Source organism: Centrocercus urophasianus, unplaced genomic scaffold, assembly GCF_019232065.1.
Source record: "Centrocercus urophasianus isolate 14NV4802_14NV808 unplaced genomic scaffold, USGS_Curo_1.0 seq_15, whole genome shotgun sequence".
Taxonomy (NCBI): Eukaryota; Metazoa; Chordata; class Aves; order Galliformes; family Phasianidae; genus Centrocercus; species Centrocercus urophasianus.
This window is the reverse complement of record NW_024884697.1, coordinates 20,012,977-20,157,155: the sequence shown is the minus strand read 5'-3', so window position 1 is coordinate 20,157,155 and position 144,179 is coordinate 20,012,977. Positions and strand designations below refer to the sequence as shown.

Sequence of the window (144,179 nt, the reverse complement as noted above, 5' to 3'; positions counted from 1 at the left end):
TGAGAGACCATGGATAAAGCCATGGAGAAGGCAAAACCACGAGTCATGCCCATCCATATCAATTCATTCTATTTCAGGATCTCGTGTTTGGCATGAGATCCCTATTATCTGTGATCATCTTCACAAGTTTCTATGTATAATATAGTATTCAAACAGATAAAAGATCTCAGTAATCAGTGGTGCTAGAGGTAAGATATAAAGACTTCTTTTTTCGTTGTCTGAAACTCTAATTTGGGAAAAGAATAAAACCTTTCCTATTTCACCTATTATACATGATTTTAATTACAGATGTTAAGAAACATAAAGGGGCAATGAAGGTCTTATGAATGCTTGTTAAACCTTTGCAGACTTTTCAAATGCTAGGTGGCATCAGCTTTCAACATCACTGATTTTCTACAATAGTCACCACAGTGAAATTCTTTTGATCATTGCATTTCAGAAAATTCTTAGATGTTTTATATTTGTTTTGCAACATGATTTATACAAAATATTTTTTTCCTATTCTTTCTGATCTTTTTAGTTTTGTAGTATAGAAAAATAGCCATGGTGCTCCTCTTCTTTTTCATTTCCAAGTTTGAATATTTCATCTGATTTGGATTGGCACATTGACACAAACTGGTGTTCAGGGCTTAAAGTCACTCAGCATTTGTGATACAGATAATCGTCAGGAACATTGCTCCAGTCATTGCTTGCACTAGTTTATTATTTAATCAAAATCTGAAGTTCAAAGGAAATTAAAAATCATGAACAGTATGGGCTTCTAAGAACTGAATTAAGAATGAATTTTCTACGTGGGAAGCCATAGCAAATGTTTCAGAGCTGATATGGGAAACCCAATGGAAGACAGAAAACTCCATTATTCGCAGTGCTTGGAAACTCCAAGTAATGGCAATAGTTCATAGGTTCAAAAGGTTTTGGAAGCACTGTCATGCTTAGGATGGCCCTGAGTGCCTAACATATCTTCCCAACACCAGCCTAGATGGAGATGGCGATGATCACCTCTTGCATTTCCCCATGAGGCAAAGAAGAGATGGCATGTTGTTATCAAGAGTTTGGCATCATTTTCTACATTTGATTACCATTTTTTTCCTTGTCTCAGGTTGGCAGAGGCAATGAATGGCATCTCAGAAGTTGGCTTTTAACAGCCAGTACAGCTCTAAAGCAAAACAAAGACAATGAGGGAAAGAGGGACAAGAGTCAAGAAGGCTTTCAGAAAAAAAGGAAAAAGAAAAGAAAAAAGAAAAAAAGTCATCAGTGAGGAAGTAATTCTCTGGAGAGAATACAAGAAAAGAAGGACAGCCTAAAGAACAAAATGATGTGAGAGCCCCTAGGGGAGGTGTAGACGCAGCTTCACGCCTTTTCAGCGGAGAGGAGAAAATCTGTTGCTAGACTTTTGTTATCTTTCAGTGTTGTAGTCTCCTTCACCTCACACCATGTGTGGCCCTTGGGCTTATTCTCTAGTTTGAAATGCCAGAATGTATTTGCTTGTAAACACTTAAAGTCTTGTGTTGGCTCTGTGTGCTGAGGATTTTCTCCCTCCCTGTTCCTCATGAAATTACTGAACATGCTGCCTAAACATACATTCACTTTTGTGACTAATGAAGTGCACTCCAAACACTCATATGTATGCTGCTCTTCATTCCTATTGCTACGCCTGGGTCACTGTTTTGCCCATATGAGATATTTGTTTTTCTGTAGTGGGCTGTCCTTTCACTAATGAAGTAGACTTATGCTGTCTTCTCACTCTATTTTTTTTCCTTTTTTTTTCCTTTTTTTTTTTTTTGAGTTAGACACTGGTTTGTTTTCTGCCTGTTTTTCTGTTCAGTTTAGAGTTTCTCAACTGTAATTTCATCTACAGAACTCATTTACATGTTCTTTACCTTTCCTTCCAGCTTACTAATGAAGTTATTACAACAAGAAACAAGTTTATACCTTGCAGTAGACCAACTGCACACCTCCCAACAACACAGTGCAACCCACTGCCATTTCTCATCAGCCTGACTTTGTGATCCTTCAACCTGTTTTCAATTTACATGACAGTGCTTATGTCCAAAGCAATTTGAATTCATTTTGGGAGATTTAGTGAGACTGTATTAAATCCTTTATTAAAATCATGCTGTGTATCCTTCATCCAGGATTTCTGCAGTTCTATCAAAAAAGCAATCACGTTTCCTTGGCACGACATGTTCCTTATGAACCCATGCTGCTTATTGTTTATAGTTCCATTATCCTTTGAATGTTTAGTGAAGTGTTTTGTTGTTTTTTTCTCTTCTTATTTTCTTTTTCCCCTCAGCACTTGTTCTGTTCTTTCTCAAAATAAAGTATGCTTGGAATTAGACTCCTTGTTTAGCAAACTACTCTATTTTTCTTTGTTGATGTTTGAGGCTATACTTACTATGCCATGTAACTTTTCAGAAATAATTTTTAAGGGCTTTGTATTTTCATGTGCACTCAGGGATGTCTTTAACTTGGCCTGTTTGGATGGATGCTGCTGTTTTCTTTATTTCTGCACTATGAATAGCAAATTTCTGCTGTTGACTTTCCATCAACCTTCTGCTTTCAATAAAGACAAATAATAAATAAACACATGTGGAAATTATGATTTTTGCTTGCCCTTCCCATATTAAAGTAGCTCTACTTTGAGACAACATTTACATTTATTTTATATGTTTTAACAATCCCCTTAGGTATCACAAACTTCTTCTTGGCTTTATTCTGAAAGCTGTTGAGCATTTTGACCTCGGTCTAACAAAACATACAAGAATATATTTACTTTTAATCACCAAAGTCATCAGCTTTCTTTGGAAATCTTCATAGATTCAGGTTAAGCACAAGATTTTATGCTTTGCTCTTGCTTATACAAATCATCTTCTACAGTTCATCTTCTCTCTGAATACTAGCCCGCTCTGTATATTTTGTTTGCTTTCTTCTTTACAAGTAAATACATTGCCTTCGGGAGAAGAGTAATTTAGAAATCTGTGATATCTCACACACATTCTCCCTTTTGTGTCCTCTTTGTTCTAAGTTAACCTCAGATCCGGTGTGTTACAGTAGGTGAGAATATTCCCAATCAGTGCAATTAATTTGGATCAGTCCCTTAGCTGTCGAATTTCATATCTTCTTTTAACTTCTGGGCCTCTTTTCTATTCCTTTCTCTTTCTCTCTCCCTCTCTTTTTCCTCCTCTCTCTCTTGTTTTATATCCCACAGCAAATTGATAGCTTCTGAAGGTTTGCAATTATTCCTACTAGAGAGCTACTAACTGCATCTCAGCAGCTCGAGTGTTACTTACAGTGCATTTTCATGTTGTGCTCTTATGAGGGACATATCTATTACCTCTTTTAGAGGTAGCTTGATTTGCTTGATTTTCTATATTTGCGCAATTTTCTGTATGTGTTTCACTGGCGAAAATTCTCTCCTTCCTTAGCACTGATAGAATTCATCACCATCTCTTGAAAAGGACATAGTATGAAGTCTCTGGTAGCATCAGAAGGTCACTGAGGAGAAGAGGCAGCCAGGGATGCCAGCTCTTTTGTCATTGGTCATATGATTCACAGATGTCCTGGGCCACACAAGGCTTCTGAGAGTGCTGGCAAGTACTGCTTGTTGTCATGATATCTTAAGCCATGCTTTTTTTCTACCTAAATTGCATCAGCATTATTTCTGCACCTCAGCCTGCAGCATGAGCTGGTATATCCTTCCCTTTAAATAGTCTGTGAATGCCCTACATGAAGCACATGCTATCATTACTAGGATTTCTCTGTCAAATGGCGTATAATCAGAAGGTACTTGTTAGCTGTATCCACTAATAGATTGCAGATACTTTTTACAAGACACATATCTTGACACTGAGAGTGCTGTCGTTCCCTGCATCAGAAATGCCTTCCCTGGAGCAGTGGATAAATGACCAATACAATGTCCAGATCTTTGGCTGCAGCTGTTCTTTGCTAATAAGGCCAGAGGAGACACAGGGATGGAGTAAAAGCAAACTATCTCTTATTTAGTTGATTCTAAAGCATTTAGTTGATTCTAAAGCTTTTAAACACAGCTTTTTGGGTCAGGGCTGCTCACAGAGGCGTGCTGAGGAGTGGTATCTGCAGCTCTTTCCTCCCGAGGGGCTCACAGAGCCTTCCTCCATGGTGTTTGGCAAGCAACAATTTTCTTAATTCAGGAAAATCTCACTTGTTTTGTTTTATCTGCTTTTTAATGCATACTTCATAGCATAAAAGGATCGGGAGAAAAAGGCCAAGAATCTGGTTTGGTGGCTATAAAGAGCTTTAGAAATGCATTATTGACCTCCTAAAGAACTTAATTCCATGGAACCATGAAGAATAGAGGAAGCGATACATCTTGCAGAAGGAGTATATATTACTGGGGTGTTTAAAATTGCTTTAAAAATAATAAACCAAAATCCACTGGATAACCATGAATCCCTTCTTATATGAATACGAATGGAAAAAAAGCTGATGGCATTTATTTTTCTCTCTGATTTTACTTACAGGCTGTAAGTTAAGAATTATATTAGCCTAATTCATGAAAGAAATGTTATCTGTTTCAATATGCTCATTTCTTGCTCTTAGCAGCCACTGTAAAACTGTGTTTCATGCGGATGTTGTCAATAAGGGTGAGGGAGAGCTGGCTGGCTGCAGAGTGAGACATATGAGTGTGCATACGTGCATCATTTAGCTTTACTGTGAGCAAAGATTTCTGCCATGCCCCCTCCAACGCTGCAACAGCTACGGTTTCTGTGAAGAGTTTTAAGAATGTATTTAATGAATATTTTAGCCAGGCAAAGGCTGTGCTGTGATGTTTGCGAGGATCCTGATGCTATGCTTGCAGGGAAGGCACCAGCTTGTTAGTGATGGGGCTCCCGCCTTCGCTGAGGGCTTTGGATTAATGACTTCAGACAGACAGATGTGAGTCTCAGGCCATGCGTGGGGGAAGGGCTTTCTCCTCAGAGAGCCATGCAGTGCTCCTGGTGATGGAACAGTGCAAAGGAAGCTGGCATGGCAAAACAAAGGACAGAATATAAATATTGCAGTTACTTTATGTGGGAAGTAATGCATGGCAGCTAGTTTGAGTCCATCCAAAACCCTGTGCTTTCATTATGTTTGCTGTGTAAATCTTATGCTAAAATAAGTTTCCAGCATATGCATGCAGCAATGTTACCAATGCATGGCTGTTAATGGAGCTGAGTTTCCCATGAGCCAATGCTATGGGAGAACTGATTTCTTTGGAGTAGAACTTTTTATTATAAAACACCAGATCTGTCGTAGCAGATCCATCAAGATTATCCCCTGCACGGTAGCTTTCCTGCTATGTTATCAAAAATAAATAATATCAAGTAAAATCTAAACATCTTTATCAAGCACTTATAAATGAGGGATTCCCTTTGGGAGACAAGTTGCACTATGTACACTTTATCATAAAATATTCACATACTCTGTGACATCTGCATAGTACAAGATCGTATGATATTAAACAGCATTTGGAATGCAATTGCAAACATAGAAGAGCAAATAGAAATGTTACACAGTATTTCATACTGTGCTTATAAAATTATTAGGGGAACATAAAAGCTCATAACACTAACATCCTGAAATATAGTTATAGGCTTTTTTGGGGGGTACAGACTGCATATTCCAATTTAATATCCATTACATTTGTATGATAATGCATATTGTAAATACACATATGCAAACATGCTGTTCCACACAAGCGCATGCTATGCCATAGATGATTTGGTAAGGTTTTTTCATCACATTTTCTATGTTGTTTTGTACATCAGTATTAAAACCAAGAAAGCAGAGATATATTTTCGCTCTAAATTCATAACTATTTGAATGGATAAACTGGAACAATGTGATGTAGAAGGAATTTTATTCTGGAAGACTGTTAGGATTAAGCTCTCTGGCTTTCTATTCAAAAGCGAAACTTTGAACAGTGGGTGGTGTATGAGCACAGAGGCAAACAAGCATATTTCTCAGTGAGTAGTTCTTAAATATAGCCCAAGTAAAGCCTGGTGAAAGATTCAGAAATAGTAAGTAGCAGCTGAAGGAAAAAAAAAAAATTGCTGGATGGACATAATGTGTCACAATAGCCCGTCACATTGGGATAATGTACAGCTGCAATGACGTCAGCTGCCCTACCAAGAGTCCTGTGACAGAGCCTTAGAATAATGAAACTGAATACAAATAATAAAGGACTCCATTAGCACACACAGCATGGTGATAGACTAGAGACTTCTGAGCATCCTCTTGAGGCAGATAACCTTTGCTGAGAGCAAGGACCTTCTCAGGTTTTGGGGACTGATAACTGCTGATTCATTCAGATAGCAGTATCTTTCAAGATTTCCCTAAAAGCAAGCCCCTCATCTACAAGGCCGTAAAAGCACAGCTTTCTTCATCAGTGTAATGGTGGCATTCTGTGCTGTGTTTAGTAATGATCCCACCAAGAGACTTCGTATTTACAGCATGGGAAATGGGAAAGGAAGAAAGCCCTGAAAGGTGCCACATTTCAGATTCTTTTTCTCTGATACACAATAACCCAGCAAAGCCAGTTATCTTCCCCCATTCTTAGACAGATAGAAATGGAAGGATATTTTGGGTAAGGCCTTGAGAGATACAGACTCCGAGAGACTTCTTTTAGTGTGCCCTCAAGGAAATGATTCAGCTGGCCACTCTTTAGTGTCCATTATTGACAAAAGAGGATCACTCTTACTGGTTTTATTGACTTGATATTTCTAGGCTTTTAGGGCTGTGACTGATTTGCAGCAAAGCACCTATAAAATGTTGAACACATAATGTCCCCCTGCTGTTTGGGCCTGTATGCACTGCCAAACTGCGAGTCAGACCACAGGAGAACAGCTTTAGAAACATCAGCAATTTCTTTTGGTTGATAAAATGAAATATTACTGGTTAGAAATACAGTTTATTTTGAAAAGACAATGAAAGCAAAACTAAACTTTTCTAGGGACAGCACAGGTAGAAGCATCTAAAATCAGTGCTGCCTTTAACTGTCATTATGGAGCTTTTCATTCTTCTAGAAATTGGCCAACTGGGATTAATTGCACCAGGCTGAATTTTTAGGCTGTTTCCTTAGAAAATGTCTGGGCAGAGTATTAAGCAATCAGTCTCTTGTTTTGACCATTACATAGTGCTGACACCCATCTCCTTTGAAAGCTTTCTTGCTGAAGCTTGAAATACACTGAAGAAAAGCAAAGAAAGGTCCCTTTCTGTTGTTTCCCTGTGATGCTATTCCACCTGCTCTGCGTTTTACCTCTGCAGGATGCTTACTGCACATCCTGTTTTCACTACAGCTACTCCAGCACTCTCACCAAGCCATACATAAGCCAGCACCACTGTTTGTGCTTTGAACCTGAGTGAATAGCACCAGGAAAGGAGAGAGTACAGGAGTTCAGCATGGAAACAGGAGTCAGGGGACTGAACAGAAGAGAACAGGAGAGAGGATGAAATTGAGGGAATGACAACTCATGAGTCAGGAGCAGAAGGACGTTGGATGGAAACCTGGAATTTAAAAAAAGAAAGAGGAGGTAGAGAAGACATGGATGGGTAGAAGAAGGCTGGGATGAGACTGGGCAAAAATCTCTAGAATCTGGAGAAGGGCTCAGGAATCCCAAATCTTGGCAGCCTTTTGCTGTCCAAAATGTTGCTCTTAAACATTCTGAAAGCAGTATAAAGGATAAAAGCCTTCTACTGCTGCTGTCCTTCAAAGCCAGAGAATTGCGCCAGGAGCACTGCTGTTTCCAGTCAAGGCTTTTTCAGGGGAATTCACCCTCTATGCATTTTAGTCTCAGAAATACTGTTGATAATATTAAGAGAATTTATAAGTTGCATGCTCAGAAGATATTTGAATGAAGGCTACTTTCCCACTCTTAACCACCTCCAGCCTATGCATTATTGAGCTCCTTAATGGACTTAGAGCAAAGCTAGCATTCCACATTTCTTGTGGAATTCCAACCTTGAGATTTGAAAAGACTCTTTTCAAACTGGTTGCACACTTAAATGTGTATTTCCAGAGTGAACTACTTCCCTAAATGATGACTGCCAATCCCTGGGTTTGCCCAGTTGTTTGTTCCACCAGTACATGTCTGATGATAGGTCGTTTCTGGAGGTCTGAGGAGGAATCTTGACCTTTCTAAAAGAGGTCCCACTTTGGACATGGGGTCAATTTACAGTGCTCACAGAGATTTGCTTTTGTGAAAATTCTGATCAGGAAATGCTGGGATCATATGTTTTCAGGATTGCTCAAATCAAACCTGTTCAAATGACTTTTCTTCTGCTTTCCAGACTTTCTCTGTGAGACAGAGCATGCAGAAGAGGAACCCCAAGGGAACTGGAGAGTGAGTTCTGAGCCACCTGTCACAGTGAAGAAGAAAAATTGTCACAACATGCACAATATGGCACAGCACAAATGTGGAGTGCAGTACAGGGGTGCACACACCTACGCTGAACGGCCACGTGTTTAGGAGGAAGATGGGGTGGTGTAACTCATTACTTGTACATAAATACCAGTTGTAGCTCTGTACAGACACAGAATTATTGCAACAATGAATGCTGCCTTCTTTATCACAAAATCATAGAATGGTTTGGGTTGGAAGGGACATTAAAGACCATCTAGTTTCAACCATGTCTGTGGGAAGCCAGGTTTTTATTGCACAACAGCAGGAAGGGTTCTTGTCTGAGCTCTTATGGCCGTGAACACCTGCTGCAAGCATCAACCCCCTAAAACAGCTGGCTGCTGCTGCAGAGCCCCACATAAACCCAAAGGACCCCAGCAGTGCTGAGGGCCTAAACACGCTCTGAACAGGAGCAAGGGTGAGACTGGGGTTGGCTTCTTTTCCTACATAACTAGCAGTAGATCTAGAGGGAGTGGCTTCAAGTTGTGTCAGGGGAGATTCAGGTTAGCTGTTAGGAAAAATTTATTCTCTGAAAGAGTGGTCTGGCACTCGAATGGGCTGCCCAGGAAGGTGGTGGAGACACTGTCCCTGTAGGTGTTCAAGAAACTTTTAGATGGTGTACTGAGGAACATGATTTTTAGTGGGGAAATACTGGTGATAGGGGTAGGGATAGTATTCTGCCCTGATGTATCCTGTCAGGAAATTACACTGCGTATCTACTGGTAGCAACAGCAGAAATGCCCATCACTGAATTTAGAACAGAACTGCAAATGCTCAGTTAGTAGCTTCCCCTCAAGGATTGGCAGTTCTGCTAACTCTGTGCCTGCCGGACAAAGGGAATACACACCAAGCCCTGCAAAATATAAAATCTTGTCCCTTCTTAATAAAATGCTTTTCCATCTTCTCCCTCTTTGCTGCTAAAGATCTTTTTGTTCTATCTCCATGATTGGTACTCATGGGAAGAGAGGGAAGAGTGTTGACAGCAAGAAGAAGCAGGGGCCTGGCAGCAATGAGAGCTGTTTAAAAATCCTTATGCTGACATCCTCTGCAGCCCTTCCCTGGAACGATATGCAGGATAACATAATGAGGGCCTGCTGTTATTTTAGAGACTAGCCTGCTAAATGAGTGACCACCCTATCATTCTAATTCATTGTAGTGTCTGACTGCTCCTTTTTGATGTATTTCTATCCACATGTTCTAGAGTGCCCTTTATATCAGACTGACATAGACTAATAGCTTGGTAGACTATCAGAAGAAGCAGACAACAACTGAGAAAATTATTGGGGCCTATTAATATGAGAATGCTAACTATTACACTAATTGTATATTCACAAAAGAGCCAGGGGGCAATAACACAGTACCTGCTTTTCACAAAGTGTTTCAGCTGATGTTATTACTGATTCAATTTGAATTCACACTTTTCAATGCACTTCTGATTTTTTACTTTTGTGATTGACAGCAAATTTCTGAAAATACATATGATGATGCATCTTGGTGCCATCTGTGCAGAGTCTGCAGTAATTTGTTATCCTAGGGAGTAATTGTTGAGTTGGATGACCCAGCTCAGCCTGTCATTTAATTAACACATGTCCTAGTATTTCATATTTTGAAGGCAATGCTGACCACATACAAATATGAATACTGCATTGCCCCTGTAGAAATATGTCTTTTATATTTCTGCCACTGGGACATTTTGTGTCATTCACAGATGCTGGTACTTAGCTCAGTGTGACTGAGAGACTGAGACCCCAAGCTTTTAGTTTTTCTTGCTGGTTTCCCTTGCTGCATATAATCACAAGAAGTGTAGGAATGCCCGTTTTTATCCTGTTGCCCAAATATTTCTGAAATCTTCACATTCAGATCTTGTAAGGGGGAATTTCCTAAGGTGCTGTGGTTGAATACCACTATGGCATCTCTAGAGCTGAGGCCTGAAGAAAGACCTTCAGAAAACTATAATTTATTCTCCAATGAGGCAGGATAAAAGATGGCTATCTCCATTAGACATTTCTAAAATTGTCCAGCAAACATCTCCCAGTCTGTGTGGTAGCAACCTCAGAAAGCACAGGATTTTTACTTTACATTAAGTTGTCAAAGGAGCCTGTGCTGGATATCTTGAAGACAATGACTAAGCAAGGACACCAGTCCTGAAGCAATATAATATACCTGTAGAAAACTCTTTCCACCTCACACACATTTTAAAATGAGGCTACAGTAAGATGGAAGGAGATAATCTCTCAACAAGCAACCAAGGATGTTCAAAGGCTGCTGGAGTGTGCTGCCACTTGCTGATCTTGCAAACAAGTTTTTACTTGACAAGATTGAATAGAGAAGTAAATTTGAAGTCTGATGTAAATTAATATTGAAATGAGAAAGGGACATAACATGATCTTCTTTTTCCCTGGGATCACTGCAACAAATTCACAAGGGTTTTATAAATCGCACAACAGCTAAGTCAGTATAAAAGTGAGAGTTTTCAGCCATTTCTGCCGAGATGTCCTTTAAAAGACAAATTTTTTTTTCATGTGATACTTCTTTGGTTAAAAAAATACATTCACCTCATTGCAAGACTGATGAAATTTGAGTACCATTAGCATAGCAATCTCTGAACATCCTCTAAGGATGCTACTGTTATTACCACTGAAAACTCAGCAATCCTACTGTAGCAAGAATAAAAATTAAACTGATGAGCTGCAACTTAAGTATTTAACAATAAGATATCAACTGAAATCATCAAATATGCTGCTGTCTAGCGATTCATAGCTGTAACTAACAGAGAATGCAACAACATGTATTAGAGAGATTAGCGAGAAGCATGCGGTGTGAATGCTGGGGAGGGCATAATGAGCAGCAGAAGAACTGAAGCAGCAAAGATAGATAATTATTGAAGGAGCAAGAGATTTTAGTGGCTCTGCAGATGACGGGCAGTAAAGCTTAGATGTCTGATCCAAACCCATTGAAGTTGATGACACTGTGGCAATAGCAGCCAAATTTTCCGTTATGTTCTAAAATATATTCTATATTTTAAGGTGCTTGCCCAGAAAGATGACTATCCTCAGCCCAGTGCAGCTACTTCCTTCTTGTAGGCAAGGATGTAGAAGTTACAGGAACAAAGAGGAAAGAGGAGCTCCAGAATGAAGAGTGTAGGCACTCCCTTTTTGCATAACAGATTAGGGAAATAGGAAATTGAGGAAACCAAGAAAAAGCTGCCCACCTTCAGCTTCTAGCACAGAGTCACTCAGACATCTGTGCCCTGCTTACCTCTCCTCCTAGGGTGGTGGGTCACCTGGAAGTAAGAAGCAGCTGATAACCCAGGGAAGTTTTTCATGTTGTATTATCTAATCACTGAGAAGTAATCCTGAGCAGTCATGTGAAACCCTGACCTGTAGGAGCCTTCTGGGGACAAGCAGTGGTTGAGCAGATGCTGCCTGTCCCCTTAATAGCAGGAGGGAGTGCCTTTTGAGCTTTATTTGGAATAGAAATCTTACTGTGGGTCAGAATGGAAACTTGTTTGTGGTGGAACATATGAAGTGCTTTAGAAGCTGCGGCCCAAAATGGAGTGCTGCTCTTCTGGCAGTACAGGAACCCCTGGAACTACTAAGCTCTGCTGAACTCCTGGTGGAACCCATGGCCCTGAAGGCACCATTCTAAGAATAAAGTATTTGGTTTTGGCTTGAACTCAGTCCAGTACTTCTTCATTCTAAATAGGCCCTTCAGAGAGCCAGAAAAATGAACAGAAAAAAGAAAAGTATCTGGCTGATCAAACACTTGATCTGACACTTGATATAATTCTTCATTGCCTCCAGGCTATGTTCCTTATTTTCACCCAGGCAAATAACTGTGAGTTCAAGCTGGTGAAATTTAGCCAACATGATGGCTGCTTTTTGGTTTTGTTTTTGTTTTGCCATGATATTTAATTATTTTTCCATCTTCTGGAATCCCTAAACTGATGTGTTATTATGATTATTTATTAGATTGCTGTTATCGATTTTACTGACAGGAGGGAATAAACAGCTTCATATCACAATCAAACAGCAAGGGCCAAGATAACTGTATCAGATTGCCTTGAAGCTACTGAAGCTACTATCCTTCAGGCTGGAAAAACCACAACACAGAAGTAAAAGAGCTTGTTCAAGTACATTTGTCATAAAACTCAGTGAATTGTTGCAAAATTGAATAGTAAATACTGTGCCAAGGATGGCACATAAATATCTTTTTTAAATTGCAAGTACTGATCATGAGTCTGTCTTATAAGAATATAACAACCTCAGAAGAATATAAAGCCTTTCAAATGTAAAGTTGCATCAAAAGTAGTTGTATACAAGTAATAAATAATATTAGCAGATGATCAGCATTAGGTTCCAATAAAGAAGCGAGGACAGCTATTTCTCTAGTCTGAACACTCTCTCTGTGTAATAATGAGCAGAATTCTTATATTTTTCTTCAACATCAATGTGTTCACTACAGACATAAATTGAGCTTTAAAGAGGATTTTACAGACAATTTATACTGTAGCTGTTTTTGCAGAAAAGAAGTCTGAACAGAAATAAAAAGTCTATTAACATCCATAAGTACAATTGCTCAAGAGTGAAAAAGGATAAAAAAGAGGAAGATGCCATTCAAAATAATGACAGTCACTGTAAAATTGTTCTTTCTGTGGTTTTCCATAACAGCCATCAGTTGATATGAAAGAGAATTGTATTCTTTATTACAATTATTTTGATCCATTTTGTTCCCATGTTGGCTTGTTGAGATAAACTGTGAGCTTCTGGCATTTACATCTCTCCCTTGGAAAAAAGGAGGAGAAAAAAAAAAGATTAATTCAAATGTAAGAATTAAAACTAAGAATTTTAGAATTTTAAAATGATGTTAGCATTGCAGAGAAAAAAAAAAAAAAAAAAAAAGAACTGAGGAAGTTACCTTCTAGCCCTGCCAGTTTCAGCAGTGTCTTCCTAATCTGAAATTCCTGAGGTTTGATAAACTTGAGTGACTTGCTCAATTTTTGGCTTGACCTTTTGCATGAAAAGGCAGGTAAGTGTCATTTACCAACATGTTACACTAATGAATACAATCTTGAGGAGGAAAGACAAGGATGGGAGGGATGGTGCAAACCTAAGTATTTAATTTATATTCCCTTGCCTCCCATCTAGAGTGTTTAGTGCTTTCATAGTGTTTAGCCAATACAATCTATCCTATTGTGATTTTCAATTTAAGGTGCAAATGATTTACTGATACATCTAGTTGAAGTATGAATGTTTCTGCATGTTTCACTCGTGTGGTTTAGGCTGTACTGAAATCTCATCAGCCTGCAGTGTTATGCAGCATAAATGGAACTCGCGTGGAAATTTGAATTGGAAACTAAATGAGAGGAGGCAGAGATAATTTCAACTGCCAGCGTCAATATTTCCATCTATTTGTTTATGTATTTACTATATATATTTATCTGTGTCCCTATTTATTTTTAAGCATAATTCTCCCATGTTATGAAATAGTTTAAGGCTGCATGTGGATAAAACAGGAAGCCATTTTTGGCTGTGATATTCTTTCCCCTAGGTTCAACACAGGTGGACGGACTGATGGATACATTGCTCAGCCAGCACTGCCCACTTTCAAACTCAATCAGAAGGCACACGCTGTCTGCCCTGCAAGAAACATCTGTAATTTTCCCAGGGTCTTCTGCTGCTGGTACTGCAGATTAAGTCTCTACCAATGTATAGATTACTCCTTCACCACTTTGTGACTCTACTTCATATTTTAAGGATCCTTAGTACAATTTCCCCATGGGAAATTCACCTTCTGGCAGGGCACAAGACTGCAATGAAATCTTTCACCAGATGCCAACAAATAGCCGGGATTTGATAGGATTTATTCTAACTTTGTATTTCGTTTTTATTGGTAGGAGAATATTGTGGCATTACCACCATAAAATGTACGCAGACATTTATCTAAAAACAGATTGAGACTGGAAGGCTCAGCTAAATAGTCCTGTCTCTCTATATATAGATGAATCATAGAACTATAGAATGGCGTGAGTTGAAAAGGACCACAATGATCATCTAGTTTCAACCCCCTGCTGTGTGCAGGGTTTCCAACCACCAGACCAGGCTGCCCAGAGCCACATCCAGCCTGGCCTTGGATGCCTCCAGGGATGGAGCATCCACAGCCTCCTTGGGCAACCTGTTCCAGTGTGTCACCACCCTGTGTGAAAAACTTCCTCCTAATATCTAAAATAAATCTCCCATCTCAATTTAAAACCATTCCTCCTCGGTGAAGTAGGGGTGTACAGATAGAAAGAGTGGTTGGAAAATGTTGTTCAGCTGAAAATCTGCAGGAAAGTGCACTTCTGTTCTGGTCATCTCTACCTGCTTTCATCTTGGAGGCAGAACAATACAGAATGTGTTTCGTAGGTATCTCTAGCTTACCCAGCATGGCTGCACTTGCTGTGTAGTTCTCTTTAGCATACTAAATTGACTTTACACATAACATCCTAAAATACGTAGGGAATAGCTCCCTCCCCTGCAAAACAGAAGGTATTGCTGCAAGCCAGAGAGGAGCAATCTCACACCTATTTCTTAAGTGTTAAAGGGAAAAATCAGGGACCTTTTTAACTGAGCTACAGCAACAAACAGCACCTGCTGACCTGTTTGTACAGTATTCCCTCTATTTAAAGTAATTATAGTCAGACATTTGGTTGTAACTTCATTTAAAAATATAATAGGAGTATTTAAGGTACTCAACAGAAACAGCTCATTAAGGAAATTCTTCCCTAAGAATAAAAAAATACTTTGCATCTCTTAGGCTAATCTTTTCTGGTTGGAGGGCTGAGATGTTCTCCCAGTAAAATGGAGATAAAAGAAACATCTGTTTCACAGTCAGCGTGCGGGGAGCATAATGGTATAAAAGTAAAAAGCTGCAAGAACTGCAGGTGCTCAGTCAGTGCATCCATCACGATGTCTTGCCTCAAAAAGTATTTGATGTCCAGTGCTTCAAGAATAGCATAAGATCAGCATACACGGAGAATAATCTTTTGCTAAGACACTCACTTTCTTCAAGATCAGCTCTTGTTGCCTGAGAACCAATTTTGATCAATTCTAAAACTACATGTGTTTACAAGAATGAAGCAGTTTAAGGGATTATGCACCCTCTGTAAGAAGTATGTCCTGCAGTCTTTTATAAAAAGCAACATAATTAATGGATTTACCAAAGATGAGAAAAAGTGTTTTAGAAACTATTTTCTGCTTGTATTTGCTCAACTCATGTTTGGAAATATCCAAGCTTCCCAGTTCCCCTGGGTATGACAGCAATGCAAATCATAAAAATGATGTGAGCATTAATCGAAGTCCTCCTCCTCCCCCAGTGCTAAGCTTATGATATGAAGCTACAAGAAACACTGAGGTGCATTTCAAATTCAAATAACATCTAGAATAATAAACTTATCTGTTTTTATTCAGTAGATTTATAATTACATTTTAATGCTCAGCTAAAGTTGCCAAGATAAACTCAGGCCAGAAGTTGAGAGGAAATTTTTATCGGAGGTTTGATTTGTGAGGTCCAGCTGATCTTTTTCTCTCTGCCTTACAAATCACAACATATTTCCACATTTTTTTTTTTTTTTAAATACATCTGAAATGGGACTGCAGCAGTTGTTAATAATGCACAGCATTAAGAGCCCTTTTCTCTTCCCTTGTGCACTGATTACACTTCAGTAGCCCATAGCTACATTCTGGTCCCCAACAAGCTGTCTGGGATTGCCAAGAACCAGCTTGTAAGCCCTTACCTAAAACCATTCTGTTCCGTCCATATATTTTTCATCCAGTCTTGGTCTGTCATATCAAAGACCTTCCCAGAATTGGAATTCAAATGATAAGACTATAATCTTGAGTGTACTCCAGTGATATCTGGGGAAGTTTTGTCATTAACTTCAAATAACAGCAGAATTAAGGTCCTGAGCAGACAGAGCCGAGCCAGAGTTCTCACTAGAGAACCTGAGAATCAAAATGCATCCCATCCCTTTGGGTAAAGTGGGAGTGGCAAGAGTGAGACACTCAGATTTAAAAACTGAACCAAAAGTTTACTTTTAAACTGCAGTTAAAAATTAGTATGACCCTATAAATTTTCCTGATTCTCTCTTATCTTGCCAGCCCACAGCTGTAGAATAGATTGTTAACCTTGCTATATAGTACTTACTGAAGAGTGCATTATTTCTATTCCCTCTAAAATATTTCTTTTGATACTGAAAGGGTGATGGCAAAAGAGCATTTCTTTACCTTTAGAAATTTTAATGCATGTTCTCAAATTGTCCTCCTCAGCTATGAAAATTGAAAGTGTATCTGCTTTATTGAAAAAACTCTTGAGGGGCAGGATGGCATCCAGAAGGACCTAGGCAGGCTTGAACAGAGAAACCAGGAGAAGAACCCTATGAGGTTCAACAAAACAAAGTGCAAGGTCTTACACTTGAGTCACGTTAATCCCCACTACTAATACAAGCTGGGGGATGCAAGGATGGAGCATAGCTCTGCTGGAAAGGATTTGGGGGTACTGGTGGATGGCAAGCAGGACACTAACCAGTGGTGTGCCCTTGCAGCCCAGAAAGCCAATTGTATCCTGGGCTACACCAAAAGCAGTGTGGCCAGCAGGGCGAGGGAGGTGATCCTGCCCTTATACTCTGTGCTGATGAGGATTCACCTGGAGTACTGTGTCTAGGTGTGGAATCCTCAGTACAGGAGAGATGTGGGCTTGCTGGAGCGCATCCAGAGAAGTGCCGCAAAAATGATCCAAGATATGGAACAACTCCCCTACAAGGACAGGATGAGAGAAATGTGGCTGTTCAGCCTGGAGAAGAGAAGGCTCTGGGAGACCTGAGAGCAATCTTTCAGTATCTAAAGGAGGGGGATGTAAGAAAGAAGGGGACAAACTCTTTAGCGGGGTCTGTTGTGATAGGACAAGGGGAAATGATTTCAAACCAAAAGAGGGGAGATTTAGACTGGTTCTAAGGAAAGAGTTTTTTAATAAGATTGATGAGGCACTGGAACAGGTTGCCCAGAGAAGTGGTGGATGCCCTGCCCTTGGAGACATTCAAGGCCAGGTTGGATCGGTCTCTGAGCAACCTGATCTAGCTGCAGGTGTCCCTGTTCATTGCAGGGTGGTTGGACTAGATGACCTTTAAAGGTCTCTTCCAGCTCTGAGGATTCTATGATGGTAGAACGGTTGATAAGTGTCAATTTCAGATCCTCTTCCTTTATTTTCTGAAGAGAATCTTCACAGGGTTTAAACACATCATTCTCAACATATGCTTAATATAAATGAGCAATCCATTAGTATTAAAAAAGTAAATCCAGACATATGTTGTTTTAATAAGAAGGTATTAAATATGTCTGTCAAAAGGAATGTCAACCATTTTTCAGCATCTGATCTGCAATATATCAAGGCATGTTTATGTATAAATCATACTGCTAGGCTTCTTTCTTTTGACCTTGTTATATGGCACAAGAGAGCAGTAAATAGGAAATCTTCACACTTGCAAATAAGTTTATGAAAAAATTGATGAGGCAAAATGAGCCTTCTAAAGGAATCTGTAAAGAGATGAAGACAAGCTAACAGTTTTCATCTCTGTTGTTGTTTCCCTGAGTACTGGGCATGAGGCTGAGCATAGGGCATAAAGCACTTAGGTCTCCATCTGTCACTGAGGTTGTGTAACCTTTGCCGATATTTCTCTTTGCTCCTCGAAGAACCTTTCAGACAAAGGTACACCAGGACTTATGATCTGGCCACAAATTATCGCTTCACTAAGAGAAATACATCTGTCAGAATTACTAACACTGAAATATCGATGCACTTTTCATTCTTCCCTTTTCTGCTTTCATCCAGCAAATATTTTAAAACACAATTACTTTTTGGTGTCTGTGGTACTGTATTGATGGGTTGCACAATATATTTGTGGAGTCAGCCACAACAAGGGGCATAGCCTTACTGAGACTGATTGTGCTGTCTTGGTTTCTTACAAATGATGGACTGGCCCATAGCTGAGGAAACTATGTAAATATATATAGCTTCCAGTGCTGCGTATCTAATCTTTCAAATATACCCCTTTATCAAAGACAAAATAATGAGGGTAGTTATTAAAACAAGAAGCCAAATCCATCTTATTAAGACAAAGGCAGGAGTTACTAGGAAGATTGAAAAGATGGGTGGCCATTCAGGATATTAATGGCTGAATAAATACACTACAGTCCTGTAAAACAAAAAGAAAATTATATACTTTTGTATTACAAGACCCAGTAGTAAGACATAATGGAGTATGCTCAGACACTGTAATCAACATGAGCTGAAGGACTATTTTTTTCAGTCATCATAAATTTACAGTGAGAATTGTGAACCTTAAACTTTTTCAGTTTTCCTCTAAATGTAACTGCAAGAGAGTTTCAAGACATTTATCTGTAAAGGTCTGATAATATATAGCCCTACTTCTTTCATCTTTTAAAAGCTGAGGAGGAGTGTGAGAAAAAGCGGTGAAGAAAAATCTCCGTTGATGCACCTTAGTGGTTTAGGAATGCCCTGTACCAGAGCATTCATATTTACAATTAGTCAATTACAGACTGGAAGAAAGAAATGCTAAGCAATTAACCCTACTCATAAATCCTACCAGGAGTAAGGTACAGGCAACCTTTTGGTAAAATCTAACCTTTTGCAGAATTAATAGCAATACAGGCCTACTTATTTCAGCTACACCAGGAATGTACTGACTGCATTGTTCACCAGTTGGTCATCTATTTTGTTCATCATCTTTTGCTCTTTTCATGCTTAGTGGATCCACTGTGAAACTCACCTCTTACTTCATGCTGGGAAGGTGGTGCGACTAGTGGATTTTTCAATTCAGTGGAGTGAAATGCTAAAAGTTTAGCCAACAAAACACGTTTTGGTACTTCCTGCAGTGAGGTGCAGTGATTGCAGGGGCATAGCACTTTTGGCTGCAAAGCAATCTTCAATGCCTGTGGTCTTTGGAAATAAAAGAAGCCAAAATCAAATGGGACAGGTCCATCCCCTGATAAATCCTTTGCTGGTGACATTGCAAAAACTGAGGACTGTTCTGGGAACAGAAGGACTGGTGGGCTTGTATCATGGCCACATACAATTAAAAGTTGCTGTGTTGTAGTTGTTTTGCTGATGGCAACAACCAGAACATCTCTAAATGTTTAAAGGAAATTGTGTTATAGATTTGCAGTCTTTACACTAGGAAGAGTTATGTGCAACATTAAGCTTAAATTGATTTTCAGTATTTGAGCACTAGCTTGGACAGTTGGCCTAATTAGTATCTGCAGTTATTTAAATAACATTTGTATTGAATGTCTGGGTTGTAACAGTTCCTCTATTTGTTTAGAATGATGTTTTGTTATGGAAACTCTTCTTACACTATTGAGAAATGAAGTTACAGAGGAACTTCAAACATCCAACAAAATTCATGTTTGTTATTTAAGCTGTGGTAGTTTTGCCGTAAATCCATATACATAAAACCTTATATAGAAAGGGCTTAAAGCTGTCATCATCCTCTGTTAATAAACCTGGTTTCTGTCTGTCTCTTCCTCCAGCTTTGCCCAAGAAAGCCTATTCTCTGGCCTGAGCATTACCCATCAGGAAATGCAACCCCCCTGCTGCCTAAACCATTACATCTTTCTGCATCCTCTGTATAGAAGGTACTTTGGGACAAAAAAAAACTGCTAAGCTGGGAGGGTTTGAATCTCTGTTCTATGTTCACCCAAGAAAACAGACCCACAGTATCTGGCACATATTAAAATAATTAGCCTAACCCAGTGCGTGTGTTTCCCAGTCTCGCACTCCACAGCCATTACTTACATTTAGGGGAAAAAGAGTGTGCGTGACTATTATATGCTCACTTCCTTCCAGAGTGAGGAAAGAAAATGGACATAACTTAGTGTGTATGGCAGACTTCTCACTTAATTCTTCAGCTTCTGAGTACCTCTAGTTCCCACTGAGAGCACACGAAACACAGGAGTGAAAGCTCCTAATAAATACACGTAAGAAATTATTCAGGTATGTTCAACAGAAGCAGTGACAGAGTTTGGGTAAAGGTACATCACGCATTTTTGTACATTGTTGTGGTTATATTTATTTTCAGAATGTGTCGTACATTTATATTTTTTTCTCCCCACTAAGCATTATGGAATTATAGTAGCAAAAAAGGATATAATTTCAGCTTCTGTGCTTTGAGTGATACTCCTCTAATTTGTAATTACTTAATTAAGGCCTGACACTGCTCAGCTATTCTTTACACTTATAGTGTTTGGCCATCTGGGCTTCACTAATAAATAAGTACTTTAATGGATGCATCACTTAATAAACTTTCAGTGAGAGAAGAGGGAAATTAAGTCAGTTCTCTCATTGTGAAAATATGCTGTGCCATCTAATTGTTCAGAAGCAGATGTCACTCAAATTCAATGAAGCTGTTTAATGACCTGCATGCTTATTACTAACTTGACTACAGGAATGGCACAATTAAAGTAAATACAATTTTTTTGTAAGATTTTAGCTGCTCGTGTTTGTCATTTTTGACAGTTCCCAAAATATCCACTTCAGTCTGCGGGGCTTTTTTAATACAACAAATATGCATTTTCTTGTCTGAAATCAGGGCTTATGCAGATTATTAACAAACATGCTTTTCTTATTTTGACTTCCAAATATGAAGTTTTAATCTCACAAAGAACATGCCAAATTACTGAAATGTGAGGCAATCACCAGTGTTGATGGTTAGATAGAAAGAAGTTCCCCAAGCAAGATTTTGCTTGTTGATTTAGCACTTTTCATTAGAGACAGATTGGAAGAGATATTAAGGCTGCTTTTGTTTCTGAACAATTTCTTGTAATAGGCCAAGTTTTAGAATATGTGAATGAAACCTACCTCATGTATAAATTCCTCCAATTAATTCAGAAAAAAAGACATACAAGACATGCAATATGCTAAGCACTGATTACTGAAGTATTATTCAGCATTTCCTTTTTTGTAATGTGCTTCCTTCTTTCTGGTTTCCCTCATTCTCCTCACTTCTTTAATTAGCAAATTATTACTTAGCACTTATTGCTTACACAAAATTCATCGTGGATTATTTCCATTATAAATTTAATTTTGCAGTTTTCATGCACATACATGTGAGATGACTCATCCAATGTTCCCCAACAGAAATATGAAGGTGTATTGATTGGCTGCGGGTTATCCTGGCTATACAGTACTACAAACTTAAAGAAACTTTATGAGTGCTGTGCCTGCCAGCAACTTCTACATGATAAATAACAACTTCTACATGATAAATGCTGCCATTCTGCATTACTTGACATCATGGAATTCACTGTCCTAGTTCTCTTCTGAACTCTGACATGAGAAGTAAGGTCAGTTATAGCTGGTCAAAACAAACGTTTCTAGGAGTGGCTTAGGCATAGCTGGCCTTGCATGGGGGAAGGAGAAGTACTAGATGGCCTTTTGAAATCCTGCTTTCCATTGGATTCAAAGCAACCACCTATTTATTATTAGCAAATGAAAATTTCTGGATGCACAGAAAATTCCAAATTGGTTATTTAAAAAGACACATTGCATCCCTGATGAAAATGCTGTGGATGGGGTCTTCTTGCTAAGGAGAGGGAAGCCAACTCTTGAGACATTCACCTTAGGTAAAGACTCTTTATTTCCAGACACCATGATGGGAAGCAGATAATCTGGGAGCCCTAGAGGCCCAGAGCTAACCAGAGGTTTGTGCAGCCTGAAAGAACAGACCCTGAATGCTGAGGCTCTTCAGCACCGGTTGATTCAGCCAACTGTCAAGTGTCCAACTAAGCACTGTCTGCATTCCGGCAGAAGGGTTTGAATGGAATGAGTTTCTGCAAAATACTGGTGTTTAAATATATTTGGCATTTTCCATTTTATTGAGCAATTTTTAGCTTGCTCTTGTCACATCATAGCCCATGTTTGTACTGGATCAGCAGCACACAGCAGCACTTCTACGTTTCTACATCCCACTGGGGGAGTGAAGCTACCTGGTAGGCACTGTTCCAGTCCCTAATTGTTAGATGCATCTGGGTGCTTTGGAAAATATCCAAAGCTGTTCTTTGAATAAGGGTTTTGCCACATGGATTTTGAGGCCACAGCAATGGGTTTTGGAAGTGGCAGTAAACAGTCTAGACAGGAACTCACTCATCTGTTCTTTCCTATATTCAGAAGTCATCTATTGATGTTAGGATTTCGGCACATTTAGTTGCTTGTCCATGAGTGCAACAAGCAAGCACAGTGCAAGAAGAATATTTTCCTGTGTACTATCCTCCAAAGTTTAAATTCTTCCAGCTACAACCTCAATAAATAAGTAAATGAATCAGTAATAAAGAAAAGTAGTTGGTAAGCAAAAGCTGAGTGAATATTAAGAAGCGCAGGAACCTTTCCTTCAGTCTGCAGGGAGAAAATCTGAAATAGCAGTCCTGAGACATAAAAGCTACACTCATCTTAGCTATGACCAGTTAATGAGAGCAATTTCTGGTCATACTCTTAAGTCATTAACTTCACTGTTGATCAAATCACACTAAAATGACAAATCATGCTGCCAAAATCTGCACAGAACACTGTGAATGGCAAATCTTTCTGGCAGGAAGTGGAGACAAATTTGATCTCTTTCTAGGAGCTCTGCAGAGAAAATTATAAGTATTTTTTCTCCTATAGTGACCTCTGGCTGGGTACAGATTTAATTGCCTTAATTGCTTAAGACCTTAAGACAGTGCTGTTACTAAAACAGATGGTTTCTCCCTATACCAGCACAGATCACTTCCATGTTTTTCCTCCTTTCCTCTCTCTAGTAAGCTTAGCTTTGAGCTGCGCCAGGGAACTGATCAGCCAAATCATGCATCTTTTTTACTACTAAAATGAATGTGGGCTTGGGAATTTACGACCAGAGTTGATCTTTCGGGTGGCCTTATGGATTACCTCGGGCATAAACGATTTATGAAATTACATCTTTAGAAATAATTGTATCTATGCATAGCCTGATAATGCTTATGTCCTTCAGTGGAGAAGTTAGAGAGGGCAGCAATTGTTTTTAGAATCCAGTGACGACAATTCAGGCTACCAGCAGTGATGCGTGAGAATTGGGCTCTAGCCTTTTGCCAGTTAAATAAAACTCAAAGTTATTTTCCCTTTACTTTTATAATATCCTTACTTGTTTTCCCATGATAGTTTGGTAACTGTCACTGTAAAAAGATTAAGATCATATTAATTAAAGCTTTTCTCTGTGTTCATATAAAATTTTGTTGTTAAGGCCAAATGTCTAATCAGCAATCAGCTGGAATATTTTGAAGAAAACAGTAAATCTTTATTACTAAATACAATAGTTGTAAGTCTTCATTCATTATGTAGAAAGACCCATACACAGTGCATCTGATTCACATGAGTTGTCCAACCTATTTGTAATCTAACTGCATTGAAACCACCACAATTATAGAAAGGATGAATAAGGCCTGTTGAGTTTTAGGAAGGAGCAAGAGGACACTTTACTGTATTTCCAAAGATAAAATGTTAAAGACGGTGATTATTCATTAGCATTCAAAGAAGGGATGTGTAAATCTCACTTCAAACTCTAAGATTGTTGACATAAAGAAAACCTTTAGCTTGCTTGAAAATGAAGACCAGCACTCGAAACATTGGGCAAACTTTCAAAAATTGATTCCTGCCTGACATAGAGCACAATCAAAAAGTTGTAAAGATTCAAGTTCCTAGCTTCTTTTGCACTATTTTTGCACTTCTTTTGCACTTCTTTTGCTTTTTTGTATGCACTATAATCCCAGAAGGTCCAGGACCACCTTTAAGTTTTAAGTGAATCAGGATTTTGCAGGTAGTGAGTTTATGTCACATTTCTCTGTTAGGGATTAGGTGAAGGCCTCAGACAAATGCATTCATATTAGCCTATCGATTTAAAAGGAGATCACAAATAGCAGCTACCACCAATCCATTATTCATGATAGTCCAAATCAGTACTGAAATTCTTGAACACAGTAGTTGCTTGCATGAAACCAGTTCTGACAGTGGCTTGATATATACAATTCATCATGTTCAGAAATCTGGATCTTAGTCTTTCCTTAAGTGCAAATGTACAATTAACTGAATCAATGAATTGCATTAACACTGAAGATTCAAGTAGATATACATACCCATTTCTTTTAAAAGACTAGCAAAGAGATCTGTTGGTGATTTATCTTCAGAAGGTGAAGTGCTGAAGTTAAATAGTGTTAACTTATTATACCACCTGACATCTGAATAGATTTAGCCCATAATAAGATGAAAGACACTATAAATTCTTGTTACACCTGATCCCATATCAGGAAAAGGAATAATGCTTTGGAGCTCTGAATGACAGGTTCTAACAAAGTCATAGTGCAAAAACATAGCCAGCTTTCTGGAAAGCAAGCTGAACAGCTCTTCTGAAAGTGCCTTTTAAAACATAGTCACTTTCTCAAGTGGGGGATAAGCAATATTTGAAACACTATGTATCTTTAGCTAAGACAGGAAACCAAAATCTCTTGTGTTCTGTAGACTTGAAACAGAATGATTCCCCTTCAGGGTGAGCTGCTCTGTAGTTGCAATGCAAGTTTGTTAATTACACTGTTAACTTGATATCTCCTCTTTCCCATCCCCTGCTTTCATTTGTTTCATTTCTGTTTCATCTGATCATATTCATACCCAATCTATGGTAAGAACTACCTCTATATAGCTGTGAGTAGCTTAGCACAAAGGATTCACAACTGGCTGTGGTTCCTCGCTTGGTTGCCTCAAAAGTAATGTTTTTTAGATATTTTCTGTCCATGGAGATCAAATAGAAAATACTTCAGATGTAATTCTAACAAGAAAACATGATTTTTCAGGCTGATAGGTAAATTACAATGAAATACATACTAATTGTGTAAAGTCAATTTTTAGAACTAATACTTACTTCCTTTCAGCTTGTTGTGTGAGATTTTTTTCCTTCCTTTTCTGTGTATCTTCTCAGCTAATTTTGAAGTATGACCATAGTGAATTAAAGTGAGTGTTTATTTCAGATAATGATTTCTTCAGTACTGAGGAACTGTGCTCGACCACTTGTTTAATTCATCTGTTCCACTTGAATATCAGAACTTACTGGTAAATTTTGAAGCATAGGATTTAACTTTAGATGTTACCTACGTGTACACATGGCTAGATAAATGAATGAGCCTATGGCAAAACATAAAATAAATATGGTAGTTTTTCTGGATGATAATGCAGAAGAACTTCAGAAAATGTAATTGGGATAGTTTTTATGTCTCTTTTCTGTTGATCCAACTTTCAGGCATCTCCATTAACTAGTACAGCTGTCTTTAAATTTGGTTTCCCTTTGAAAACATCTTACTACAACCTGAACAATGAGAATAAACAAGAAAAGCTTAAATATCTTTCAGATACTTGATGACGACATTCCCATTACAGAATGAAGAGTCAAAGGTTTGTGCTAGAGTGTTTGTCAAGAAGATCTTACTTAAATGAAAAGCACTTACTACGGAGTACCTGCAAGTAATGATAAAATCCATGTCCAAGCTGTGGAAAATTTCCTAATGTCTTGTTTTGCACATTTATAAGTGAAACAACGTTCAGTGAGTATCACTGCGATAGTACCACTAAATGAAGAAATGTGGTAATCATTTAGAATCCTAGAATCATTAAGGTTGGAAAAGACCTCCAAAATCATCCAGTCCAACCGCACATCGACCACCAATATTTGCTCAGTCGTTTGAAGCCCTTCCACTTGCATGTTGCTTAGTTGTAGATGAGTTAGTGGATAATAGTGCCATCGCTTGAAGTACAGCTGGGTAGAAGTGGCAACAGATTGTCTAATTTCTAAGGGCTTGATTTAGCTTTAAAAATATCACTTTGGTTCTGAACTGTTCAAACCAGATGGGTTATTTGCACAATTAGGACTTAAATGTTAAGTTCTTCTCTTGATTAAAATGTCCAAGTCCTTTACTGCCAACTACAAGTTAAGTTACGTGCATCTATTACAGGGAAGAATGATGTGAGTATTTAATAACGTGTTTTTCAGACAGCTGAACAAAGTGTAGAACACTGCACATTTCTGTCCCACATAATTTCTGCTCTCAGTTTGAGAAATAAAGCCATTTATGGATCATGACCAAATGTATTTCTGTTTACCGAAACCGTATTCTCATTAACGGCCTGGCTCAGCTCCATCACTGAACAGGCTAAGATTTTCGAATTAACAGCTTTCTAGCGTTATTTACTATACTGTCAATTTTCATGCTGTTCTCTTTAACTAAATCAGAATAACCGAGCCAGCAATAGCAAGATGTCAGTATCTTATCAGCCTGAGAGCTTGAATACTGCCAGAGGTACAGAAAGAAAATTGTGTCCATCAGCCTTTCGTACCCTTGGTCATTCTAAGGACATGTAAATAGGCTTCACAGAGTGCCTGTGAGCTTGCTTCTCTGTCTACAGAGTTTAGACAGAGCGCTGGTCCATGCCCAGGTGCTGGCAGAGGATGCAGGGGCATCTGTGAAGAGAGGCTGAGGCTGCCCTATGCCAGGCACAGCTGGATCTAGCCAGCTCCAATGGCCCTGCGACAAGGCACAGTTGGACCCCACAGTCCACAGTGCCCTGAAAAAAATGTATTTAAGAAAAGGCAAAGTGCCTTAGAGATATGAGACACAGAGAAGAAGGAGGAGGTGCTGCAGGCTCTGCAGCAGAGATTCCCCTGAAGCCTACAGAAGATAGAGTTGGTGGATGTTCCTGAAAGCATGGTGGCCAGCAGGCAGACTGTGCTGGATTAGGCTTCTGAGAGGCACTGCAACTTGTGGAAAAGAGCCAACCTGGAGCAGGGGATCTGTATAGGAAGGACAAGCTGCAAAGATGTAGTTGACAGCTGCCAGCCAGCTGAGGTCAACTCACATCCTTATCTCCAAATTGGAGGGATGGGGAACAAAGGTGAGGTTTTTGTAGTTGTTTTTTTTTTTTTTAACTCTGAATTACTTGGCTTCTGGGTGCATTTCATTGCTTACCTTCTTTGGAAGGGATATAGACAGCAGGGGCAATGTAGATTGGTTCTCCTAGTAGCACCAGTCACAGGTCAGCATGCCACCCTCTCCTTCTTATCTTTAGTCACCGGATTTAGAGTCATGAAGAGTTATTTGCTTGGTCATTTTATCAAAGACACTTAGGACTTTGTGCATTCCATAGTGGTCCTCTTCCTAGTATCAGCTGGGAATTTCGCCTACCAAAATTCCTTCCCATCCCAGGAATATACGACATATTTCCTATCATCTGTAGCAGTTTAGTTGTGCATTATTTTAGCTTGGTTGTTTGTTTTCAACTTAAAGAGCGCTAGCAAGGTTTTGTAATATGTTGTACCTGTGGAAGATCTACAGTATTTCTGGCTTAAATTCTGTGTTCATGACATGATTTAGTGGAGGGTTGTTAGAGTTAGGGTAGTATGGTTAGGTTGCTGTTGGACTCGATGATCTTTAAGGTCTTTTCCAAACTGAGCAATTCTTCTATGAGTTTATGATTCTAATTCTATACTGGGTGGACAACCTGATGGATAAACAATTGGTTCAAAGGCTGCAGACAGAGGGTGGTGATTAATAGTTCTATTTCCAGGTGGCGGTGTCCCCCAGGAGTCTGTCTTAGAACCAGTGCTCTTTAACATCTTTATCGGTGACATTGATGATGGAATCAAGTACACCCTCAGCAAGTTTGCTGACGACACCAAGCTGAGTGGTGTGGTTGACACGGTGGAAGGAAGGGATGCCATTCAGAGGGACCTCAATAGGCTAGAAAGGTGAGCCCAGGTGAACCTGATGAGGTTCAACACAGCAAAGTGCAGAGTTTTGCACTTGGGCCGGAGGAATCCCAGGCATCCATACAGACTGGAAGGAGTGGTTCTTGAGAGCAGCCCTGCAGAGAAGGACCTGGTGGTTCTGGTGGATGAAAAACTTAACATGAGCCAGCAGTGTGCTCTTGCAGCTCAGAAAGCAAATGATATCCTGGGCTCCATCAGAAGAGGGGTGGCCAGCAGCGACAGGGAGGTGATTGTCCCCCTCTACTCTGCTCTTATGAGGCCCCATCTGGAGCACTGCATCCAGGTCTGGAGCCCAAAGTACAAGAAAGACAGGGAGCTGTTGGAGAGGGTCCAGAGAAGGACCATGATCAGGGGACTGGAGCACCTCCCTTATGAAGACAGGCTGAGGGAGCTGGGCTTGTTCAGCCTGGAGAAAAGAAAGCTGTGGGGTGACCTCATTGTAGCCTTTCAATACCTAAAGGGAACCTAAAAACAGGAGGGGAATCAACTCTTTGAAAGGTAGATAACAGCAGGACAAGGGGAAATGTTGTTAAGTTGAGGGAGGGGAGATTTAGGTTGGCTGTCGGGGGAAGTTCTTTACCCAGAGAGTGGTGAGGTACTGGAACAGGCTGCCCAGAGAGGTTGTGGATGCCCCGTCCCTGGAGGTGTTCAAGGCCAGACTGAATGGGGCCCTGAGCAGCCTGGTCTGGTATTAAACGTGGAGGTTGGTGGCCCTGCATGTGGCAGGGGGTTGGCGATTCATGACCCTTGAGATCCCTTCCAACCCAATCCATTCTGTGATTCTGTGAAACCCCACAGCCAGACACAGAAATGGGCTTTGCACTCTTGTTCCACTGTGATATCAGCACAAAGATGCAGAAATTTGCATAGATGTAGATTTCGGTACTCTCAGCAAAGTTGAATAAACTTCTTTATTCCTGATTTGGTTTAAAAAAAATTCTCAGGTCTTCAGAGCAGGGAGGCTGTACCATCATGAAACTCACGCTGATAAAATCTCAGTCTCAATCAAATATTTACATTTGTTATTTTCACTGATGTCTCTCCTCTCCATTAGGCAAGAGTATCAGTCAAGATTTCGTACTGTTTTGAGGCACCTCGGCATTTTCTATCAGTCCTGTAGCTCTATGCCTTAAGCATATTACAGATCCACCACTACAACTACAAAAGTCTTGACAAGTTTCAATGCTTTTTCTTTAATTGAAAAAAGTAGCAGTTGTAGTATGACAAGAGGACAGTGAGAAAACACTTGTTCTTTCAGGTAGGACCTTCCTTTCCTGTAGAAGACTGGAAGCGCAGCTTCATTCCTTGCTTCAGAGTAATTTGTGAACACAGTATGACTAAGTCATAACGTTGCTGGACTTGTCTGCAGTAACAATGCTGCATATATATATCCCACCCCCTACTCTAGCCTGCCACAGAATATGGTGGCATACTGGCTAGGTTTATTGAAAATATAACAATTGACCCCATGTTACAGCTCCTAATTCTCTACTGTCCTCTAAAAAAAAACAACAGTGACAATTGGCAATTGTTTTTCTCTACTCATAGATCATAATCAGAAATATCATTTTTTTAACCAAGAACTTTTTAAAAAAACAAAAACAAAAACCTGAGGATAAAATAGTTTTACTGCAGTACAAAACCTGAAAGTAAGCACAAATTGAAAAGGAGGAATTAAGGCGCTGCACCAGCTGGCGTTACATGTTTCACAAATGCACATTTTGCAACTGTGCAGACACAGCTATTGTAGACTAGATTTTAATATGCTTCTGTTATTTTGATCATGACCAACTGTTCCTTTTTTTTTTTTCTTTTTTTTTTTTTTTTAATATTCAACCTTCCTGAATGGGATTGAGGAAAAATAGGTGAGTTCTGGTGTGTCCTAATTGAAATACTCTGTTGGTAAGCACTCAAAGGCTATTAAGAGTGCACCAGTATTCGTGGGAAGGCAGCAAGCATGCACATCAACTCACTGTACAATACAGTCTTCCAGCTGCATCAATACAGATAGGGAAAACTGCACGGAGGAACTGTTAATGAACATTGGTGGCATTTCTTATCACCTGAAGCGATCAGGATGGCTTCTTAGATACGAAAGCAATCAGTCTCCAGGCAGTGCAGCTTCTGTGCTGACACAGATGGTTAAGACTTCAATTCCTGTAAAATACCTAGCTTACAGCCTTGTTGGATAGGCTAAACTGGAAAATCCAGAGGCTGGCTGGATTGGGAATCTACAAATACTGTATGTCAGAAAAAAGCCAGAAGAATGAAACATTTAAGAAAAACAAGTTAATTTTCATGGTGAAGGAAGGGATGCCATTCAGAGGGACCTCAATAGGCTAGAAAGGTGAGCCCGGGTGAACCTGATGAGGTTCAACATGGCAAAGGGCAGAGTTTTGCACTTGGGCCAGAGGAATCCCAGACATCCATACAGACTGGAAGGAGCAGTCCTTAAGAGCAGCCCTGCAGAGAAGGACCTGGCGGTTCTGGTGGATGAAAAACTTAACATGAGCCAGCAGTGTGCTCTTGCAGCTCAGAAAGCAAATGGTATCCTGGGCTCCATCAGAAGAGGGGTGGCCAGCAGCAACAGGGAGGTGATTGTCCCCCTCTACTCTGCTCTTGTGAGGCCCCATCTGGAGCACTGCATCCAGGTCTGGAGCCCAAAGTACAAGAAAGACAGGGAGCTGTTGGAGAGGGTCCAGAGGAGAGCCACAAAGATGATCAGGGGACTGGAGCACCTCCCTTATGAAGACAGGCTGAGGGAGCTGGGCTTGTTCAGCCTGGAGAAAGGAAGGCTGTGGGGTGACCTCACTGCAGCCTTTCAATACCTAAAGGGAGCCTAAAAACAGGAGAGTCAACTTTTTGAAAGGTAGATAACAGCAGGACAAGGGGAAATGTTGTTAAGTTGAGGGAGGGGAGATTTAGGTTGGCTGTCGGGGGAAGTTCTTTACCCAGAGAGTGGTGAGGTGTTGGAACAGGCTGCCCAGAGCGGTTGTGGATGCCCTGTTCCTGGAGGTGTTCAAGGCCAGATTGGATGGGGCCCTGGGCAGCCTGGTCTGGTATTGAATGGGAGGTTGGTGGCCCTGCATGTGGCAGGGGGTTGGCGATTCATGATCCTTGAGGTCCCTTCCAACCCAATCCATTCTGTGATTCTGTGATTTCAAAAATAAATACACATTCAGTATACTGTCTCTTGTGGCCTGAGTATTTTCATTAATCTTTATGTCGTCGTGAATTTTTAGTTATTATTTGGTTTACGTTTCAGAATAGAATTCTCTACCAAAGCAGAATTACAAAAAGCAGAATATATCACTGTCACACTTCCCTCTGCTTTAGTTTTCCTTGTGTCAGTTTCAATTGGAATTGATTTCCAATTCTGATTTGCACTGCTGCATGTGCTCTTGAAAGTATTTGGTACAGCTCCATGCTTTCCTGACACGTATTAGCCAATGACCTCAATATGTAAAATGAGGCTATGAGTACCTTCACTACAGCCACTAAGAAATGAGTTAAGAATTCCCTGCCCCATCACATCAGATCAGCCATCTCTTTAACCAGATTGAAAAGTAGGCCAAAGGCATTCCCTTTTTTTTCCCCAGGCCTTAGAGAAGCTAGATGAGCTTTGAAAACTATTGCTATTTTTACAATGCTGTAAGATTGCTGTGAAAAGATATATTTGTGAGGTATCATTTTGTGATGAAAAAAATGACTTGATGTGAGTAGTTCTAGTCGCTTGGATGAGTACAAGAATGTATCCTCAATAGAGGATATGGTATTTTTGCAAGATTTTTTTTCCGCTATTCAATTTTTAATAGAAAAACAAACAGATCTCTCTCAGGTCAAATAGAAACAATTTCCAGGACATGGATCCAGAAGAACTGAACTAATTTGCAAACAAGTTAGTGAATTGGTAGTCTAGCTAATCACTTGCATACAGATTGAAATAATATTAAAGAAATTATAAATTACCAAATCACATAGCTCATGGCAAGCAATAGGTTTCCATGAAAATTTTCAGGCTACGGTATCTGATTTTTTGGATATCTGGAGCACCTCCCTATGAGGACAGGCTGAGGCAGCTGGGCTTGTTCAGCCTGGAGAAAAGAAGGCTGTGGGGTGACCTCACTGCAGCCTTTAAATACCTAAAGGGAGCCTAAAAACAGGAGGGGAGTGAACTCCTTGAAAGGGTTGATAACAGCAGGACAAGGGGAAATGGTTTTAAATTGAGGGAGGGGAGATTTAGGTCAGACATCAGGGGGAAATTCTTTACCCAGAGAGTGGTGAGGTGCTGGAACAGGCTGCCCAGAGAGGTTGTGGATGCCCCGTCCCTGGAGGTGTTCAAGGCCAGATTGGATGGGGCCCTGGGCAGCTTTGTTTAGCATTAAACATGGAGGTTGGTGGCCCTTCTTGTGGCAGGGGGTTGGTGATTTACGATCCTTGAGGTCCCTTCCAACCCTGGCCATTCTGTGATTCTGTGATTTTTTTTTTAGAAGTGCACTGTTAGATATTTAACAGGCACTTCTCATTCCGAACTGTCCTTCAAGGTTTAATGTGAAGCTTCTGACCTTTCCTGTGCTTTCAAACAAAGCTCTTCAATCTTTTTTTTTTTTTTTTTTTTTTTACTGTTTTTTCCTGCAAAAAGAACCCAAGCAGCAGCACACTGCTAATAAATGAATTCACTGACCTTTAGGGGAAGATCATTTCACACCTTTCTCCTTAATTTTACCACTACTTGCTTTGCTGGTTGCCCACCTTAACAGAACAGCATAGAGCAGAAAAGTAATCAAACCTAATCATCTGACTTTAAGAAAACTGTAGCATTATGAGCAGTGAGACCTTACAGACAACAGTAAATATGCAAGGGTACCTGAGCACAGCACAGTGGGTATCTAAAGAGTGACATGCCAATATGACCTTTGACCTCTCTTTAAATTGTGGATTTACGTCAAACTCAATCACTGCTCCACTTTCTTACGGGATTTTTCACCTTTAACACAGTAAACGGTGACGGAGTATTTTTCAAGATGAAGTATCATATTAAAGCACAGTTATGCCATAATAGCATTGAACACTGCTGCCTTCCCCAGTTAAAAACAACATTCCCTGGTAATACACATCCTGTGTGTGACTGATCATATTTGGTGCTTGAAACATTGGCTCAGAGGAGCTTTGAGTTGCTTAAGGAGTTATTTGTAAACAGAAGGAAGCAAAAGACCGCACTCAAATCTATTTGGTCAGCAGATTTCACTGTTCTGTTTTCTTGCCCTTTTAGTAAAAAAATTCTAGCAGCATTTCTAACTTGTCATCTAAGCTGTATCAGAAAAGAAAGGACACAACTATGTTACGGCACTGCTCTGACATACAAGAAATTCTCTGGCCCATCCATACCTTTTCTGGGAAAAAACAACAAAGTGACACAAAAAAAGCTACTAATTATATTATGATCTTTATTATATTATTGTATTTATTATTGTATTATTATAACATAATTCTGCTCTACGTTTTTAAAGCAACTCAGACCTAGTGATCCTTTGTCGGGTGGATGTTTCTACAAGCCACAGTACTTCCTGGGTATTTAGTATGTAGGAAACTATCTGAGCAGGGTGTGCAGCAAAGAATCTCATCAAGCCTCTCTACCATCACTACATCCTTGCTGCTGTTCTCTGAAAGTTTCCTCTCTCCTTTATTTTCTGTTGAATTTCCTTGTTTCCTATCTTTACACTCACTGTTCAGTACACTTGGAATAACACTTATTTGAAAATAATGCTTACTCGATTTTTCTTTCTTCTTCTTTGGAGAAAGTTTTCTGCAGTTGCTATGTCCCAGTTCATGCCAGTTTCACATACTTGAATATTGAATAAATTCATTGCAATGTAAAACATCGTGGTATGAAGAGATAAGAACTCATCCTTTCTAAAACAAACTCTCTTCCTTCTGTTGCTTGTTAGACCCAGCTCCACTGTGTTTTCAATCCCACTTCCTGCTGCTCAGTAGCCAAAGGATTAGTATTAAGCAAAGCATTTCAAAGTCTTGTCTGTAAATCTCTGGATCCTCTAACAGCTAAAGCTGATGAGAAAGTTCAATCACCACTGAACAGCAGGCCACCCATCAGAAATGCCTTCTTGCATCTGCAATTTGTGTTATTATTGTACATTCTGACATTTTCTTTGGAAGCTTCAAGAGGGTTTTAGGCAACCAAGAGCTTAAATTCAAATGACTTTTGAAAGACTTCCAATCTTAATTGTTTAAACCACCTTAAAACAAGGACTTCAGGAGCCCAATCATACAGATATTCCTGAAAACACCATTCCTACATATATTTTGCTTTTTTTTGCCTGTTTTTTCTAGAAGACTCAAGTCCTCATTTTAATTACATTTTCACCATTTCGATGCACTCACCTGTGTAATTGGTAGGGCGGGGGAGGAACAGAGTTCATTTTCAACTCTGCACTAATTCTGTTCTACACAATGATCTTTAGTATTGTAATATATATATATATTCATTACTAATTACAATTATTTCTACAGATCGTGTTTGGAAAGATAATACGCATTCCAGTCCAACAAACTGTAAGCATTCATTTGAAGCAAGCCTACCGCTAGCAAAGTTTTCAATATCTTAAGAACTAGAAACTGAAAGTCAAATACAAAACACCTCAGTATTTGAAAAAGATTTTATTAAATGTTTTAATAGTTACAATATTCACCAGCACAGAAGTGTCAGTTTTCTGGCAGGGATCTCAGACATCAGACGCAATGAAAAGACTTCATTATAAAAAACATACGCTGTCAATTACTGCTGTCAGTTGGTAACAAAAATAAAATAAAGTAACAAAAATATCTCCTTCCAATATTTTCATGCATTATATACAAGAAAAGTTACAAAAGATTGTCTTCAGTTTAAATCTCAACTTCTGGAGTCATTTGGATCCTGCCAGTGCCTCAGGTTTAATAATGCACATTTAGTAACACAATATTTTTTCTTATGCAGTTATTCACAGGTCCAGGCACTGCTTCACGAACCAGTATTGCTCTTCAGTAAACCGCCGGCTCCATTCTGAATTTCAGATTTTCCTTTAAAGGAAATATGCACTAATCACCTTCAGCAGTAGTTCCCCTTACACACTGATCAATAAAGTGCATGTTCTCTGGGGTTATGGCACAGAAATTCACTACAATCTTTCAGAGTATCCGAAAATTATCAGAAGACGTTTGGTGAAATTTTAAATTGACAAACTGCATAATTACTAACAAGCTCTGAAAAAAAATTAAAAAAGAAAGTGTTTTTATTAAAATAATTATCTGCTGACAAGTATTGTATCTTGCTTCTGATCTCCTTTAAAAAACAGTTGTAAATATTTTGAGATTTTTCTCAGATGGGAAGCACTTGATTTGACAGGGATTTCTCATTAGTGGAGAAACTTGTCCTGAATTTCTCCTACGTACTTCTGAATGCAAAATAAAACCATCAAGTAATTTCTCCAGCAGTACTTTCAAGCCATAATATCACTAGATTAGTTCGGTATCTCTAAATTTAGTCAAACAATCTGATTATGTAAGATAGAAAAGACAGATCTTGGCAGTTTAATCTGACAGTAAATTTAACCTAGATATGAGAGCCTTTGAAAACACAAACCCAGGCAATAAACTCTGGTCCCCAACTGGGTCACTTTAAAAATCTTTCTAGTTTACCGAATTTCAATATTCATTTTATAATTTTAAACTCTTACTTTCGTGACCTGACTTCAATTTTAGTGATAAACATCACACGATCAGATTTGTAACTCCATCAAAATACTTGCAGAAAATAGTCTCAAAGTTTTCTGTAGAGCTTCTTTTCTCAATCTTTACCAACATCATTTATTTTAATACAGAAATGAACAAAGCAGCATAATTCTGATTGTACTTTCTGAGTAAAATCATCAGTTTATAACCTCATCGCTGCCTTTCAGAATAGCTGGGTATTAGATTTCTTCCATCAGCCTGAGCTGAGCAGCCTCCAGTGAAGCTTAGCCTCTTCCAGTTGCAGTGAGATCACAAGACTGCATGTAAAAATGTAGAAAATACATTGAAACATAATTTCCATTCCTCTTAACAGAAACTAAAATGCCATATATACATGAATTTTTTTACGTAGTCTGATATATAAAAAATAATTGAATTCTTACTGGGTTACTTCCTGTTAGTAACACATTTCTATACAACATCTTCAGCAACTGTAGTGTCAAAAATCTGGTAATAAACTTGATGTTTCATTCCATCTGCAATGTTATAGGACTTGATGAAGCATTCCAGCCATGGCAAGTCATCTACAAATCAAAATCAAATTACAATTTAAAGCTCATTTCTAATTTTTATAGGAGAGAATTACAACTAGAGCAGGATCTTAACTATGATACTTAAGCATATAAAATATTTAAAGAGAAGAAAAAATAATTACATTTGAAATTAAAATTCATAACTATTATTCCAGTTCATATCTCAAAATTTCATGCATCACCAGAAATGCTGATCAGTGACAAGCAGCCTCCCAGAGCACCTCCACCTTGAAAGCTCTTGATAACACTAGTTCTACAGTCCTATAGCATTTATAAAGACTTTCTAAAACAAAATCTCAGTGATACTAAGATTAATGAAACTGGTCACAAAGGGAATCTTCTACACCCTTTACAAAAGGACCACTTTATTTAAAAAAAAAAGACTTTGGTGTGGTTGCCTTTGACACTCCTGTACTTTGTGGGACAAGGCTTCTGAGGTCGAAGCTGTGGCAGAGACATAGAGATACCTTGCACGGACGTGGCCTGGACACAGCTACTTTCTGTCACAACAAAACTACTACATAAAAACCTGTCTGGATCTAGACTGAAGTTTTCTGCTTAATTTCTAAGGGAGTTTCCTGCAGCAAGGGATGATCTAAATCAGAATGTGCACATGCAAACACAGAATCTCACTCACTGCACATGCCAGGCACTGAATCTCTTCCCTAACGTGCTGTGACACCCAGCACAGGGGTGTTCTGGTTCACTTCTATATGAACTGAAATGACAAGTTAGTGTCTACCTTTACATGACGGTATTCACACATCACTGCGTTCCACATGAGAATTCACTGAATCATTACTTTTTTTTTTCTCAACAGGGACTTCTACTATTAGAGAAATGTATCAAAACAAATTGATTAGAACTCCCCTTATAGACACCAGCATTTCTCACTTCTGATTTTTACCCAAGCATAAGCTGAATTCTAAAACTTTGTATAAGTAATAGCAGACCAAAAGACCCTTTCCATTTTCATCTCCCTCTAAAACAACAGCAAGCTGACCTAATTTTCTTCCTGGAGGAGAAAGTGTATTCATGGTCATCTCCATCTTTTGCTGAAGAAAACTATTAGTTAAGATTTCAGAGGCAGGAATTTGGAAAAACTTTTCCTGGAAGAGAACAGAAGAGAGTGAGGTGTTGGAAGAAGGATATGAACTCATTAGCCCCTTTAAAGAAGTAAAAATCATCCAAATAGTTAGTGAAATAGAAAAAAATAATACTTCTAAGTCCAGATATAGGAAAAAACTATGGCAAAGGGCTGATACTGCAGGATGCATTTCTGCATGGAAAAGTAAATAATGGAACGAGGAAATGTTAGATAAACCTTTTCTTTAGATATTATTTACAGTAACATCACTGACAAAACTCCAATTTTGTAATTTCCATGCTTGTTACCTAATTTTGTATCCCTCAGGGCTAATCACTTTACAGCTTCACAAAGTGAACTCAAATTTTTGATGGCAATTTATCATATTTTAAAAAATTAAAATACTACGTAATTTATCCTTTGTGTAATTTTTGTATGAGATGCTTAAGTGACTGTAAGTCAGCAGATAATCCAGTGGCAAAACTGACACAGGTAACTGCTTTTTCCCCTCCTTGAGTTCTTCTGACTATACAACTTCACAATGTTTTCCTACAAAACTCAAATAATGAAAAAAGAACTGACAACATTCCAACAAAAGCGTGACTGGAAGGTGGTGTAAAGTTGTACTTCAAAGTAGCCCAGCTTCTTCTGAGGTGATGCTGAAGGACTGAAGTTTAGGCTAGGAAGGCACAGCCTGTCCTTGAAGTTACCACCAGCAGAGATGCTAGCAGCTGTTATTTCAGAAGAAACTTGTTTCTTTTTCCTGCAGCTGAGCTGTAAACAGTATCTGATGAGACTCTTGGCTACTGTAAACCATAGATTTCTGGAATTCTAAATGGAGAGACAGTTAAAAATCTTTTCCTCCACCTCCCTTCTGCATTTTAGTTTCTTCATATAAAAGGAAAATGAACAGTAGAAAGATGACAAGCACTTTTCACTAGATACACGTACAAAACACTGTGTTTTAAGCAAGACAAAACAACTGCACAAAGAATGAGAAAATATCTCATTTTCTTATATTATATATATTATATTATATATTATATTATATAAGCTGAGCTCTGTTTAGAAATGAGAAGAATGTACCAAACAAGAATCAGTAAGCAAGAAATTTATTCATCCTCATTATAATTACAGAATAGAAGCATTGTGTGTTAATGACTCATGCTAAGGTACTCACAGAAATTTTGGGCCAACAGAGAGGAACTCAGAACAAAAGTGAGAATGTTGAGAGCTTACAAAAACTCTGATATGGAAGAAAAAACCCACCTCTGGTACTGATAAAAAACTTTTAGAAGGAAGAAGATTAAATTAACCTTGTTTTTACAGCCTTCAGAAGGAAAACTTGTACAGCATTTAGCATCAGGCAAAGTATATATTTTTCAATGTCTCAATGGACTTAAGTTGTTTCAGACGAGATTGGAAGTAGATTAATTCTAGGGCAAGCAAAGTAATGGTATTAAAGTGCTTCTGGAATCAAACATATATTTGCATGACTATGGCTATAACCTAGTATCAGGGAAAGAAAGGTCTCTTGTAGTTCATGGCCATATGAAACAATCGGGAATTACTCAATGGACAACTTAGATTCTATCTGGAGTTGAAAAAAAAAAAAAAAGTAATGACATTCTGAACTGCATAAATCCTGAAATTCATTCAAGCAGCATTCAGGTTATCAATAAAAGCAGAATTTATACAGAGAAAAGTATAAAAATCTATGGAGATACAAAATTATCAACAAGCTTCAGCTTTGTCTTTATGCTTTGATATTCTATACATTTTATTGAAAAATAATTAGATCTGCATCCTGAGCATCTTCACTGATGAGCAGCATTAATAACATTACACTTGCAATGGACACTATAAAATGCTGCAGGTAACACAGAATGAATACTTCTATACATACATTTGTTATTCTAGTAACAAATAAAATTCAAATCCACATAATCCATATAGCTTACCTTTACCTAGGGTTACTTACATAATCAAAAAGATATGCATTTAGTGCTCCTGTTCCATCAACTAGTGTGAACTTCATAACGAAAACATACTGGAGTGGTTCAATACCTAAAACTGAAGGAAAAGATGGATCTGCTTTATACAGTGAATATGCAAGATAAATCATAACAACTCACGCAGACAATACCTCTCTTTCAGTGGTAACTTACTTTGAATATTCTAATTAAATCAGAAATTGATAGGCCAAAAAAATAAAGGCTCTCAATGTCAAAGTGTGGTTTGTATTTTGAGAGTGCGTTGCAACTTGCTTAGAAACACTTTAACAGGTGAGACTGGAAAAACACAGGGAGATTTTAAGATACTCTTATCCTAGTAATAGAACAGCTAACCTTGGCTTAGATGTTAGATTCTACCTTTTGGTAGGATCCTCCTACTCCTTTTACCCATGCATGACGAAAGTCTTAAGTCAGCGATAACCAAGGCATTATGGATACACACCTAAGAATCAAGGCAAAATTGTTTCAGGACAGTATCATATCAGCTGACCTTGTGCTATTTCAGTTGGTTCCCACGATGGTTCTCGTTTTTCTGCTAGGGAACTTAGATTCTTGATACTCTTTGGAGTTGAACACTTCTTACATCTAGCATTTAAAACAAGAATAGTGAGACTAACCAAGCATTACAACGTTTATACCAGAGACATTCTGCACAGAAAGAAATAACTCAGATTTCCTTAATCAGTGGCAGCTTAAACTTTCTGATATTTTAAACAACTATTCTACTGGAAACAAGACTTAGGCCATATCAAAACCCTTAATGCTGCTTTTCAATCATTCCTGAATAGAAATAAACTTGGTCTGTACATCTTACATAGCTAAGCATATATTCATGTATCATCACTTGTTTAGCAATACAGACAACATCTTACTTTACAAAAGATGGAATGAATCTGAACTAGCGGCAGGCTCTAAAAGCACAACAGGGTTAGAAGAGAAATTTGGCTTTACCTATGTTCAAACGTATTAAATACAAGTTTCCACAAAAGTAAAAAAGGTTTCTACAAAAGTAATACCTCCTTATGTTACTATGTTGTCCTGTTGTTACTATGTTGTCCTGTACTCAGCACTAGTGAGGTCGCACCTCGAGTACTGTGTCCAGTTTTGGGCCCCTCACTGCAAGAAAGATATTGAGGCCCTGGAACGTGTTCAAAGGAGGGCAACAAAGCTGGTGAGGGGTCTGGAGCACAGGGCTTATGAGGAGAGGCTGAAGGAGCTGGGAATGTTCAGCCTGGAGAAGAGGAGGCTCAGGAGACCTCATTGCTCTCTATAACTTCCTGAAGGGAGGTTGTAGTGAGCTGGGGGTCGGCCTCTTCTCTCGTGTCATTAGTGATAGGACCAGGGGGAATGGCTTCAAGCTATGGCAGGGGAGATTCAGGCTGGACATGAGGAAGTATTACTTTTCAGAAAGGGTGGTCAGGCACTGGAATGGACTGCCCAGGGAGGTGGTGGAGTCACCGAGCCTGGGGGTGTTCAAGGAAAGGCTGGATGTTGTGTTGAGGGACATGGTTTAGTGGGAGCTGTTGGGAATAGGTGAACGGTTGGACTGGGTGATCTTTTAGGTCTTTTCCAACCTTGGTGATTCTAAGATTCTATGTTGGCCTGCAATGTTGGAGGTGCATGCTGGTGGTATGGCAGTAGAGGTTGAACCTTCCCACCAGTATTCTGTTACATTTTGTTGCCGTGTGACAGATGGCAGAAGGGCAGTCTGACACAACAGCATTTGACAAAGAACCACGTATGAAGTGAAGGTGTCACTGAATTCTTCCAAGCAGAAAAAATTGCACCCACTGACATTCATTGATGTTTGCTTAAAGTTCTATGGGGACCAAACAATATGTGTGAGCACAGTGAGGGGTGGTTGGTGACTTTCAATGGTGGCACCTTTGCTGGTGCAGATTTTTATGAGTGTGGCACGCAGGCTCTTGTTCATTGCTGGTAAAAATGTAAAACTAATGGTGGTGACTATGTTGAGAAGTAGTGTCTTGTAACTGAGAAATTCAGGTTTCAAATAGTGTTATTGTTCTCTTTGTATCTGTTGTCATTTCCAAGGAAATAGGAGGTACTACTTTCAGAGTGACCTACATATTGCTGAGTTTTCTGAATTATATGCTGCTGCACAGTACTGGGCAAACATACTAGCTAGCACTCACTGAAAAGTAATACAATATTAAAAGTTATGGCACAGTTACCAGACCTATATCTGTGTACCACATTGCACACTCTCTGTGAACTGTGGAATTCAGACACCTGTTGAAGCTTTCCCTGTAGAGACCAGCACCTACAAACTGACAACTTATTTTACATTATTGTGAATCTCAATAAACAGCAATGGCAAAGAAATCTTACCCAACAATGGGAATTTAAAAGAGAGTAAGACTTAAGACTGAAATAATCCTCTGAGGCCTCTATTTTTATCTGTGTGGAAAAAAAGGCCACAGCTTACTGTTTCAAAGCAATGTATGCGTTTATGTTTTGATTTTTGTCTACCAAGAAAGACCAAAAAAATGCTATTTGTCTGTCTAGAAAATGGAAGATTTGGACATTCTGTGGTCAGTAGACTCATACACACATTTCAGTCTCTGAAATTACTGCCCTAACCATGGACCACAGGCAAGACTGAAGCTGGGGTGCTGTGCACTTAAAGATACAAGACTTATAGTGTAATTGAGCAAGATAAAATCCAAAAGCAATTTAGCCAAAAGGATGCTTTGATATTTGCTTTGCATCAAAGACTTCTTAGATAAGTTATCCCTTAAGCACTGCAGTTTGAATTACTGATCTCTATTACTGCAATTCTTATCAATAAATACTTTCAACCTACCCATAATATTTTATGTTTCCTTGTAAAAGAAAAGGAGCTGAAAGATCTAATAATTCAAGATCATCTTCCTTGGATTTCACAGGAATAACACATTTAAATCTTCTTGTAAGCTTCCAGATTTCTTTTAAGGTTCCACCTATTAAAAATGGAAAAATGTTTTCTTAAACTGTAACCAAAAGTAAATGGAAGAACTTGAATTTCTTGGCTGATTAGATGTTCTTCTGAGGACAACTGATGTTTATCACTAACTGTAATCAAGACTTTATGACAAGTAATTATGGCACTGGGTTGTAAAATATTTATGGTATATATTTCTTACTTGCATTGATGAGGTAATTATAGACGAAATAAGTAAAGGTGCATTATTACTACTGATGTAAATGCCCAATATTACGGAGCCTCCAAAATGCATTTCTCATTACAAAAAATACGTAAAACAAACAGATACTTGAAATTGCTTCTGAAAAGGTCTTCCAAGTCCAGTGACACAGTTCATACCTTTCATATACACCTGAACTCTCATCCCAGAGATTAATACATAAAATTCAAAGTAGTTTTAACCATGGCATTGCTAAGAGGCCTCCAGACTTGTTTTCTTTTTAAATATAAAGCTGCATCAACTGAATGTATTCAGACTCCTAAGAGATGAGTATAAAAGAGAATCAAGCAGGGGTTAGCAGCGATGTGAATCACACTGATTTCAGGTAGAAATATTAAGAATATGCAAGGAACATTAAACTACTGTTAACTGAAACACTTCATTCTTCATTTCAACTAATCTGCAGCAGTAGTTACTGATTTCCCTCATTCCCTTTGGAGGCCCACCTAAAAATTTTGTCTGTTATCCAACTGTTTCCTCAGCTGCAGCCAAATAAGTGCCAAGCTCGAGGTGAGAAGTTCTTGATAAAGATTATGCGAAGAAATAGAGTCTTGTATTGAACAAGAGCAATTTGCTTCTGTTTAACAAACACAAATAACCTTTATTATATCTGCCCAGTAAGTGATATAATGTATTTGCCCTTTGAGCATGGTATCCAGAAAAGCATCAAAAAGATTTCTAAGGAGACTGCAAAATCTTAACCTCCAAAAACTTAAAATATCACATAGACGTGGCATAGGAACAGTTCATAATCGATGTGTTGGGGAAAAATGAGTCCAAACACTCATTATGCTCCAACATGAAGTACTTAAATTTACAAAGATACTTGGCTGCTGGCATTTTAATATCTGAAAATGACTTACCATGTTGTATCATTCTTTTATTTTGTTTTCATAAAGATAAGGTTGTATTACATAGAAAAAAAATGCCAGTCTTGTACACATCAGACATAAGCCTGCTGTCAGAATTAGTCAAACATAAAACAGCAGGAAATAAAAGAAGGTTTGTCCTAAACCCTATGCAAAGGATCCTCTGACTCACACTTAGATATTCACCTCTGTACTTGGACACAACTGAGGACTTTGTTCTGGAATCAGAATGGTACTATATGCATACATTTTTACTGTTCTTCTTCTACTCAAAACATTCCTTATTTGTACTGCTAAACTGCTTTGTCTAAAGATCAGTGGGTATTTCTCTTCCCTGAGGCAAACCTGATTTAAAAGCGAACAAAACAAAACCAGAACTACAAAAACATGCTGTAAGATGCCTTATTTGTCTGAAACAACACTGACATCCAGAGGCTGACAAAGTTAATTGTAGGCTTGTAGGTCTCCCAAACCTTTTTCTTGCAGCAGAAGTCTTCCATACCTTTTCCATATCAAGACTAAAAAAAAAACGCTTAGACAACCCAAATCTGAACAGCAAATCAGTAAGCACAGATGGAAAATAACATATTAACATTTTAATTTGGGGAATTGTTTGGAACAGACAGAAGTACCTGACCAACCTTATAAACATTCAAAAATTACTTTTTCCTGCGTGTACTACAAATTTCCTGGTCAGGTCTCCATTTGTTATAAAATGCCTTAATGATCACTGCTACTTATACTGAATACAACTTCAGCATATCTTAACTTTGTTTAGTTATTTGTAAACTCAGAGTGGGCACTGTTATAAAAAGTGATATATTTATAATTTCATCTTACCTTCTATCATAAGCAAGGTATTTTCAGGACGTTGAAGCATTTCATAATGCTTTACAAAATGAATAGTTACTTTCCTTCTGCTCTCGTCTTGTGTAGTCCACATTACAGACTCATACCAGGACATACTCTGTAATTCTGGGTTTGGGGCAGTAGCTTCACAGCCTTGCAAAATTAAGTCGAAGGCATCTCCATTTGGAACTTCTTGCCTAAAACCATTTCCAAAATTAGTAAGTAAATACTAACAACAATCCAGCAAAAAGGAAAGCACACTTCTAAATAAATGGTACAATGTAGTCACAAAACTTAAAAGTACATGAAGGAATAGCAGTTTTGTTTTTATGTCAGTTAAGACATTTAAGGTTATATAGCAAATTATATAAAGATAATTCATTTCCATTTTAACAAACACTAAGTAACATAAGCTTACTTATGAGCAGAGGCAGCATGGCAGCATTGTTCACACATATGCAAATCCATGGAAAAACAAATGAGAAATTTAAGGGACTTCAGTTAGGCTGTTAAAAAAAGAAATCAAAACCCACACAAAATTGCATTCCACTGTACTGAAACTGAATGACCACTTACGCTTATATAACATTTAGTTATATGAACTTCCATGTTCCAGCCTATTTTGCTTTGCGTAGCTTAGAGAAAGAATGAAAAACTGCAGTTTAACTTCACATATGCACTGTAAATGGAAAATCTGCAACTCCATGTAACAGTTTCTTTCCCATCATGTGCAGATGCATCACTCATATATTTTGTTCACCCAGAGAGAAATAAGACAAGAAATTCAAAAATTACTACTATTGCCAAAAACAGGCAAAGAGACAGCAGCTGGCACAGACAGAAAAAAAATACATTAGAATGTTTTCTCCTCAGACCTGCCTGACCTGTCTTAACCATGGCATGGACAATGACAGAAGAAGTAGAAGTTTGGGCTATTTCACAAAACATTGAAGGAAAGTAGGTAGCAAACTTCAGAGTAGAGTAAAAAAGAAAATAACGACAACTCCTGAAGTTTATGTTGATGATTTCTCTTTCAAATCCAGGAACACCCCCTGCTTTCACCACTGAGAATTATTCTTGTGCGTAAAACACAAACTTTGATATTCTTCTGCTATAACTGCAAAACTACCATACAAAAAGTCTTTTTAACTTTTATTTAACTTTTATTACATGAAAACAGTGCTGTTCACATGAACTCCTTCGATGTGTGTTTCTGGATTACTACTCTAAATGAGAAAACAATGGACCTAATATAATAGGTCATTACCCCTGATACACCCACTGAACTCCCCTCGTTTCTATGGTCTGTAGATTTCCTGCATAGGCAGGAATGGAATTATTTTTTGAACTAAATGATACACAAGAGTCATAATCTCTTTAGTGCAGATATACAAAGGTAACTAGTTCAATTTTTACCAGTATCAGAGGAAAGCAAATGCTACTCCTAGCTAAAAAAAAAAAAAAAAACGGCAAGAAGGACTCACTGAACTAAACGGTCATCAATCTCACCTCAGTCTCTGGTAAGGTGACTCAGCAGCTAAATCTGGAAACCATTTCCAGGCATGTGAAGGACAACAAAATCATTAGAGGTAGTCAGAACAGATTTACCAAGGAGAAGTCGTGCTTCATCAACATGATAAGCTACTACAATGAAATGATCAGTCTAGTAGATGAAGGGAAAACAGCAGGTATTGCCCACCTGGACTTCAGTAAGGCTTTTAATACTATCACTCATAAAGATCCTCACAAACAAGTCACTGATGAATGGGCTGGATGGGCAGACAGCAAGGTTATTGAGAACTGGCTGAACAGCTAGGCCCAGAGAATGGTGATCAGTGGTGCAAAGGGTGCAAAATCTATCTAGAGGCTAGAAATTGGCAAAGTATGCCAGGGGTCAATATGGAACACAGTCCTGTTCACATCTTCAGTAATGATCTGGATGATGGGGTAGAGTGCACCCCTAGCAAATTTGCTGATGACTCAGAAGAGTGGCAGATATATCACAGTTGTGCTGCCATCCAAAAGGACCTTAACAGGCTGGAAAAATTGACTAAGAGGAACCTTGTGAAATTCAAGAAGTGCTGCACTTTCTCAGAAAATAACTCCATACACGATACATTCTGCGGTCCAGCCAGCTGGAAAGCAGCTCTGCAGAAAAGAACCTGGGGGTCCTGGCTTAAACATGAGTCAGCAGTGTGCCCTTGCCACAAAGAATGCTGCTGGTGTGCTGCTTTGTAAATTATCACTTGCAGGTTGAGGGATGTGATCCTTCCCCTCTACTCTGCACTGATGAAGTCACACCTGGAGTACTCTGTCCACTTCTCAGTTCCCCAGTACAGGAGAGACGTGGAGATACTGAAGAGAACCCAACAAAGGGCAAAAAAAAAAAAGGACTGAAGTATTTCTCCCGTAAGGAAGGAATGAAGAGAGCTGGAGATGTTTACCCTGGAGAAGGTTAGTTAATGGGACATCTCATCAACATATATGAATACTCAAAAAGTTGTAGAGGACAGAATCAGGCTCTTTTCAGTTGTGCCCACCGGGACAAAGTGATGAGCATGAACTAAAACACAGGAGATTCTGTCTGAACATCAGGAAACACTTTACTGTGCAGGTAACTGAGAAATTGAACAGGCTGCCTAGAAAGATTGTGGAATATCCTTCCTTGGATATGCTCAAAAGCCACATGCACATAATCTGTGTGGCTTCCTCCAGCGGGCTTGGACCAGCTGACTTCAAGAAGTCCTTTCCTGTTTCAATATTCTGTGATTCTGTGAACATTTTGGAATTTAGAAGGAAGACTTCAGCAGAAGTCTGAAAAACAAAAATGCACCTCTCTGAAAGACTTTATGAAGAGTTGTATGCACCTCACTGCATAAAATGTTAAAGGTTCAAACTCTCACTGAATTTTGTTCAGTCAAGTTGCTGCTTAACATGCTAAGTATGCAAAAACAGACAAAGAACTTCTTCACCTTAGTACAATATGTAAGAGGAAGGAGAGAGGAGCTCAAATCGTATTTTCTTCCCTGATATGTTAACTTACATATTCTTGAATATTTTTACCTCATGCATACAGTTGAGAAAAGAGAAATCAAATTTCTAGAATATAATTGCAAGTAGTCCAATTACTGCAGCAGGATGGTAGTCTGAATAAGAAATATGCTAACTGAAGTCTTGCAAAACTTTCTGGTTTAAAATCTGTCCTCATTCTGTGGCAAAGAGAAGGCAGTAATTTGTAGAAGTGAAACTTCAAATAAGAATGTGACAAGTAAAGAATACATAAAAAGTCAAGGAAAACTGTAAGATAAGTACATAGTCAACAAGGAACAAACAAATTCCTGTCAATTTTATAGGCTTATACAGAGTTAGCAATTATATCCAAAACAGTGACAGAAATGGCAGAGACAGTAATTATTTTCCATTAATACTTGGCAATAAAGATCAGGTACTTGTGTACTGTGAAGACAATTAAGCACTTTTCACATTAGCAACCAAGATAATGCAGTAAGATCTGACAAGGAGAAATAGTTAAAGCAGCAGATGCCACTTTGCACCTAGAGCACTACGAGAAGGCTAGCAGGAGCATTTTGTTGTCTCAGCAATGTGCAACGAATAAAACTCAATTATACAAAAAATTTCAAATGGACAGGAGATGCTAAAATGCTATCACAAGAAAATTATTAACACCAGTAGCTATAAAACTGCTTTCTTAGAGCTTATGCAAGGCTAAGCCAGGCAAAAAAGTGATTCAGGATTCAGATGATCAAGAATAGCTCTACAAAGTATATTATTCAATATTTCAATCAAAATTAGGCTATGTCAACCAAACTTTCCCTCATTATTAGCAGAAACTTCTAGGTAAGATTATTTACAAAAGCATTATTTGTCATAATGAGAAACCACATCACCTGATAAAATGGGTAAGTAAACTGATTCAAGTTAAAAAAAAGACCAAAAAACTAAAGTGAATGGTACTGTTCTTATATTTCTGGATCAGGATAAGATATCTTCTCTGGAAGATTCACTTTAGTCAAAGATATTTTATTAATTAATGCAGACCATAATTTGGAGACTATCACATCTTTTTGCATATCCTATTTTAAAACTGCACGACAGAAACAAGTACTTAATGCAGTGTTAGTACGGAAAAAACTTCACTGTCAAATCTGAAAATCAAGAAAAGTTGTTTTGAAAGCACTCAAAGGATTCTGCAAATGCACATCACCTGATGATTTCAAATTTTCTTACTACCACTAAGTTTCAAATCTCTGCTTGAAATGAATTACATTTAAACGCAGCTTGTTTTACACAAAAAGAAAATGAAAATACACGGAAAATACAGACAACCTAAAACATATACAACAATTTCTAAATTACTTTTATTACCTAGAACACTTACAAAGTATTGCATTTGGAACAATGAAGTTTAACAGACTGATAAAGCTTCTGGGGTTTAAAAGATCTCAGCTTTGCTTTAATTCGATACTGTTGAGGAGCTCTGCTGTTCAGAACAGTTTTCAGTACCGTGTTACTCATATCCTGATGATCTGTCAATACTGAAAAATAACAAAAAAAACCCATACGTACCTATTAAATAACATAATATTTGGAACATGAGGAATCATCAGCATGGATTAGCATTTTGCCTTAATTCCCTGCTTTTTTTTCCCTCAGCTGCAGCCTCAGTTTTATTAATACAACATGCTACTTCAGCTGTTAAGTAAAATCATAACAAGCTGTGGGATCATGGCGTACTTCATGGTGTAGAAATTCAACGTATAGAAAGAACCAAATGTAAACAAAATATATAAATATGCTTTATTCCTTTATAAATCAAAACAATTCATAAACTTATAAGATTCCAATCTTATAACTGTTCTTACTGTAGTAAGTAATGGAAATTACTTCAACAATTTTTTTTTTTTTCTAGTGAGAATAAAGTTTACTTTGACAACAAAACGTTTCCTACCTGTAGCAGATAATTGCTGACATCTCTGTAACGGCGATTCAAGATCTGAAATCAAGAAGGAATTATTTTCCTTCTTTACATCTTTATCACGTAGACTCACAAAACCAGATAAACAGACAGGTGCACACACAAAACAAAAAGCTGAGCAAGGGAGAATGGAAATCCTAATAACATATGGAAATAATACATAAAAGGAAAGCATGCAAGAGACAAATATTAGATGTCAAGAGCTATTATGTTTGTGGAGAAGTTAGTGCATATATTAAATAGCAACACCCATGAAAATAAAAATTTTCAGACTGTATACAGTGAATAGCTGCTAATAGTAATCATACTTCTGCAATCTTTCTGGACAAAAATATAGATACTACTCAAAAAAAAAAAAAAAGAAAGATTGCCTAGTCCCTTCTTTGAACAGCCTCTATGACACATGCATGGAGCAGCAAATCTATGCAAAAATCTCTAAATATTTTATTGATGGCTAAGTAATGTAGGATTTTAAAAGCCAGCAACAAAGGCATAGACTATATTCTAGCTCTAGGGTTTAACTAATGTTTATTTTTAAGATTAAAATATCATTTAAAAAGTAAGACTGAATCTGGAGAACTGTCCCTGTGCTATTACTATTCCATTGTGTTGCACCTTGAAACTCTGCCCCTACCACAACTTTTCCATCCAATGGCTTTAGAAAGGATTCTCAGTTGCTAGCAGCTTAGTGGTGCTTTCAGCATGTGTCTTTGAGGAATCCTCCTTTAGAGTAAGGAAGTTATGACACTCCACTTTATGACCTTTACAGAGTACATTTAAGGACACTGTTCGTGTTTAATAATTCAGTCACTTCCTCGCAGGAAAGTATTTCTTGTTATATGTGAAATGCTTCTGCTGCGAGATGGATACAGTTATGTCAACGTTCAGTTTAATAATCCAAAAGAATTCCCTAAAGTTTTGTCAAAGTAACAATCACACACTTATTTGGACCATATGTACCTTGACCATACTATTCTTATATATACATATCAAAGAAAAAAGAGTGAGTTTTTAATTGCTTTTACCTGTTTCAATGTCAAAAGTGTCACCTAATTCCAACGAAGACACGCTTTCCATATTCTGACTGTCTATCAGTTCCACACATTCTAAGAACCTAAAAATAAAGGGCAACACATTTTCATAGTCTTATGAGACTTTCACACACAGGTAGACGTATAAATTACACATAAATGAATCCTGTGATTTATCAACACACAGGTAAAATGCCCAGACAAATTCTTCAACAGAGACAAAAAACTCAACTGAATCAGAAGCTGCAGGAAGAATGTATATTAATGATGCAGGCAACAGCCTCCTTTCCAAAGCACTGCTGGAATTTCAAACACAATACACTGCCAAAAGAAATCCGTACTACTGGAAACAGAATTCCAGTAAATAAACAGAGATGTCAGTTACTTACCTTTTCTTCATGTACACATTCAGCTCAATAAAGCACTTACATGCACGTGCTCAAAATATCCTCATTTGGATCATCATCTTCTAAAAATTATGTTGCTATGAAAGTGTATTATTGTGCCCTGGATTTATCATTATAGCACTATAAGATAAAATCTTAATTTTCCATTTGAAAAATTAGCCTTCACTTACTTGCCCTCCCAAATATCTATTCTTCATCTTAACAGTGCTAAAGTCATATTCTGTTCCAGAGTTCCCAGTTTCTTACATCCATTTACAATTCCGAACTGCATAGTTATAACTGTTGTCCAGAATCATGTAGGAAAAAATGTATAGCACTTACGTTTTCAGTTCCTCAACATCTGGGTTATTTTCTGGTAAGATTCCTATTCCTCGACCATAGCAAGTGCCACCATGAAGATGAAATTCTATATGCGATGATATATCTTCATTTTTAGCACTTGCCTGTTTTGTATGAATACTGTAAATTCTCAGAAAACTTCCGATCTTAAAGAGAAAACAAAGATTTATAACACAACGTTAGCTACTTAATCTGAAAATTCATAAAGCTCTCTCTGTTTTTACAGAATCACAGAATAGCTGAGGTTGATAGGGATTTCTGGATGTTGTTTGGACCAAACTCATTGCTCAAAGCAGAGTTAACTCGAGCAGGTCACTTGAGGCCTTATCCAGTTGTACTTTGAATATTTTCAAACACGGAGACTCCAGAAGCTCTCAGGCTGACCTGTGTATTTTGCTTTATCAGACAATGTGAACAGCAGCAAAGGCTCCATTCAGAACCAGTGTTCTTACAAAATCTGATTCTCAAACAGGAAGACAGACCAAGGAAGCCAATGTATTCCATTTCTAAGGGCATAATTTGTCTTCCATATTCACTGTTCAGCCTTCAAGCGACTGATGTGCTGTAATCTTCCCAGGTATGATGAACACTCAGCAATTTACCTCATGTCCATCATCATGCATGGCATACTGTTTAGGTAAACATACACATCCAGTTATACACATTTATCAACCATCTCTCACTTTCATGCTACAGGTAACATTTTTCAGTGTCAGAAAAAAAGGATGTGTGTTTGAAACTCAGTGATTCTGACACTATCCCAAACTTTCTCAGCTTTACTGCTCAGGGACGTAGAGCACACACTTCCTGTTTTGCTTAGTCATTCTGTATTTTCTCTAAAAGTTGTGTCAAGTTACACAAAGGGACTTTCAGCTACCTTACACAAATACCTATTCAGAAAGAAATTAAGGAGTGGTGATCACTGAATATAACTTTGCAACTATGCTTTTACTTCTAAATTTCACTCCCTTTATCTCTTTCACCACCATCCCCCCTCCAAAAATCCCCAAACCAATGTTCTAGAGGTAGGTAATCGAGAGACTGAATGACATTGTTAATTTACCCTTGATGGGGTACAAAGGCCTTTGAAACAAATTTACTAGCACCTAAATAACTTCTTTAAAGCATAATCAAAGATTCAGCTGATAGATGGCAAGTTATATTCAATAACCTGGATTTACTTTTGCTTTAAGTATCTTTTAAATAGCACTATATAAATGATAAATTATTTTAAATTGACTTCCATTAGCATTAATATTACAGCAGCCAGTCTGTTAAGTCTCATTTCAGCTTCAGCTCTCACTTTAGATACACTAACAGCCAGTGACAGAGTAACTTTAATCTGCAGAAAGTGAAGAAGTGTGCTTATTAGACTGAACTGGCTAGGTCTTACAGATTACATGTAGACATACATATGGATAAAATCAGATAGAGCAGCATATTGATTCTTGAATCCTCCTCTGTATCACAGAACAGCCTACGACTATATAATGTTGGTAACAAACTGCTTGCTTAAACAATAATTACATATGAAAAAGGTAGCATACTTTGAAATTCAGGCACCTGGGACATAAAAAATGCACTTGGCTTTTAGCATGGAGTTTTAATTGATGTGCACTAGTAAGGAGCTGCTCATTTTGTTCATTCAAAGCATCACGCTCATTTCACACAACTCATTCTTCGTATATTCCGCAACCACTTTAATACTGGTGACAGACTGGTAGCATCAGTGTTCCAGAAACAGGTTAGAAAGGAGGTATGCATGTCATCTCCCACTCAACGGGCAAAAAAAATCTTACAATCACACTATAAAGCATCACATCATTGACCTTTTATCAAATGTTTCCATTAAATATATGCTTAAAAAGCACCACACCTAGCTTATTTTGTTCTTCCTGTCTTAACCTCCACGTGAAATAATCCACTTTTCAGTTCTTCTCCCCAAATTAGAGCAGATGTGTAGATCTCCATAAGCTCACTCAAGAAACTTAAACACACAAACATTCTGCAGAGAAGCAGTGGACTTGGCATGCAATTGAAGCCACAGCTGAATAGAAGCCATTTTGCATTAACTGAACCCGTATCTACCATTATGCTTGCTATAACAAAAGGGCTTTTGACTATGACTCAGTCACGCAACTGAATATCATTACATCATTTTAATTCATCCTGAAACAGAAACACTCCTTACAGTTGTATCAACACAGTAATGTACACATCTATGGCAATATGCCAGAAAAATCCCCTGCATTTTTCAAGCCCTCCTTTCCTTTTTATTGCTAATCTCCAACAGAAACAAACAAGCATGCAAAGCCTGCTGATATCAGTAGGAAGGTTTCAACGTTTAGATGGTGTTTAAGAGACTGATTGGACACTGAATAAACAAAAATCAAAGGGACAGACAACATAAAACTAAATCAATGACTATGATAAATGCTTTTGGATAAAGAGCCTTAGTTCCTAGCTAAGTTCTACTTATAAAATAACCCTATGTCAAACTTTTTTTCTTTCAGAAAGCAATTTAAGGGCTACTCCAATAATAATGCCTCCTGTTTTACTACACTGGCTGACTATGTCAGAGGTAGATCTTGGTGGAATGGCAGTAGAGGACAAACCTTCCTGACAATATTCAGATACATGTTGTTGCCATATGACAGATGGCAGCAGAGGGACAGTATAACAAATGGTGTCTGACACAGCAGTGCATATGAAGCAAAGGTGTGTCACTGAATTCCTCCATATGGAAAAAAACTGCACCCACTGACATTGACACTTGCTGAATACTTATGGAGACCAAACAGTGGATGTGAGCACAATGAGGGGTGGATGGCTTCTTTCAGCAGTGGCAACAGTGACGGTGGGTCACCTCTGCTGGTGAAGATTTTTATGAGTGTGGCACACAGGCTCCTGTTCACTGCTGGTGAAAAATGCACAGCTACTGGTAGTGGCTACATTGAAAAATAGTGTTTTGTAGCTGAGTACTTGCTCTATCAAAACAGTGCTGTTGTGCTCCCTGTATCTGCCGTAGTTTCCATGGAAATAAATAGCAGATATTACTTTTGGAGTGACCTGTGTAGAAGTCATCGGAAAAAAGGCTGCTATAATTGAAGATCTTTTTGTTTCAGAAACACCTTATGAAAAAACTAAGTATTTAATGTTTAATTACATGCACAAACTTAAAACTTTACTTGTAGTGGAAGAGAGCCAAGAAATCAAAAACATAAAATGCTGGGTTTGCCTTCTCAAACTGCATGCTGAAATTAACGCAAAAAGCAATGTTTCAACACAACAACTAACTTCCCAAGATGCGTAATCACCACAGAAATATTACTTTTTTCCATCCACATTTTATTAAATCTCTTCTGAAGGCATTATTGTTATTTTATGTTTTAATATCACTCACAACTGTATTACAAAGATGCATTATAATCAGCACTGTCAAATACTGAAAAAAGTCAGGAAGGTATAAATGCAAACACAAAGTAACAGATCTGACTGTGCAAGACAGGCCTGCGTTTTCCATAAATTCCTTGGGGGGGCAGCATTGCTTACTCTTAGTAGCAGCGAGTAACTACCGAGCGTATTACAGCTAAAATATTACTGCATTTGTGTTCACTGAATGCCTGCAGATCACAGTATACACTGTATACTTGTCTGAGACAAATTATAACCTAAATTAAAGCAAAATCCATGATTTACAGAGTCATCACTAAAATCTAGTACAAAAGTACCGTAATTATTTGACCCGACTGCAATTCTATTTACAAACTACCTGCCTACTGCAGAGAAAATTTATTTCAAATAAAATTAAAACAGTAAGAAAAAAATCTGGCAGTATCATAAAATATAGCAGTAATGATATCCTACTTGCAGGACAATTCAAACATGACTACTCTTAAAAATAGGTATCAAAGCTAAAGAAAACTAAAAAACAAGTCCCATACACAGTTCCCTGTAACTATTCAAGTTAAAAACATTTTTTAGCAAAGCAAATTCTCGCAATTTCTTCAAAACAAAGGGTTGCATTTACATTTAGCACTGGTGAATTTTGGAAAGTGATTTGTCACAGCAGCTAAATGTTGATGTTTTGTCACCAGTGTCTGTCCAGAGCTTGTCTTTATGCACAGGAATCACTTAAATTCATCTGTACTGATTTGGCTGTCAGGTGAGGTCCTGGATGACTGGAGGAAGGGTCACATCACTCCCATTTACAAGACAGGGAGCAAGGAGGACCCTGGGAACTATAGACTGGTGAGTCTCACCCCTGTGCCTGGGAAGATCATGGAACAGATCATTCTGGATGACATGCTTGATCACACGAGGAATGAACGTGTGATCTGAGACAGCCAGCATGGCTTCATCAGAGGAAGGTCATGCCTGACCAATCTGGTGGCCTTCTGTGATGGAGTGACGGCATTGGTGGACAAGGGAAAGGCGACCGATGTCATTTACCTGGACTTGAGCAAGGCCTCTGACATGGTCCCCCACCACATCCTCATCTCCAAATCGGAGGGAAGTGGATTTGATGGGTGGACACTCGATGGATAAGAAATTGGTTGAAAGGCTGCAGACAGAGGGTGGTCATCAGTGGCTCTATGACCAGGTAGAGGCCGTCCCCCAGGGGTCTGTCTTCGAACCAGTGCTCTTTAATGTCTTTATCGGTGACATCAATGTGCACCCTCAGCAAGTTTGCTGATGACACCAAGCAGAGTGATGTGGTTGACATGGTGGAAAGAAGGGATGCCATTCAGAGGGACCTCGACAGGGCCCAGGTGAACATGATGAGGTTCAACACGGCAAAGTGCAGAGTTTCGCACTTGGGCCGGAGGAATCCCAGGCATCCATACAGACTGAAAGGAGCAATACTTGAGAGCAGTCCTGCAGAGAGGGACCTGAGGGTCTTGATAGATGAAAAACTTAACATGAGCCAGCAGTGTGCAAGAAGGCAAATGGTAGCCTGGGCTCCATCAGAAGAGGGGTGGCCAGCAGCGACAGGGAGGTGATTGTCCCCCTCTGCTCTGCTCTTGTGAGGCCCCATCTGGACCACTGTATCCAGGTCTGGAGCCCAAAGTACAAGAAAGACAGGGAGCTGTTGGAGAAGGTCCAGAGGAGAGCCACAAAGATGATCAGGGGACTGGAGCACCTCCCTTATGAAGACAGGCTGAAGGAGCTGGGCTTGTTCAGCCTGGAGAAAAGAAGGCTGTGGGGTGACCTCACTGCAGCCTTTCAATACCTAACGGGAGCCTAAAAACAGGAGGAGAGTCAACTCTTTGAAAGGGCTGATAACAGCAGGACAAGGGGAAATGGTTTTAAGTTGAGGGAGGGGAGATTTAGGTTGGCTGTTGGGGGAAGTTCTTTACAGAGAGAGTGGTGAGGTGCTGGAACAGGCTGCCCAGAGAGGTTGTGGATGCCCCGTCCCTGGAGGTGTTCAAGGCCAGATTGGATGGGGCCCTGGGCAGCCTGGTCTGGTATTGAATGGGAGGTTGGTGGCCCTGCATGTGGCAGGGGGGTTGGAGATCCATGATCCTTGAGGTCCCTTCAAACTCTGGCCATTCTGTGATTCTGTGATTTTTAGATCACAGAATCCACATATTTTATGGCAGATATTCAAGGTGATTTTTTTGTGATCATTTTATCCTATCAGCAGTTCAATTTCACTAATTGTGCACTACCTGCATGTGACAGGAAGCACATACACTGTAATGGGATGTGGTCCTTCACATCCAAGGAAAGGAATACCACAAATTTAAATCCATGAAAAGGACTGTGAAATTTCTGGATGGAATGGTCCTTAAAGGTCATCTGGCTCCAATCCCCATATCATGGGCAGGGCTGACACCCACTAAATCACGTATCTAGTACTTAGCAAAATACCACCAATGGAGAAATGCATGTCATAGATCTAATTTTTGAGTAGTATAGTGAAGTCTGCACGAATCCTAAGAACCTCTAGAAACACAGGAATAAAAGACAGAAGGATAACAAAGTAAGACCTACAGGGAGAAAGGGTACTCTGCAGAGCTAGCTGCAGGCTGGGGTTCCTTGAAAAATGGGAAAGCCTCAAGCACTCAGGGTGCACAGGAGAGGGAAATTCAAGAAAAAGCAGTGAACACCATTATCTCTGCTTCGCTGTAGCTCTGTTTATGTCTTTCTGTCCCAGGAAATAATCTATTCAGAGAGATAACACTTCTGAAAATTTTGTTTGTGTTTTGCTAAGGCAGAAAATGCTGAAAAGTCACAACTTTTATTACATGAAGGGAGGGCAGTAACAGGTGACAAAAAGTCCACGTACAGTATCAACTACAGCATACCTTAAAAGAGACTTTAACAAATGATTGCTTTCTGACACTGTGCTCTAGGATTTACTATCAACTGACTATAATATATAAGCCAGTTTCTCTACACTGTTCCTTGGTTATTTACAACGTTCTTGTCTGAGCATGTAACCTACAGATACAGTTTTAATGTAAGAACAAATAATTCAGATTTATTGTGTTTTTTTCTGCCCTTCTGCAGACTGAAAAACTGCATAAAGTGTATTGTTCCTACACAAAACTTCATTTCAAAAGTGCAACTGTCATTGCAAATGGTACAACATGGGAGTGTAGCCTAAAAGCTCCTCAATGACATCCAATAAAAAGGCAATTCTACATTACATTCAGATGCAGAAGAGATGGCTCAAAAATTGAGCACTTTTATTGTTTCTGAAATAATAAACTGGCAAAAAATCAGTACGCAGTTTCTGTCCACATTATTCTTGTGCTCACACTCAGAAGGTGGACATAGATGAAGTAAATTCCCACCAGTTCAATAGTACACCAAAATGATTTTCTAAAAATCTTTGTATAACAAATCTTTGAAATAAAATATTATATGGGTAAAAGAAGAGTACTTTAGTTACACTTTCTTATAACACTATATGATTTTCGCTAGTATTTAAAAATATACCTTTTATTATATTAAATTTTATAAGCCACTTCAGCAATTTAGATTTTTCCATAAAATAAAATTGTGTAAATTGTAATCTGAACTCAGCAAATCTTTCTGAAGTTTAATTATAAGGGTATTATTTTTTTTTTTCTTCAATAACTCTACTAGGATAATCCACTAAAAAGTGGAAACGAACAAACAAAAACCCCCACAAAACACGAATATCTTAACACTTCTACAGTTTACATGAGTGAAAGTAACACTTCCTGTGTTTCTGTAGAGAAAAACAGCCTGTGCCACTCAGTAGGTCAAGTCAGGTTCCTGAACAGTTTCACATCAGAGCTTCAGCTCTGCACTATGCAGTGTCCAACAAAAGCACAGATACTTCACAGTTAAGAAAGAACAAGTAAGATTGAAAAAAAGCACAAGGGAGAATTAATGAAAAACTCCCAATTTGCACGTAATCAACAGGAATTCCTAAATATACTGAATATATTCATTAAATATTAATTAAAATTCCTAACAGTAAATATTTTCCTTCTTCATTTTCATAGAATGGTTTAGGTTGGAAAGGGCCTTAAGGATCAACCTTCAACCTCTCACTATGAGCATTCTTAGACTCTGGCCTAAGAAATGTCTACCATGTACCTTTGTTTTGTGTCAAACACTACCTTAAAAACTATGCTTGGGTACAGAAGACAACCCATAAGATTGAAGACGTACTTTTGGCTAATTTGCTGTATTTAGAAGCAAGATGGCAGTATTGCTGAAGATCAAGTGCTTAATTACATTGTTGCTTTCTCTAACTGAGCAAAATCAACATTACTGACCCACTAAATGAAGACAGCACTGGAAGTTGCAGAAGTTTACAGAACAGATAAAATCTTTTATTCAGAATTACAGGCCTTAAGTGGAATAATAAATCCAATCCTTGTTTATATCATTTAAAAATAATTCTGCAGCACAGAATACATTTTCAGAATGCACTACATACAAAGTATGTATGATATTACAATGTCTGGAGAGAACTGCTTAATTGGAAGAATTTCTTTCATGGCAATTTAGGGTAATGAGGCTGTTTTACACATGTTGAAGGAGTTCTGTATTCAAATAAAAGGTATAAGAAATACACTGAACAATGAAGAGCCACATTTGAGACTAATTAAGAACCGAACTGCACAGATACATTTTCTGAAGCAAGTTCCAGACAGAAAATAGACCACAAATTGAGAGCTGGAAACAATGAATTGTACAATTACCTTGAGTGATTTTGCCAGTTGTACATGGTTGTCATAGACTAAAACATCCACTGTTAGATTTCGCAGATGATAAAGAAGAACTTTGTCTCCCTCCAGTTCTTTTGCTTCCACAGGAACCTTCCATGTTGGGTAGGGGCATTTTGTGCCATCCCATACCTGCAATCAAAACCAACTATTTCAATACTCAAAATATTAATGCGTAGGAATTCATACATACTGGTGCAACAGCAAATAAGATACCAATGAGTTATGCTCTTCAGGTGAGGTGGAAACAGGGACAAGGAAGGGTGAAGACACCAAAGGTCAATTTTTAAAGGGTTTCTACCCCTTTCTGAATGTTTAACTGCTATGAATCAAAGGACACAAAGGAAAAGATCTAGGAAGCAGCAAAACAATGTACATACGCACGGAGAACAACTCATGGCTGAAATGCTCATGCCAAATCAAGAGATAAAAGGGGAAATTATTTACAGTTAAAATAACCCATAACATCAAATTAATGTTCCCAAATAAGAGTGTAGGGTATTCTGAAGGACTCACATAATAAGCTTGCACATGCCCTCACAGAATGAAACAAACAAACAAAAAAAGGCCTGTTACGAAACATTTAAAAGCACCTTTGATTGAGATGCTGCCCTTTCCTGCAATTAGCCAAGCTTTTCCAGAACTGAGCTAGAGAAATATAGATTTAATGCTATAGGCATACATTATGAAATTAGATGCTTAGTTTCCTACTGTTTTTCAAACTGGCTTTGCTTGAGATACATTGGTAGTTCCACACTTGTAAGATGGATCTTACAAACTGAAATAATGTGAATGTGCCCTGTCAGGTCAAAGCTTACAATGTCCTTTGCAAGAGGAGCTAATGGGGCTGATGTCAGGCCGTATTTTGAAGAATTTCTAAGCCAATAAGCATTCTTTACAAGAAAAGAAAGTTCTTTGGAAAATTATGTGTTTTATGCGATTTTATTTATTTACTATTTTAAACTTGTACAAGTAAGAGCACAGCTACTTTGGGAGCTTATCAGATGCATTCTACTTGTAGATGAAAATACAGGAGCCAAGGCTTTCTATTAATTTTTCTGTATCTGCTAGTGCTACGGTTATGAACAGCTAGCCTCATGCCTTCAATCTTACCAACAATAATCAAACTTTGAATAACAAACAACAAATAGTTTCATTACTAGTCATGAACAAACAGGAATTACGGAATAGTTAGTGATGATATGTGATCACCATGTTGCAAAATGCGGAAAAAGGGGAGGCACCATGAACCCTGCTTTCCTGACTCATTAAGGCCCTCCAACAGAATATACTGATTGTATGACATAACATAGGAAACTGACAGATAGAAGAATAGTTAATAAAACCCTTATGAAATGGAAAAATGACAGCAGCACTTCCAGCGTGAAGACTCCTCTGATTTGAAATTAAATTTTTCAGAAATAATTAACTGCTGCTTCATTTCAATTTAAGCTTACCTTCGTAAGACAAGCAACACAGCTTCATGTCACATCAGCTTAAGGAGCCACGCTCGTACAGAATAATTTATTGAGTGTAATATTAAAGATAATGCTATGGGTGATGCACAGAAATCACCAAAATTCATCATAGTTCTGTTTGAAGCAATTACACTAGTTAACTTGAGCTCAGTGCTTAAAACTGTCATTATACTTCACTGTATTATCAACCATGAAAATAACTGTGTCTTGCAATGACACAGTAAATGTACACCATTATTAAAAAACCCAAGAACAGAAAGTTAATAATATATGATATGTAATCATCAACCAAACTGAACTTGTGCTTTGATTTTTTGTTTAATGAATCAACAAAATAATCAGACCTCTGTCTACAATATTTATAAAAAGGCTTCTCTTACAGCTTTACCAACATTCTATATGTAAGGAAAGAATTTTGGCCTGCTTGCAATTAGCAACAGCACATCTATGTTAATCTATCAGTTTTTAGCTTGTTTGGTTCATTTTAATACAAATTTAAGTACTTAATATTTTAAAGTGCTAAAAAAAAGATACTGACAGAGGATTCAGTATGAGAAAAACTGATCTAGTGCCAGTGGATTTCATTAAGACTTCACTATTCTGACTCCACACAGCTGCACCCTGTGAAGTTCACCTCCTCGTTTTAAGTACTTGACAAAACAGTCTTCAAACTTTACAACTCAGAAAAAAAGGGAAAACAAGTAATATTTACTTAAGAAAGTCCTTGTGCTTCTCCTTGCAAAGGGCCTTTTAATGCTGAACACACATTAATGAATGAGAATTAGGCTAGAAGGTTCTGAAATTTTACTGCATGCCATTTGACAACCATTTCGTAAGAGACAGTTAAACGGAAATATTTGTAACAGTTGCACAATGTGATACAGGGTGACACTCAAGTTTTGCTTCTGTACAGCACATAGAAGAGTATTTCCTGCTTTACTAAGAGAACGATGCAACTTGCTGTTTCTAAAAAGATTGTATCAGTAAGCTTAATACAGAAGTACCATTAAATATTTTTATTTTTCATTTTATAACTTTGTCTTCAAAAAACATCTTCAATGCTTACAGTTTAACAATCAACTTAAAAAACTGAAAATAAATACAGAGCTGTTTCAGAATAACATCAAACTGATGCACAGGGAGGTAAACCAAGAAAAATAAGGAGAGCTAGTTTATATTTAGCTGATGCTAAGGATCACTCCTCAGAAAGTACTTTCCTGTTGTGTGGCATTTATATTCTGTGCTTTCATTAAGCAATGATCCCCCAAAGTGCTCATGTGTAACTAAAGAAGCTACGTAGAGCTCTAGAGAGTACCACGTACTGAATTACTTATATACTGTACATCTAGAAAAATAAGCAATAATTGCTACTGAGTAGAAAACAAGGTTACAATTCAAAACCAAAAATTATTTCTCAACTTTAAGAAATCTTACAATATTTACCTAGAAATGTTTGTAGTACTTACCATCCATACCAATGCCATCTTAAAAAACTTTCAAAATAAATGAATTAGAGAAAAAGAACTGAGATTCCTGTTTTGTCTCCACAGAAACAAAATAGTACAGAATCATACATTTCCTTAATCTCTACATATTAATCCACATAACAATATAAAAAATTACTTAAAGAAAACAAATCTACCTTTAGAAGAAAAGATGATCCATCCACTTTTGCCTTCCCTACCAGCTGACAAGTGAGATCGAAGAACATCATTGGCTTAACATCAGACAATTTTGCTTCTGGTCCAGAGACAGAAAGATTACTGGCTGCCCAAATACGTAATTCTTCTACTGTTTTCTGTTCTTCATCTATGAAGGTATACACTTTGCTAGAAGCTCGAGGAACTACTGGCGCTCCTACAGTTCCATCAAATGTCAAGGATGCAAATCCTGCACTGGTAATTCCTTGCATTTGTCCATTGTATTCCCTGATCTACAAGAAAACATGAAAAAAATGATTGTACTTCACTGAAGTATGCTTACGCTTCTGTTTTATCATATGCATCAATAATGGATCACTACTCATTTTCATTCCTGGTGCCAGCAGAAGAGACGAAATAAGAAGAAAAAAGCAAATTAATGCTAACAAATAAGCAAAGCATGTAAGGAGGAATTTCTAACATCAAAAATTATTTCAAGAAGCAGACTAAGATCAGCATCAGTGCAGACTAATTCACTCACAAGTCTCAAAATCTTTTTAGCATCCAGAAATCTCAAACCTTGATTTTCAAACAGTTGCTTTGACCCATTCTCATAAAACTAAAATTAGCTGACTGAAATCGCATCCAGGTTTCTGAATGTCATTTGTGAGACAGGTTAGCTTAAGATACCTACAGACAAACCAGTACTCTAGCACCAAAAAAAATTATATCTTTGAATTGTTACTAATTTAATAAGTTATTGCTCAGAAATGTGCCAGACAATTGAGCCTGCACCTTCACTTTCTATCGTATCCAGAGACTGATTTTGCTGTTAAAGTCTGAAAGTTGTCACTAATTCTATTCAAATAAAAAATGCACCCTGTTAGAGGAGTAAAACAAATTTTCACTATTTTCTTATATTTTTTAAATAGTTTTCTCACACCCAGTATAGTCATGACAGTCTAAACAAGTTTGGATAATATTGTATGTAGATTACATTTCCTTGTATTTTAATACTGTACTCCTAGTATACACATGGCTTCAGCTGCAAAGAACTAAAGAAGCAATTTAAAGTAAGACAATAAATAATCTGTGTGCTCGTATGAATTAAGCTATTTTCAACATGTTTAAATATAACAAGAAGAAACTGAGTTAAAATCTGCAGACATCTTTCTACGAAAAGTTAAGAAGTCACATGGAAGCAGAATATTTTTTAATGAAAATATAAAAATACAGAGATATCAAGACCATTGATTATAACTTATCTTCTATTATTTCTGTGAACTACTGTGCTCAAAATATCAGTTGAAATTTCTGTAGTAATTAAACACAAATTAAAGGAAACAATCAACAATACATTGCATATTTCTTTTACCAGTTCAGAAAACATGATGTCCACAAGAACTGCATTTACAAAGAATACATACCTAAACCAGATTAATTAACTTCTGCTTTGGTTATCATTTGAAAACCAGCAGGTATTATGATACTATTTTAGAAATATTCTACAGAGAAAGTGGCCCAGTATATTTGAGAAAATTTGGATAAAGCAATAAATAACTATATTTTGGAAAAAGCCTCAGGTATTTAAGACAGGATTGGTGACTTGATCCAATACAACTCAGAACAAAAATTTCAGAAAATGTGTGAAATTCTAAGAACTTCTAATTTTGGAAGAAGACTATAATTGCCTAGAGTTAATACATCTTGACATTATGCATTATAGGACATAAACTTGCCTTCCTCTGCTTTACAACTTGACAACTATGGTCAGAGCTGACTAGAAATGAAGACTGAGCATATAATTCTGCACTGGTCTCTCAGTACTTTCCATAGTGCACCAGGTAGCAAGAGAAGGAACCAATGTTAATGGGACAATCTTGACTAAACTGAAAGAGAGAATACACTGAGACAAGAAAATCACTACACAAGTGCAAAGGTGAGTGCTCCTGGAAATAATGGCAAACTGGTTTAGACCAGGGTTAGTAATATAATGGAACAAATGTTGCCTTAAGTATTACAGAGTTTAAAGAAAGTGATGCTCAAGAACAGAGGCAGAACTAGCAGGGATATTAGAAAGGATGTGTGATTGACTCTGCTGTATTTATGAAGGCAAGCTTCTTATGTCTGATTATCAGATTGCTAAGTATCGCTTCATTCTTGACAAGCAAACAGCCTTGAAACTCACTAGCAGAACATATCTTACTCTACTGAACTGACTGACCTACACAGATGGTATAGTCACATGTATCATGGCTATAAAGTGCTTTTGCTCAAAGGAGCACTGTGTTTATGTTGTGAATCTGAACAGCTGAATATGCACTCGATAGAGAGGGGTTTTTTTAATTGCTGTTTTCCTCCATCTAACTTTGAAGTTAGAACATTAAAACTGTAAACCATACACATTCCAAAGTACTGGAATGACACAGTTGTTGTCTATTTAAGCACAGTTCAGCTCATGATGTAATCATTTTATGATACCCATTCCACTACTCATATTTCTACAGAACATCTTCCTATGCAGTGCATGACTGATAAGTCAGTGGTAACAAACAAGTGACGTGCAATGAAGAAGCTGTCATCTTTAAGACTCCAATTTCATTTGTTGCACTAACTTCAACCTAGGTACAGAAGTCAAAGCATGAAAAGATAATAGTAGCAATATAATGAAATAGGTCAGCGAGTTAAGATTTTTCATCTTTTTAATCACAATTATTACAGGTTCTGTTATGCTGGGAAAGTCAAGCAAGTAGAGTTTACAATGAGAGGTCATCTCATTATGTTAATCAATATTCACATTTCAAGAACTCAACTTGAGTTACAATTACACAGGGTCTGAGTAGTAGAAGTATACACTCACGACTGTATTAGATATCAAAGAATACAGTGTTTTGAAAATGCAAAGTGCTCAATAATGTTATACATCCTGGAAAAAAAGTCAACAAAAAATGTCCAGTGACTAATAAATGACTGAAAGAGAACAAGCTGAACAAGATGTGTATTCAAAAGTGTATTCTGGTTTATTTCAATCTCATTGCTCTCCAATCCCCAAACACTGAAATAGAAATAAAACAGCAATTCACTTCACCAAGAGCATGGAAATAAATTCTTGTTCAAGAATCATTCGGAGATAATAAGGAATACGAAAGAAAGGTCGATGAGGAAATGAACAATTCTATCATCGTGGCAGGGTTTGTCTAATGCTAAGAATGCTGAACACAAGCCAAAACTCAAAGTCAAGTGAGGATAAAATCAGACAGATTTAGCCAGTAGCAGCTGGATGACCATTCCCTCCATTTAGCAGCTCAAGTAGTAAGCATTAAGTCTAATTTATTAAGAGCATCCACATAGAAGAAGAAAAAAACGAAAGAAACTTGAAATACTTCCTTCTTTGCCAAAAAATAAAGGGGAACTAGAAAGACTGCAGGCCTAGCTTTTATGGTAAGAGGCAAAAAAGATCCCCACACTGTCAGAACTGACTATGGTTGAAGGCCCAAATATGGGACTGTAATTCACTAAGCATTGTAATTCATGAAGCATCATCATTAGACATCATAAAAATGTATTTCAAGAAATATTAACAGAAATGTAATTTAAACTGGACTATCACTCAACCCAACTAACACGACATTTAAAATATTAATTCTCTTAAATAAATACTGAGCAAATAAAACTATTCTCAATCCAGAGTAACACCAACAGAACCTCCTCCAGGACTTTGCTAACACCTCTGCTACTGTGAAGTAGCCCAGAGCAGCCATTTTTAAAATGCTTTTGCTATCAACATCAATTCCCTGGAAGTCTCTCAAAGCATTTCTGGAACATAGAAATGTGAATAAACACTGTAAAGAATATGTATATCTGTTCTCCCTGGTAAACATAGTTGTGACAGGCTAGAACCTCTGCTTTCCATTTGGTAAGCTATGAGAGGGTGAAAAGGCTGGAAAGCAAAATGTGAAGACAGTGAATGAGGAATTGCAGACATACTCAGAACTCTAATTAGTGTTTGTTGTTTTGTTCATGTTTTTATTGAGAACTGTGTTACACAGCGATCATAAATCCTGAACTGGCTATAGTTGAAAGGAAAGAAGAGGTCACCCTACTCCCACATCTCCAAACAGCTGTCAACAGGCTCCTACACCAGCTTTTTACCTGCTCAGAATGGAGAACAAAACTTGCAAAGTTACAGTTATCTCAAGATAGTCAAAACATGCCTGTCCAGAAAAATATAACTATTTAAACTAACTGTAGATCATTTTAAATTAGTAAGTAATTAGACATGCTGTTAAGCTTATGATCTGAGGGGATATGGATTGTGGGCAGCTGGAAGTGTTGGGGCTGGAAACCACCTAAACGAGCTCAGCAGTGACGAAAAAAGCTGTGCGTGGGGAACGTTAACAGTTTGGAACATTACTGAAATACTGACACAATCCTGAAGAACGATTAATCAGTTGAGAAGTATTTCAGCTCAACACCCAAAAAGCTGTTTCCAAATCAGGTGAATAAGGTTTTCTTGTTTTTGCTTTATCAGTAGTTGAGCTGAAACACTGTTAGATTTGCGTAACAGAGATGCATACATAACACCTCCATGAAAGTGGACTTCTTAGCCTGTACTTCACATCTCAAAAATAATCCATTATTTACCTACTGCCCATGCAATTTTTCAGTTCTTTTAAGCGTTACTCTCTCCTTTTTTTTGTGCACACACACACACACACACATATATATATATACACACATATAAAACAGTTTTACTTCAGACACAAGAAACATATTTTTACCTCCACTGAATTTCAGAAACTAGTATGTTTGTAATGCTTATCCTACAGGATTCAGAGAGAATTTGAAATTAAGCATTAGATTTTCCTCCCTGAAAAATCTATGAACTTCCAAGACTGACCACACATATGGTACTGATAAGCAACACAAGCATCAAAACCTCATTACAGCTTAATTCTACTTGAATTATACACAAAGAAGCCTTTAAAGAAGCTTTATACTAAGCAGGAACAGGTTAGCTAGCTTCTGTCTCTAGGTATTTAGAATATGCACGAACAAATGAGTCTCAAAACAGAAGATGTCATTCAGGAGTTGACATAATCATCTATAGAACACTGGATTTTTTGGTTGTTGCTGTTCTAAGAATTTGATGGCTTTGTTTTGGCTCACACCTAAACCACACTCTATTTTATCAACTGACTGTTTTATCCTCTACCTTCAAACTTGAATTTCAAGATACGAACAACTATATTCTTCCTACAGTTCTTTCACTGCAAAAAAACAAAAACAAAAACAACCAACCAACCAACAACCACAACACATTAAAAACAGAACAAAATACCCAATACCTACCTTTACTCTATGAAACCTAACAATATCTCCATTTTTGTAAATTTTTGGTAGAGAATCTAGATTTCCATTGAAAAGAGTGCATGTTAACTTCACGTTCGATTGGTCCACCAGTGTTACGACTGAGCAATAATCTGTAAAATATGAAAGTGTTTGAATGAATAATAGACATTACATAAGCTACTGGTATACAGACGTTATAGATGGAGTGAACAATGATACGGACAAATCTTTTCTGCAGTCATCTCTGCAATTCTCCCAAAGTTAAAGCAGCAGAACAACTTGCAAATGGCCAACCATGCAAATAATTAACACAGGTAACTGAAAACAAAATGTGTGGTGAAGCACAGGTCTGTGAGCCAGGAACACACAAAACATTTTCTCCAGTACTTGACAGGTGTGCTATTTTTTTAAACTTCCAATGATTTTCTTTATAGTATGAGGATGTGTATGTCCACTATCCAATTCTTTTCGAAGACTTGTTTTCACTATTTTCTGAAGATGCAGTGAGTTCAACAAGCTCTAAAAGCAAATTATAAAAGTTATCTAGCATTAATTGCGCCCCAAATATGCAAACAAGGTATTTTCTGCAAGGACACAGTCACAAGGTAATTAATAGAAAGTATAGTAAGAACGTGGAACCTGCCCTTTTAAGGGTAAACATTCATAACAGAATTTTATTTTTATTTATGACCCACAAAATCAAATTCAAAGCAAAACAAACAGGACAGAACAAAACAACCCAGTACAGGACAGTATTTACAGACAACATAAAACAAAACTCTATTTGCCATTTCACACTAAAGAAGAACATCTATTCTTCTGTGCCATATATGAAGTCACTGAGCATGCAGTTGCTCTTTCTTGGTATGGTAGCTGGTTAACTTTCCTCATAACTTTTCAAACACCCAGTATTAACTCAGCTGTATGTTCAGAACCTCAAACATTTGCAAATCTTATCCTAATTAGTTTTAATTAATAAGATGGAGTACTTTTCCTTTGGTTATTTATTATGCTGGCTTTTACTGAAACTTACACTTCAGAGCTAAATAACAACTTTGTAAGCAGATAAAAATTGTAGAATGTTGTATCCTAACTTATTATTTTTAACTATACATTAAGGTACACAGTATTTTGGCTTTAATAAAGCTAGTAAAGATCCTCCAGCAAGAAGTACACTTTTTAGGCATTAAATTAACAGTAATAAATAGTTTATAGTTTAAAACTTCTGAAGTTGGAACTCCAAAGTTTGAACTGAAAGGAGATTGGAGACTACAAAGAGAGAGAACTAGAGTGAAGATGAGCTTGGGAAAACAAATCTTCCCTAAGAGTTTAAATGTCTGTCTTCTCTGTTTCTCAATATCTGAAGCAGTAATTAAACATTTATGTAAACTGCTAATGAATTAAATTTCCCCATCTCTCTCTCCCTCAAAAAAAAAAAAAAAAATATGAAAACTGAACAAAGATGCTGTAAGCATTAAAACAAAGCAGATAAAATTCCCATTACTTTTAATAAAGATACAAACATAAATAAATTGTTCTAGGCAGCTTTGAAAAAGAGAAAACTATCAGTCTACTGAAACTAACAGATTAGTATAATGCAAAAAACTACAGGAATGCAATCAAAAGTGGATGATCGTCATGAGTAAATTCACAGTGAAAAATTCCCCAAACTTGAAGACAACAGATACGTTACACTGAATTAGAATGCATGCTTGTTTGTGTACTTACTGTGCTTTCAAAAGAAATACTCCACTGTATCCAGCAAATACATCCCTAAATTTTACTACCATGTAAACTTAAAAGTTCAAATTCTCTATTGATCGGAATGATTGTTCAAAGAACAAAAATCACTGAAGGCTTACTAAGATGAAAAACAAAACTAATTTTCCTCCAGAAACAAAAATTGATGTACTTCCATAAAATGGATGCTTCTCTTCCTCTCAAATATTTTCTCACACTGATAAATTCTGATCTGTTGCACGTAGAGGTTGCTAAGCATCATTCTTTTGCACACTCCCACAAAAGACACAAGGTCAATACTATGTATCATCTAATCCAATATTCTGTGCTAGGATAAGCAGATATGAATAAAGTATAGCCAGTGGCTGATATGAAACTGAAAGTATTTACTACTGTAATCCAAATACTGATTGTTTTATTTCTCTGGGTTAAGTTGAACAGGTCAGATGCACAGAGACAAGGGCAAAATCAGCTATAAAGAAGAAAAATTTATGGTTCACTGATTTACAATTCTGTACAGATACACGATAGCACATTACAGTGCATTGATATAATTCAACCATGAATCCAAAGTGAAATATCAAGCCCACAGCACACTAAAATTGTTGCTACTGTTTGAAGCTGTGATTATACACCCCAGTCAGTTTCATACACCTGCAGCTGCCTATTTAAGAGGGGGGGGGAGGTGAACACATTTCCTCCATTTTCTTTGCAACTAGCACACCCTGAAGATCAGTATCCTTCTTACTCTAAATAGTATAAAATACTGCACTTTAAACAATCAGAAAAGACCTTCTACATAATATAGGTTCTCTGTTTTTGTGACTGTAGTCTTTCATTCTCAAGAAAGACTTCAAAACATCAATTCTACAATAAATCTAACTAATTTTCTTCAAGAACAAAGCATAAGGACTGATTTTCTTTTAAAGAAATCCTGAACCAGAAAGTCCTTTTTGAAGGTGAACAAAGAAAAAGCCATCTGTCCCTCCTTTTCCATACGGAATGTGAAAATTACTTTCTGCTTTCCAAAGGAGTATGAGAGTTCAGTGATTGAATTTACTTCTCTGTACAAATGGTAAGTTAAACTCTAGATAGAACTGATGAATTTAAATAATAAGATAGTGTCCTAGTGTAGATGAAACAACATCATAAATGTAATTGCTCAAACTTCTGATTTTTTATTTTACAACATACTTCCCAATAAAGAAAAACTCAGTTACCAAACTACCAAAAAGTAAGTTTACATACTGGGGACAATTTTCTTCTCTTATAGGAAGTTTCACCACTGGTAATTTACTTATAACACTTCGCTTTAAAAATGCGACACCTAAGTGAAGTGAAGAGTGTGAAGCGCATGAATGCCTTCTCCAGCCACAGATTCACAAATCCCTCAAGCAGAGGCACAGCCCCTCCATCTGTACTGCACCCCTTCTTGGATCTCAGGCTCACCTTGCAGCTTTTGTACACAAAGGAGTGGGAGTGTGAATATGCTGAGAATTCAAAGATTTAAGAAAAATAAGAGGATAAGACAAACTGCAGCCTTCAGCTGCAAGGCTCAGCCAGACAGGTATACTGACCAGCCCTGTTTTACATGCGGCCCTTTTGCACTCTTTTTTACCTATCTCCTCCACATTCCTCCTGCTCCCACTTCCCCTTGCATGCACACTTGCGTTTACAGAGTTCTGCAGTTTCTGCATCCTCCCAGTCCAGGATCCCCATTTCACAACATGATCAGCTACAAGTGATGTTAGAAGCAGTGCCTGTAGCTCCATAGTCTGCCAGTCAGTGACTGAAGTTTGTTTCTTGAGATTGTCTCCCAGCCAAGATGACCTCCATCAGATAACCCTGCTGGCATAAAAAAATCTCACATTCTCATCGGCTCTCACAAATTAGTGTGGCTAACCACACTTGGTTCACTGCCTCCCTGCCTTATTGTACTTACTGTCTCACAAAAGGGCCATGGACCAGATACCTTTCAAAAAGCAGGCAAAATAAATCTAAAGCTCAGCACATTTATATACTACAAAAGATTGCTTTAACCTTTTAAAATGCTTTAACTTGTTTGATGTCCCCATATTTGGAGATACTCAAAAACTATCCAGACATGGTCCTGGGCAAGCAGCTTTAGGTGGCCCTGTGTGTTGGATTAGATGACCTTTGGAGATCTCTTCTCACCACAGCTGTTTTGTGATGGCTGAAGATTTCTATTAAGCATTAAAGGGAATGCTGAATTTAGTTAATTTCTTCAATGTGATGAACTGCTAATTGGCTTGGAGTTTTATTACACACACACCAAAAAATCTCGTGTTTCTAGAGTTGACTGACGTCCTTAATGAAAAAAAAACCACAGATGCATAAAATCTAAGCTGTTAAAAAATTTACTGATTGATACTTGCATACTGTATCACATCCAGATCAAGAACATTTTAAATAGCAAAGGTTTTAAACTGTTTTGAAAGTAAATCCAAAATATTGATAACTGTTTACCGGCTGAATTTCCCTAACAAAATGAATAATGAAATCATTCTTAACAGCACAAATGAATTTAAAGTTTCAACAGTTTAGGATCTGCAGGCCAAAACCATTTTTTTTTAATGAACAAAACGATTATGGAATGAGTCTCCTAGCTATTAAAAAGTACAACTGAATTTTTAAGAAAGTCTGAAATAAAAGCCAGCCACCTGAAATTGTCCTGATGCGTAAAATAGTAAGAACTATATAAGCTTACTGTTTCACAGATCTGTAGTCTTGCAAAATCAAAGTTAAAAGTGAACAGAGAAGGAAAGAGAGGGAACAATCATTACAGCAGCATGAACAGTGCTGCAATTCGAGTTCTTGCTTTCAGTCATAACTATTATATTCTACAATATCTGCTTCCAGTAAAAGACAAGGACTTCAGAGTTGCATTGTGCCTGCAAACACCCAGAGCAAAATTTAAATTCTGGACTTCTAAATAAGCAAGTTCTGTACTGTTCAGTTCAGAGAAGTTATCAGCTGGTCAGCTGAAGCAACACCTTAGCTCAAGCAGTATAAAAACTGGCATAGTACAGTCATCTGAATGGTAGAAAATTATCAAGTTTCAATACTATACTGACTCAGCAAAAGGATTGGTCTTACAATAGCAGCACTCCAAACTGCATCTTTTCTCTTTTTTTCTCTTTTCTTTTTCAATATACTTATTGAAAGTACTTATTAGGAGGTTAACAGCATGTGATGGACAACCAGGAATGGACAGTTAACCTACAAGGACACTTGTAACACCTCAGGATTGGCACTTCTTAAAATAACTAGGAGAGAGAAGCCACTTAAATGGGAAGCACAGAGTGAATTGTCTGCCTTACATGCTCCCCATATTCTTTTAGACTAACTCCTTAAGGCTCTTTCAAAACAATTACCAAATTAATAGTTAAAGTAATTTAACAAGATGAAGTCTTTCATTTCACCTTGTTAAATAAAACAAAGAGAACAAAACACAATCATGTAGTGAAACAGCGCTTATAAAAAAAGTTTAGTAAACAAAAGGAATTCATTATTATTACAAGGACTATCTGAAAATCAGTGAAATTCCAAGTCAACATCAATAGAAAGTTACACTAACAATATGGAGGGTGCTAACCTTCAAGCTTCTGAGCTCTAAATTAAAATAGCATAAAACATGAATGTGTTGTCTGTGTAATTTTAACGGTCACTGAAAAGCCAAAGTTTCCTCAACTGCTATGGCAACTCAAGCTTGCTCTCTACATTACAGCTTTTGTTTTATAAAATGCATTAGCATTTGTACTCCTCTTTGGACTATTACAGTAGTCATTAGCATGCTCAGAAAGACAGCACTCTGCACAGAGTAGCAATACCAGAAAAAAAAAAAAAGCAGTTTCACTTACAGTCATAAAAAAAAAAAAAGAACTGCAGCAAAAGCTCTGTAAATGTAAAAAGGCAATTCAGTACTTATTGATTAAATGCATTTATTTTGGTTTTATTTAGGACTTCAGCAGTCCGTAACAAATATGCTTGTAAAATCAATTTTAAAGGTAGGAAGCGTTGATTAAATTATGAATCCCCTCTTGGTCAACTGCATATATATTCACAAACTTCTAAGTTTACAAAATCGACTATCCTGGATCAATAACTTCTTCCCACAAAAATGATAAAAAGGCTGCTGCTAAGGAAAGACTTCAAAGATTACCTTCTGCTTCTTATATTGCAATACTAAAAAAAGATTTTTCTGTAGCAAGCTATTCTCTCTTCAAAAATACACTAATCATGAATAAAGTTTTCCAGTGTTACTGAGAACAGTCTAAAACTGAACAGCTGAACCAGCTAAGTTACTAAATATGTGCAACAAAATAGGGAAAACAAAACAACATGAGAACATACATATATTATGCACTTATGTATTTCCAATATACACACAGAAACACACTGATACTGCTGAAGTCCAAACTAAATCATCCAATGAAAGATGCTTTAATGCAGCTTATTCGTAACGTGGCGCTGCACTTAAGAGGTACTCACACTTTCAGTAACAATGAGATGCATCTGGCTAAACGGATGCTTTAATTATAAAATGACAAGACTAAATTGGGTACCACGTGCTTTCAGTGGGAACAGGAAGTAAAGCTTCAGCTTTAAGCTCTAATACACATAAGGAGAAACGTATCTAGGGGAATATCCATATAGTGAATAAAGATCCAGATGGATGAAGCAAGAGTGGCTCTACCACCCACACTTCCAGCAGGGACAAGCTTAAAGCTGTATGATTCCATTAACACTGTGTCAGAAATAGAAGGTATTAGTGCAGGACTGTGACAGACCTAATGTGACTACAGAATTTTCTGACAAGAGCTATTTCATGCCTTGGCAACTCAGAGCAATCATCAAAGCATTCTATACCTTCTCAAGCAGATAGAGCCCTGGATCATGCAAAAATTGAAATATTTAACAGAACATTTTTACACAAAAACCAAAATCAATTAAAAGTGTTTTAGAGATTTTCATGATGAAGTATGAAATGAATCACAACTGCAACAGTAAGAAAACTCACAGTGAGAAAAGCAGTTTACAAAACTCTACAGAAGAATCTTCAAGAATGAAGTCACCCATTTCCAGATGCATCAAGTTTGTAAAATCTTAGGAGGATTTGAAATTATCCATGAATAACATGAAAATTTAATGATTTTAAAAAACAACCTCTTAATATAATCTACTTTTCCCTCATATTAGTTAACTACCTTTAAAAAGAGTAAAAAACTCTGTATGTAAACACAACAAATATTTGAAAAAAAATGTTAAGACCTGTGCTGAAGTGTGATCTTCGAACTGCAGTATTATGGTTCACTGAAGGTGATGAAAACAAACAAGTGGGCATAATAAACATTTTTGTTCTGTTTTTTGGGGGAGTTTCTTGAGTGAAAGCACGGAACACAACACTTAGATGTTCTATTACTATGCCATGAGAAGCACTTACAAAATACGCTGACAGACTTAAATGTAACCAGATTTTTTCTATATGCAATATACTTCATTCATATACTGGAGTTATTTCATCTCTCAGCCCTTGTTTCTTTTTAAAAATGACATTAAATTACTCAAATTATTTTTTCCTTTACTCTCTCCTTAACCTTTTTTTTTTTTTTTTTAAATCTTTAAGCAGTATATTAGAGCATAATTAATGTTAAAATGCTGCCTTAGGTTTCAATTAGTTTTTTTCTTCTCCCTCCCTCTCCTCCTTCTTTAAAATAAAGTTACAGAAAGAGCATGAGTACACAAAAAATCACATTTGTCAAAAAAATAAATGTATATATATACATATACATACATATATATATAGATATATATGTTCATATATAGATACATATACACACACACACAAAATAGAAAAGAAGTACTTTCAAGCTGAACAAGAAACAAGAACATTTACTTTTTTAATGGGCTGGTATAGAGTACCTTCCACGTCAGTACTTTGAAAACACCCATACTTTTCAATTAGTCTAATGGAACATGCAATTCCACAGTGGAACTTCAGTGTTGTCACTGAATGTCACATCATGAAGTAAATCTTCAGTGGAACAAACTGCCACACGCCTTCCATTGATAACTGAACTAAGTTTTCCTCTTGTCAAAACGTGCAAGGTATTTGCTCTGTTCCATAAAAATAAGACTGACAGCCTTCTTGTATTTCTCCCACCTACCAGCAGCTAATGGAGTTTCTGCTATTGCATGGTGGAATGCTTCAGTTGCCAGTTGTCTTGAACTACTAATGGAGCAAGTCTTGAAAGGTCCACAGGTTGCTTTGATGTGAAGGCTACTTGCAGACTATAACATGAACCAGCACCTCCTGGCAAGCTGGCACATACTGCTCCTGGACAAATGACTTCCCCCAGCACCACACACACTTTCCATTTATTGGTGCACACAGACTTGTAGCTATGAAACCTAAAAGAATCTTGCAAGTGTGTTCTCCCCACAATAATTTGTCTCAAACTGAAGACCAAGTATGCATATACAATAAATCGTATAACGTGATATTCTTCGCGTGGGAAGGCAGTAGCTTGAATTTATCACTTGAATTTATTATCTTTCATCTGCCTTAGAGAGCTATACTTGCAAAGAATAGCATAAGGTAATGTCTTACAAAGTCAATTTTAAACAATTTTTCAGCTCTGCATGTTTTTAAACAAATTGATAGAGCTTGTTTTACAGAGGCACTGATTTACAATTATTTTGTCTGTCAATCACTAAGAGGTACTAGAAACCAAGGCTGGCCTTTCTGTTGGTTTGGTGAGGTTTTAACAATTATTTCAACAACTAATTTATAAAAATAATTAGAATGCTTAAGAGAAGAGGGAAGGTAACGTGCCACTGCCAGCACTGTAAAGAAAACATTTTTCACAATCAGAAAAAATTAAGATGTATATAGCTGAATTTAATCAGTCTTTGGGCAGGGGGTTCTGTAACAGCAGGCCGCATTCATCGACCATGCAGAAAATGAGAACTGCCTACAGATCAGTAAATCTAAAAAAGTAATTACTAAATTAAAATGAATACTAAGATGTCTAGACATAGTGCAGATTAAACAGATATTCCTGGTTGTTTTTCTAGATATGTAAAAAAGTTCCACAGGTTTGCATTACAAAACCATCATACTGCCACCCAAAATTGACAGATTACTCTCCAAATGCCTTCCTCCTTTCTCTAATATGCCCCCATATAAGATGTGCTGAAAAAGAAAAGAGTAACTGGAAGATTTTGTTTTTCCTCACAGGCAATGCAAGGGAAGACTGTAGAAATGATCAAATAGCAAAATGTTAAACTGTTTATTTCTTACTATCCAAATCGAAAATTGACTTTCATCTGAAACATTTGCAGTGTATAATTTCCTTTAATAAGTTTTGTGTATAAATGAGTATATAAAAATACATAATCATTTTTATTTATTTTCAAGAGGATAAAAATACATGCACTGTATTTGCTACAAAACAGATGGACCATCACTTGTCCCATTCCTACATGAACATCTATTTTTAAATTCTAATGCTTGAAATTCAGTTACCTACGTTCTTCAGATTCGCTTTTTGTTTCACAATTGAGAAATAACACTGCCTCACCAACATTTCTTAAGAGTGCAGGGAATAGTTTTCTAGGAGCAAATTCTGTCATCTGCCTGATATTTACTTCACTTGCTATCTGCACCAGTCTGCCTACACTGGCTCAGATATCCATTACTTATTCTATTCTCCTGATGTTATCTGAGAACCACTGCCAAAGGATCACCAGACTTCTGTGATCAATTGTAACAGAAATAACTATGAATTTAGTTCTGTGAAAAGAGATGCTAAATTTTTTTGAAAGTAGTACATACCTGTTCCTTTGCTTATATAAGGAGGCTTGAAGAATTTCACAATGCCGTACAAATTCACTACAGTCCCATCTTTCAAGCAGTTCAAAGGAGTATACACGTATTTTGGTGCAACAGACTAGAAAGGCATGGTAAAATTAGGGGACAGAAGAAAAAAAATTTTGCAAATGTTCATCTAGAATTCTGTGCTTTTAACACCATTCAGACTCAGATATGTTTTTAATTTGTCTTAATAACTAAAAGCTACCTATTCTTTTCCTAGCTTATTCACTTAAGATTTTCTAAATGCTATTCAGAATTTTATTCATTCATTCACATACAAAAAAAGCAAACCTCATTCCATTTCTTCTGTGAAACATTTCTTACAACCAACTAGTCAGCCAGTAGGTGCAAGTGAGACACAAAAGTGAAGACAGAAGAATAAGAAGATGAAAGTCATCATAATGATGTTTTTTGTTTGTTTGTCTGTTTTTTACAGGCTGGTATTAACACATCCATCCAAATGGCTTTTTAAAGCCACAAATTATTTTTAAATTAATACTGGCAGCACTGCTGCACAGAATAACCACTTTGGGCATCTTACTTCTCACAGTTATATGTAAGTATATACTGTAATAGCACACCTGTAGAGGATTAAAAGAAATCAAGGACTAATTTCTACTATCTAAGGACAACTATCTTCTCAAGATTACAGAACATGAATCTCTTAACACGAGTTCTCCCAAACTGACTGAAAACTGCATTTTACTGATTGAATTGTGGAAAAAATAAAACTCTCTGGTAATTAATACAAAGTCAAGCTGCGTTATCTTCAGTACTAAATCTTTAACCTGATGATAAAGAACAATTAAATATCATCTATCAAATTTTAGGCCTTTAATGTACTACTTCCTGTAGAATTGTAATTTAGATAGGTAAAGGCTTTTTCCTAGCAGAAACCTAAAGAAATATTAAAACACAAAGTCTGATTTTAATCAAAGGAAGATTAACCTTTTTTTAAAAAAAAAAAAACCAACCTCCTTTGGTATGGAAGGTACTTTATTTATTCATATTTCCTAAGCCAATGTGTAGCTTATTTTGAGAACCAGACAGAAACTGTGGCAGAAATACTACTTTCTCATATTTCATCCTCTTTTCAAGGCATGCCATTTGTAGAAATAAAAGCTAAACAATGACTGCCGGAATAGGACCATGGATGTAAAACAGGAAAGAAAAAGAATTCTACATATTCTTATTTACATGCAGTTCACCTCATATTAAAAATATCCTGAATTTTTAAAAAATTCCCCACTTAAAAAATATCCTAAATATAAACTCACTGCAGATGTAGTTTCTGAAAAAGGAGTTATGCTTGGTTGTGTACAAATCTGAGGAGAAAAAAAAACAAACACAAACTTAAGTGATTACAAAAATGAAGGCAGCACAAATATTGTAACATTTCATACAGCTGCAGCAATAAACACCTCTGCTACTGGAATCACTTCTGACACCTCTGAATCTAATAAACTTTATTCTACACAATAAACAATATCTGTTCTGATTACACTCAGACAAAAGCAACTTTAAACAACAGTTTCTGAAGCAGAAACTCCTCTCCCACCCTTTACCTTATATGCATTATTCTCTTCCATTATGTGCAAGAGCAGTTCAGAAAGTTCTAAGGAGCTATCTCAAACTAACTAATGTCAAATTCCTGCACTCAGCAGGTAGAAATTTACCTTGAAGATCAAGATAATTTGGATCTGGCAACACTTTGCATCACTTCTATATCGTGTACTTTGACACAGACACTGTACTCTCGTTTGTCATCTACTACAAAATGTTATTCACTGCCATGGACTGTTCTGCACAGAGTATTACCATGAAGGATTTTCAAGCACACAATCCCCATCCAGACCTTACAGAGTCTTGGGCAGAAAGGATAACACCCATTCTCATCCATCAGAGATAAATACAAATGTTTCATCCACATACACTACTTTGACAAAATGGATGGAAGAATGCATTACATAATTGTAGGCACACACACAAATTTGTCCAGATCATTTCCTCATGGTCATGCTGTAATAATCTGCAGCACTTCAAATTCTAATAGATTTTTTGTCTATTGTAAAGCATAATTTTAATAATGGTATTTGGAAAAAAGAGGTTAAAGAAAAATCTAAGCACCCACTTACATAAATGGCTGATCCAGCTTCTTCAGACACCTGCAGGTGACAAGCATGTCTACCATCTTCTCTTGCTGTAGGAGATTCTGTCACCTTAAATCCAGAAACCACAAAGGTGTCCTACGGAGACAGGTGATAAACAGATGAGTGCTGTGCATGACATTATGTTTAAAAGAGGATTTAATGTCAAATTTCACTCTCAAGTCTGAAGACATTCAGTTAAAAAAAGAATTCCAAACATTGCCTTTAATTTCCTTTACGTAGCAATTTTACTCTAATTCTAATTCAAAGAGAATCATTACTCTTCAAATATACTGAACATTGACTCTTTCCTGCATAAAATTAACTAAGCCAAAAAAAGCAGTCACACAACCAATTAATACTGAGAAAGCATTCCTTCTTAGTGATTGTTTGTTAGTGTATTACAGCCTCACTTCAAAGACAGTCTTCTCGTAGATACTTTCAATTTAGTTGGATCAATATCCTCCAATTTATTCCTCAGGGGTCCAACAGTTAAGTAAATGACTAAATTTTGGGTAGCAAAACAGATGCTACAAACTTCTGTGATGTCCCTCTTAATCTTCTGGCACAAGAGGCAAATCCATTTGCTGCTGCATGCTCACTTTTGGTACAAAATTCCTCACACATCACAAAGCAAAGAAGAAAAAGAATTACTTAAGCAGAAAAAGATCTAAGTTCCTGCAGAAGATCACCTTTTAGTAGCAACCTTACAAAAAAAAAAAAAATAAAATAAAAGAGAGAAGACAGATGAAGGAAAACACATTTAGGAGATAGACATGTTAAGAAATGTATTTCTGACCAAAAGAAATACAATGCTAGGAACTACGATACAAAACAAAGCTCCTTTAGAGTCAAATGCTTTCTTGTCAGAACAATACAGCAAACTTGTTCCAACATACCTGCTCTTGCAAAACCTTCCACACATATACAAACACACCTGAGAACTACCATACTAGACTTGGTGTCCTTTTAATCCAAGCTTCTACCAAAAGCACTTTCTGAAGTTTTTTATGAATTATTTTTGTTCATGTTTTTATTTGATTACAACATGTATATATATATTATATACACTGCAACATATACATGATTAAAGCTGACAGTCTGTTTAATATTGTTGTATGACAGTAGTTCCTTTAGCTATGTCAGCAATCTGATAATGCTGCCCTCAATAATAAAGGGCCCCATTTTTTTTTTTAAAAAAAAAAAAAGAAGGCTGTTACCTTAGGTTTTATCAGTATAATCATTAAAGTAAAAAAAAAAAAAAAAAAAAAAAAAAAAAAAACACCCTGCAAAAAAGATTGCTTGATCAGACAGTTTGATACACAAAACTAGTACTATTGTTATTTCCAACTAGTGCCATATATAGGAATAAAATGTGTATTTTGACTACAAGATAGGTGACTGCAAGTCACCTAAGTGTAAGATGTACTCAGAACTAAATAGATTAAAACAGGTGAAAACAATTACATGGATTAATATTCTCTGCACATAAAACACACAATCCAGCTAATGTACATTAAAGTTGTTTCATTCTTTTCATATACAGACAGAAGCAATATACAGAAACACACACTTCAAGAAAATTAAGGGTTTTTTGTTTTGTGGGGTTTTTTTTGCAGAAAACAAGTTCAGAACATCTTTCCTTTCTCTGTTGCTGATGCTCTTTCATGGTGTTCTTTCAACAGCGCAATTAACCTTCATGCATTATTCCTGTTTCAGCATTTTGTTAGATTACAGGAGGCATAAGGCTCTGGGACTTGGCTGCTGAGTCAGGATTGGAGCTCTGTAGAGCTGACTTGACTTGTTCTCCTTTGTCAGGAGGAACTTTAGTATTACATAGACTCAAGTGTGTACACAGGTTGATAATAAATTGAGGATTTTTCTTGTGAACAATAATAGATCATTGGTGGTTACTACCACTTGAAGGGCTGCTAAGAGTTGTTGTTTCCTATAGCACTCTCTGGGACCCATCTTTCTATCCTCTCATTGCTGCTCAGGGCCTTTTACGTGTGTTTTAATCAGGACAATAAAAATAGTCAGTTCCTCATATTTAAAAATTCTGCATCCTGTATATTTAGCAAATTAATTCAAAGACCTCCCAACCAGGAACTACTGCCAAAATTCTTGGAATGCAGGAATCTGTATAAAGACTGACAGTTATTGTCTCACATACAAATCTAAGATTTGCAAAAGATTTTTCTGTCCCAAACTGACTGCTGATCTTCAAGGTATGTTTCTTCTGCACGTGTAGGGGAACTGTTAGGTCAGAGCCTTAACTGGTCATTAAGCACCTGGTGAAGGAGTGTGGCTGGCCCAGGTAGCACAGGCAAATTGTTTGTATCTGTGCTCCCCACGTGACCAGAAGGCACCAGAAGGCATGGACACAGGCAGAGCCCCCCTAGGCTCAACATGATGGCAAAACACTGAAAAGAGAACATCTCTTAGATCAAGGCTGCTTCCTGGGAAGGAGTGCTGCATGGCCAGAGGTCCCTTTTACCAGTTGGGTGAATTCAACTCTTCTTTCCCTATATGATTATTGGCCTACCTGCAAATACTTTGCCTGGTATTGCCAAGAACCTGTCAGAAACAATTTTGCTTCCTCATAAGCAGAACAGCATGGCATGAGACAAACATCAAAACCAGGCTTTGATTCATAGCAGAATCTCCTGTACAACTTAACACCCTCTGACCTGCACAGATTACTATCCAGACTGATGACCCTCTGTATCGTTTCCCCAAGTTCACACATATGGCTAAAATTAGCTGTGCATCAATTTCAAGGTCAAATTAATAGGCTCTCCTCTCTGCTGAAATTTCTGCCTTTTCAAATCAACTGAATTCCAAGCATACTTGACCACACTGGAGAGTAGGAAAATGTTCCTTATTGAAAATGTAGCTAGGCACTGGAACAATCTCTCCAGGGAAGTGATCACAACACCAAGCCAAATGGAGTTCCAGATGCATTCGCACAATCATCTCAGGAAATATGGTTTGAGTTCTGGGCGATGCTGTATGGAACCAAGAGTTGGATTTGATGATCCATCCCTGTGGGCTCCTTCCAACTCAAGACATTCTGTGGTTCTATTATATGAGCTGAAAAGCTTTGATAAAATTTTAACTTAATCGTTCCTATTTCCATGGTTGAGAAAGCCTTAAATTGTTGCTCATAAAAATATTTCCATGAACCTGGAAACAAAAAACCAGTTTTCTTTACTAAATAACTTTCCATCTTCAGTATGAATTTCTACCATAAATAATAAAGCACTAACATGAGCCCATAGCATACAGTATACTTTAGGTTGATATCAGGCTATCTGTCAGCAAACTGACAGGCAATCTAATCAAAATTGTTAAGTTGAGGTAATTGTTTTCAGCTTGCAACACACTCTCATCAAACTAAGACTGATTTGCCAATGTCCTTTACCCTGGAACTATAAGACCAAGCTTTCTTTTCTAATGAAGTAAGATGCTAGCAACATACACAATAAAAAAAGCCTGTGCATGTAGCTTCAAATTATAAAAAAGAAAAGTTTTAGTGTAACTTAAACCTTAAATCAATTAAAATTTAAAATCTTATCAAAAGTATGGCAAGACATCTGACTTAGAAGCATAAATGGACGGCTTCTCTTTCATCCATATTCTCAATCCTTTTCTTGCTACGTAAAGGAAACAGCACTGACAGACAAAAAGAACTGCTCTATTTCAGCATTACTGTCAAAAAGTTTACATAAACAAATACTTTTTTCAAGTTTATAATTATAAATATGAACAGACTGAATAAACTATTTCTAATGTTGATAATAGCTATATGAAGACAAAATAAAAACATCTCTGGAAAACAGTCCATAACATAAGAAAAAGTGAATATATTTTACCCCATTACGTATAAGTTTTGCACAATCCTCTGCCATTTTTCCATATATTAGAACATTGAGGCTGTTAATCCTTGAACATGTGTCATCTAGGAAAAAAAAAATGTATCCAATTATCATTCCTTCTTTAAAACAGCAATGGGAAAAGGCTTCCAAAATAAACACATCTACAGAACATAACGTTTTTCACTCCAATTAATTTACAAACAGAAAATTACATAAATAGCTGTGCAATTGGGTTTATGTGCTAACTATAGGTAAATCAACAATCTGGATGGTGGCCAGCATGGTGAGAGAGGTGAAGAAAGAAGGCTCTTGGGGAGATGACACTGTGGTCTTCCAGTACTTGAAGGAAATTTATCAGCTGGAGGAAAACCAACCCTTTACATGGACAGATAACAATGGGACAAGAGGGAATTGTTTTCAACTCAGAGAGGTTAGATTTAGATATTACGAGGAAATCATTTCACTCAGAGAGCTGTGAGGCATTGGCATAGGTTGCCCAGACAAGTTATGGGTATCCCATCTCTGGAAGTGTTCAAGGCCAGGACAGATGTGGCCCTGGGCAGCCTGACCATAGCAGAAGGGGTGGAGCGGGATGAGCTTTAAGGTTCCTTCCAAACCAAGTCACTGCATGGTTCTATCAAGTAAGTAGCCTTTCAGATAGACTGAAACAGACATCAAGTTATTTTAGAAGGTTATTCTAGCTGTTATCATTTCAGAAATAACACTAATGATTTAGATGTGTGAACTTATTTTTGAGACTGTGCAGAATATATGAAAACTTTTAACCTGCCTGAAAAGCCTTGTGAAATTAGCACGACTTGAGAAGTTTTGTTGCTGTCCTCAGTAACCCCAAAGCCAGAAGATAAACGACTTTGTTCTCATCAACTTCATTCACCTCTGGTAACACTAATCACAAGCAGCATTTTCACATAGGATCTGAACTCCCTAGCCTACAGCTGGGTCACAGACACAGAATTTATATATTCAAAAAGGCTCATAAGGAGCAAGTGATGATTCCCTAACAGAAAGAAGAAGCTGAGAAAGAAGTTCAAGGAAATGGCAAGCTCCTCAAAACCATCTCAAAATCCTTTTCTGAACTGGTTAGTTTAAAGCAATGCAATACATGTACTGCAAATTAGCATACTGTTCTATATCAAATGTGTACTGAAATAGCATATACTGGGTAACTGTTGACTCTGTATTTTTCTTAGAACTTCTCTATGATAAGTAATTTAAAAATATGCTGTACTCATAACTAATGAATTTTCTGAAAAGTATTTTAAAAGATGCTGTAACAAGAAGTCAACCGAAAATCCAAATACCCTATAGCCTATATGGAAAAGTTTAAAATAATCTATTTTTTATGGAGAATGAATATGTTTCAAGTATAAAAATTTTACTGAATACTAAACAAAGCAATTAGTAGTGGTGGAACAGTATAACGTAAAAAAAAAAAAAAAAAAAGGTTGAAAAGTCTAGTAAAAATAAAAGTGTATTTAGATGGAGTACCTTGAAGAACAATCTTGAAAAAGTCTGTACCATCTCCAAGTTTTGTTAGTGGGTAGGAAAGAATAACTATTCCCTAAAATGTAAGAACAAAATTAAATACATATATATAAATATATGAACTGGGACCATACAATCAATCTATTGGTTACCGATACACTGATAACAAATGAAATGTCTTTAAGCTTAAAAAAAAAAAAAAAAGAGAACATATCTTTCTTTGTTTTAATTGGTGAAACATGCACAAGCCAGCATAAATGAGCTTCTAGAGATTTAAAGGAAGCACTATGAATGAAATAGCACAAGTTTAAATTACTTAGATGCTATGGCCTGGATAGTAAACAGAAATTGTAGCTATGGAAATACCTTTTTACTGCTTACATCATTAACACAACAGTTACACTTTTTGCACAAAGGCTAAAAAGTTGCTAAAATAAATAGAACATTCAAAACCTTATATCAAATTATTGTCAAAGGATTACAACATAAATATTCAAAAGAAATCACAGTCAAGAGATAAAAGACACAGAGATAAACAATATTCTGTAATATAAAAAATAGTCGGGATGACAAAGAACGCATCACAAAACTTGGAAACTCAGCAATATATTGATTTATCAATAACACTAATGCTCTAAAAGATGCAAATATATGTATGTGTGTGTATATTCAATCATTACAGTGAATTTCCAACTTGCATTGAAGCAAACTGTAGCAATTTTTCTTAACTTTCCTTTGGAACAAATGCATTGGTTTTCATTTTGCTTTTCAGAAACATGGCACCTCATCAATAAAGTTTCATCTTCAACGGAAACAAAGATGTCAGCCAAATGTATTTCTACACAGTATGGTAGATAAAGCACTATATCTACCTCAAAGATAAAATCACAGAGATTGGTTCAATGAAGAAAAATACAGAAATTTGAAAACTGAGTCTATGAACATCTAAGAGAACTATAAAACAAGACAGCAAATAAAATAAGAAGGTTCTTGTAAGGAGACAACAGATGCAATCACCAGTAACTGCACAAAGGCAACACTAAGACAACAGTCAGGTAAATCACTGTGATTTTATAATGCACGTATTCTGTGGGAAACATTATTTAAATGTTAGTAAACACCTCTTAAACCACATTAAGATAAAATATACAGCAGTGAATTGCTATTGTAGAGGCTTTTCAGAGTAACGTTAACACTATAGTAACAAATTAACTAAGGAAGAATCCAAATAAAATTCAACATAGCTTATTTGACTATTTTCTATAAAGAATTAAAATTCACAAGTTCTCCATTTCCAACCCAAAGCATACAAATTTTACTACTCTAAAACAAACAAAGCACCCTATGTTGAATTAATTTAATATTTACCATGTTGCTTTATTGCTTCTTAGACAGCAGGAATAACTTAAGACCAAAATAAAGGTCAAAGATCTATGACTACGTGTCTTGAGCAGTTCAGCTCCTGCTTTTCACAAGGAACACAGTTACATTTTGTAGAGGGACTGCAGTATCAAATATTTATTTTAGCAATCAGCATCCGCAGAATAATGTTTTGAGATCTGTGTATGAATACTTAAAGACAGGTTTTTCACTCATTCTCAAAATCACAACTTTGGAATTGCAATTACTAGGTACAATTGTTCTTGCTGTGATTATTTGTCTTGAACTGTATTCACCAGTAAAAGAAATTCCACAGATTTTTTTCTTGTAATGAAATCTGCAATAAAACCAAATCATTTCAGGAACACGATGTTCTTTTAGTAAAGAACACTCAATCCACTAAAAAACAGCATACATTTATGAGAAAGGGACTCTGCTTTTTGGCCATATTTACTTTCCACTTTTTTCCTCCTACATTCCAGTATCTTCAAATGATTTCTCAGATTCTGGTACCCCATTCTTATGTAGAACTGCCTGCTCCCATCAGTTTTCTTTGTATTCTGAACACCTACTCTCTAATCCTTTTCCCAGCACAAATGCCACCCACTGCTTTCTTAATTCACCTAAAACCCCTGGGCTCCAAACTTATCTAAAATTTGCCCTGGAAAAACCTGCTCAAATTCAATCCTCCCCCACAAATCTTGCAGTGTACATTAAAACTCAACAAACTTCTTCCAAATCCCTCCTCATTCCATATGCCACTAGACTCATCCTCACGCTGCTTATGTGCTATGCCTCTAGTGAATCTGTCTCCCTCCTTGCCACAGCCTAGTTCCTCAGTCTGGTCCAAAAGCCGACCTGGCAGCTGTAGCAGTGCTGTAGGGACATGACAGCACATTCTCAACTTTTGGTTCAGCTGTCAGGGTAAAGTCCAGAGGACAGAAAGTTAACAGGAGGTGGCATCAGGTTCAGTCAGGGCACAGCTCAACTGAGGAGGTAAGGACTTTTTTGTACTGTTTTCCCATAAATTCAAATTAAACTCCATATTCTTCAGAAAGATTTTTTGAAACTCTGGAGTAGCATGCTGTGCCATCACTAAGATAACCTGCAATCAGTGCATTCTCACACTCACTTCAAGCTTGGCTTGCGGAACTGGAATCTCCAACACATTTAATGGTGTATTAGCACAAGCTTTATCAGTCCTGCAGTTGGTCTGTTTTTATGCCAAGCCATTTCAGTCACCTACTAATCCATGCAGCATGAAGCTTTTTTCAAGCAAAATTCTGAGAAAGATTCTGTGCACTTCCAGCAATTACAATATCACATGTATGCTTAGTCTGTTAATAATCATTCTGCTTACCTATTGGAAACATTTATTTTGGCAGAATCGTTTTCTAATTCAACTTCTGCCTACTTGAGTATTTCCTCTGCAAACAAGAATCCCTGTCAGTGTCCAACCATTCTTGCAGAAAGAACTTTTAAAAGTAAGAAAGCCTATATGCCCTGCAGGTGAACGGAGACAGAAAACTATATCCTGAGGAATAAAAACCCTGCTTACAAGCAACACTCTTCATTGATAATTCCATTTGTCCCCTTACAAGACCCAGCGGAGACTGGATCACTCTTATTTATGTCATCAAATCACCTCCTATCACACGCTGCTGCGCTTCCAAAAAAGGCAGTTTTGCTCCTTTCTGATTTATCTAATTGCAGTACTCCTGGCATCTCTTTGACACCATAATGAATCAGTCTAGAGAACAAGAATAGGTGAAAACTACCGTCTCACTGTTAATACGATTAGTCTTGTGCAATTTATTTCCCTGAACTGACTCAACACAGAGTCAGAAAAGCACTAGGGCTGGACCTGGGAATACACAGGTGGGAAAGCAAGATGTTCTTTTTGCATACAAACTGGTACAGTTTATGTTTCTAAAATATTTGTGCCATTTTCTTTACAATGCAAGCCGCCTAAGGTTTTTTTCAGAATTTGTTTTCATTCTGGTCAGAAAGTAAGCTTGGGATAATGTTGACTTTCTGCCTCGTAAGTACCAAAGATGATAAACAGGATTTTCAGTAGCATATACGCAAAAAATTAAACAGGTTGAAAAAGAAAACCCTCAAGAACTGATGCTGCATTTTACATAGTATATTTGTTTTAGGAATGAAAATATTACTTCTGCACTTCACTAGGACTGTACTTTGAATCTGAAATATATTTGGGACTCCTAGAGAAATATAGTGCACAACTGATAATAAATAACAAAACTATTAGCACCGTGGGGCAGATAATTGCCACAGAGACATCTTTTCATAAAAATGGATACTGAATTGCTTCATACAAGCAAGGAAAACTGCGTTAACGGTCGTAACAGAGAAACGTGATCTATAAGGAGCATAGTAGTGCTTACTGCTATTTAAATATACATATTTACACCCTCCCTAAAGCCCTCAATTTTCAGCAGTCTTCTGTATACTACTGTAATTAGGTAAGAGGAAGAACTGCAAACCAATCAAGTCAATAGCAACAATGCAATGAAATTCAACACTGCCGACAAAAAAGATATGCAACAGATGAACAGAAACAGCACCAGTAAGTCAACAACACAGCTGAAATGTGGGGACACTTCACAAATTAGGCAGGAGCTATCTCAAAGCAAACCAAAATTTGTTTGTTAGTAAATTACCTGGAAATATTTGTTGGTATGGTCAAGTCCTATTTGCAAATGTTTTAACTCCTCCCTCTGCAAGTGGCTTGGAAGCTGAGTCTCAAGTTTTCCTTTACTGATCTTTAGCAATTGAACAGGCATAGCTGATACCTAAACGACAAGAAACAGACTCCTGATGTTACCCAAATACATCAAATTAAGAGTTACTATTAGTTGCAGCATACTCAGAAGGGGAAACCTATTTTCTAAAGGGAGAGCTTTATTAAATGACTAAAAAACTTCAGACGGATCAGTCTCAGTATTAAATACATCAGGAAGAGACAGTAACATTTGCTACACATCTGATAACATTTGACAGACCTCCATGACTATTTTGAAAACATTCCATTGTGTTGAAAATGGCAGCAAAATATTATTTTACTCATGATTAATAGCAGCTGGTGAATATAAAGGATAAAGAGTATGAATACTTTATATACAAAATACATGCTAGAAAGCAAGCAGGGACTTTGAATGGAAAAAGCAGAATCACGTTGCCACGAAAAGCAGACATAAAGCTCGAGCTCAATCACAGTATTTCAGCAATTTAGAGAAGAGGGTGCACAAGTGACAAATTATGTTTGTACTGCTCTGTTTTTCAGAACATTTTGTGCTTTAGGAAAGATTTAAACTCTGCAAAACTAAAAACAGCTAAGTTACTGCATGTTAACTGACTAGGCTTACCACACACTACAGAAAGCAAAGACCACCAGAAGGCTGTAAAAGGTCCTTACAATAATGGGAAGCTGTTAGTGAGAATCAGTCACATAGCAGATCCCTGCACTGAGGACTTGCATTCATGATGCTGCCCAGAACACAGATAGGCTGCCTCACCTGGCACTGATCTCAAGATACAGTGCAGTAATCCCTAGAATTAATTGCAGCAGCCTTCATCAAACCCCACAACCACAAAAGCAATTTAGAAAAAACTAACCAGCCACTTGTACTGAGTCAGTAACAAAGCCACAGTGCCATGCATCCTACCTCACAACATACATTAGGTCAGCAAGTTTTTTTTTTTTTTTTTCCTGTAACTTCCACCTCAGCATGCACAAGACAAGAAAGCTCCAAAAAAAAAACAAAACCAAAAACAAAAAACTTTTCAGTTGGAAGTATCTACTTATGATTGTTTACAAGGGTGGACAGTGATAGGACAAGGGGGAATGGTTTTAAACTGAGACAAAGGAGGTTTAGGTTAGATATTATGAGGAAGTTTTTCACACAGAGGGTGGTGATGCACTGGACCAGGTTGCCCAAGGAGGTTGTGGATGTTCCATCCCTGCAGGCATTCAAGGCCAGGCTGGATGTGGCTCTGGGCAGCCTGGTCTGCTGGTTGGTGACCATGCACATAGCAGTTGAAACTAGATGATCTTTGAGGTCCTTTTCAACCCAGGCCATTCCATGATTCTACTTCGTACTACATCCTAGCAGGATGACAATTTATTTCATCTGATCTATTTCATCTAGAAACAGTGAACTTCAGAGTTAATCAGTAACATTACTTTTCATTCAGCAGCACTATAATGAGCTAGGAAGATGTACAACATAATGAATTAACACTTCTTAAATTTCTTGCAGTTACAGTACGTGAGCAATTACGGACATGTTTGTTTTTCCCAGAGATGTGTAACAGCAAGATGCATTTTGTTACAGTTCAAAGACGGCTGTTAAATCAAAACAAAGAAAGAAATTCAGGTTAAAAAACCGCCTTCAAATTTTGCAGCCCCTTTGCTTTCTTTTGAGACAAAAGATTTTGCCATTTATGTCAATTGGACAAATATTCTGCAAGCGTCTCTATGATTAGAAAGGAAAATTTATGAAAAGGAGCCATATGTCAGTTGATGCAGTGGGACGTAGCCATATTATTTCCACTACTTACTTCATGTTTACTCCTACAATTTAGGTAATTTATGTAAATAATATACAAGTTGAAAACAAAGGTGGTTTGTGGTGTTCTTTTTTTTTTTTAAATCTTAAGTTTCCATACATGTAAAAATAAGTTCATGTATTTTAAATAATAATCACTGACGCTCTCAGGTTTTTGTTCTCTGCAATTAAAACATAAAGACATTAATGTGGATGCGTGCACATGTATATGCACATGTATATGCTGTAGTTCTAAGACCCACAGAAATACATTTTCGAGATCAAATTGATACAGCACGGGCATCCCAAATCTAGATGCAGATGTCTGTAGTGCTCTCCTCAGTGTTAACAGCAGCTCAGTGAAAATAAGTCTGCCAGGTGTCTCTTGTTCTCAAAAGGCTAATTGCGTAGCACTGACAAAAATCCCTTCAAATCTGAGTCTGCTGCTGTAGAATTCTCTAAGTGGCATTGCAGTTACTCATCAGGCTGTGATAGGTAGGAAGCATCACGGGGCACTCCTCAAACAGCAGAAAAAGTGGATGGGTTCAAAACACACACAGCAGAAAGAAAAAGGCAGTGAACTAAAAACCTCTATTGCCTTCCAAAAGCTAAAAGTGACAAACATACAGATCAGCCTCTGTAAAGGCTTAATAAGTTTAGCCATCAAAGAATTATGTAAATGATTTCATCTTGCATGTGAATTCAGGAGAGAGAAAAAGAGATCATTCATCACTTGCTTACTAAGTGAAATGTAACTTTGAAGACAGCTATGGGCTGAACTTTCCACATTCTGCTCTACCCCATAACTGTCTTTCTACCTAATTTTACCTGATTTTCTAACTTTTATATTTCTGACAGTAGAACAGTCTACTATAACCCAATAGTTCTATCTTAATTGTCTAGGGAATATTAACATATGTTCCAAAAGCATATAAAACACCTTATACCACAGTACACTGGAGAACAACTGCCTAGTAGAAAAAGCTTTAAACAAAGGTTAACCTTCAACAAAAATAAGCAGCAATTTTAGAATTTGTTCTTTTGGATGCATTGAGACACGTTCCACCAAGATAATGCAATCATAGGATGTCTCCATCTCGAGGTTCAGAAAGAAAACAGTATGCTACAATAAAATAATAGGTTTTAATAAAGAAGGACTCCACCTCATTCCTTTCTCTTGCAGCTTAACTTTAACAATCTCAGACCTCATTTAGGAAGCTAAGAAGCTGTCTCGGGTGCAGGCACAAGAAAAGCTGTCAGGCTCACAGTCCTTTCATCAATTCATACAGAAAGCAAAAGAACTAGCTTTCCATTTTACTTGCAACACACCTCAGAAACAAGCTTTGAGAGCCTGGTAACTTTAGTGTTAAAGTATATAACCAAAAGCCTAAGCACTTACAGAATCAAGCAGTAGCTTAGATGTGGTTTAAAGACTGTAATTTTTGAACTGAACACTGCAAGATAGGGTGTTAGGCAGAGCCTGAGCATTGAAGCCCTTTTGTGAAAGTCATATTCTTTTTTTTTCCCCCCCTACAGGCTTTTTAAACTTTTGTTAAAACTAAAAGATCTTAAATGTGTTTGGGGAAAGAAACAAACAAACAAACAAACAAACAAACAAAAAAAAAAAAAAAAAAAAAAAACACCAGAACTTGAACTCTCAGACTAGCTCTATAATCCTTTAAGGCACACTGCAAATCATTAAGACAACACAAGCTGCAGTGGCAAATGCATTTAACACCACACAGTCACAAACAAAACTGCTGATGTGAACAATATCACAGCATGAATGAGAGAATAACAACAGAAAAGTAAGCAATATTTTTCTTACTAAGAAACATGCAAGAAGAAATGTACAGAAATGTAAAGAAGTATAAATTTGTTCTTATCATCAAAAGATTAATCACTACTTCTGATCTTCCTCCACGTATCTCTAAGAAACACAAAACAGCAAATCTTACACTTCAGCTAGCATAGTAAGGGGGTAAAAATTTTCTACAATATTTTCAACACAGAAAACTGCAGGTTGCAAGCTTGCAGGCACACAAAAACACTCTTGTGTACTGCTGATGTTAAATTAAATATACCAACAAGCTGTAACAGTCTAGAGGGCATTCTTGCAGTTGAAAACACACCAGCCATGACAGATAGGTCAAGTCAGCCTCCTGTTAGAATCAGTTCACATACATTCTGGATATACAGGTTGCTGAATTCTTTTGGAAAATGCTTTTCGAGAATCTCTAGGATGCAATGAAGATCAACTGAATTTTTACAATCATAGCAAATTATAAATAACTCAGTTTACTAGTAATGGAATTATCACTCAAAAGACTTTGTACCTCTGAGTAGATACAAGGAACCAGTAATATAAAGAAAATAACATAAAGACAATCACAATTAATGTCCTACTTTTTTTCCCCCACTCCAGATCAAGGGAAACAAGCATTTAGTCAAAAATATGACAAAGAGATTACAAAGGAAGAACTGCACGCTGCATTTATTTGTTGAATGTGTCCATCACTTTTGTCTTCCACGTCCAGTTCTCTGAAACATACAATTCTGTTATTATCTTCAGAAGGGGAGTCAAAAGACATTTCAAAACAAACAAAAAAACAAGAGCTCATAATACAATCCTAAGAGATGTAAGACAACCTTCACTACTTACTGCTTATACCAAAATAGTCAGAATATGAAATACATACTACAGACAATAGAAGTTCCTTGCAGACCCTTGCAAGTGTGATAATGCAACTGCTCTTAATCATGAAAAGAACAACACTGGAAAATAAGTCCATTGATACTCTTCATCCTGACCCTAGAATTAAGTTCAAGCGGGAGGAAACAGAAGTTGCATCCATTTTATTCTAACAGTACATAAATCCAGGACAGATTATCCAGCATGGGATAAAAAAGAATTATATTTCTAACTGGATTACACAGACCCATCCAACCTACTAGCTTTTGTTCAAGTCAAAGGTGTGCATACACTATGGGTCCTATTTTTAGGCATTACTGCAACTAATAGATTGTTCTTCTGTACTCTCTTTCCAGAAATGAGATTAGCTCTGAAGCAGAAAAATAAAGAAATCTCAAGAAGCAATAGATAAACTGGAAAGATTACTTTTTTTCTCTGTAACAAGAAACATTTCACTGAAAATACCATAAAGAGGATTAATGTCATTTTGGGACAAGCTATAGCAGTTTAAGGCACAAGGAAATTCCTTATCTACCAAAGCAGATGCTACTTGCAGAGATGTGCTCTAAGTCATTCTCCAAATCAGAGAATAAATGCATTATTTTGTGGACTCAGATGAAATCTCACCAAAATGCCATGAAGAATGACATAACAGCCAAGAATATTAGCATGTAACTGATGGGGGGAGCCAAAATGGTATATTTCTGAAGCCCCTACAAACACACAAAGGACTGAGCACAATATCTGGGATCACTCTGCAAGATCTAAAACAAGTCTGAAGAAGGCAATGGTCCACCTTTAACACAAACGTGTATGTAGAGACAGTAATGTAGCCTTATAGTTTCTGTTCAGTTTTCTCATAAAAACCATTAAACAAACAGAAGTCCTACAACCTGGATCAATCCTCCCATCATCGACAGGAGCAATCTTTTGTTGTACTGCAGTTTTAATAAAACCAAGAGGACAACTTAAGAAGAAAGACCTAGTCTGGAAGTTTTTTTCCCCTCATGTTGTAACCTGAGGAGAAAACATGACATCATCTAACTAAACAAAAGGAAAAGCCAAGAGAGCAGCATGACAACCCACTCCCTTGGCTGCTGGGCTTTAGCATGTGCTGGCAAAAGCCTTCTGGGGCACATGAACAGCAGTAAGTTCAGCCCACTTTTGCTCTAACAGAGCTGACTACTATCATACAATTAGAATTCTTACAGATTAATACAAACTCATTTATTCATTTCAACTTGTAATCTACTAATTGTACAGCTTAACAGGCCAAATCTATGCATTTCTGGTGGAAAATGTTCTGTTACTGCCATTATCAGCAGCACTTCAGCCCTGAGAAGCAGCAGAACTACATTTCTTGTGAAGGCAGAGAGAGGAAGCTCAGTGCACGAACTGTGAGGACTACCATTAAGCCAACAACTGCCAAAAAGCACAACGTTTAAAACCAATGGCCTGGGTGCGTTACTTTAGCACGAGAACTACAAGGTTATTAGCGCTGATGATGTAAACGTTTTTCTTCTGAGCACTCAGAGCCAAACTAGCTTAAACAGGATTAGGAGAAAAGAAATAATAGCATATATATGGATACTTCTAACCGTTCTAACACTGTATCTGTCACAGCGGGGACTCGGTCTCCATAGAGAACGGCTGCGGGGCAGTTCAAGCAGAAGAGAAGTGCAAGGGCTCACGCTGAAAGCAGAACCTAGTCCGGGCAGCACAGGGCAGCTGCACTCCTCCCCTCAGCCCTCGGTGAGGACACAACTCCGCGTCCCGCCGCTACCTGCTCGAGAGGGCGGCAAGGAACGGGCCGCCGCCGCACCGCCTTCCCGCTTCCGCCCGCTGCCCACAGCGAGGACCCGCGCATGCGTACTACCCGTGCCGATGGGTAGTAAGAGCATGCGCTGTGAGCAGGCAGGAAAGCGCTGCCTTCAACCGCGGCCCGAGAGGGGGCGGGCTTGGCGGGGCGGGCTTGGCGGGGCGGGCGGTAAGGGAAAAGTGGCGGCGTGGTGGGGTGTTCGCTTTTCAGTAGTTTCTGGTTTCTGTAGTCCTGGGAGGTTGGCTCTGGTTTCATTTTTTTTGCTTCTCCTCGCCAGAAAATCCCGCAGGAAATGATTTTCTCCTTTTCCTACCTGTGCTATTCTTCCACTGCAGTTCCCTCTCTATGCTCTTTTGGAGTTCATTTAGTTAAGTTGCTGCTGCCCTGTCCTTGGAACATTCAGTGTCAGGCTGGAGGAGGCTCTGCACAACATGATGTAGCTGTGTCCAGGTGTTTCTATTCATTGCCAGGGAGTAGGACTAGATAAACTTTGAAGATTGCTTCCAACTCAGACAATTCTGTTATTCTATGATTTCCAAATGTGTTTTAAAAAATGTTGTAGTGACGGTCAAGTCCATAAGCAATATTGAAAATACTGCCTAACTTTATTTTATTCCAATATTTTATTAAGTAATTGCAGAATTGTCTGATAGAAGCTGTCTCTGTATGATGTTTTCTGTGTTGAACATGAGACATTTTATAGGCTACTGATACAACGTTAAATGTGAAATACACAGATGACAAATAATGCAGATCTCAAAAAGGGTCAGCTTTGGTTTCATTTCAGAGCTACTGTAAAAGAGTAAAATAATCAAAACTATTCCTAACTGCTTCCATACCTAAACACAGCCCAGTCCAGCTCCTTTAATGCTTGCTTTTTGTTCACAGCACTTGATTTTTTTAGTAGATTCTTATGGACACAAGCCTAGTTCAATCAGTTATTGGGCATAGATCATCTGCAGCACATCTAGAATTAGATATTAAAAGAACTGATAGACTAATAGACGCTACTTCAAATTTCTTACAATGACTAAGATGATGGCTGTGTAAGTATTTAGTTAATTTTAGTGATTTCCCAGAAAACATTTTGACTAATTGCATCTTTGTAAATGTAGTTTGTGTGCAATGAATCAATAAGGAATCATATGACTATATCATACTTCTGCCTACGAAGTGTTGTGCTTAAATATTTTTCCTTCTCTAAAAGATCTGTAAGTTTTTGTTGTCACTGCTGGAAAGCCTGAAATGCAAAAACAAGGATAAGAGAGTCTTTTGAAATAAATGTACAAGAAGTACAAATATTTAATTCTTCATTGTTTGTTTTACAGTACTGTTCTGTGTAATTTGAGCTCACTTATGTTATGGCTTATATGGATGTGAAAAAAAGAGCATACATTTAGCGGGTATTTAATGGATAAATTATTGTAATTTAAGAAACAAGATTTTGCAAAGCAGGATAATGCCTATTATTAGGCCAAATTGCATAGGGTAGGGATTGTATATGCTATATGATAGCAGCGAAACACTTTCACAGGCTATTGCTGGTATTTCAGGAGCTGGCTCACATTGCAGAATCATAACTGGCGCCCTGGCCAGAAGAAGCCAGCTTCAGATAACTCATGAATGAAGTAGTGGATGAAGAAAGATTCAGGGCAGGAAACAATTTTCTCCCATTCCTACAAGATAAGTAAACGAAACAGGAGATGATCTAGGAAAAAGCAAGAGGCTGAATGTTGGCAGTGGTGTGAAGAAGGAAGGTCTCCACTGTTGAGATTCTGGAGGTTTCTCTGCTTGTGGCAGTTCTGTAGTTCAGCAGCTTTAAAAAAAAAGTCTGAAAATCTCCAAGTTCTCCTGTAAGGAGGGTGTTACATGATATGTGGAATCTCTTGTGCCTGCTGGCTGCTTCAAAATTTACAGGGTTTTTGAGCATTAAGATAGACATTAATAGCATATGAAGAGTTATTGTAATTGGTTTAAACTTTGGAACCTGACCCAAAGCTGTTGAAAGTCATTGTTAGTTTTTCCATTGTTTTCAAAGCTTTCCTATCCACTGAATCATTAGAGATACTGAAAATTAGACTTTTGTTTGCTGTTGTTAAATTTGAAACTTTCTTCTTTTCTAAATTGAATACACTCATTAAATATTCTTGCTTAGTGTTCTTAGGTCATTTGCTTAGCAATAGGATTTTATTTTCTAGTGAGCCATCCAACAACTTTCTGTAGAAATGAGAAATAATGGGTACTTGTAGCTGTTTTTCATTAAATTTCATTACATGAAATACTCCTTAGCTTTAAGAATGTGAAAAGACTGTATTTTACCCTAACACCTCACCTGTCTGACCAGCTGCAGAGGTTAGTACTTTCTTCACTGATGCTTAAAGGCTTATTTCTCTCTAAGATGACCTGCTAGTGTGATGCATGTCTTGGGAGTAGGATAATGAAAGGAAACCCCAACATTTTTGACATAATGATCTTTTCTTTCATTTCAAACACAGGAATAAAACCAAGAATATCTGTTCAACAGAATAAACAAAAAAAAAAAATATGCAGTGTTCATACATAGAAGATAGTTAAAATGAATATGGTACTACTGAAGTATTTGGTTTTTTTTTAAACTTCATATCAGAGAAGTCTTTTCATGTCATTTATTGTGTGTGAGTTTTGGTAAGTCTGCTTTAGGTGTATACAATGGCAGATAGGAAACTAGGCTTATGTTTTCAAGGAAGTCATTAAAGAACTTATTTAAGGGTCCAATTGTGTGAGCACAGATAAATAGAATTATTTCTGCAAGAGCCGTTCAAGTATTACCTGCAAAATAATTGTTTCTTGCTCTGTTATTTTCATTAACTGATGCAATTGCTTTCCTTTGATATGTACTAAAGCCTGAGAATTATTATTATCATTTTTCTTTATGAACCAGTTTATTTTGAAAATATTCTCTTTCAGGAATGAATGTCTAGCTTTGGTTATTATCACAGGCATCACTGTCCTCACTGTGGAATTCTATGAAGTAGAATCCTTCAGTGTTTAACAACCTGATAGAGAACAAAAAAGCCAGTCTCCACCCCACTAGATTTACAAAATACACTAAGACCTCTAGAACTGGAATTAATCCATAATGCAGTGAGACATTTACGTTGAAATGAAAAAATCCCGTGCTTTTAACCTCTTTAACTTAAGTGTTTTAAGAAAAACTAAAGAGAACTTTATCTGTGATGACTGACTGACCTCCTTACTTTAAAATATTTTTATAAATATGCTTGTCTTCAATCTTCCAATTATTTAATCAGTGTATTTTGTTAGGCTAAGAGAAACAGCATTTTCCAAAACATGGTAAACACTATATATATACATATATACATATATATATATACACTAAATATTGAAGTATACCTTTGGGGTTTTGACCTTAGATGAAATGAGTAAGCGTCCATCAACAACTGAATAAAGAGGAAAGACTTCTAATCTTTAAGATAACACCAGTTAAAACAGCTTAGTGATGATGCACTCATCTTTCCTTCTAGTGCTTGCTTAAGAGTGCTTGTGAGTTCATCCATTACTGGCCAGTTATTTAAGTGAATCCTCAATAGTGTGATCCTCATTTTCTAATGTGGACTCGGTGGGACTTAAATCCACCTGAAATTTTGCAAGAGTGAGGATTCTTCAGCTGCATTAAGAGCTCATTTAGTAAACTACTCAGCTTTAACTGTGAGCTAACAGGCTCAATTTTCATAATGCTGTCAAAACAGATATTCAGAACCTCCAGAATTATAGGAATATACCTGTATGATCTGACATCTTTGGCAACAAAGATGTTGCTGTGGTCTCCAAAATTCAGCACACCTAGGAAGCATGGTAATCTGAAGAAAAGCTCTCAAAAAATGTCATGTACTGAAGATGTTGATTCCTTGTTGTAATACAAAAGCATTTTGACAAATTCAAGAAAATTATTTAAAAAAATACTATGCATTCGAGCGACAAGCAAAACATACTACACTTAAGCAAAAATAATCGACTGCATAAACATGTAGAGATAAAGGGCCAGCTAAATGCAACCCATTTAGAGAAAAAAAGGACTGATTCACAGCTGAATGTGAGTCAGCCATGTCATTCTGTTCTGAAGAAGAATAAATGACATATACAACCTGTGAGATACATAAAGTAACCTTCCTGTCCAAAGCCTCTCACAAGCTGAAGTAATGTGTTCAATTTCTGTCATAAAACTTCAAGAAAAACATAGGTCAGTTGGAGAAAGTTGAAAGGATCCCAGTGAGAATGATGAGAGGCTTAGAAAACCTGACCTCCGAAGATGGATGGAGAGACCTGGGGTTATTTAGTTTGAAGTCAAGGGCATTTTTTCTCATGAGGAGTTATGTAGGATACAACCAAAAAGGCAAGTAAAGAAGAAATAATTGTTTCTCTGTGTCCAAGGTATATAAAAAAGGAAGTTAATGAGCTTAAATTCCAAAATGAATTATTCACATTAGGTAGACTTTCTGACAAAAAATAAAGTGTTGAGGTGTGGAATAATTTTCCCCAAATTTGCAATGATGTGTGGATTTTTTTGTACCAGATTAATAGAAGATTTAGTTTGACTAGCTGATCTGTCTCAGAGTAGATGGATGGGTAAGGTATCCTCTTAAGGTCACTTCAGCTCATTTTTTGATGATCAACTCATTTTTTGATGATTCTTTAAGATTTTATATGAAACATTTATCTCATTCAAGTTTATTCACTTGCTAAAGCTGTATTTTTCTCAGATAGCATTATTCAAAGCTGTTTGCCTGAACCCAAACAGACCAGTAGTCAGGAACCAGTCAGGGAGTCTTTTCCTGTGCAGACCATGAAATAGATATTTAGAATATGCAGCTTTTTGTGGCTTAGCATTTGTTCATTGCATCTGTTTGAATGTGGTTAATAAATGCTTAGAAACTATCATTTAGTTTAATTTTACAACATCTTCTATCATTTTTTCACTGTCACATTTTCATGCCACATCAATTCTTTGTTCTTTCTTTTTTGTGTATTGGCAGTGCCTTTCAGTTTTGTGCCTTGAATGTTCTAGTGTTATTGGCTTAACTGTCATCTTTCATATATCTCAGGAAGAAATGCTGTGCTTTTAAAATAGTTTTTATTAATTTATTTGATAATTTGATTAGTAGTATAAAGCAATAAACATTGTTAGTAATGTTTTCTGATACATCATAATTTCACCAGTACTGACTAAATTTAGGTGTTCAGCCAAACATCTCATTATTTTGAAAAATTGCAGTTGGATGCTGAATTTGCAACAAATATGGACAAGGCTTCCTGATTCTGATTTCAGTGTCTTTAAGAAAGCAGTCAAGCCTACCTAAAGATGCAAAAAAGAACACCAAATTTGGAGCTTGCAACGCTTGCCAACACAGTCTTCTCTTAGAGAAGATAAATTTGTTTGCATATTATTATTAATGTTGATATCACTTACAGCTGTAGAGATGGTGTTCAGAGGGATCTAGGCATACTTTAAGAAAACAGGACATTTCTTCAGGCACACTCAAGTAGTCACGTTTTTCTTAACCACAGTGAATATGAGGATTTATTTGCTATTTTAATATGACTATTTTTTCTGTGATTCTGGTCACAGAACAACATCGTAATTGATCAAACACACCACGTCTAAATATGTTTTATCAAATGTCAGGCTATTTCTAAAATACTTACAACAGTGAGGATTGTGTGAGTTTTTGCTACTGTGACTTATATCGGTAGATTCTGCAGTGGAAGTTAATTTCATTTTAAGGGTAGGGACTGGTGAAGAGGTCAGCAACAATAGAAAAAAAATTGCTACTGAAAAGATTGGGGTGAGGTGGCCCTGGCTGGCGACCAAGCACCCACCTTGCCTCATTCATTCTCCTCACCCTCAACTAACTGGGGAGCAAATAGAAAGAATGGGAGTGAGATCCAATCCCTCCTTTTCCCACTGAGAACATGAAGAGCTCAGAGAAGGTGCCAGTCATGGCATAGACGTTTCTGTTCATCACCCGTTCCTTTCTGCTCTTTTCTTCTGCTGTGCTGTGGGTCTCCTGGGTGTCACAGCCCTTCAGCAACATCTCCACCACCTTTGCCCCTCTGACCTTGGTGTTAGAAATGGTGTTTTCTTTCTGTTTCCATCTCTATTCCCTAATTATCCCCCTGTTCTCTCCTCCGTTAGCCAGCATTTTCTTTTCTTTCTTAAATACGCATTCACAGAGGTGCCAGCAGGTTCACTGATGGGAAATCCACTTCAGCCTGTGGATTTTAATTTAAATAAATAATGTATAAGATATGTACTTTATTGGTCTGATCTAGCTTATATTCAACAGTCATTGCTGTGTACTAGAAAAGATAATTTATCATTTCTTTTGACATCCAATTCTAAATCTCTCTCCGAGTGGACAAATTTGATTATTATCTTTATTACAGTAGAAAATGAGAACAAAAACCACATTGTACTGAAGAGATTACCTGATATTCAACAGACATTGCTATGTAATAGAAAAAAATAATTTATCATTTCTTTTGACATTCTGCTCTAAATCTCTCTCTGAGTGGACAAATTTGATTATAATTCATTATTTTTATTACAGTAGAAAATAAGAACTAAAACTAAATTACAGTAAAGGGAGCAACACCTACTGACAGTTCTTTCAGCCAGAAGACAAGAGAAAAACATTGGGAAAGGAAAAAGGGCAGTGAGGTAATGTGGTCAGCCTGATGAGACATAACTTTAAAAGAGCAGCAAATTGAACAATGGCAGCATCACCGGTGAAATTTCTAAGTGAGTTATCTGTGCATTTTCCTGTTAGTCTGACACAAAGTAGTCTCCACGTATGAGAAAAAGTTAGGAGGGAAAAAAAGCCAGAAGACATGAACCGTGGTGGACAAGATTTAAAAAAAAAAAAGTATAGGTCATTAACCTCATTGGAGCAATATCCAATAACCATTTCAGAGGATTCAAATACCCTGCAGCTAGTGTATTTGGTTAAATGATATTGGAAATCACAAAATGAGATCATTTCAGGAAAAGAATGCAATAGTGATTAAGGATAATTACTTTGTAAATGTCTTTAAACACTGAAAATACCATCCCTGCCTATTAATTCTGCCTTTTAACTCACCTAGCCTTCTTCATTGAAGTTTCATGAAACTCTTGGTATCTGAGAAGGAACAGAAGAAGTCAAGAGTTTCTGTAATCTGAGGGTCAGTGTTTTGGCCTCTATGAAGAAGGTTTTCTGCAGAGTTTTCTCAGGGCATGGGTACTGTGGAAGATGCAGAGATGACAATCACGAAGATCCAGGCAAGACAGTAGTAATACAGTGATGATTTGGTAGGGTTAGGGTTAGACACTGATGAATTGGTAGTCTGTTTACTACCATCATTCTACTCATAACATAATAATCACTGACATATAAATTGATTTCCCCACATAGTGTACTTGCAAAAGAATGTATCACACACTGCTTGGAATGTTAAAAGTCTTCATTTCTTATATGTCAGAAAACTTTTTTTAGGAAATGTTTAATTTAACAGTACCACTTAAGATGATAACCTATGATAAAGCACAGCTTCCACCAATATCAATAGGTGTTGCTTATTATTACCTGAGAACTGATTCAGGACCTCTATACAAAATGAGATATCAGAAATTAATGGATATTTATGGAATCATAAGCAGTCTTGATATGTATTATTTAACTGTTACAGGCGTGTCTGTGTAGAAGTCCAAACAAAAGTAATATGAAAAAATGAAATGGAAAGTGAGGTAGAAAGTGAATATGATGACAAAAAGATGACTATGAGAAACGCTAAAAGAGACATTTAACATTTTCTTCGCAAGCAAGGTGTTTAAAAAATACAAATACAATATTCCTCAGGGCATAGATGATTAAGAACTTCAAGAAAGAGGAGACTAACAATTAGGTCTTAGGTTTATTGATTTCTTAAGCAGAAGAGTCCCCCCATAGAATTTATTATTTTATAAGGCTCTCATAAAAACCCAAAAGATATTAAGTAAGGGTGCATCTTGTGAGATGTCAGAGCTCATCAGATGAGGCCATGATTCTAATTAACATAATACCTTTCCTTTAAATCAATGGAAAAATAATGATACTCTTTAATACTGTTGGAAAAATGTTCATGATTTTTCATCAGGATTTTAAAGTGCAGGAGATGTAACATGCGCAATAAAGCCTGCCATGTACGCGCATGCTTGTCTGAGTCCTAACTTCGTATTTTTTTCAAGCAGAGGTGGAAAGGAAGGAAAGATCACACTTGTAAACTATTTATTCTCAGGGAGATTTCTAATGAAGGTTAGCAATACTTAACTGTTTTTATTTGTCTCCAGAAATGTTGAATATTGAATTTGAACTTAGAAACTTAAATTATGAATTTAGATGTTGATCTCAGTTCTGAACAACTTTTACTGCTGCTATGCAGAAAGTTGGCCAAAATATTTCCTGAGAAATTTCCTGGAAAAGGAAGCCATGTTGACATACAGCTGATATGTCTTGGTCTGATGTTTCTCTCTGACAGTTCAATCCCTCTGAATAAAAACAGTCACTGAAAGGGAGGACAGCTAAAGCCCACTTGGAATTGAACCTGGCAAGGGACATGAGAGGCAACAAGAAGGACCTCTGGATGTATCAGCAGCAGAAGGAAGACTAAGGAAAATGCATGTTGCTGGGGTGACAAAAGGCACGATTACAAAAAACATAGTGATAGCAGACTAGAGATGGCTGAGATAGTCAGTGCCCCCTTTGACTGTCTTTATTGGTAAGAGGAATTCCAGGTGGTAAGACCAATGGGAGGAACTAAGACTTGTCTTTAGTTAAAGAGTACTGTTGAATACATGCTGTGGTAGATGAACCTGTGAATGTTGAAGTAGGATGAAGATGGAGCAAATCCTCCTGGGTACCTTTTCCAAACATATAAAGGACAAAAAGGTTGTAGAGAATAGTCAGCATGCATTTCTGAAGTGGGAAATCATGCTTAACCAATATGATAACCCTTTACGATGGGGTGACAAGCTTGCTTGTGGAGACTTGACTTTAGTTTATCTAGACTTTATTAGGGTTATCAACTCTATTTCTTATATATTCAGAGACAATTGACAGCTGGAATAAAGACTGGCTGAGCAGCTGGTCTAATCAGCTGGTGTAATCAGCAGGACAAAATCGTGTGGGAGGACAGATAGAGATGTAGGAGTTAATCATGGGTCCAGTGCAATGTAACATCTTCCTTAACGGCCAGGAAAACAGCACAGAGTGTATCCCTCAGTAAGTTTGAATACGATAAAAAACTGGGAGAAGTGGTTGTGTGTTGTCTCTCCTTCAGAGGGGTTTTGACAGACTAGGGAAATGGTCCAACAAGAACCCAAGAGATGAGTGAACTCATGAAAGTAATCACCTGTGTGTCTCACCATCGGTTGTGAAAGGAATCTGCACTCTTTGGGCTCAAAATTTACATTTTGTGAATGTGCATCTTTGAAATGGTCAGCCTGTAGAGTTCTAGTACATAAAATCAATCTGACAGGAAGAATGATTTCTCTCTGATGACATCTGGTTCTCAAGAAATAGAATACAGAGCTGAAATGACATGTTTCCTCACTATTGTCACTGTCTCACTCCTGTGTAGTGCTACCCAATGCTTGTCCAGCCAATATCTTGACAGCTTGTCAAATGTCTCCTTGGAAATGGATTTCACATGATTTATTTCATGAAGAAATCTGTCTTTATGTTCCAATTCAAGCCTGAAAAATTTGTCAGTTTCTTCCGTCTCTTCACAGTTCATGAAGTCAACATTTCTGTGCAGGAAACAATTCTGAGAGGCCTGCAAGGAAACTTCCAGTGTTGGCTTCAAATGTGACTAATTCAGAAATAGTGCAAGCTATTTTTAAATCTCAATGAAAGAAAGGAATCTGGAAGGTAACAGGAAGGCTTCATTAAAAATTATCTAACAACCGTTGCCATGCAGCAGACTTACCTCAGAAAATCTTGCTGATCTAGGAAAAAAAAAAAAAAAACAGTGCTTCAACAAACTTTCCTTGAGGATGTGTTTGGTCCATATCTGTAAGCTCTTGGCATGTGTGTTCAAAAAATGAGGAGAATACAGCCTTTAACTTCAAGCACTTCAGCAGGCAATAAAAACAAAACCACTTATTTTGCTGACTGGATAAACAATTTCAGTCCTGCATTACTCAAATATTTTTATCCTTTTGAAGTTGTGTTTGCAAAGAAGTTTTCAACTTAACAGTTTTCATTATTTTTATTTCCCTCTTGCAGAGAAGAACAGGATATTAAACTATTGGAATATAAACAGCAGTAAATAAAAAAAAAAAGGGTAGGTTTTCTCTCCTGTTTTCTATTTATACATGATTTGTGGGTTTTGGTTTTTTTTTTCAAATTGATTTTGTCAATGTTTTAACAGTTGCCAAAAGCTGTAAGAAGCAAAATTATCTAAAAAGAGTGAAAAAGAAAAATAAAAATTTAAACACACATAACAAGTCTGAATCTATGGAGTTCCAAGGTAGAATTAAGTTTCACTGTGATCATTAAACTTCATCAAATGAGATAACCTATATTGACAGTGCATTGCGTTGCATGATATGATGCAGAAATTTGGAGGAATGCCAACTTTTTTTTTTTTTTTTTTTTTTTTTTTCACTGTTTTCTGTATTGATTTGGTGGTATCTTGCATGGAGTGATTAGATCAGGTTTTTGAGAACTGCATTGGCTTTTTTGACCAACAACAGCGGGCTCTGTACAGAGACAAAGCAAACTTGTTCAGCAGAGCAGCGAACACGGTGTTGCTTCAGAGGACTGTAAGTGATCTTTTAGTGCTGACCAAATCAGCAGGACTCTTTTTCAGCTGTAAGCAGAAGTATGAGCTTGAGACTGCTCTCTGTGGGCAGAGATGTGCAATTGATATTCACAAAGTCACAAAAGTCCTTGAAGGATTTATGACACAAACAGGACTAGAAATGTGTTTTTCAATCTTTTATAGAATTGCTTTTGCCTCATAGCCTTGGCACTAACCTGCATGCTTGGCTCTGCTGTGCCTGTTATGTGTCAGAGAGGGTAATAACAAAATCCTTTTGTTCTTGCTACATGCATACAAACATTACTGGAGGTAGTTTGATTTATGCTACTACACCAGACATTTCTCTGTCAGCAAAGAGAACTACCAAATTTGACAAATTGAACCACTCTTCTCAAAACACTTTTCAGGAAATCAATTTGACTGTTTCACCTGGCAGGCTTGTAAATTCCCAAACCCTGATGTTGTTTGAGATGAAAAATGCTGCATAATATAAGGATGATTTTTTTTTACTTTCTTTGTGTCCCAGATACTTGTTCCAGCTTGCAATTTGTGAAGCAGATTGTTCACAAAGCCTTCAATGATTTCCTGTATGTGAGTACACTGTTCACTCTGCTCATCATCTGAAAACAGCTACAGGAAATGATCATTGCTAGTTTTTGCCAACAAGAACCATAGCATTCCCCTTTCTATTTTCTGTTACTAAAAAATATGAAAAATCCAACTTATTTTATCTGGACATAGCATTACTAATTCTGGGTTGTAGGAGATCAGAGGGATTTTTACAGAGATCAGGTAAAAACTAAGGGAAGATGAGAACTTGAGAATTATGCTAGTAAATTAAATCTACTGAGAATATTTCTGGATCCTGCCGCCGGCTGATACAGAAAAACCTGCTCCTAATCACTGTTATCCTGGGAAATACAGTGGCTGCATGAAAACTACCTGTTGGAAACCTTCACTGGAATTTTCTAACTCCAGTAACACACCCAGGAAGTCTTCGGATGAGTTACAGATGGCACATGACAAAATCTTGCAGAAAACCCCCAAAAACCTTGCCAGCACAGGCAGTTAAGTTCCACAACTCAGGAAAAGCACTACATGTTGCATAAAGAGCCAGCAGTGTGTGATGTATTTACAAGGGCTGCTCCAAAATTAATGTCTCCTATAGCATCATTTTGGTCCATGAAATGAAGTGGTTGGTGGTGGTACGGCAGTAGAGGTTGCACCTTCCTGCCAGTATTCCATTACTTTGTTACTGTGTGAGAGATGGCAGCAGAGGGGCAGTCTGACAAAATACTGTCTGACATGAAAGTGCATATAAGCAAAGGTGTTGTCATTGAATTCTTCCATGCAGAAAAAATTGCACCCTCTGAACCCTCTGAACAATGTGATCTAGCTGTAGGTGTCCCAGGTTGCTGCTGGGGAGTTGGACTAGATGACCTTTAATGGTCCCTTCCAATTCAAATGATTACATGATTCTATATATGATATTATATAATATAATGCAATATGTGTGTATATATATATACATAAATTGTATAATCAATGTATATATAACGCATACCATTTGGCTTCTCTCTTCCAGTGGAATTTTGTCTAAGAAAGAAAAGAATTATCCCCTTAGAAATTTTACTGCAGGCTTAAAAAATATAATTTATGGATTCCAATGCTGTAAAAATGTGATTTCCCTCAAAGGAAACCATCATAATTTTATTAAGTATCTGAGGTAGGTTATTACAAGCCCTTCTGACTAGCCTTGTGTTTTCTTCTTTTTGTCCTAGGTCAAATTTCTCTCGTCAAAAGTATTGGCAGGTGCTCACAAAGTTATGAATCCAGCTCACAATATTCGGAGTGGCAGCTGGCAATTCAAATGGAAGAAACCAGCATTTTTTCTTGGGATGTTTACTTTTATAAAGCTCCTTATAACTGTATTAAAAAATAATCAGACATTACACAAGACTAATGAGTAGCTGTATTACCTCAAACTATTTCCCTTGAAAAACGCTTAAAGGTAAATTTATGTTTCTATGATCCTAGAAAGCCAGAGGCCAGTTTAGTTTCTCTTATGATTAAGACTAGCTTGAGGTTATCCAAATTTGTACAGCAATCTATTACTCCAGCACTCAAACTGTTTTGCCAATACTAATGCTGCTTCTAGTGACCTTTCACTGTTGGTGGTGGTGATGTAGCCATGGAAGTTTAAATATAAAATAAATATAATATAAACACAGAGTGGCAATAGTTGAACTAACTAGTAGAATTGGAGGAAAGTGAATGCTTCTAAATGTTAATCCACTATGGGGCAACTCTTAGCATACCTCTGCCCCAGACTATAGAAAAGTTGGAGGAGGACAAAGAGAGTGAAGCCAAATTGATGAACAAAGTAATCTTGCTTGGTAGCTTGTTCTGTCTTGACTTTTTGTCAGCTGAAGAGTCCTTCTACCACAGTTATTTGCAACACCTCAGTGCTATCTGGATATCAAATGGAGCTGTTAATCCTGGTCAGAACATTTATTTAACTTGTTTGATAAACACCATTAAGAGTTAATCAGAGATGCTTCTGAGGACACGGCACTGATGCACCCCTGCCCCACTGGATGTGACACTATTTACTTATCAATTGTGTAATGTTCTACCCTTTTGCATTCACAGATTCAATGAAGAATAAGAATTGATCACTTACTTATTTGTTTATTTTTCATAGCTTGCTACTGCCAGTCATATAATTAATCATTTCTTTTTAAAATTCAGTAGGAAAGTTTTATTCTTAGACACAAATGCTGGCACTTGAACATCCTGACTACAGGGTATGCAAAGAAGTAGCCTGTAGTACCCTTCCAAAAGGCAAACAAAAAACAAACAAATGGAAAAACAGTGATGGCAAAAACACCAATACTTCAAATGCTAAGCTTATGAATTGAATAATGGAATCGAAAGCAAGAGTCTAGAATTGGTGAACGTAATATCTCTTTTGATCTGTATTTCTAGGTTTTTATTCTTTCCAAATTTAACTAACTCTAATCATGGATGAAATGACCAGGATGGTATGTGTTTGTGTACTTTATATCTTTCCAGGAACCAGCTGGCATTGTAATCCAAGTACTATTTTTTACAATACCAAGATCAATACTGAAAATGGGAGAAGTAATAAGCACTTTCCCATAAAGTCAGAACATCATCTACCAAATAATAAATAGGCTGAACCATTGCTGTGTTTTCTGGAATGCTACTTATCCACAAGGACCTATTTAATTATTTCTTTGGTTTTATGGGTCTATCTACAGTCATTTACTTTTCCTTCACAGTCTGTTACCCAGGGTAATTCTAACTTTAATGAGACTGGGATGTTTTGCTACAGAAGTAGGGGGCAAGTTAGAGGCCCTGCTGAGAACATTTTCCTCCTAGCAGTGAAAATATCTTCTGCTGAGGCTCCTGGCTCCTGAGCTCCTATGTGGAATAGCTGACAAGACCCTGAGGACATTGAGAGACCTTAGTACCACACCTGGGTCCCCCAACCACCCAGCCTGTCCGCTGCCATGAACCCCATGAACCTAAATCCTGGACCCCTTGTCCTCATCACTGCTACACTGTACAGCTCCTATTTTCATTACTCTCCCTGCCATTCCTGAGCTGTTGATTTGATTTTCTGGATGGTTGCTATGCCTGATTTGTTTCCTGTGGTTTGTCTGCTTAACTGGACCCTCACTGGACATCTCTGCTATGCTCACCCTGCTCAGATACCATGGGCCTGTGTGCTGATGGAGACTGTGATGCCTTTGCTTAGCTAACCTCACCTGTGGCTTCCCCTCCTTGTGAAGTAGATTGCCCATTTCTGCTCCACAGCAGTAGTTTTGATAAGGAATGGGGTTTGTCTTGTGATCTTTTGTTAATCCAGTGTTTGTTTCCTTCTTGTAAAGCTAAATCCAACAGGACACATGGTCTGCAGCACTGTGGGAGATCTACTTCTATCCCCAGAGCAGATGGGTCCCTGGTGCACAGTTCAACTACATCATCAAGGCTGATTTGGACTGGAATGCCACTCAAATCCCACTTCTGTGATTTCATTTTAAGATGAAAGCCTTAAAAAAAAAAAGCTGAAATCTATTCCAATGGCCTACTATTCCTGTGATTTGTCATTACAAAACTATTTAGCCTAATCTTTAAATGCCTTAGAAAAAATGGCATATATATGAAGTTAGCACCCACTAATTTCAGTAATAAATCCCTGTTGTTTCAATGGAAGCATAGGCTAAAGTTTTTTATGCTTTTGAAGACTTCATCTGCACTAGCAGTCATGTAATGTTAGCTTAAATGATCAACCAGATGGCAGTGGAAGCAGAGAGGCTTTAAACAGAGCTTTCTGAATAATCTGCCCTGAGTCTAAAGGAGAACTTTAATTTGGTTGGAATAAGTGTGAGCTTGTATGAGCACATGTATTTTTTATCCAAGCTGTCTATGTAACACAATTTATGTAGCACGAGAAACTAAAAAGGAGCTCAGTGTGAAGGCAAAGCATAGAGTCATTCAGCAGAGCTATTTTTAAAAGACAAAAGGATAAAGATAGTGAAAGGAGCAAACAGACTTTAAGACAGGTGTTTTATTGAATTTCTTGTTGACAAGCAAGAACAAAGATGTAAATATTGCACATTGTCCTTTTGCTTCAATTCTTTTTTTGCTTTTTTGCCCTTTCTGTTTAAAACACTTCGGCATCAGTTTCATCACAGCATCAGCCTAGTTTGCTATTAGCTTAAATGTACTCCTCTGAGACAATAATCTGAGAAGTTCTATAGAAAATCAGTGATCCCAGACAGAATGTATGAGGTAAGAATTAATCATAAATAATAACTACAACTTGGGAGTAGTAGCTCTCCTCAAACTAGGAGCTTGAAATGTTGCATGATGCTAATATTGTTTGATTGCTGCTTTGTTTCTTAACTACCTCTGAAAAAACGGGCAAATCTTTCTTGCTGTCAGGAAACTCTCACTATAACCATATTGCACATACGGGCCCACTTCACACAAAGCATGAGAATATACAATTTGCATTTTAAACTACCTGCTTTAACCGTTTTATTATAGACTATGTCTATTAAACCTTAAAATGTTGCTTTTTGGAAATACTGTAGTAAAAGTTAGAAAGAAAATATGTACAACCTTCCAGCATATGGCTCATGAGGGCTAGCTTATGTTTTAAATGTTTATTAGATATATATTTTTATGACTTCATTTATTTTTATTATATTTTAGAACATTATCAATAATGCTGTCAGTCATTTTTATACAAGTAAATTGTATAAGTTTTGTTTTCCTTATTATGATGTGTTGTTTTTGTGTTTTGTTTTTTTTAATTTAATCCTGGTCCTTTTTTATGAGTTTCAGTAATTGGCCTAAAATTTTCAGTCCCATTTTTCACATGGAACTTATTAAAACAAGGTTGTATAAAATTGTTGGTTTTGTTTTCTGTTTTTTTTTTTTTTTTTTTTTTTTCTAGTGATAAAAGCTCTGACTCCTATGACACTGACTGAAAGCAACTTGAAAAATCTTATAATTGAAGACCTTTTCTTCTTTCTTTTGTTGTTGGAAAGGAAAGAATAAACAAAAAAATGCACAAGAATTTAACTTTCTGAGGAACAGAAAGTATATTCAAAAAAGCAAAACATCTCAGTTTTGCCTTACTCTAATTTCAGTTTCCCTGTTTCTGTTATTTGTTGAATGTCCATCCCATTCCACCTCATCCCAGTGTCATGGAAATGAGAAACACCAGTGAGAAGGAATAGATAGTTTATATTATTTTTGTTGTATGTCTTATTAACCAAGCATAGAATCACCAAGGTTGGAAAAGACCTCCAAAGATCACTCAGTCCAACTGCCCATCTATCACCAATATTTCCCACTAAACCACATCCCTCAGTACATGTAAACATTCCTTGAACACCTCCAGGGACAGTGACTCCGCCACCACCCTGGACAGCCTGTCTCAGTGCCTGACCACTCTTTTGGACAAGAATTTTTTTCCTAACATCCAACATGAATTTCCCCTGATGCAACTGGAGGCCATTCCAGCTGGTCTCACTGCTAGTTACATGGAAGAGGCCAACCGTCCACCACTCCACAACGTCTCTTCAGGTAGTTGCAGAGAGCAATAAGGTCTGACCTGTGCTTCCTCATCTCCAAACAAAATAATCCCGGTTCCTGCAGCCACTCTTTATAAGGCCTGTGCTGCAGACTCCTCATCAGCTTCATTGCCCTTACAAATGGAAGGTCACCTCCCTGTTCCTGCTGGCAGCACTACTTCTCATACAAGCCAGGATGTCTTTGGCCTTCTCAGCCACCTGGGCACGCTGCTGGCTCATGTTCAGACAACTGTCAGTCAACATGCCCAGGTTCATTTCATCTTCCAGCCTCTCTGCCCCAGGTCTGTGCCTGGGGTTGTGACCAAAGTGTAGGACCCAGCACTTGGTGTTATTGAACTTTATCTCACTGGCCTCATCCCAGCAATCCAGCCTGTCCAGATCCCTCTGTAGGGTCTTTCCATCCCCCAGGCAGATCAACACTTCTTTCCAGCTTTTTGTCAGCTGCAAACTTATTGAAGGTGCACTCAATTCCCTCATCCAGGTCATTAATAAAGATATTAAATAGAATAGGACCCAATATTCACCCCACAGGGACATCACTAGTGACCAGCCGACAGCTGGATTTAACTCCATTCACCACCACTCTCTGGGCTTGGCCCTCCATCCAGTTCTTTATCCAGCAAAGAGTGTATCTGTCCAATCCATGGGCTGACAGCTTCTCCAGGGGAATACTGTGGGAGACAGTGTCAACGGCTTTGTTGAAGTCTAGGTAGACTACATCAACAACCATTCCCTCATCTGCCAGGATATATCACCCTATTTGGCTACCTGAGTAGAGGATAAATATCAACAAAGTGGAAAGGATCCAGTGGAGGGCCACTGAGGTGCTTTTGGGACTTTAGCATATAATTCAGATATAGAGACTGCAAAGCTGAATTTGTTTAGGCTAAGGATGAAATGGGGAAGGTTGAGCTAGACTCTTCTTGGAGATGCACAGTGAAAAGCAGAAAAAGGTGATCAGGAGTTGTCAGCATGGATGTACAAAAGAGAAATCATGCTTTACCAACCTGATAGTCTTTTACAATACTTTAACTTTAGTAAGGCTTTTGACACAGTCTTCCATAACATCCTCTCAGATTAGATGCCAAAATATAGGTTAGATAAGCTGACAGTGAGCTGGACTGAAGACTGGCTAAGCAACTGGCCCAGAGAATTGTGATCACTGGTGTAAAAATCACTTGTGGAATATCTCATGATTCAGTCCTGGGAAGTGCATGTTAACTTCTTCATTAGTGATCTGGACAGTGGACAAAGTATACTGTCGGCAAGTTTAATATGATACAAGCTAATATGATACAGTGGGAAGAGTGGTTGATATGCTAGACAGTAGTACTGCCAGTCAGAGGGACTTTCCGATCTACTAAGCACTAGTAAGGCCAAAGCTGGAGTATGATGTCCAGTTCTGGAATCCCCAGTATAAGAGAAGGAAATATTGGAACAAGTCCCTTATGGGGCCAAGAAGGTGACTAAAGGATCTCTTACATGTGAAGAGGCAGAGAGAGCTGGAACTGTTCAGCCTGGAGAAGTCTCAGGGGAATCATGTCAATGTTTGTAAAAACCTAATGGAAGAGAAGGGAAAGATGGAGCCATACTGTTTTCTGTTGTGCTCACAGGTAGGACAAGAAGCAACAGGCACAAATAGCTTTTTGCAAACAAATTTTCCCTTGCAGATGTGGGATACTATACCCTAAAGAGAAAAGGAGAGTAGACCTTGTGGTGGCAGGTTCATCCAACAGTCCATTGGTCACCAGAGATCTCTGTGGTGACAAGGCATGCTTGAGGTTAAGCCAGAAACTCAAGTCAACAAGGCCAGGCTTAACAACATATAAAGCACACATATCTACATTATAGCTCAATCAGAGATGAAAAGCAAGAGCCTTAGGTCACGTGCACTTTAGGGTCCAATGTGCATAGTGTGCATGATCAGAAAAACCATATAAAGCTTCTCACTGCTCTTTATCACAGTTTGTCTTCACAGAAGTCTGAACCAGGATGTTATAGCTGTGCCACATCATAGCTGACTGACACATGCAGCAAATCCTTGGCAAAGAGATTACATAGAATGTGATTTAAGAGTGGTCAGGACAATTGAACCTTGTTGGTGCACTTAGGTAGCTGCCTGGAGGAAGAGAATGGACTAGATGATATCTAAAGTTCCTTCTGAACCTGAATTATGATTACATTATTGGTGAGTCAAGTCCTCTTTCTTCAAGTAGATTTGTTTATTTTTGTTGGAGTAAGTGCGTTCACAGTCTGTCTTTGCTGAGGACAGTTTAATTGCTGGGAGATCAGAACGTAGAGAATAATGAGCCTTTTCTGAATGGTAAATTCTCTTAGATTCTGGGAAGAATTTCAAGTCTAGCAAATATGCCTAATAGATGATACACCTGAAAGGATCAAGGCCATGTAATCCATTTGCTACTATATTCAACAGAAGATAAACTAGAAGTAAATAATTTCTGATGAGGAATTGATTGACCAATTAAAAACCTGTAGTGGCATAAACAACCTAGCTTACACTGGCAGTGTTTAATCATTTGATTTTATGAACAACTTCCCTACTGCCTACTGTCTAAATGTGTTTTGGCAAAACTGAAACACATTATTCCTATCCACTACAGAAGCTATGAACAATTTACTTCCTTTCTCAACAGTTTTATATATTTAAAGACTGCAAGCAATCCTATTTCTTCAGGCTTTACCTCATATGGCATGTTTCTATATATTCTCATTATTCTCATCTTTTCATTTGGTCTGCATCTTTCTTGGAGAACAATACTCAGATCGGAACATCTCACTATGGCTGAATTCATACCATAACTGAACAAAATTCACTGGCTTGGTTTGCGTATTTTGGAAGTCATACTTCTATTTACTTGAAAAAGAGATGTTAGAACTTCTCAATGAGGTAGAAGAAGCTTTTTAAAAATACATTCCTACTAATGGAACTGCAGAAAGCCATTCACTCAAGTTGAAGAGGTGTTCAAGTGGTAAAAGTGGGAGCTTCCTAAAATAGTTATGTTTTTCATTTCTTGGTTTCTCATACATGGATATGTACAGAGGCCACTCAATTCCATTGTATTTGAAGTTGGAATTCATCATATTCTCTTTGGATACATTTATGATTGAGATGTTCAAAGCACATATCCCGCACCATCAAAGGGAAAAGCAGTAATATTTGATCCAGTTTATTTTAAGATAAGAACTCTACCATGATACATACCACAGTCCAGTGTGCAGGCTGTGTGCCCTCCCAGTTTCTTATGTACCACAGCCTCTTTACTGGAAAGGAAGCAGGAGAAGCTGGAGAGTCCTTGACTATAAGCATTGCTCATCTGGTACTAAAACACATCAGTGTGTTATCAGCTTTGCTTTTCTCCTAAATCCAAAAGACAGCACCATTCCAGTCATTATGAAAATTGTCCTCTTTTATGTGGCAATGGTAGGACCTCACATCTGGTACTGTACCTAGTACTAAGTTCAGCTTTGGTCCCCTCAATACAAAAAAAATAAGGAGTTGGGCTGAAGTGTGTGCATAGAAGAGCAATGAAGCTGAGGCAGGCATTAAAAAACAATGATTATGAGGAAAGGCTGGATGAACTGGAGCTGCTTAGTCTGGAAAAAAAGGAGAAATCTCCAAAAGGAGGTTTCCTCACTCTCTACAGTTACTTGAAAAGAAGTTGGAGTGAGGAGGGTGTTGGTCACTTTTCTTGAGTGGGAAATGATGCAACACAATGAAATTAAGCCAGCAGCGTGCGCTTGTAGGCTGGAAAGCCAGTGGCATCCTGGGTTCCATCAGAAGAAGGGTGGTCAGCAGGGCAAGGGTTGTCTCCCTCTATTCTGCTCCCATGAGGCCCCAGCTGGAGTACTGCATCCAAGTCTGGGGCAACAAACACAGGAAATCATAGAATGGTTTGGGCTGGAAGGGACCTTTACGATCATTTAGTTCCAACCTAAATGATTCTCTGATACTGTGACTCGTAGGTCATTTAGAAACAGTGTTGCTGTGCTATTACTAAATGCCATTTAGTTTGAATAATGTAAGTGAGGATTATTGCTGATCTCACTAGCTTCTCCATCACATCTACATTCAGAAGATGTTTATATGTATTGATTAGTTTTCTAAGATATTTATATGTATTGATTAGTTTTCTACTGACGCTTTAGTATTTTTATGCGTACAAAAAAGAGTTAAACTCCCTTTAAATTTATATATTTCATAACATTATTTAGTCTTAAGACTTATCCATACAATATAAATAAGTAGTCCTAGGAAGATGAAACAGAGTTCTGCTATAAATCCTTTTCTCCTGGTGTTAGAAACATGTAGATAATTAGTGAAACCTGTCTTTTTATTGGACAAGAAGACATGTTCTGAAATGGCAGACAGTTTTTCTGTTCAGAATACTATGTCCGTCATTGCAATTCCAAAATGAAGAGGTTTATCATCAATAACTTGCAGAATAGATGCTGATGGCTTGCCAGCTTTCTGCCCTTCTTACTAGTTTTGTCAATACATTTCCTACCAAGTCAATTAACAATTATCTCCAAACAGCATAAAGTCAGAGGAGTTAATTTTCTCCCTTGCATTCAGCAATCAGTTCCTTATCGCCTAGTACAATAGGAAGACATACAAACTTAAAGAATGGGTTGTCAGTAAAGTACTGTCCCCTTATACTAGCTACAGTTTGTAAGATACCAAGTTTCTGAAAACTCCTTTTGCATGGAGATCTTTTTTAAAAATATAATATAATTTCTATCTTTTTAATTTAGTCCTCTTCAGTAACTGCTGCATTTCATCACTTACCTCAGAAATCAGATGCCTTAGGGCTTGACTTTATCATGCACTAATAAAATGAAGAGAAACAGACCTTTAAAAATAATTGCCAAAATAGAGTCTGTCAGCAAGCATTAGACTCAGCTGTAGCACTGGCTTGAAAAGGTTATTTTCCTTTGGAATGCATTAAACATTTATTAGATTCACCTCAGGTAAACATGCAGTTGTTTACATATTGGCAAATTTGTATAGACACACTTGTAAAGAAATTTAGAAGGGAACACCACATTCGTAAGTGTATACCTTCCTTATCTCTGGTTTGAAAACTAATGAAAGAATTGCATCAGCAATTGGCCAGGGGTAAAAACTCAGGGTTTTTTGAGATCATGGCCCATTTTCTTAATCTGTCTTTGACTTTTCAAATCAAATGTGCTACCATTCATTTGATTTGTTCTGTCTTGCTTCTGCCTCTAACACTTCTCCTCCACAAGCAGTGCAGCTAAGCTTAGGGAAACAAGTGAGAGTAGATGATCTAAACCCAAAAGAAATGTTGGTGGTATGATAAAAAGAGTTTTGTGAAAGTGAAGGTCTTAACAACCTCTGTCTTTTAAACCTTGCTGAGGATGGATGAGATTCAGATGGCCTTCTTTGGCAACCAAAAACTTTATTATTTGGTGGAATATAGTCATGTTGCTGGAACATACAACACAAGTATTAAGAAAGTTTATTCCCCATGAATAGTCACTTAATTTGAAGTCATCATTTTGGACTCAATGCATGGACTTTATGCATAGATGCAGTCCAGTCTGGGGAAAACAAGTGCCTACCTCTGGAATGTCCAGATTAACAGTCAGCAGAGAGGCTCAGAGCAAAACAAATCCTCCTCCACCCCACTCCCCCTCCCCTCCCCACCCCCTCTCAAAAAAAAAAAAAAGTTAACAAGACAGAACTGAACACCAAAATGCTGCATAAAAAAGCACTGGCTCCAGTCTGAGTTCTCAGGATCATTTCAATCTTATGCCTAATAAAAACAAATGAATAATCATTGGATTTCAGACAGGTCTCTGTATTTAAAGCTGATTCTGGATCTTGATACAGATTCCTCGATTCTGTTTTCCAGCACTTGACTCAGTTTTATTTGCTCTATCACTTCTCCCTGTAGCATTATTTGCTTAGTGTTTCCTCAGCACTTTTATTTCTTGCTATCTTTAATAATAGATATCGTTCAGAAACTATGCTTTATTATTTTTGCCTGTCCACCACTTGTAAAATATATATTTTTATGTTCTACAGATGTAATTCAGATCCTTCTGTTTTGTTCCTCTCAACACTGCACAAGCTTTCTTAGCTTTTTACTGCCCACACCAAATTTTCCAAATATATTAGGATATCTTCTGTGAATGACTGTTTCTACACTATGCTTTTTTTCCTGTAGCTCTACCAGTTTTCCTCCTCTTTAAGTCTTTCTCTTCACTGTGTCTTCAACTGCCTAGTTTTCCATCTCCTTTGTACTCAAATCAGAAAGTGACACTATATGATTTTTTATGAATTTGTTCTCTAATTTAGTAGCAGAAAGCTTACCTTGTCTTTGTGTTTTCCCAGATCACAGAATAGGATTTTAAGTCAAGTTCTGTGGGATTTTAGTTTGTTAAACTGATTTACATTATGCATTGATAATTTTGGCAAATTAATATTTTGGGATGTACTCAGAGCAAAACAGTATGCATATATGCATTCATACATGCAGTCTTTAGTGTGGTGTGTCTGCTCCTTGCGTATGGAGCAGGAAATAAAAGGGAAATAGCTGATTGAAAAAACTGCTTTCAGCTTCAACTATGTATGATGTTGTCGGTCTGTATGCCATCTAGTATGCTCCCATTATCCCAAGACAACACATAAACATTTACTGTGTGTTCTTTTTCTACGAGAAGGAAGAATAAATGAAAATGGTGCATGCCAGTTTTGCAGTATATAGTATTATATTGCTTTGACATGTCGCAGATGAACTAAATGGAAATTGCACTTCTGTAGCTCAAGGGAGATGCAATTTCAGAACATAGGAAGCACCTCTTGACAGCGCTGGGCTTGAAATATGCATGACCATTCTTTTGAGAGTCTTCAGGCTTCTCAAATGAACATAATGACTATTTTAGCAGGTATATCAGGTTAAAAAAATGTTTTACAGCTCTTGGCAAAGTCTCTTACAGTAGAAGGTCTTTTACACATAGTGTGAAAGTAGGCACAGAAAGGGCTTACATATACAATAACACTCTTATGAGCATTTTTTGCATCTTCAGAACATTAGGAGAAAGAAAAAAATTCTCTCCTTCCAAAATGCCATCCTAGGCCTTTCAAAGGCTCAGCTCTTGTTCTTCTTCCCCAGTACTGACAGAGCAATGCTATGCACTAAAGCTAAACTGGATTTCCAGGTTTGTGATCATGAATCAGAAAACTTGATCTTAACTTCAGCACCAACAACTCCAAATATTATGTAGATCAGGCAAAGAAAGTAATATCTAGCATACATAGCCTACTGGGAATAAAAAGAAAACATAATAGAAAAAGGAATTATTCATAGCCTGTGTCATCATCTTTGCAGAGCTGTGTTGACTGGTATATTTGTGCCAATAACATGACAAACATTTCACATTTTGTAGGTAAGGAGCAGTTTTAAGACGTGGCTGTCACGTACAAAATAAGCACTGTATTCTGCTGCCTTCCTTTCTGACAGCACATCTCCTGATGACAGCACAAATGATTTGACAGAGGGGCTGATGTAAAAATAGCATCACGATGTCTCTGGTTTTGGAAAACACCATCTGAGATAATTTCAAAAAATCTTTTGGCTTACAAATTCCATCTTTAATCTCCGAGTATAAATGTAAATATATGTCTCAGATAGTATTAGTTGCACTTAAGAGGATATTCTTTATAAAACCAGGTTAGAGAAAATGTAAGAAGCTTGTTCTGTATTTGGCAGTAAGAACAAAGTACCTTTCACTACCACTGCATGCTGCTTGCATACAGAAATCCGTAACACTTAAAGAAGATGTCTGTAGATTGTCTTCACAGCCAGAAATTACTGCGCGTTATTTGGAGGATTTAGTGGCAGCGTGAAGAAGATTAATGTACAACCAACAGATTTGTGTTACACTTTGAACTCCTACAAATACTAAGGTGAAAACCTTAAGGGGAAATTCAGGAGTTTAATTTTGCCCTGTTTACATTTCCAGAAGCAAGTATTTTAGCCTTTGTCCATAATGCCTACATAAAAAGAACTCCCAATAAGTTAATAAGGTCCACTTTTAACAACAAAATATCTCACCTACTATATCGGGCCTATGCAGCAAGGTCTTGATAGCCGGGGGCTTCTGCAGTGACCTGTGCAAGCACAGCCCCGCAGTGTCCCGTGTCAGAGCAGGGCTGCTCCAGCAGGGCAGCGCAGCTGCCAGAAAACAACCACAGCACAGCTGGGAGAGAGGGGTGAGAAACGAGAGAGCAGCGGCACCGAGCTCAGGGCACGAGGAGAGCAGGAGGTGCTGCAGCTCCATGCAGCCCAGGACAGGCGCACAGAGCAGGGCAGATCCCCGCATGCAGCCCCGGAGGGGCCCGCGGTGCGGCAGTGGATGCGGCCTGAAGGGGTACGGCAGTGCTAGGTGAGCTGCAGCCCGTAGGAAGCCCTCACAGGACCAGCTCGGGAAGGCCGGAATCTCGTGGGAGAGATCCCGCAAGGACTGGGAGTGAGGATGAAGGAGCAGCGGAGACAAAGCATTGGGACAGACCGCAGCCTCCGTTCCTCGTTCTCCTGTGCTGCTCAAGGGCAGGCTGTAGAAGGTGGAAGGGGTGAAGGTGTTTTAGTTCGCTTTTAGTTATCCCCGCGTTAGTCTTTTAGTTATAGGCAATGCATTACATTAATCTTCCCACGCTGAGTCTTTTTTACCTGTGTCAGTAACTGGTGAGTGATCTCCCTGTCCTCATTTCAGCCCTCAATCCCTTTTTCATTCTGTTTGCTCCCCCTCTTTGAGGAGGTGGAATGAGCAGGCAGCTGCCCGTTGGTATGAAAACACCTCCTCTACTCTCCTTCAAGGATTCAGATGTTGTTCATTGAAACACAGGTTACGTTATAAGAATCCAGAAGAGTAAAGTTTACAGATTTTCTCTAAGCACAAAGCAGTGGCCAGTGTTCACAGGGGACTCCAGACTTCCAATACAGCTGCTTGCATGAAACTTGCTACTTCCTTGAAAAACATCGAAAATGCTGATTTAAAACATGGCATTCATTTCTCATACAGATTTGTACATGAGAATTTTGTGGATAACTATTTGCTATTAGAATGGAAAATGCTATGAAGATAACTTCATTGACAGCTTAATAGGATATGTCTCATCTGACCTCAGTTACCTGAAAATAACATGTCTAGATGCTTGTCTAGATGGCTCTTAGAGTGGGTCATAATAGCCAAAAATAGGTCTGCAATACGGATTCTCTCTGGCCGTGCTCATTTCTTTCCACAAGTTAGAGAACAATGATGAGCCCAGACTAGGCATCTAGTTAAGTGAAATAAATCCTGCTATTAAATGAATGAAACTCACATTAGGTCAATTTAAAGGGGAAGATGAAATTTCAACTTAGTCAACTGACCTCCTTCCTCCAATTACTTTGGATATATATATTGTCCTGAGATATTTGTTCACATAACCACTTATTGAAATAATTTTAAGAATGTGTATTTAATGATCACTGAAAATGAAATTCAGTTCTTCTGTTGAATAAAAAATCGGACCCACAACTTCTTTGAACTGAAACTGCTCAACAATGAAGTTACATAACTTCTTTCTGCACTAGTGCATGTTGATTAGCATATTCCCACTCACTACTATCATGTGATGAGATCTAGTTCCATTAACTTAAAAGCAGATAATGTTTTAGCAACGGAGGCCGTTTTGTTATCTCCACTTTCCATCACAGACAAAAGAAGCCTGTCAAAATATACCTTAATAATGTCAAATTATATTCAGTCCTTTCTCGGCGAGAAGCAGCAGCAGAAAGAGCAACAGTGCTTTGAAAGATGAGAACTGAAAAGATATCCTGAATAATAATTCGCAACATGGTTTCAAGACCTTGGTCCTCTGTCTCCCTTATATCCAGAAGAAGATGAAGATGGAAAGCTGAAGGATCTGATTGCCTCTCATTGATTCCTCAGCGTGTACCTGCAGAGTTCCCAGGGTTAAGACCAAAGTGTGGGACCCAGCAGTTGATGTCGTTGAACTTCATCCCATTGGCCTCATCCTAGCAATCCAGCCTGTGCAGATTCATCTGTAGGTCTTTCCATCCCCCAGACAGACCAATACTTCCTCCCTGCTTTTTTTGTCCTCTGCAAACTGTTTGAGGGTGCACTCAATCCCCTCATCTAGGTTGCCAATAAAGATATTAAACAGGAATAACTCCAGGGAACACCACTCGTGACCAGCTGACAGTTTTAACTCAATTCACCACCACTCTCTGGGCTTGGCCCACCATCCAGTTCTTTATCCAGCAAAGAGTGTATCTGTCCAGTCCATGGGCTGACAGCTTCTCCAGGGGAATACTGTGGGAGACGGTGTCAAAAGCTTTTTTGAATCCTACGTAGACTGTGTTAATTGTGATTACATCAGCATTGTATCCATTTATCTACATTTGCTACCATTTCCATTTAACTGAAATATTTTGAATTAATTTATATGTATTTATAATACACACTTGCTGTGCAAAGAGCTCCATTATTCAAAATAATAACATTGAGTAGGATTGGCTAATCACATATGATGTACCACTGAATATTATCAGTTGTTGAAATAAGAAGTCTCTCATCCTATTACAGATGTTATACTAAGTCAGGCAGTGGCCTTTTCTGTGAAATAAGAATATGTATGCCTCATCAGGTGGAGAAAAGGATAAATCAAAGAGATAGCAAGAATGGAAGAGTGTTCAGTAGCCCTGCTCTCCCATGAAGAGACCATGCAAATAATTTTCTGTTGCCCTCCAAATCTGTTCTTTGGGTTTGTAACAAATATGAAGTAACTCAGCATGCAGAAAAGCTGTTAAAAATTAATAAACCTGGTATATGTCACCCAGAAATCGTATTACAGGTTATGAAGCTGAGCCATTTGGAGACATTGATCCATCTGTATTTGCAGAATCAGTTCTGCAGCATTGCTCTAATTCTCTTTGTTTGCTTGGTTGGTTGATTGGTTGGTTGGTCTATCTATCTATCTATCTGTTATAAATGTATCATTTATTTATTTATTTTGGATTGTTTTTCTAGGCCATGTTTTTTCATCCTCTTCTTTCTCTGCCGTGATGTGTCAAAATCCAGACGCTATATACTAATTGTTCTGATTATGACATTAAAAATCAAACTGCTGACTCCTTTGCTGCAGAGGGGTCAACTCTGTAATCTCTGGTGGGTGAAGGGTACATGAAAGGTTTGAATATAATGCCATATTTATTCCATATGTGTCACAGTCTTTCTTCATAATTAAATCCGTTGGGCATTCCTTTGTAAAAATTACTTACAGATAATTTTTATTATACACTTTTAGAACAAAAAGTAACAATGGTGGATTTCCTTTGATTGACAGAGGATGAACTTTAGAAAAAAAATGTGGTGCTAATACCTTCCCTTCCCTTCTCTTCCTGATTTTTTTAAGTGGAATATCTGCATCCTCGTTAAAACACCGTCCCACAGAGTTGCTGATGTTTGCACATAATAATAAGTTGGAAGCAGCCCTGTGGACAGATGTCCGAATGGAAGGAAAATGGACTGTAAGTGTAAAACAGTACAAGAAATACAAGATAACATAGTGGACTGGTTTTGCTGTTGTTTTAAACTGATGTATTTAATTATAGAAACACAAGCACGTATATGGATACCCCATAACTGAGATTCATACTGAAGAGAGAACTTTCAAATTTATTTATGTTTAAAGTAACACCTAAAACTTTTGAACAGAGGAAAGAGAGCTAAGAGCAGCATTTCTGGGAGTGATCTATACTCTGCCCTGCAGCTTTCTTCATATGATCCACTTTCTTTCATTCAACAACTGTACAGTGACTTTGTTCCTACTTCATCTTTCATTATGACACTGGAGAAACTATTTGTAAAACCAGTTGTTGAAATAGTGAGTGTATTCAGCATAAAACATAGCAGGGAGCAGAGAGGATATAGCCTGGTTTCTAGTTGTACTTTAGTTACGGACTTCAGTGGGCACTGGAGTCAGCATAACCTGACTGAAGATCAGAGTCTTTGCTTGAAGGTTTTCATTGGGTGTGTATCTATTGAAGAGAGATCATCTGCTCAGTGGTTATATTTTGTTCTACAGGATGCTGTAATTTTGTAGCAGTTCCTTTACTTCTTGATGTCAAGTAAGTGGAGTCATGTTGAATGCTCATCTTGTGTAACAGAGCAGTGTTTGAACTCTTACTGTGATTCCTCTGACAATCAACTATCCCAGTAGCCTGTCGTACACATTGAAGAAGAATCTGGCTAATAACTGACCTAGCAACTTAACCAATGTTTGGCAGTGTGGGAATCTGAATTCCTCTGTCCTGTTTCGTATTCCAGTGGAGGAAAAAGGAAAACAAAATAAGTCATGTACTGTTTGTATTACTGAAATGACAGGCATGGAATGGAACTGTGTAACCATTATTCTGTTGTTTTCTTTTAGTTAACCTATTATATTTGAAATATATATATATATATGCTCGCATGTATGCACATATTTCATACTGAGGAGAGTCAGAAAGGATGTTGAGAAAGGTCAGTATAACTCAATTCCAATAAGCTAATTTTAAGAAGAAAACAGAAGTGAACAAATGTACACATACACACGCTGCTGAATTTCATCCTTTTCTGGGCATGGTGATATGGTTGCATGGTATAAGCGGACCTTTATGTTTCTCCTTCCTGCAGTAAATCTGCCTTTGATATGGCACCCGCACATGTTAATGTAAAGAAAGATCAGCTTAATCTTCTGTTCTGTTCACACAAATCCATGATTTCTCTGTCTTCTGGGTTACCCTTACCAACGGGTTATATAGAAAAGAAAAAAAGAGGGAAAAAAAAAAAAAGAAGGATATTGAGAAGGTGGGAATGTTCTGCGAATATGCCACTGGCATATATATATATAGGCGTGTATGCACTGGGCTTTGCATCACTGCCTTAAGGCCCAGGACATGACCGCTTGTCTAAACTACTTTTGGAAAATGGCCCTTGGTAGCTAATAAATTAGGTAGGTTTGCTAAGGAGACTTTCCCAAATGAAACGAATCCCTTGCCCTCAATATCTGATAAAATGAGTTCAGTAAGTGAATTCTATCTATCAACTGTAGAATAGAATACTGTATGATGTATCACAGCTGAATGAAAATGCTTTAGCATGGATTTGATTATATATTTCGCTATCAGATGGAGAAATAATAAACTGAAGAACCTCTCAGGATTAGAAATGGGAATGGGATTATTAAAGAGGAATTAATTTCACTTTGGTAGAATAAATGTAACTTAAATCATGACCATGTTTGCCGATGGCATTTATCATGCAAAAAAAACACAGAGCTCAGAAGGATGACCACTTCTTGCTTAACTTTGTTATTACTTCCCAATGCTGATTTGCTTCTTCATAAGGATACTTTTTTTCTCAAATTACTTTAGATTGCAGTAGCATGCTGCAGCCTGACAACAATGAAATCAGAAAGACGTAGCCAAGTGAAACTGCTAGAGGTTTATTTCATCATTACCCCATACTTCCTGTATCTTTTTCTAGCAGTTCATCACTCTGAAATGGAACAAATATTTTTTTTGCTGGTTGAGTTGTTTTTCCTTGCAAGGAGATAATTTTATAAAAGAGCTTTTGAGAGAAAAAAAAAAAAAAAAAAAGGAAAAAAAAAAAAAAAAAATGTTTGAAGTCATCAATTTTAATCTGATATTTCAATTCTTTTTGTAACAATACATTAATATTTTGGTAATACTTCTTTTGGTTTGAGAGACTGAGATTCCCAGCCCAGCACAGTTCAGTACTTTATTTCTTACCCCAATCTTCTGCCTTGTTTCCATCAAAACTGAAAGATTCTTTGAAGGCTAACTTTGGCTGGGTAGGAAAGCCACATAGATGGAAAAGCATATTGCAGATTGACCTGGCTGTATCAATAGACCAAAAGTTGTATGAAATCCGTGGCCAAAAATTATAAATTAATTAATTCTGGGGCAAGAGAATAAGAAGCACACATCTTTCAGGGCCCATCCCTGCCTCCAGGGAGGTGGCCAATGCCCAGGGACCATCCTTTGCTACATCCTCTGCTCCTGGCTGGGAATACTGAGGGCAGAACTCAGCAGATAGACCCCATCTCACCACAAAATGGGCCATAGCAGCAAGATCCTGCCTTGTATGCCTGAGAGATGGAAGTGAGAATAAAATATAATATTACTTAGATAAACATAAAGAGGTTTGGGGCTTTTTTTTTCTTTTTCTTTTTTTTTTTTTTTTAACGAAGCAAGGAGCTCATGCATACTTGTGATGCACCACAAGGATTTGAAGGAGCTTGATGTATCAGTGGGTCACTGGGTATTTTGCTTGAAACTGCAGGCACCTCTGATACTGAACAGTGGGAGTCAGAAAGCACGAGATTCAGTACGAATAATCTAATTCAAGGGTAAGTGCAGGGAAAAAATGACATTTTTTAGTCTAAGAAAGAGAAGGCTCAGGAGGGACATGATCACAATCTGTAAATATCATCAAAGTAACAATAATATGAATTAATTGAATCACACTGTGTCAGAAGGTGGCATGACAATAAGCAATAGCCTGAAGCTAAGAAAGAAAAAGCTAAGTTAGATGATAAGAAACCGTCCATAATAGCCAGAGCAATTGGAAAGTGTAAGCAATTACTGAGGGTGGCAGTCCTCCAACACCAGGAGGTATCTTTGAGAAAGGTTACCTGATGCTTCTGATAAAGAAGTGCAGCAGAACCAGTGACAGACCGGTTCACCAATTCCATTTTTTTGTGACTAAACTTTGAGATAATGACTTGGTGTGTACAGATCTGTATAGTTAGGAGAACTGATTACAGGCATTGATTTTGAGAAACCAGTATCCTCTTTTTACCTGCTATAATTGAAGTCAACTTTCATGTAGGACAAGAATCTAGGATAGTTTTTTTGAATGTTTTAGGGGAAAAATGTCTTCATATTAAGATTTCTGGCTGAAAATTTTTGGAGATGAGTAGTCATTTTTTTTAATAAGTCATGGATTGGGCTGTTAAATAATGACAGGTGACAGCTGTACTAACAGATATCTGCATTCTGTTTCTGATTATGTGAGACATTAAGCTAAAGATCATAATTGCCTAGGATAATTATGGTGCCCCAATATGGCAAGTTATGGAAACAAACTGATTTTTTTAATAAAGTTTATGACCGTTCATGATTCTGGAGCTATATAAAAGACACCTGCTGCTGGTGGAGCTGGAAGGGCATGAAGTACAACTGTGTATGCTTCTAAGAAATAGCAGTTAAGGACTTGATGGATATGGGGAAAAAAAAAAAAAAAAAAAAAAGTCTACATACAGACCAGCTAAAGATTTCTACAATGTGAGGATATCTGTAGTTTTTATAGTGCCACCGTTGCCAAAATTACACCTCAGTGACTTAGCTTCTCCCCATGCAGGGTGTTTGAGAGATATAAAGCATTATTTTGTTTGGATGATAATGCATGTTATTCTGACAGTCCTCATAAAGTACATTTTTTCTTCATGAAGTGAAAAGATATCCTTTTTTCTTGCTTTCCTTCTCTCTCCCCTTATTCTTTCTCCAGCAGCTTGGTAGAAATCTTGAGAAGCCATCACTTCTGTGGCCTAGGATGCCTGAAGCTGGAGCAGTGTTAAAGTTCTAGATCCAAAATCTAATCTTGGATTTCCTTTTGGTTTATTTGAGTTAATTTATGATTGTCTTTTGTGAGTCCCAGCTGCAGAGATGTTTCATATGCAAAACAACCACAATAAGCAATACAAACACCTATCTCTAGTTATGGAGTTCCTGCAGTCCATCTGTACACTCCATAATACAAGGTTTCTATCAAAGATCTATTTTAATCTTGCTAGCAGTTTATGGGAACTGAATGTGTGCTCTAAAGATGACTGAATCTTCTATGTGGAAGATAGCAGTTCTGGAGTGTTAACCTGTGTTTTGGGTTGGTCTGATATATAGATATTTTGCTATGATCATTGAACTGACTGATCTAGATGATTGAAAAAAAAAAAAGCTAGAATGGTAAAAACTTATTTCTTTTGCAGTTCTTTTCATTATTAGGAGTACTGCATTATGATTCTTGGGATGGCTGAAGGGTTTTTTTCCTTCAATCAATGATCTCAGAGAGCTTTTCAAGCAAAAATTAGGTGTTACAAATCCACGGAGAAGTAGGTAAGTAGGATTTATTCACCCACCACAGGAATACAGCTATATTCAGAGTGGCTTAGAGCAGCTAAGAGCAGGCAGTAGAGTGATGTGCAATTTTGCTTTAAATTAATATCAAGTGGCAGTCACCAGAGGAACTAGACAGTATGAGAACGGAAATCAGACCACTGTGGAATGAATAAAGGCATCTATGTTTGAAAAGTGTAGGTAGACAGACTGGAAGCTCCAGTAACTTCCAACTAACTACAAATCAGAGAATCACAGAATGTCCCAGGTTGGAAGGGATGAAGGATCATGAATCTCCCCATTTAATACTAGACCAGGCTGCCCAGGGCCCCATCCAACCTGGCCTTGAACTCCTCCAGGGATGGTGCATCCACAACCTCTCTGAGCAGCCTATTCAAGCATCACTATAATCCCTTTCCTATTCTGGCTCCTTTTTTATCTCAAAAGCTTGGTTGTTTAGCAGTACATTTTAGAAATAAATAACATTCACTAAATACAAGCAGGATTTCTCCAATACTCAGCCTTTCTAGAGTTTTGTCATTTAATATGATCCTATTTAACCTGTGACATTTTAAAGGCTCATCATACAATCTGATAAGTATGCAATATCAAACAGCACAGTTAGCAGAAGGGTTTAGAATAGAAGGTGCCTAAAAACTATTCCTGAGTTCAACAAATGTGATTAGTGTCCTAAATAGGTACTTTAAATGGACAGAAGATCAGTGCAAGATTTGGTTCACCATTGAATGAAGATTGGCAGCATTTTATATGAAGAGAAGTTCAACAATGACTGGATGAATATGTTAAATGTGAACAGACTGGAATATTTATGAATCATATAGGAAGAACAGGAGACTGGAGAGACACGCAGAAGGGAAGTCTCTATGCTGTTTGGTTGTGCACTTGTGGATGAGGAGACCATAGAAAATACTAGGGCAGAATTTAGGGCCAGAATTTAACCCTGTTACATTTTCAGGTATTACAAACATAGAAAATCAGAAGCCAGATTCACACTCAAATGGGCTGGTGGCAGTAGAAGGCAGCCTGTGGATCCTGCAAGGATAAGAGGTGTTACAAAGAAGAACAATACACATAGTGCTAGGAAACAACTGACCCAGAGCTTCTGAGGATATTTCATACCATTAGGGAGGCCAGTGCAGCAAAGAATCAAAAATGCTCTTGATTAAAACATCCCTCAAATAGCTTCTTTTCAGAGCTAGAACTGAAAACTAATATTTCATCAGAGGAACGCTGGAGTTTGCTTCTCCCATAGTCTAAGTCTTGGGAGGTAGGTTGCACTGATTGCCTTATCTTCTTTTTATAGATAAGGACCATGTTTGAGTATTTCAGTCTCTCTTTTACTATGTCTTGGCTTGACTGTTGCTTTCGAACTCAAGAGAAGAGGCTCTGGGAATGCTGGAAAGTTCTGAAACAAGTATGCAAACACATCATGCACAAAAGCCAGAGTAAATGATTTTTGTATGATTATTTCCAAGAGTATCTTCATTCAAAATAGAATTTAAAAGAAAAAAAAGAAAGAAAGAAACACTAGAACAGGTAATAAGGATATAACAGTGAAAGGGAAGGCCATCAAATTTGTTTTCTACATCCAGCTATGTAAATGACAAACACTTTCACTGCATTTATTGCCTTTTCAGCATCTTCTTTGTACTGAAATGGCTTTATCTGAGAAACGATTGCTCATCATGTGCTGATTTATCAGAAGAGTGTTGTTGTAAAATAGCCTTTTCAATGATGCAGTGGTAATTTAAGGAGGAAAAAATAAAAAATAAAAACCCAAAGTAACCATTATGAAGTCAGCAGATCAAGGCCTACTCTTAACTCACAAAGCTAATAAGAACTTTATATAAAGTTAGCATAGGCTAATATACAGATGAGAATGGTGGTCCATTATTTGACTTATAATAACCATGACACATTTTATCAGGCACTACAAAAAGCTGTGTTATCTTAAATTGATTATTCTAGTCAAAAGCCTAGTGGTGAAGATAAAATTGTGTATGATTCCCTACATTTAAAGTTAAAATGAAAGTAAAGTTTTATTATCATTTTGGCCTTAGTACTACAAGGAAATATGCCAGCTGCAGTAGTTTCACTGCGGGATTAGAATCATAGAATCATAGAATCATAGAATCACCAAGGTTGGAAAAGACCTAAAAGATCACCCAGTCCAACCGTTCACCTATTCCCAATAGCTCCTACTAAACCATGTCCCTCAACACAACATCCAGTCTTTCCTTGAACACCCCCAGGCTCGGTGATTCCACCACCTCCCTGGGCAGTCCATTCCAGTGCCTGACCACCCTTTCTGAAAAGTAATACTTCCTCATGTCCAGCCTGAATCTCCCCTGCCGTAGCTTGAAGCCATTCCCTCTGGTCCTATCACTAATGGCACGAGAGAAGAGGCCGACCCCCAGCTCACTACAACCTCCCTTCAGGAAGTTATAGAGAGCAATGAGGTCTCCCCTGAGCCTCCTCTTCTCCAGGCTGAACATTCCCAGCTCCTTCAGCCTCTCCTCATATGGCCTGTGTTCCAGACCCCTCACCAGCTTTGTTGCCCTCCTTTGAACACGTTCCAGGGCCTCAATATCTTTCTTGCAGTGAGGGGCCCAAAACTGGACACAGTACTCGAGGTGTGGCCTCACTAGTGCTGAATATAGGGGAACAATCACCTCTCTGCTCCTGCTTGCAACACTGTTTCTGATTTAAGCCAGGATGCTATTGGCCACCTTCTTGGCCACCTGGGCACACTGTCGGCTCATGTTCAGCCGAGCATCAATCAATACCCCCAGGTCCATTTCCTCTATGCAGTCCTCCAGCCACACCGCCCCAAGCCTGTAGCGTCGCCTGGGGTTGTTGTGGCTGAAGTGCAGGACCCGGCATTTGGCCTTCATTCATTCACAACTTCAGTTGTGAATATATTTTTTAATGGATCTTTTTCCAACAAATTCAATCACTAACCTGACTTAGCTTAAATATATGCCATGTAGCATGTTATACTTATCAGACACTTATTTTTTCTTGTTTCTGAGGGAGCTGCAAAATGTGTTAGAAAATCAATAACACATTTGGTTTTGATTTCACTTGCAGTCAAATCAACTGGACATTCTCTTCTGGCATAGAGTGTTGGTAATTGGGCTTGTAATTACCTTTGTGGTACTCAGCTAACATGGAGATTAGTGCTACAAGGTGGTCTCCTCATTTGACTCAAATACTGTAGCTTCTTCTTAAAGTGTGAAGGAGTTTAGCATGGAAAGTGAGCAAGCAGAGGAACTAAGTCCTCTTTTGCTGTCTGCTGCATAGCCTTGTTAATAAAACAGTATTGGAAGCTAACTCTTTTTTGCTTTTATCTAAATTAACTCATAACACAGTATATCGCTCCTCACACATAAAAGAAAAACTTTGATTTCTAATCTTTAATTGAATTGATCTTTAAAAAGATCCAGAGGTTTCCTTTTGGCAGTCTCGGTAAAGCCAGCTCTAATTTCCTAGATGATTATTGGAGAAAACAAAGCTCTTCTAAGGTATTACCCAACATTTCACAGTGTTCCAGAGCTCTAATATTACATGCATGGTTAGAGTGCCATGTGGGGATCCACATCACTATTTATTTTCCCTAGAAATTTATATGAATGCTTCCGTGTAACAATAATTTACTGTGGATGGTCACCCACATGTATAACCATAGTTGTTCTCATTTTGAACTTTTTTTTAAATTTAATTCTGTTAATCTTCTGCAGCTCTGAGGGGTAAGTATGGATGTAATTGGTGCAAAAAAAAACCAGCCCCATATTGTTGGGATGAGTAGCACTTCATGAGTTAAAATAGATTGGATTATGAAAGAGCAGAAAATGTCTGCATGTTTTTAGGTGTAACCTTGTCAGTAATAGAGTAAGGACATTCATATTTAAGAGATGCTTGGGATGCCTGTAATTATATTTTGATTTTCCTGCAAAAGTCTTGTCTTAGCACCGAGAGATGATTAGCAGCTTGCTTCTCACACCGTGATCTCTGAGGTCTGTGAGGTGAGGGTAACAGCTATGTTCCCATTGAATGATGTCCAGATTTTAAAAGCAACACCCTGTGGGCTTAAAATCTTTCACTAAAGCAGAGGTCAATAGGTGGACAGCATTACTGTTCTTTGCTATACCTCCTGTGTACAAACATTGGTAGGAGGCAATTATGCCATTATAAATAAGCAGTATCTCTTTCCTTGAATTGTTTGGTATTTAAAATGAAAAAGGCCTGTCAAAGCTCTGCAGGACAGCTTCAGATCTCTTCTGCTGATCATAATTTAGAGATCAAAAGTAGAGTTATTCCTCTGCAAGAAATCACCAGCACTTCGTTTTCTGATTGTACTTCTATGTATTTATTGAGTTAATCATTTACTGACTATAACCTAATTTCTTCTATGCCACTGTCAAAAATAGAACAAATTGGTGGGCTGGCCCTGAGTACCTGCTAGCCAGAGAATGCAAGATGATGCTACAGATGGCCAGCTTGCTGATGGATGTAATTTATCTTTTTCAGTTTAGTTTCTTTATTTTCTAGCACAGAACTCCTCCATGTGAACATATTTTGCCTCCTTGCCAAACTTGTGGCCACTTCCAGTTACACATCTACTGACATATTAATATTTTCTCTTGGCATCAACCTTATGTTTATTTTGTTCAGATCTGCAGCATTTTATTTGCAGCATCTGTGCATTTTTAATCAATTTATCATCAGTATATAACTCCTCTTTTTGGAAGATAGGAGAAAACAGCTAAATTGAATTAAATGATATTATACATGAATAATAGGGTTAGTCCTTTGTAAGTCTTCTCTGCTTACTGAAAATAATAAACTTCTCCCCTTCATTCTTCCTTTTCAACTGATCTTTGTCAGTTGTTTTTCAAACAGGTTCAATCTCTTCAGAGTGCAAAGGAAGGAACATTAGAGCAATGCAGTTGCTCTTGTAATGCTCTTGGCTGTTAATTTATAATTACTTTTATTATTTTTCATCCTAGTTTTCTTCTCTTTGTTATTTCCTGGTGGGTTTTTTTTTTCTCTTTTTCATATCCTATGTAGATAGTTATATCAAAGATACTATTATTTCATCACCTTCAATATATAATTTCTTGATACACTCTGAAATAAATCCCTGGAGTGTCTCTGATTAATTTGTTTTTATTATGCTGCTTCAGTACTACAGAGGAAACAAATATTATGGAGAAGAGATGCTGAGTCTCAGTAGGTGGCCCTGCTATATTGTTTCTGAAGTATGCAGGAGTGCATATGATTCTAGGCTTGGTACTGATTTTCGAGGACTATGCAGGACAAAGTTTTTTTGGCTGGGATGATTTTCTTACAGCAGGTTTTACACATTGTATGATTTATCTGAAAGGATTCAATTTGCCTATCTGCTGCAAGGATTTTTCCCTTTACAGTTTTTTCCATTATTTTTACCATATTCTTGTCCTCTTCCAGCTTCCTCCTGAATACTGATGATGTCTCTAAATATCGTCTTTGCAACACCTTGGAAAAGAAGGTGGGACATGACAATACAAAACCTTAGAAAAGAAATGTAAAACTGCTATCATTTTGGAAAGGTCTTGGCGAACGGGAGAGGCGCTTGAAGATTGGAGCATAGCCATTCTCACTCTAAACTTCAAAAAGAACAAGAAGGAGGATCCAGGAAATTACAAGCCAGTCAGCCTCATCTCCATCCCTGGAAAGGTGATGGAATAACTTGTTTTACCTCCTCTGTGATACCCTCTCCATACAATAGGAAGAAAAGGTTGTCAGGAGTAGTCAGTATGGATTCAAAAAGGGGAAATCATGCTTGACCAATCTGGTAGCCTTCTATGATGTCATCACTAGCTGGGTAGATGGAGAGTAGTGGATGCTGTCTACCTTGACATCAGCAAAGTTTTTGACACCGTTTCCCACTATGTCCTTGTTATGAAACTTAGAAAGTATGGGATAGATGACTGAATGGTGAGGTAGAGTGAAAAATGCACATAGCATTTTTTAGGTTTGCCATAAGATGTCATCTTTCCTGATTTTTAGCTACTTGTATACTGAATTACCTCACTCTTCCGACTGTATAAACAACTGCATGATTGAAGTTTCATGTAGGTTTATTTATTGCAATCCATTCTTTAAATTACTATTAATCTAGAGCAGCCCACTCTAGGCCTAGGTGGCTCCATAGTTGAATGACTGAAGTCAAAGGGCAAGAGAGAATTTCTATGTCGAGGTCAGTGTAAACAGGCTAGAAGACAGCAAACAGACCCCTCTGAAGATGAACTTCAAGTAAGAAATTGTGACCAGATTTCAAAGGTTCTGCCCCATAGTTATAGACCCATGCTGACATCTTTGATATGGTTCCTGCAGTCTTGCTTTTCCACTGAAGTAGTGATTTGTTCTGGCTTGTTTATAAGCAGACCTCTCTCCAGAGAAAGAAGGTTGTTATCACCATTTATCAGGGGGAGAAACTAAAGTAGGCAAAATTCAATACAGTACTGTGATCACACAACAGAGACAAGAATGGTATCTAGATTTCCTAAAGGTGATCTTTCTTGAATGCCTTATACACTCTCGGGTGAAGGTTTTATTAGAACACTATGTCTTTTCTTCATTATATTGATATTATCCAGATGATTATGTACTTAGCTGATATTCAGTTTTCAGACCTTCATAACTTCAGGAAACAAAAACAAATTTATTTTGGAGATGAACACGTCCAGTATCTATCAGAAATACTCCTATATAATATCACTTTTCTTTAAACATACTTGTCTGAAAGACTTCAAAAGCATAAAAGAATGAATATCTTTCCCTCCATTCAGCAAACTTTTCTCAAGTTTATTATTGGATGAAAAGAGAATAATTTTTTCAATACAACTTGTGAAAAGAACGGATAACTAGATAATAGAAAATTCTGAAATGAATAAGTTGCAACTTCAATAGGGTTTTCTACTTCTTTCTACTATGCCGTAGACCCAGTGTTTCTGGAAATGGGCTTAAACAAAGAACCAAAAAGAAATAAGGGATAAGAGTAAATGGGGATTTCTGAAGGCAGCTGCATTCCCAAACAAAATTGAGGTCAGAATTTCATTACGTCTGATTTCTCAAATTTTCTAAGTAAACTCAGGATGATGAGATCTCCTTCAGTCTTCGCATAGCTTTTCGTGATTATGTCCTATATAGTCACAAAAACACTACAGATTATAATAATGACAAGTATATACTTGATAATTCAAAAGAGACTGTATTTTTAGGCAGTTTGCTATGATCATCCGTTCATGCTTTAGTAATAACATACCTTATTTTGCATGGGTGCTGTGTGTCTGGTCATGAGACATCTTCAGAAAGAGCATGGGGCTTCAGATGCTGTTCTTTGCATGGACTTTTTACTATCATTGTAAAGACAATTACTTCTCAGCAGCAGCAATGAGCGCACTTTTTAGCAGACCCAATGCAGTTTTGGCAAACCTACTTTAAACTTTCATTACTAGCGTATGGGTCTACAAGTGTAACCATGCTGAAAGTAGAAATAGTGAGATATTTCAATTGCAGTGCTTACGGAAAGACCCTGCTACTTAGATTTTAAAAATCTTCCCTTGGATTCCAGCCTAGGTTTTTTATGACCAGTTTATCTTTGAGAAATTAATGTCTAACTATGCTTTTACAGGTGTCAATGAGAAAAGGCTATTTTTTAAGTGAAAACTTAAGAATTTTAAGCACAGCCTCAGATGGAAAATTAGTTTAAGAAAAATACAAACAGGAAAATATGATGTATTATATCGATTACCTTTAGTTACCGTCTGATTTGTTTTTTAATATTATTAGAGGGCAAATAATAGTTATTTCACTTAAGCAATCGTTTCATACTATTTTTCAGTATAGACAATGGACAGTTAATTACTAATGATGGAGTGCCTATAAAGCAAAATTACATTCCTGTTTCCTCACTTGTGTTTGCGTTTTCCTTCAAAAAGGAATACTCTAGATGTATTTCAAGATATAAAATATTTAACCTTTATTTTGCAAGCCATGACATAGGAATCAGTGATTCAAAAATCTCTGGACAACTGATTTTGCAGCCAGATCTCTCCTTTTTCAGGTGATCTCTTCTAACATGGGGCTAAACACAAAAATGGAAATTGGTATCTTAATGTTTATTTCTGTTATTATTCATGGGAAGAATTTCAGTATTGCAGACCTCAAACATTTTAATGTCCTGAAGTTTTTACTATTCTAAGCATGCTGAAGAAGAGCAATGAATCCCCTAAGTTGCTTTCTCCTGTGTTCTTTTATTCTGTAATATCAAGCAGATGTAACATCAAGTAGACGCACCATCACTGGCAGAACATGAGAGAAAAGTCTGGCATTCAGCTTACTTTGCTCTAATGTCCTTAACCAAAGGTAAAAAAAAAAAAAAAAAAAAAAAAAGCAAGTCTAAACCCTTTAAGTAATAAAATTGAGAATGAGAAGTGTCCTAAAAATGATAAAATGCAGGATGCCATCTTCCTTCTTTACCATTAACTATTTCAAATACAGAACCCCTGTGAAGGCAGGCAGGTAACATATGGAGGAATGTATTTCTCAAGTTTCTCTCCATTGATTTTTTTCTATCCATTATGAAAACTGGAACTAAATGCTCAGTGCTTTTTAATTTTTATTTATTTACTTACAGAAGAAGCAAAACTATGAGTCTGACCTGATACAAAGGGAGATAGCAAGTTATCTTTCTGTGATTTTGTTACTGTCAGCTTATGCATTTAATTCCTTTCCTTGGGATTGTTCTAATCTGTTGCCCTTTTATTTTAATTCAATAACTACTAAGATTCCTGACAGAAGGTTAGAAATCAAGGTTAACAAGTAACAAATTACTCTAAAATAAAAATGCCACAAAGTCTCTGTGGAATGCAGCTCCAGACATCAGTTACTCAGGATCAATTTTTCATTAAATTCTGCAAATGATTTTGAACCATTCTTCTGCCTCTATGAAGGACCTGGGATTTTATAACCAATAGCCAGAAGATGGAGCTCTTTTAATAGAGCACGATGCTGGCATTTGGGAAAAATTAAAAATAAAAAAAATAAAAAAATTAAAAAAATATATATAGAAAAGCTTTAGAAAAACTTTAGAATTTTTTCTTTTCTTTTTTTTTACTGAGACTTACTACATGTACTTTAACCAAGTAAAGATTACAGTCTACTGCTGAAATAACTTAGTATATTAACTATATTTTCAGATTTTGTTAGTTTAAATTTTACATTTTAAATTCCCTTTTCCCTCCATCTTTGAAGCTTTCCTAACTTTCCCGAGTAGGCCAGAACTTTCCATTCAGTGTAAGATATGTGGAGTTGCAAAAGTTTAAAGTAAGCAAAAAATTTACTCCAAATCCCTTTTCTATGCTCAGGGTTTCAGCAGCAGAGCTACACTCTGTGGAACTGCATGGCTGTGAGACTGAACTTATTTCGCTGACTCCACTGACAACTGCAAGGCAAATGGGCTTCAGTTTGCCTGACACAAGCCACCCAAGATGGTAGAAAGTGAGAAAACTCAGTGCGTAAAGGTATTCCTTTGTCTCTCCTCTTGCATTGGACATGGAGGAAAGACAGATAATGAGGTGAGACGAGGCATCTAACTTTATCTGTCTTAAAGTTTGGCAGAATTAATCCAGAAGTCTTATTAACAGAGTCTGTAAAAAAAAAAAAAAATAATAATGAATCTCCATGTACTGCTTTGATCCCTGATTCTTCAGTGAACACAACAGAATATAAGAACAAAATTCAAATGTTAGGGAGACAGCTTTGTAGATTGGAAAGTGAAAAAAAAAGTGGTTATTTTACATACAATGTCATATCCCAATTTCTCCGCTTAAAATTGAGTCAAGTCAAGTCTACAAGTCAAGCCTAGATGGAAGAATCACAAAATGCACATTGTTATTTTATATCATTAATCACAGAGTGTTATTGAGAATGGAAGAATAATGTACCTAAGAATTCTCATGTTGATAAGATGCTTTCAGAAATACAGACTTTCATATCTTGCTTGGAATTACAAGGTTGTCTATCTCTTCTATTTTAGGATAACTTCTTTTATTTGTATGAAAATTAATCTGCTCTTGTGATCATTCTGTCAATAGCTTTCAGACAGTATGTCAATCAACCTGGATTGTGTTGAGAGTCACTTTAGGCCTGAATTTCAAAACTGAATGTGCGTGTATTGTGTGCTTGTGTGCATTTTGGCCAGTATTCTGATGCATGATGGTAGCAGTCCCAACATAGCATTTGTACTCTGTGGATTATTCATTTGCCAAAGCCTTCAGCAGTGGGAAACAATGCCAGTTTTGTTCTATGATGCCTCCTCTTTGCATCATATTTCTGTGGATGTACTTAAAGGCCTTTTGCAGATCTGCCATGCATTTTGGGGAAAGGCTGGTGATTCACATACGCTGTTTTGTCACTTTCACTCCCTTTCAAGTCATTGGAAAGTGAAGAGTACCTCTCAACATTTAAAGCCGGGTGTTTTCAGAGAAGAAGTTAGAACACTGAATGAGAAGCTTAATTACTGCTTGCTCTGTATTGATTCTAGGGGAGATTATGCACCTCAGTTTAAGCCAAAACTTCTGACAAGCCCCCTGCACCCCCATATGTCTTCCAAGAGCACCCTGTACCAAACACTGTGAATCTGCACTGTGATTATGGGCTTCAGCTCTGCTCTGATTGACACTGTCTTCTGATAAGAAATGAAATTTTGAAATGAATGTAGAGAAAAAAATTTTAAAAGACATAGTAATCTTTGCAGCCAGTTTCTGAAACCTCCATTAGCTTTGGATCTTTTCCATAGGTTTCTCTAGTAGCAGAGAAAGGATCACATCTACTGCAGTGGAGAATACTTACTTGACAGTAAATGCGCCTAATGGACACACGCCAGGGGATTCAGCAGGAATGCGGGTGCTGTCCACCCATAAGTGATGGAGGATAATGATGACAGGGAGAGTGTGTATATTATTATTTAAGGCCTTTATTACTTATGGCTCTCATATTTGTGCTGACACATCACCTTGCAGTGTCTTAAGTAATGTTATATCAATCTCCTTGCAATTGCGCAACCATATAATTTGTTCTGCTGGGTAGTTAAGTTTTCCTGTAATTTTCTGAAGGGCTTTCTTAAAGAAGGTTAAAGTTACAATTTCTTGGATTTTAAGCTCTGTGCTCAAAATGCAAGCACAGTGTAGCACCATTTTTCCCTGCTCATTTTCTTCCCTTTGACCAAACGAGAGCTATCTTGCAGGTTGATTAACAGGTTGCAGAATTTTTGGCAGTGTTGCCAGTATTGAGCCTTGTACTTACAAGGCTTATGTTTTTCTTCTCATGCATCTCTCCCACTTTATGAATGCTGCTATTACCTTTTGTAAAAATAAAACCCACCTATGTACTTATTGTATCAGCTAGATTTCGATAGTTTATTCTTTATTGCTTATGTTTATTTGAAAAATTATTATAAAATCAAAGCCTTGTCAAATTAAGAAAGAATATAAAAGCAGTTTTGGGTATTGGACATATCAAGTAGTACTACTGGTTGGAAACTGATGCTTTTCCATCAAATTAATCCTATTTATGGACTATTTTTTCTTCCTTATTAGTTATGTAAGAGACCATAGGATAAAAGAAATAAAGTCAACTTGCTATAAAATAAACAAATTCCAGCAGCAAAGCTTGGAGGAGAATAAAGTGAAAACACATTATTTTCCCAACGACTTCTTTGCCTATACAAGTTGTACAACTGTGACTGCAGTCCAAGAGTTGTGTAACCAATCTGCTAAGCATCCAGTTAAATTGCTATCAAAAGCAGCACGAGAAGGAGTACATTTTTAGCAATGCTTTTCTTCCAATATATCTGTTCACAAGAGTTCTGCCATTTTAGTTGTTTAATTATTTTCATTTTAAAGCACATTTATATCCCCAAAACAATTACAACGGTAGCAAATCCACAGGATAATTAGTGCTAGTTTTCTTCTGTTACAACATTTTTAAGTGTTAACTGTTTAAATCATCAGTTGAATTTTTGAGGAGGAGATTTTTTATGCTAGAATATGGAATATTAATTTCTCTCAAGTGTTTCCATCTGGCATAAGCTGGAAGTTAGCTTTTTCCTGTCAGGCCTCCCATAACTCTTTGGAGAAAGGGTTCAGACCAGGGATATTTGTGAAATAGCTGGTTATTGCCTGAAAAAGCAGGGGTGAAATAGGAACCCTGTTAGGCAAGTAAAAGTAGGATAATCAAGATGAAAAAAAAAAGATAGCTAATGTTTTTGTTTAATACATTATAAACAGCAATGATATGAATGTAGTAAAATAGCAGCCATTTTGAGAGAATGACAAGTCATTGTCTGCAGTTCCTTTACTATTTTTAGTGAATGCATTTTGTGTTAACATGCAGAATAGATATGTACATAGATATTTTTTCAGGTCATGTAGCTGAAAGACCACCATAAGCCCAGAATGGTAATCTGAATCATGATACTAATAGTTTGCAATTAGCTTACATTTTTGTTACAGGACTGTGAGAGCATTCTAGGTACTGGCTCTACAAAATTTCATTAAAATATACTCACAATTTTACCTTAAACATGCAATATATTTGTTTTATTTTATTTTTTTTCTAAAGAATAAATTCCAAGAGATTTCAGGAGTCAGAACTGGATTGATTTTCAAGGTTCATTTGTCACTGTGAACAGAGATTAGAGCTCAGAGAAGAGTGATTCATGATGTCTGTGCTCACTGCAGCAAGACTGACAGTTTGCAAGCAAAGAAAGACATACTTCTCTTTTCCTTCGGGAAGTCATCAGAGAAAAGGACATTTTACCCAGCTAGACTAGGGTGGTATTTTGAAAAAGGTTGTGTCCATTTTTCCAGTATCATAGACACTAATACCATGTAACCTGTACATCCAAAACAACACTGTCCACAAAGTTAGAGCGTTTCGTGCTGATGATAGAGTACATTCTTCTCCCTCAGTTTGGACTTGATGTAGAGCCCACTCTGAGCAATGTAAGAACTCTGACTGGCTTTGGTGGAATTTGGATCTGCTTAAAATGTTCCCTGCTAGGTTCTTGATACGATGTGGCCTTCTGTGTCGTCATTGACAAATACTGACACTACTCATTTCACCTCCTCTTTTCAAAGAAATTATCTTTGCATGGTGTCCAGTAATTTACTTCTAACTTATTTTGTGAGAAGTCTTTAAATTTACTTGCCTAACTTTGAGCAGAAAACCACAGAAATCCTTTCTATAGCTGCTAAAAAAATATTCCAGGTATTTCAACATAAGACTAAGTTTATTATCCTCCTGCAGAAAGGGAAACATATTTCCCTTATCTTCTTTTTTTTCCCCCATTATTGCATGATTATAGTTAAACAGAAATTGTTTTTCTCCAACTTTTATGATCCAAACTGCAGAAAAATATAAATTCTCTGCTTCCAAGGCTGTGACATTTTTTACTGCAGTTGCATTAAGGCAAAATATCACTGAATTTACCATGACTCGGGTTGGTTACCATGAGATCCTATGTAAGTCGTTGTGGCTCTTTCTTCCCAGTTCACTACTCTATTTACTTTTTTTCAGTTTCACATTATTGAAAATCTCAGCTAATATAGACACTTAGACCTGCCATAGAGAAGCCAGATATCCCAGAAAATTCAAACAATTCAGGAGATATCTCTAGTTTTATAGTTTAATTAAGTGTTGATTAATAGGATTGATTTTCCCCAAGTCTGATCTTGGACCATGGAAAATCTTTCTGTTACAAAAGTTGTACAGAGGCTAATATTGCAGCAATGGCACTACTTGATTCCTGCACACAGGGTAGAGGTTGTTCCTTCTCTTTGGAGAAAACACAGTGGAGGGGAGACAGAATTTTTCTGAAAGCCTCAGCCTCCATAGAACAGCAAGAAACTGAAGAAAGTGGTGCTCAATTACTGTGGCTGACGCAGAATTTTTAGAACACAAGGGCATATATAATTTAGTAGTGACAGCAGTAAAGGCAGGAGAAAGAAATTTACTTCAAAGAACAGAGGAACACAGGGAAGGATGTGTTTTAGAAGCAAACTAGGCAGTTCTGTCTGGCAGTGGTGCCTCACAGGATTCAGATGCAGAAAGCTGGACTCTTCTATTGATTGCTGACTGATCTGTATTTTTCTTCTTGTCAAAGTTAGCATATGCTCAGCTTTCACATCTAAGATCTGCCTTTGACTTTAAACAAGTAAAAGGTTGGATGATTCCTCTCAAAGAATTCGCTTTTCAAGAAAAATAAAAACACAACAGTCAAACAGAACAAAACCTCAATGCATGAATGCCTTTTCTTGTCTCTAAAGGTGTAGAACAGGCAATTTAACTATACAGAATCTTCTTTTAACCACATGGCAGTTGCTTTGCCTCCTCAAAAGTGAGAATGTCTGAAAAGGCCCTAGCATAACTTCACTGTAGCTACTTTAAGCTCCAGTTCTGGGGAAGCAGAAGGATTTTGAATGCAAAGGATATCAAAGCCATGGGAGGAGTTTTAAGAACCAGTCAACAGTCACAAATTAATCAATCCATGTACTGAGCAAAAGCAGAAATTGCCACTGCAAATGCAAAATATCCAAGTTTACATTTTTTCCAGTGAATTCAATTTAAGCATTTACCCTGAGAAGCCCTTGCCAGACTTACTGACCATAGAAATAATGAAGCGATTTTTGTCTTAAGAAGGCTGTAGTTTTCAATAACTTTTTATTCCAGTTAACATTGGCATTGTCTATTTGTCTACAGCCATTGTCTACAGCCAAAAACCAACTGCAGCTACATTTCTGATACTGTGGTCAATATATAACATTTTATAGTGAATACTTACATTGTAAAATACAGTTATTATGTAGTAGCTGTTAAAAGTCAATGTGCATAAGGCTATAACTTATAAAAGTATGAGAGAACAATTATTTTGCCTTTCTAGATATAGGGAATTATTGCCAAACCTCATATGCTGACTCATAAAACTTGTGTATATTAATTATACAAAATAAGCTTTGAAAATGTATATCATTGATGGTAAGTACAGTTCCAGAAAAATAGTCCTAAGCCCTCCTGGGTTATTCTATATAATTTTGAAACTGTTTTACAAGCTTATTGCAAATGATTTTGATCATTTGAATAAGATGTTTTATAAGGCAACATTCAGAACCAAAGAACTCAAGACAAAAGAAAATTTT

General features: G+C 37.4%; 1 protein-coding gene across 5 annotated transcripts; it reads right to left on the bottom strand.

The window, feature by feature from the left end:
- Nucleotides 1-34,941: 34,941 nt before the first annotated feature.
- On the bottom strand, nucleotides 34,942-95,742 carry POT1 (protection of telomeres 1). Of its 5 annotated transcripts, none has more exons than XM_042815763.1 (21): nucleotides 95,673-95,742; nucleotides 89,311-89,442; nucleotides 85,250-85,322; nucleotides 83,738-83,823; nucleotides 79,851-79,961; nucleotides 78,993-79,040; nucleotides 77,677-77,791; nucleotides 68,079-68,209; nucleotides 62,729-63,019; nucleotides 59,585-59,740; nucleotides 51,378-51,541; nucleotides 50,644-50,732; nucleotides 49,592-49,636; nucleotides 49,022-49,178; nucleotides 44,614-44,819; nucleotides 42,526-42,661; nucleotides 40,192-40,286; nucleotides 39,668-39,759; nucleotides 37,603-37,708; nucleotides 36,450-36,590; nucleotides 34,942-36,323 (listed from the first exon to the last, which is right to left on the bottom strand). In XM_042815763.1, the coding sequence occupies exons 2-20, from the start codon at nucleotides 89,431-89,433 to the stop codon at nucleotides 36,478-36,480; spliced, it is 2,337 nt and encodes a 778-aa protein (XP_042671697.1). In that variant the 5' UTR covers nucleotides 89,434-89,442; nucleotides 95,673-95,742; the 3' UTR covers nucleotides 34,942-36,323; nucleotides 36,450-36,477. The 5 variants fall into 5 exon arrangements, with proteins under 5 accessions (XP_042671697.1, XP_042671696.1, XP_042671700.1 ...); XM_042815762.1 differs by lacking the exon at nucleotides 95,673-95,742 and adding an exon at nucleotides 95,488-95,661; XM_042815766.1 differs by lacking the exon at nucleotides 95,673-95,742 and adding an exon at nucleotides 95,488-95,661 and having other exon boundaries at nucleotides 34,942-35,355.
- Between the last annotated feature and the right edge of the window lie 48,437 nt (nucleotides 95,743-144,179).

Bases quoted from the DNA above. Each gene is read 5' to 3' on its own strand.
- POT1 (XM_042815763.1), bottom strand. From the start codon at position 89,433: ATGCCTGTTCAATTGCTAAAGATCAGTAAAGGAAAACTTGAGACTCAG. The intron at 79,041-79,850 runs GTAAGTGGGTGC...TTTTCTCCTCAG, and splicing joins AAGCTGGATCAGCCATTTAT to ATTTGTACACAACCAAGCAT. The intron at 63,020-68,078 runs GTAGGTATTGGG...GTTTTCTTGTAG, and splicing joins TTAGGTTTCATAGAGTAAAG to ATCAGGGAATACAATGGACA.